Source organism: Pelophylax lessonae (assembly GCF_965119305.1).
Source record: "Pelophylax lessonae genome assembly, chromosome: 9".
NCBI lineage: Eukaryota > Metazoa > Chordata > Amphibia > Anura > Ranidae > Pelophylax > Pelophylax lessonae.
The window spans coordinates 99,296,536-99,440,714 of NC_138776.1; the positions used below are offsets into that span (position 1 = coordinate 99,296,536).

The following is a 144,179-nucleotide window of genomic DNA, read 5'->3' on the forward strand; positions in this document are numbered from 1 at the left end:
CTGGGGGGGACAGGGAGCACTTGAGGGCGGGCAGAGAAAATCAGGGGGGTGGAGAGCACTGGGGGGGGGGGACAGGGAGCACTTGGGGGGCGGGCAGGGAAAACCAGGGGGGTGGAGAGCACTGGGGGGGGACAGGGAGCACTAGGGGGGCGGGCAGGGAAAACCAGGGGGGAGCACTGGGGGGACAGGGAGCACTAGGGGGGCGGGCAGGGAAAACCAGGGGGGGAGCACTGGGGGGACAGGGAGCACTTGGGGGGCGGGCAAGGAAAACCAGGGGGTGGAGAGCACTGGGGGGGGGACAGGGAGCACTTGGGGGGCGGGCAGGGAAAACCAGGGGGGGTGGAGAGCACTGGGGGGGGGGGACAGGGAGCACTAGGGGGACAGGGAGCACTAGGGGGGCGGGCAGGGAAAACCAGGAGGGGAGCACTGGGGGGGGACAGGGAGCACTTGGGGGGCGGGCAAGGAAAACCAGGGGGTGGAGAGCACTGGGGGGGGGACAGGGAGCACTTGGGGGGCGGGCAGGGAAAACCAGGGGGTGGAGAGCACGGGGGGGGGGACAGGGAGCACTTGGGAGCGGGCAGGGAAAACCAGGGGGGTGGAGAGCACTGGGGGGGGGACAGGGAGCACTAGGGGGACAGGGAGCACTAGGGGGGCGGGCAGGGAAAACCAGGGGGAGCACTGGGGGGACAGGGAGCAGTTGGGGGGCGGGCAAGGAAAACCAGGGGGTGGAGAGCACTGGGAGGGGACAGGGAGCACTTGGGGGGCGGGCAGGGAAAACCAGGGGGTGGAGAGCACGGGGGGGGGGGGGGGACAGGGAGCACTTGGGAGCGGGCAGGGAAAACCAGGGGGGTGGAGAGCACTGGGGGGGGGACAGGGAGCACTAGGGGGACAGGGAGCACTAGGGGGGCGGGCAGGGAAAACCAGGAGGGGAGCACTGGGGGGGGGGACAGGGAGCACTTGGGGGGTGGGCAAGGAAAACCTGGGGGTGGAGAGCACTGGGGGGGGGACAGGGAGCACTTGGGGGGCGGGCAGGGAAAACCAGGGGGTGGAGAGCACGGGGGGGGGGGGACAGGGAGCACTTGGGAGCGGGCAGGGAAAACCAGGGGGGTGGAGAGCACTGGGGGGGGGACAGGGAGCACTAGGGGGACAGGGAGCACTAGGGGGGCGGGCAGGGAAAACCAGGGGGAGCACTGGGGGGACAGGGAGCACTTGGGGGGCAGGCAAGGAAAACCAGGGGGTGGAGAGCACTGGGGGGGGACAGGGAGCACTTGGGGGGGCGGGCAGGGAAAACCAGGGGGGTGGAGAGCACTGGGGGGGGACATGATACAGGAGATGGTCAGAGACTGCAGACATGATACAGGAGATGGTCAGAGACTGCGGACATGATACAGGAGATGGTCAGAGACTGAGGACATGATACAAGAGATGGTCAGAGACTGCAGACATAATACAGGAGATGGTCAGAGACTGAGGACATGATACAGTAGATGGTCAGAGACTACAGACATGATACAGGAGATGCTCAGAGACTGAGGACATGATAGAAGATAGAAGAGCACTAGGGGGGCCGGAGAGCACAGACGAAGCAGAGAGCACTGGAGGTGCTGAAGGGCACGTGGGGGGGGGGCTGGAGAGAATTAAGAGAGGGTTTGGAAAGCATTGTAGGGGGGTTGGAAGGTGCAGGGGGTGGATTGCACTGGGGGGGACAGGGAGCACTTGGGGGGCGAACAGGGAAAACCAGGGGGGTGGAGAGCAATGGGGGGGACAGGGAGCACTTGGGGGGCAGGCAGGGAAAACCAGGGGGGTGGAGAGCACTGGGGGGACAGGGAGCACTTGGGGGGTGGGCAGGGAGCACTTGGGGGGTGGGCAGGGAAAATCAGGGGGGTGGAGAGCACTGGGGGGGACAGGGAGCACTTGAGGGCGGGCAGAGAAAATCAGGGGGGTGGAGAGCACTGAGGGGGGGGACAGGGAGCACTTGGGGGGCGGGCAGGGAAAACCAGGGGGGTGGAGAGCACTGGGGGGGGGACAGGGAGCACTAGGGGGGCGGGCAGGGAAAACCAGGGGGGAGCACTGGGGGGACAGGGAGCACTAGGGGGGCGGGCAGGGAAAACCAGGGGGGGAGCACTGGGGGGACAGGGAGCACTTGGGGGACGGGCAAGGAAAACCAGAGGGTGGAGAGCACTGGGGGGGGGGGACAGGGAGCACTAGGGGGACAGGGAGCACTAGGGGGGCGGGCAGGGAAAACCAGGAGGGGAGCACTGGGGGGGGGGACAGGGAGCACTTGGGGGGCGGGCAAGGAAAACCAGGGGGTGGAGAGCACTGGGGGGGGATAGGGAGCACTTGGGGGGCGGGCAGGGAAAACCAGGGGGTGGAGAGCACGGGGGGGGGGGGACAGGGAGCACTTGGGAGCGGGCAGGGAAAACCAGGGGGGTGGAGAGCACTGGGGGGGGGACAGGGAGCACTAGGGGGGCGGGCAGGGAAAACCAGGGGGAGCACTGGGGGGACAGGGAGCACTTGGGGGGCGGGCAAGGAAAACCAGGGGGTGGAGAGCACTGGGGGGGGGGGACAGGGAGCACTTGGGAGCGGGCAGGGAAAACCAGGGGGGTGGAGAGCACTGGGGGGGGACAGGGAGCACTAGGGGGACAGGGAGCACTAGGGGGGCGGGCAGGGAAAACCAGGGGGGGAGCACTGGGGGGACAGGGAGCACTTGGGGGGCGGGCAAGGAAAACCAGGGGGTGGAGAGCACTGGGGGGGGACAGGGAGCACTTGGGGGGCGGGCAGGGAAAACCAGGGGGTGGAGAGCACGGGGGGGGACAGGGAGCACTTGGGAGCGGGCAGGGAAAACCAGGGGGGTGGAGAGCACTGGGGGGGGGGGCAGGGAGCACTTGGGGGGAGGGAGAAAGCACTGTGGGGAGTTGAAGAGCATGGGGGGGGCTAAAGAACAGGGGGGGGGGCTAGTGCACTGGGGGGGGCTAAAAGCACTGATGGGGGGATTAGGAGCACTGGAGGAGGTTAAGAACTTTGGGGGGCCAGCAAAAGAAGTTGTATAGGAGGGGGATGGGGCAGCTGCATATAGATGAATTGATCTTTCCCTATTCTTCCTGCAGGAGGGAGAGGAGGAGAATCAGTTATTCAGCAGGAAGCTGCAGGAAGAATAGAGAAAGATGAATTCCTCTATATGCAGCAGCCCCATCCCCCTCCTATCCAGCACACACTTTTGCAATGGGCACTCACCTTCTTCCCGCCGAGGCTCCGCCCCCTTCTTCCCACCGAGACTCCGCCCCCTTATTCCAGTGGCGGCTCCGCCCCCTTATTCCCGCCGTGGCTCCGCCCCCCACTAGCAGCACGGACTGAAGGAGCCTGCAGCTGCCTTCACACTGCAGGATCTGTGTGACTCTGAACACACCGGGCAGGACACCGGCTGACACCCCCCAGTGAGTGGCACCCCGGGCGGGCCGCACCCCCGCCCCCCCCATTGGTACGCCACTGGTGGGGTGGAGAGGGTGTTCATTCACTTTTTCAGTAACATAACATTCCCATAATGGAACCAATAACTTCCATGAAGATGCCTGAAGCTTGCTGATCTGGCAAAGAAAGTTTGCCATCTGGGAAGATTATTTGCACCAATGGGGAGTACTAATATCCCTTGTAATGAATAGAAAACAATAAGCCTAAAGGGGACTCAAAAAAAACCTCAAAATCCCATTTGGGCTTATTTTTTATGTAAAGCTTCATGTAAACTTGGCAAATATTTTGCAATAGTTTGATGTACACATTGAGGAGAATTTATCAAAACTGGAGCAGCCAGCATCAGGAGCCGCTGTGCATGGTGATCAATCAGCTTCTATCTTCAGCTTGTTCAGTTAAACATTGAAAATGAAAGATAGAAGCAGATTGGTTTCCATGCATAGCTGCTCCAGGCGCTGGTTATTCCAGTTATGATAAATTCCCTGAATTGTTTTTAAAGTGAAACTAAAATGTATCTGGCTACTGCAAACTGAAAACATTATTTAATTCATTATTATTATTCAAAGCAAACTCCCCCCATCCATCCATGCCTCCATGCTTTATTTTGTTGAGAAATCATATTGAAAAATATCCCCTAGCATTTCCAGCTTTACCCATTTTGAGTAAGGGAAGATGATTCATACTTTCTGGGATCCATCTGTCCTTAGCTCAAGTATGAAGGAAGGGTCCTCCCCTCCTGCAGATGAAAGAAAGAAAAATGCCCATGAAGACTTCTGGAATGTATGACATTTTAGCAGGGCCGGTTTTAGACAAAGTGTGGCCCTGGGCAAACCTAAAAGTGGGGCCCCAAATTTTTTTATATTCTTCCAAAAATATTGGCGCATTTAATCAATTTAGCCAAATAAAACATACAACTACATAAAAATATGCTTTAATTAAATAACATTAAATTAATTATAATCATAATCATTATAATCACATCAATTATAATATTCTATTATGTTTACTGCTCCTCACCGAGATCTATTATAAGTAGGCCTGGGTGAGGAGCAGCAGAGCCATATAAAGAACATACACAGCTCTGCACATAGCGCTATTCATTTACACTAAATAGAAAGCCCCAGGGCAACAAATATAGAATAAAAACTCTAATACTATCACCAATGACGGATTACACTGTAAAAAAATTGCGTGACTTAACAAACAATCATTAGGTTGGTTCAAAAAAGACCAGCGTGTCCCCATCAATGCACAGTGACCAGCATGTCCCCCATCAATGCACAGTGACCAGCATGTCCCCCATCAATGCACAGTGACCAGCATGTTCCCCATCAATGCACAGTGACCAGCATGTCCCCCATCAATGCACAGTGACCAACGTGCCCCCCCATCTATGCACAGTGACCAGCATGTCCCCCATCAATGCACAGTGACCAGCATGTCCCCCATCAATGCACAGTGACCAGCATGTTCCCCATCAATGCACAGTGACCAGCATGTCCCCCATCAATGCACAGTGACCAGCATGTCCCCCATCAATGCATAGTGACCAGCATGTCCCCCATCAATGCATAGTGACCAGCATGTCCCCCATCAATGCACAGTGACCAGCAAGTCCCCCATCAATGCACAGTGACCAGCATGTCCCCCATCAATGCACAGTGACCAGCATGTCCCCCATCAATGCACAGTGTCCAGAATTCCCCATTCAATGCACAGTGTCCAGCATGTCCCCCATCAATGCACAGTGACCAGCATGTCCCCCATCAATGCACAGTGTCCAGAATGCCCCCATTCAATGTACAGTGTCCAGAATTCCCCCATTCAATGCACAGTGTCCAGCATGTCCCCCATTAATGCACAGTGACCAGTATGTCCCCCATCAATGCACGGTGACCAGCATGTCCCCCACCAATGCACAGTGTCCAGAATGCCCCCATTCAATGCACAGTGTCCAGCATGTCCCCCATCAATGCACAGTGACCAGCATGTCCCCCACCAATGCACAGTGTCCAGAATGCCCCCATTCAATGCACAGTGACCAGCATGCCCCCCATCAATGCACAGTGACCAGCATGTCCCCCATCAATGCACAGTGTCCAGCATGTCCCCCACCAATGCACAGTGTCCAGAATGCCCCCATTCAATGCACAGTGACCAGCATGCCCCCCATCAATGCACAGTGACCAGCATGTCCCCCATCAATGCACAGTGTCCAGCATGTCCCCCATCAATGCACAGTGTCCAGCATGTCCCCCATCAATGCACAGTGACCTGACCAGCATGTCCCCATTCAATGCAAAGTGACCAGCACAGCATGTCCCCCATCAATGCACAGTGACCTGACCAGCATGTCCCGACTCCCTGGTGACCATGCTGCTCGGGAGTCGACTTCTTCCTCCTCCATGGTGTCGCGACTCGGTCGGACCGGTGTCCTCCGACCGGACACTGGACTATTCTTCCTCCATGCGCGCCGCCCACTGCCTCTTCTCTGATGGCGGGTGGGAAGGTGACGTCGGGACGGGGGGGAGGGGGGGGGATAGGTAGTAGTGAATGATCAGGTCTGAAGGGGATCGCATATTGGGATGGGGGGGATCACAGTGTTGTGTTGAATTTGGGGGGAGATCATATATTGGTGGGGGGGCAGTGCTGAATCGTCAGCCCCGAGTGTCAGTGGTGAATTGTGTGTTGGGGAATGAGAGCAGTATTGAATTTGGGGGAGATCACATTTTGTGGGGTGTAAGGGGGGGGGGTGACACAGCAGTGGTGAATTTGGTGGGGGATCACATATTAGGGTGGGGGGGGTGTCAGTGGTGAATTGTGTGGTTTTGGGGGGGCTACACCACCATTGTATCATACCCCCCCCCCGCACACAATTCACCGCTGATCTCCTCACCAAATTCACCACTGCTTTGTCATTCCCTCCGAATGACAAAGCAGTGGTGAATTTGGTGAGGAGATCAGCGGTGAATTGTGTGCGGGGGGGTTATGATACAATGGTGGTGATTGGTGAATTTGGTGGGGAGATCACATGTTGGGGTGGGGGGGGGTGTCAGTGGTGAAATGTGTGGGGTATGACACAGCAGTGGTGAATTTGGTGAGATCACATATTGGTGGGGGTGTCAGTGGTGGTAAGGGGGGGGGGGATGACACAGCAGTGGTGAATTTTGTGGGGAAATCACATATTGGTAGGGGGTCTGTGCCACAGACCCCCTACCAATATGTGATTTCACCACTGCTGTGTCATCCCCCCCCCCCCTTACCACCACTGACACCCCCCCCAATATGTGATCTCCCCACCAAAGTCAGCACTGCTGTGTCATACCCCCACCCCCGACACCACACAATTCACCACAGAGTCTAAAAAAAGTCACAGAGTCTAAAAAAAAAAGCAATTCCAGAGAGAGAGAGGTTGGAATTGCTTTGACAAAATTTGTTTCCCACCATATTAAGGGCTGCTTCCAAAGCCTATGTAGCACACTGACACCCCCCTCCCCCCTCCCCTTGCTACTGTGCTTCGGAATCGGAACTTACACAGATAAGCACAGTAGCAGAGCAGCAGACTCTTATCTCCATTCTCCTGCACGAACTTCACAGAAGCACAGTAGCAGCCAGCAGAGCAGACTAGAAATCTCCACGTACCTGTCACAACCTGTGGGTGGCTGCCGGCTGGGCTGGCTGAGAGATGTCTTCCGCTCTCTTCTCTCTCTGCACTCTGGCTGCCCCCCGCGGCGGGAACGTGTGGCCCCGCCCCTCAGCTGAGCAAGAGTGTGTAGGCACCTCCAGGGACAGACTGCTGTGGGGCCCCCCCCTCAACCACGGGGCCTCGGGCAGTGCCGCCCGACTGCCCGAATGATCAGTCTTCCCCTTGCCCGCCTGCATATAGTGTCACGCTGCCTCCGCTCCGCTGACAGGGGTCGGCTGGGGGCCCCTGGACACTCGGGGCCCTGGGCAGTTGCCCAGTTTGCCCCCCCCTAACGCCGGCCCTGCATTTTAGCTTAGGTTAGAAACCAGGAAGTAACTGAAGTGATGTTAGAATGGGGCAGTGAAACGTTTCGGAGCATGCTCTGAAGCTCTTTCTTCAAAACCTAAGCCCCCGAAGTAATGAGCCTGCTTATAAGGGGAAGGGCAGCAGAGAACAAGCAGTGGAATCAACCAATGAGCATGTAAGCAGGGGGGGCAGTAAAAAGTGCCGGTCAGGCCTTGGAAGGAGATTGGGGAAGCAGCGGATGGCACAGAGCATAGAAACATAGAATGTGTCGGCAGATAAGAACCATTTGGCCCATCTAGTCTGCCCAATATATCTGAATCCTATGAATAGTCCCTAGCCCTATCTTATATGAAGGATAGCCTTATGCCTATCCCATGCATGCTTAAACTCCTTCACTGTATTTGCAGCTACCACTTCTGCAGGAAGGTTATTCCATGCATCCACTACTCTCTCAGTAAAGTAATACTTCCTCATATTACTTTTAAACCTTTGCCCCTCTAATTTAAAACTGTGTCCTCTTGTGGTAGTTTTTCTTCTTTTAAATATGCTCTCCTCCTTTACCGAGTTGATTCCCTTTATGTATTTAAAAGTTTCTATCATATCCCCTCTGTTTCTTCTTTCTTCCAAGCTATACATGTTAAGGTCCTTTAACCTTTCCTGGTAAGTTTTTTCCTGCAATCCATGTACAGTAAACCCCCCTCCATTGCGGGGGTTACGTTCCGGACCCAGCCGCGAAAAGTGAAATTCCGCGAAATAGAAAAACCCTATTAAAATGCACTGTAGGCATGATTTTTTTTACTGTCACTGTACGTGTAGAAGCATTTTAAGGTCTTTAAACACACTTTTAAAACAATAGAAACTCATTTAAACACATAAAAGATACTTAGAGACAGAGCAAGAGCTATGAAAAACTCAAAAAATTTTCATTTTTAATGATTTATATAGTAAAATAACATTACAAAAAAAACCGCGAATTACCGGGACCGCAAAAACTGAACCGCGATGTAGCGGGGGATTACTGTACTAGTTTAGTAGCTCTTCTCTGAACTCTCTCTAGAGCAGTGTTTCTCAACTCCGGTCCTCAGGGCACACTAACAGGCCAGGTTTGCAAGAGAACTTGAATACATCACAGGTGATCTCATTTGCTGCTCAGTGATTGCAGTATTCTAGTCTGCATCTCCCCAAGGTAATACTTAAAATCTGGCCTGTTAGTGGGTCCTGAGGACCGGAGTTGAGAAACACTGCTCTAGAGTATCTATATCCTTCTGGAGATATGGCCATCTATGTCGACAGCAGCCACTAACATGGTTTTGTCCCATGCTCTGTGCCGTCCATAAGTATGTGTTTGTTCATCCAGAGCCTGCTATTCTCCCAAAAGTGCTGCTCGAGTGCCCTACCAGCTTTCACCTCAGATGATCCCAATAGATTGCAAGCGTCCTGAGGACCCTTCTAGCAGAAGCACTCCTATCCATTATACTTCTCCAAAGGACTGCAGATAATACTGGGGTGCCTTGTCGTGGCTTCTGCAGTTTACGCATGTATTTGCAAATACTGGTATGTGCAAACTAAACCCTGTTGGTAACATGAACTGTTAGACAGGACAATTCAGTTTGTTGCATGCTGACTGGTAAGGTAAGCTAGGATTTTTAAGTTGGCTTGGAAGAGCCAACTTACTGATATTGTATTTAAACTTATTATTATTCTTCTTCTTATTATTATTTTTCTGGCCGGTAAATTTTTGGACACTATCTCCTCCTAGACCGTTCAAGCTACATACTCCAAACTCGGCACAGACCTTCATACTGTTCTGACTTGGTGTGCTATATCTTTTCAGACTGGTTTGAGTTACGGTTTTCCTAAAAATTCAAATTAAAAACCCAAAAAATGCCCATAGACTTTCATTGACAGGATGTTCAGATGACCCAAGCTCCAAATCCCACTAGACTCAATCAACATGCTAGTAACTTTGATAATCATGCTTGTCTTTAAAAAAACAAAAACAAATCCCATGACTTCTATTGCTGTCGCAAGGCAGACAGACAGACAGACAGACAGACAGACTGACCGCGGGTGGGGGGCGGTAAAAATTTTTTTGTTTTTTTTGTTTTTTCTATTTAGCTTGTCTTTAAAAAAACAAAAACAAATTCAATGACTTCTATTGCTGTCACAAGGCAGCCAGACAGACAGACAGACAGACAGACAGACTGCGGGTGGGGGCGGTAAAAAATTTTTTGTTTTGATTTTTCTATTTAGCTTGTCTTTAAAAAAACAAAAACAAATCCGATGACTTCTATTGCTGTCGCAAGGCAGACAGACAGACAGACCGCGGGTGGGGGGGCGGTAAAAATTTTTTTATTTTGTTTTGTTTTTTCTATTTAGCTTGTATTTAAAAAAACAAAAACAAATCCGATGACTTATATTGCTGTCGCAAGGCAGACAGACAGACAGACAGACCGCGGGTGGGGGCGGTAAAATTTTTTTTTTTTTTCTATTTAGCTTGTCTTTAAAAAAACAAAAACAAATTCGATGACTTCTATTGCTGTCGCAAGGCAGACAGACAGGCAGACAGACAGACCCCGCGGGTGGGGGGCGGTAAAAATTTTTTTTTTTTTTTTTTTCTATTTAGCTTGTCTTTAAAAAAACAAAAACAAATTCGATGACTTATATTGCTGTCGCAAGGCAGCCAGACCGACAGACAGACAGACCGCGGGTGGGGGGGCGGTAAAATTTTTTTTTTTTTTTTTTTCTATTTAGCTTGTCTTTAAAAAAAGCAAAAACAAATCCGATGACTTATATTGCTGTCGCAAGGCAGACAGACAGACCCCGCGGGTGGGGGCGGTAAAATTTTTTTTTTTGTTTTTTCTATTTAGCTTGTATTTAAAAAAACAAAAACAAATTCGATGACTTATATTGCTGTCGAAAGGCAGCCAGACAGACAGACCGCGGGTGGGGGGGGCGGTAAAATTTTTTTTTTTTTTGTTTTGTTTTGTTTTGTTTTTTCTATTTAGCTTGTCTTTAAAAAAACAAAAACAAATTCGATGACTTATATTGCTGTCGCAAGGCAGACAGACAGGCAGACAGACAGACCCCGCGGGTGGGGGGCGGTAAAAAAAATTTCAAACCTTTTCTATCTATCTATCTATCTATCTATCTTCAAACCTTTTCTATCTATCGATCGATCGATCTAAACTTTTCAAACTTTCTGGTCAGGCTTTCTCAAGCCAACTTAAAGTTTGTCTCGACAAACTTTTTTTTCTAGTTTTTTTTGTTTTTGTTTGACATGTGTCACCCTTCCTGCACCCCAAACTCGCTCATCCATATCTTTATAGACCTTGCTTTGTGCACTGGTCCAAATCATTTGGTGGAGGGGGGATTATGGTGTGGAGTTGTTTTTCAGGGGTTGGGCTTGGCCCCTTAGTTCCAGTGAAGGGAACTCTTAAGGTGTCAGCATACCAAGACATTCAGGACAATTTCATGCTCCCAACTTTGTGGGAACAGTTTGGGGATGGCCCCTTCCTGTTCCAACATGACTGTGCACGAGGTCCAAAAAGTCATGGATCAGCGAGTTTGGGGTGGAGTAATTTGACTGGCCTGACCTTAACCCAATAGAACACCTTTGGGATGAATTAGAGTGGAGACTGTGAGCAAGGCCCTTCTCATCCAACATCAATGGCTGACCTCATAAATACCCCCCCTGGGAAGATTGGCCAAACATTCCCATAGACACACTCCTAAACCTCCTAAACCTTGTGGACAGCCTTCTCAGAAGAGTTGAAGCTGTTATACCTGCAGGGGGGGGGGGGGTCAAATCAATACTGAACCCTACGGACTGGGATGCCATTAAAGTTCATGTGCATGTAAAGGCCGGTGTCCCAATACTTTTCACAATATAGTGTATATGCAAGTGGTTTACTGGGATTATGGTTGAAGATTTCAGCCATAACCCCGGTATTGTTATTTTCAGCTGGTGGCTGGCTTGCTCTAAAAAAAGGAACAGTATAAAAATATAAAATAAAAAGTAAGATTGCCACTCATTTCTGGTTTGGGCTATGGGACAGGAAGTGACGTAAAATCTCCCCAATGAGACACAGATGACAAAAAAAAAAAAATCTAATCTCCCATGCTCTATCTAACGAAAAAAAAAAAAAAAGTTTTGCCCATAGTTCTACATTAATAAGCAATAGACACAGAAAAGCCACAACATTTACACCGTCTATAATACCACGCCTCGCCACATTAGATGGGCAGAGGTAAGTACACAGCTTTAACCAATTGAACTATCCCTCTGCTTTTCTGAAGGAACTTGAAAATTGTAGCTGGGCCCCCCTGGACATTTGGCTCCTGGTCAGAACCCCTGCTCTGCCTTCTGTTTTCAGGTGACTTAGAAGGTATTGAAGCCAGAGGATGAGCACAACAATCTGGTAGAATTTTCAGAAGAATGCCTGCAATGACTCTGGACATCTCTTGTTTCGGTTTCCTTTAAATAATAAATACACAAAATTACAGACTGTAAGTTCTCAAATATTTTTCTAGGTGACTATAACATTCACAATAGCTTTTCAATGTTATGCTTTACAGTGTTTTGTGACCTAGCAATGATTAACAAATACAAGAGCATTCAGACTCTCTGCTTTCCCTCTCATGGAATGAAGGACATGGTGCTAATATAAAGAGTTTATACCATGCAAAAAAAAAACACAAAACAAATAGAAAAAAAAAAAAGATTAAAGTATTTTTATTAATGACAAGATTTTTTTTGTTCATTTTGTACCCATACTAATATTTCCCCGTCGGTTGCAGACATATAAGCTTTTCTCCAGCTCAGCCAACTGCATTCTCTTCATTAATCCCATCAGTAAAATGTAATGGCAAAATAGAAAATTCTTCTAATCTGATTGAAGGTTTTCATAGAGGGGTTCTAGGAAGAGACCTATAACAGAAGGTCGTTCCTCCAGAACTGTGTCAGTTCTCTCAAAGCAACAAGCACCATTTAAATACTTCTCAACGGGATCAACAAGTGCTCCAGGAGTAAAAACTGACCCCACACGAGTACCCCATAGCATGCTGCTTGCTATAGGGCCCATATAATAGGGACACTTGGAGGAGAGGAGGAAGCAGGAGCGCTGGCAGAGGAGGATCCGGGCTGTTCTGTGCAAAATCATTGCACAGAGCAGGTAAGTATGACATTTTTTTTTTTTTTTTAATAATAAACAAGAATTACTGTTTGATATCACTTTAACCACTTGCCGACCAGTCACGTTGACTGTACTGCGGCAAAGTGGCTCGGTATCGTCTGGCAACGTAGACCTACGTCACCAGACATTCCCCTCTCTCGGCGGCGGTAAGCACCAGGCATACATTAACCCCTCCCGCTCCAATAAAAATTAACCCCTTCCCTGCCTGTGTCCTTTTTACAGTAACAATGCATATACAGTGGGTACGGAAAGTATTCAGACCCCCTTAAATTTTTCACTCTTTGTTATATTGCAGCCATTTGCTAAAATCATTTAGGTTCATTCTTCTTCCTCATGAATGTACACATAGCACCCCATACTGACAGAAAAACACAGAATTGTTGACATTGTTGCAGATTTATTAAAAAAGAAAAACTGAAATATCACATGGTCCTAAGTATTCAGACCCTTTGCTCAGTATTTAGTAGAAGCCCCCTTTTGATCTAATACAGCCAGGAGTCTTTTTGGGAAAGATGCAACAAGTCTTTCACACCTGGATTTGGGGATCCTCTGCCATTCCACCTTGCAGTTCCTCTCCAGTTCTGTCAGGTTGGATGGTAAACGTTGGTGGACAGCCATTTTTAGGTCTCTCCAGAGATGCTCAATTGGGTTTAAGTCAGGGCTCTGGCTGGGCCATTCAAGAACAGTCACAGAGTTGTTGTAAAGCCACTCCTTCGTTATTTTAGCTGTGTGCTTAGGGTCATTGTCTTGTTGGAAGGTAAACCTTCGGCCCAGTCTGAGGTCCAGAGCACTCTGGAGAAGGTTTTTGTCCAGGATATCCCTGTACTTGGCCGCATTCATCTTTCTCAATTGCAACCAGTCGTCCTATCCCTGCAGCTGAAAAACACCCCCACAGCATGATGCTGCCACCACCATGCTTCACTGTTGGGACTGTATTGGACAGGTGATGAGCAGTGCCTGGTTTTCTCCACACATACCGCTTAGAATTAAGGCCAAAAAGTTCTATTTTGGTCTCATCAGACCTTATTTCTAACAATCTTGGAGTCCTTCAGGTGTTTTTTAGCAAACTCCATGCTGGCTTTCATGTGTCTTACACTGAGGAGAGGCTTCCGTCAGGGCACTCTGCCATAAAGCCCCGACTGGTGGAGGGCTGCAGTGATGGTTGACTTTCTACAACTTTCTCCCATCTCCTGACTGCATCTCTGGAGCTCAGCCACAGTGATCTTTGGGTTCTTCTTTACCTCTCTCACCAAAGCTCTTCTCCCCCGATAGCTCAGTTTGGCTGGACGGCCAGCTCTAGGAAGGGTTCTGGTCATCCCAAACGTCTTCCATTTGAGGATTATGGAGGCCACTGTGCTCTTAGGAACCTTAAGTGCAGCATAAATCTTTTTGTAACCTTGGCCAGATCTGTGCCTTGCCACAATTCTATCTCTGAGCTCTTCAGGCAGTTCCTTTGACCTCATGATTCTCATTTGCTCTGACATGCATTGTGATCTAGAAGGTCTTATATAGACAGGTGTGTGGCTTTCCTAATCAAGTCCAATCAGTATAATCAAACACAGCTGGACTCAAATGAAGGTGTAGAACCATCTCAAGGATGATCAGAAGAAATGGAAAGCACCTAAATTAAATATATGAGTGTCACAGCAAAGGGTCTGAATACTTAGGACCATGTGATATTTCAGTTTTTCTTTTTTAATAAATCTGCAACAATGTCAACAATTCTGTGTTTTTCTGTCAGTATGGGGTGCTATGTGTACATTCATGAGGAAGAAGAATGAACTTAAATGATTTTAGCAAATGGCTGCAATATAACAAAGAGTGAAAAATTTAAGGGGGTCTGAATACTTTCCGTACCCACTGTATATAGCACTGATTACTGTAGTAATGTCACTGGTACCCCCAAAAGTGTCAAAAATGTCAGTCAAGGGTCCGATCTGTCCGCCGCAATGTCGCAGTCCCAAAAAAAAAAAAAAAAAATTGCAGATCGCCGCCATTACTCGTTAAAAAAAAAAAAAACACCAAAAATGACAGAAATCTTTCCCTTAGTTAGTAAACGCAATAACTTTTGCGCAAACCAATCAAAATACGCTTATTGCGATTTTTTTTTTTACCTAAAATATGTAGCAGAAAACAAATTGGCCTGAAATGATAAAAAATTTAAATTTTTAAATTTTTTTCGGGGGGAATTTCATATAAAAAAAATGTGAAAAATATTGTTGTTTTTTCAAAATTGTCGCTCTTTTTTTGTTTATAGCGCAAAAAGTAAAAATCGCACAGGTGATCAAATACCACCAAAAGAAAGCTCTATTTGTGGGGAAAAAAAGGACATACGTTAATTTGGGTACAGCATTGCACGACAGCGCAATTGTACGTTAAAGTAGCACAGTGGCGAATCGCAAAATATGGCCTGTCAGGAATGGGGTAAAACCTTATGGCCATAAAGCGGTTAAAAATACGCTCATTGAGAATTTTTTTGTCAAAGACATGTAGCTAAATACATTTTGGCCTAAATATATGACAAAAATTTAATATATTGGATATTTTTTAACTGTCAAAGTAGAAAAATATTGTTATTTTTTCATAATTGTCACATTTTTAATTAATATCGCAAAACATGAAAATTACACAGGTGATCAAATACCACCAAAAGAAAGCTCTATTTGTGGGGAAAAAAAGGACGTAAATTTTGTTTGGCTATGGCGTTGCATGACCGCGCAATTGTCAGTTAAAGTCGCACAGTGCCGAATCGCAAAAAGTGGCCTGGACGTAAGACAGCAAAATCCTCCGGTGGTAAAGTGGTTAATGGTGCCTCCTGTCAAACTCTGCAAGCAAAGTTGAATTTGCCACAGCATGTGTATAGCCCTGTCCCGATGCAATGATAGGAATTAGGGGGTGGGAAAACAACCCTGTTTTTACTGCCCTCTGGCCACCTAGGCTTTGTTTACACTAGCAGCCTGGGGGTGGTAAAACCATACATTTATATGTCCCCCCAACTGCATCTTCTGAGCAGTCTGAACCTAGCATATTATGTGAAACTTACCTGAAAACGAAGCATTCCAACGATGCAATGTCATCACTGGAGGCCGCTTCCATCCTCATCCATCTTCCTTCTGGGTTCGCAGACTCTGGCTGTGTTACTGGCCAGAGCTGCCATGAAGTTACTCCCTGGCATGCGCAGAGGAGCCGACACAGGATTCTGAAGGACCAGCTTGGGTGTCCGTTCCTTCAGAGCGCATGCGTCTATGAAGTCATCCGCTGCATATATAGTAAAAATCACCTAAACGGTGCACATTTAGGAGGTATTTAAAGTACCTATAGGTAAGCCTTATTATAAGCTTAACTATAGGTACCAGTAAAAGATATCAATTCACAACACCTTAAGGCTCCTTTCACACAGCAGTCCGTCAAACAGACTCCGCTTTTCTCAGCGGGGGATCGAGCCGCCGATCCCCGCCGAGCAGGAGGATGACAGCTGTGTCTCCGCACTATGTGCGGAGACACAGCTGACAGTTCCCCATGCATCTCTATGGGGGAAATCAGATGGGAACGGACCGTCAGTCCGTTGTCACCCGATCCCATCCGCTGGACGGATGGAAAATAGGGTTTCCATCCGTCCAGATTTGACGGATCGGATCGGGGGTCAGCGGACATGTCTCCGCTGACATCCGATCCCCCATAGAGATGCATGGGGGGACCGTTCAGATCCGCCAAAAAAACGGACAGGCGGATCTGAACGGTCCGCCTGTGTGAAAGGGGCCTAAGGCTTGGTTCACACCTGCAGGTGTGACCAAAAGTGGGAGCTGTTCCATGCATCATGTGTATGGCAGCCCAATTATTTCACGCACGAAAAACATGGAAAATAATTCTCTGAAATCTTTCCAAAAATGTGCAGCACCATGCAGTTTGGTGTGTGTGAAAATGTACATTTATTAACATTAAAGTGAATGTAAAGTCTCATTTTTTTTCTATAAAAACAAAAATGTTATACTTACCTGCTCTGTGTAATGGTTTTGCACAGAGCAGCCCGGATCCTCCTCTTCTTGGGTCCCTCTTCGCTACTCCTGGCCCCTCCCTCCTATCGAGTGCCCCCACAGCAAGCAGCTTGCTATAGGGGCACCAGAGCTAAGCTGCAGTTCTGTGTGTCCATTCAGACACAGAGCTCCTGTTCGGCCCCGCCCCTCTTTCTCCTGGTTGGCTTACTGACGTTGACAGCAGCGGGAGCCAATAACGCCTCTGCTGTGTCTCATTCTATCAAGAGAGAGAGTGCCAGGAGGCCGAGGGGCTCGTGGACATCACTGGATAGAGATAAGGCACAGGTATGTATTAGGGGGTGCTGGGGCGGCTGCTACACACGGAAGGCTTTTTATCCTAATGCACAGAATGCATTAAGATAAAAAAAAAACTTTTTGTCTTTAATAATTAATGGCACCATTTCACATCTGCTAAAGGGCAGCACATTTCTCTGCATGTTGGAAAAACATCCCAGGAAGACGTCATCTCTGACGAAATGAGTCTGGTCACGGCGTGCTAACGTCATCAACGTTTACCCAGAAGGAACGGGTGGAGCGCTAAGCCGACCGGCTTGCTGTTGTTATGCATTGAACAAGTTTAACATTGTAAGCGTTACTCTTTTATTCCATTAAATTTCCTCACTGTTTCACACTATGGAGCATTTGTTCCTTTTTATGGTCGTTTTCCGGAGCCATATGGATCTTTAGATATGTGAGAGGAATGCTGTTTCTGGGGTGATATCTGAGGCCGCATTTGGGTGTATGACCCTCCGATCAGTGCAGTTTGGATCTCTCCTTTTGGCGGTTATCCCGTGATTTCGTGGGACGCTAATCTCTAATACAGTGGCAATTTGGCTCTTAACCATTTGATATCTGGTAAGCAGATTTGCATGGTGTGGTGATAGTTGCACTGCGGTGGATAATACATCACTTGTTTACTCTCTTATTTATCACCTTTATTTGGACTATATGGACTTTTTTCACAAATTGGTTCTGAGATTGTGAACAATTTATTAATTTATAATTCACTATTGAGTTTTCACCATATAGATCATCACTAGAGGATTATATTGGTGCACATTCAATTATCATAATTGATGATTATGTTTTGATATTCATTATTTATTCACTATTATTATTGTGTTAGCGCGGCTTCTTTATCTGTATCTTTAGTTGTGTTATCTCACTATAAGCTGCAGCTTATTGTTTCAGAGTATTAACGCAGTTATATATTGCTGTATATGCAATTTTGCGTACATTCCCGACACATCAAAGATTTGAAGCTCTCCCTACAGCTGCACTTTACTGGAATGTGCGCAGACATGTGAAGTTCTGCGTGCATTCCCGGAATGCATGAAAAGCATGCGTTGTGCATGCAGTTCCAGTAATTAATGGCATCCTAAATGTGGCAAGCAAACATGCGTTTTGCTGCATACAAAATACAAACTGGAATGTGGCAAAAAGCTCCATAAGCTACTTTGCCGCGTTTGTCGTGCTTTCGGCAGCCCGGTGAGATCAATGGGCAGCTTTATGTGTGTTATGTGAAATACGCACATTTTAATTCGCTAGGTGTAAATTGAGTCTAAGACATTGAACACATTTTGTTCTGAAGCACCTGGAATGTAGCTTGGGCTTTAAATAACTGTCACAGATCCATTGTGTTTCCTGTAGCTCTGGATGTCCAGAGTCCTCAAAGCCTGCAGCAAGGAGCTACAAATGGTCTTTTATTTCTCTGACAACAGGATTCCTTTCACCGACAGGCGTGTACGCTTCTTTCACTTAAACTCATATCGTAGTCCCACAATAATCTGCATTGAAATAAGATATTCTGCATCTTTCACGTGATCTCTATGTGCCATCAGGCAGCAGCTGGTCCCAGCCAGCCTCCCCCCTCCCTTCCTTCCTCCCCTATATGAGTCAGTTATTCTTAGACAACCAACCCATGTGCTCTACTCCCCACTCCCACTGACTCCAGTGTGGTTTCCACTGACAGCAAACTGGTTCAGCCAGTCACAGGTAATCCTTCTGTTTATCTCTGCTTTATTACTAATGCATTGGCTGTCAGAAAGGCAGGGCTGCTTTTCAAGTTAGGTTGTCCTCCCCCCCCATGTACAGTACAAGTTGGTGATGTCATAGAGAGGTCACTGCTGTCACTGGATGCGGTGTAGCATTTGACTTCTGAGCAAGGACGTAGAGAAGCGTAAGTGTTTCCTCTAGAATTCTATACAATGTCTGGTTTGTGCTGGGCTCTATGCACAGCGTTCCAGTTTTTTTGCAGTTGTGTATATTAGACTTATCTGTTGTAATACATTCCTGCTTGAGTACAGCACCGATTGGGTTAATGCACAAGTAACGAAGGGAGGGGGGTGGTAATAATGGGTCTGTAATAATGTCTGAGGCTTTGAATTGTTCTATATTTGGAGGATCACCGTTATCCTTTGTTTCCTTCAAGCACTTTAATTCCTTGGGCTGGTCTTAGTAAAAGGGATTACACAGTGCTTAGTCGCCCAAGGCGTGAATATTCAGACAGTTGGGCATCAACTGGTGAGAGGACTGTCACAGACAACATTTTACTTTACATCAATCGTTTTGGTACCAAATGATAGGATATAGTTGTGTGAAGAGATCTGAAGATTGCAAGGGGAGTGTGTAATTTAAAGGCTAATTCATTTTGCAAAAAAATAATAAATGTGCCCATATTTGCCTGACAAACAAAAATGTGCATTTAGCATTGCAACCATGAACAGTGAATCAGTCGATTACAATGCACAGGCTTCTGCAGACGCTGATCCATAAACAGTAAGTCAGTCGATTACAATACACAGGCTCCTGCAGACGCTGATCAATACTGAGGTACAGAACTATGGTTACAGGGCTAGAGGAAATGTGTGCGATCACTGTACTGTTTTCAGTTGATAACTACAACCACCATGCTTAGTAATATAGGAGTGTAACATAGCATGGTAAGAAGGGTGGCATTAGCCTTTAAAGTGATAGGAAACCTTTATTTTTTAAATAAAAATAAAAAAAAGGTTTATACTTACCTTACCTGTTTATATTTACTCTACCTCTTCTAGATTCCCCCGCCAGAGCTCTCTGCTTCTCCACTCCCCTGGGTGCCCCCTTAGCAAACTGCATTGGAGGCACTCATGCAGGTGTGCTTCCGACCCTGGCTGTGTGCATCCATAGACACAAAGAGCTCAGTTTGGCCCCATCACCCGATCCATTTTCACAGGATTTGATTGACAGCAGCAGGAGCCAATGGCTCCCGCTACCCTCAGAGCCCCCTTGAGTACAGGATGAGGGGAGAAGTGCTATTGCAGAAAGGACAGTGCTGAATCGAGAGAAGACTCAGGTGAGTGTTTAAGGGGGGAGCTGCTATTGAAAAGTGTTTTACCCTAATGCAGAGAATGCATTAAATTGGTTCTAAATTCTAGAAATGTTTTACTTTAATGCATTCTCTGCATTTAGGTAAAAAATGCACCAGTAGTAGTTTTGCTCCCTCACCTCCCTTTATACTTACCTGAATCCTAGTCAGATCCAGCGCTGTGCCCGTCTGCAGTGGCACTGTTCTCTTTCTCTCTCCTCACAGGCTCAAAGAGGTCAGCAGGGGCTATCTGCTGTCAATCAAATCCTGTGAGGAGGGAGTGATGTTGGTGGGGCCAAGCCGTGCAGTGGCGCACACAGTCTGGCTGGGGAGCGAGTTTGCAGGTGTGTCCCCATAGCAAACGGCTTCCTATAGTGAAAAATGAAATATAAGAATTCACTGCATTCAAAGATAGTGTAAATTAATATAAACCCTCCTAATGCTGCTACTGCATAAACAAAAATATACTTAAAAAAGGTGAAATATCATCAGTGATGTTCCAATATTAATCCACAGTAGCGCAAATAATAAAACACAAAAAAACTAAATCAAAGCCAATTAACATAAGCCATTGCACAGAGCAGGTATGTATGACATATTTTTTATTTTAATAAGAAAAAAACCCTTACAACTACTTTAAGTTAAAAAAAAAAAAAAAAAAAAAGAAGGTTTGCCTTTAGAACCACATTAAGCACATAAAATTAGTCGAGCGGCACCTGTGCAGTAGGCTTATAAGGCTTTTGTGATAATCTAGCAAGCAGCACAATTTAGCATGTGACAAAATAACATATGTCTGAATGTGGATTTTGCTTCAGATGCAGCACACAATATTGTTACAGCATTTTGTGTAGTGTTGCAAGCCAGCTGAATATAACATTCATTACACGTCGCACTTATATAGCCTAGGTTCACACTGAATGCGGGTTTGGAATAGTGTGAGTTCAGCTGAATTAGCACAATTTCAAACTGGCATTTCAGTCCGACTTCGGGGGGGGGGGGTTTCAATTTGTGAGAGACATCTGTGCGAGTTAATGTACAGATGTCTATTAAAATCGCCCCCGAAGTTGCCAAAAATAGTGCAGGAACTACTTTCAGGAATCGGTGCGGCACCACAAAGTTCGATTCGGACTGTGTTGTCTGCAATAGTCTTCGATTTGGCATGCAAAATCGACATGTCAAATGTCATGTCATATCGGCCTGATGTGAACGGGATCGTGGGTTGATACCATTCAGGGTTTTTTTTTCAGCTTGAACTTGATGGAACTGAGTTCCACCAGCTTTGGTTTAGGCTCTCTGTTCCCTGCTCACCACTATTACTTGTAAACAGAGAAGTCTGGCTTCTGTGTTAACAAATGACAGCTTGTCTCCAAACATCTCCCACAGATCTGATCTCCTGAGCAGATCCCACTGAGTGCAGGGAAGGGACAAGGGAGATGCAGGTGCCTGGGGTGCAGTGTGGTCATGGGCAGGAGGGGGGCATTGTGTGGTAGGCTGATCCTCTGTGATTTCCATTTTTCCCTGCTGCTCATATGTCGATACCCCTGCTGGATGATCTCCCTGCAAGTGAGAAAGGCATAACTACCTACAGTTTGTGGGGAGGTTATAAAGCCAGCTGGGTGCTTCAGCTTGAAACGGCAACAAAAGTAAGACATGCGGAAGATGGCGGAGCTTTTAAGGGGTGAGGGAGAAGGTGGGGCAGTGGAGGGGTGGGGGGGGGGGGGGGGGTTGTGGGCAGAGGTTAGAGCTAAAGAGGGGTGAAAATGAGATGTGGATGAGGAATACAAAGGTAAGCGGCTGTGGAAGAGTGCCACCCCTGAACTCTGCACTCTGTGTGTAGCCCTCCAGAACTCTGCACTCTGTACATGATACACTCCAGATATTTATTGCCCCTTTATGACCCACTATTTGATGCTGTTTGGTGTGTGTGTTTGGGGGGTTGAGTTCCTGCACCTATTCTCTGAGAAAAAAAAAAACTGTGATACCATTAATTTACTAACTAAAAAGATGGTAGTACAATCAGACAGAATAGAGAAGAGGTCAATGTGACTTGAAGTTTACAGTGCAATCTTTTAAAGTTGAATTAAACTCGAACAACAAGGCTGACAGGTAGGGCTTTTAGGAAAAAACAGACCCTATTGGTCTCTTGTTTCATAAATGCTTCTCCCTGCCTGTCAGTGGCAATGTACACAGAGCTGAGCATGGGCAGCTTAGCATACATTTATGGCACCATTTTGCTATGTGATGATGTGACTCTTGTGACATCATTGCAGCCTGGCCATTCAAGCAGCAGAACAGACGGAACCTGGGAGGAAGATCAGGAGAAGATGGAATGGCCTATCATGTTTGAAGAGTAAGTCTGCCATAATGTGCTAATACCCGTTGCATACTAGCCCATTATGGCATAAAGCTCTGGAGGGCCCACTTATTAATAAAAAAAGCGATAGTAGATTACGTTCATTCAACCTGCAGGTTGAATGAAAATAATCCGATTTCCCTATCCACGCTTTACAGCTCAGATGGATGAACCTTCTGCTGCAGGTATTGTATGTTGACAGCGGGCCCCACTGGCTGTTAAGATAACTAGTCAGCGGCTGCAGCTGATTGAATGCAGTTGCTGTCCGGCCGACAATTTCTTTCCGGCTCCTCTGATCTCTCAATGGAAGGATATCGAGTTGGCAGACACATGACATTCATATAGCGTGAATTCAAATGTAATCCTAACTTCTGCTTTTGTTGATGGCTAACTCTGTGCAACTGCTAGATGGTTTATATAAATGCATTATTTCACATTTGAGTAGTATCAACCAAGATATTAAATAAGAAAAAAGGCACTGGCATCAATACCATTGATTGCATTACATTTTACCCTGCATATACATACAGGAACATAAACACAGCGATATTATTAAGATTGGTTCAACAACAGAGCAAAAGTCAGAGAGTTTGTGGTGCCATTTGCAAGCAGAAGGTTGTTTCCACATTCTAGTGTACTGACAGTTAGGGTGGGGTCTTGGCACGGGGAACTGAAATTCTCCAAATGAAAAAAAAAAAGACAAGTTATTCATACAAATTCTGCTCAACAGGATGTTAACGGCTCCATGCCCATCCACCGCTCACTGATCAATCTACAGAGATTTCATGTATGTTCTATGGCTGCTGTTATTATAAGCTTGTGTATTCTACAGGAAGCAATCTTATACTTTGTACTAAACATTCCCTTATCCATGACAGTGAAATTCTGGAGAGGATGAATGTTTTGCAACGTTCTTCATAAGATGGAACATGTAGAAACAAAGGAATTCTTTCTAATAGTAATCCCAACACCACCCTCCTTGGGAGAGCCGAGAAGCTCAGGCTCTATTTTTCAGTTGTCATGGAGACAGAACACGTATTGATCACAAGGCAGCATAATGGATTTGGTTGCAATTATATGACATGGATACTTACCAGCCTTTTTTGGTTGAGAATTTGGAGATCCTATGTTCTTTTAGATGCTAATCAATTTAAAGCTAAACTCCAGGAATTATTTGTATTGCATATTTACGGTGATCCAGCTTGGTACATATGCATTAATCATACCTGATGGGTTACTGGGAAAGCTGAAAATTGCTGTAAAAGTTGGCGCTACTACGGGGATAGCCACGATGTTTCGGGTCCTGCTCGGGTTCTATGTGAGCCACTGCCCCGTTGCACATTGACCACATGGGGTCGCTCTGCACTGATAAGTGGGCACGGCTCAAAGGCCCACGACATGGGATTGTGGCTGCCACAAGCTTTAGTTTAAAAAAATAAATACATTTTTTAGGTTAGTATAGCTTTAAATTTTAAGCTGCCTGTCATGGGTATTTGAAGCAGGAAACACGTTTCCTTCTGGAAAATTCCTGCACGTGTATCTGAGGGGCTATATAAGGACCCTCATGACTGAATCTCCCCACATTTGTTTTGGATCGGCTTGGCGAGCTCCCCTCCCACCCTACCGTGGCACCAGTGGCATAGCGTGGGTTGTCAGCACACGGGGCAAGGCAAGTAATTTGCGCCCCCTAACCCGTGGGATTTTAGCACTCGAGTCTCTTCCACTAGATTGGTTAAAGAAAACCTTACCCCCTAAGCACATGTATTGTTTGTTATGAAAATACTGATGCAATTCAATGCAGAGAGACTAGTGTGCCCCCTTTCAATGCAGAGAGACCAGTGTGCCCCCTTTCAATGCAGAATGACCAGCGTGCCCCCTTTCAATGCAGAATGACCAGCGTGCCCCCTCTCAATGCAGAGAGACCAGCATGCCCCCTTTTAATGCTGAATGACCAGCGTGCCCCCTTTCAATGCAGAATGACCAGCGTGCCCCCTTTCAATGCAGAGAGACCAGCATGCCCCCATTCAATTCAGAATGACCAGCGTGCCCCCTTTCAATGCAGAATGACCAGCGTGCCCCCTTTCAATGCAGAATGACCAGCGTTCCCATTTCAATGCAGAGAGACCAGCGTGCCCCCTTTCAATGCAGAGAGACCAGCGTGCCGCCTTTCAATGCAGAATGACCAGTGTGCCCCGTTTCAATGCAGAATGACCAGTGTTCCCCCTTTCAATGCAGAGAGACCAGCGTGCCCCCTTTCAATGCAGAGAGACCAGCTGGCCCCATTTCATTGCAGAATGACCAGCGTGAACCCTTACAATGCAGAATGACCAGCGTGCCCCCTTTCAATGCAGAATGACCAGCGTGCCCCCTTTCATTGCAGAATGACAAGCGTGCCCCTTTCAATGCAGAATGACCAGCGTTCCCCCTTTCAATGCAGAATGACCAGCGTGCCCCCTTCCAATGCAGAGAGACCAGCGTGCCCCTTTCAATGCAGAATGACCAGCGTGCCCCCTTTCAATGCAGAGAGACCAGCGTGCCCCCTTTCAATGCAGAGAGACCAGCGTGCCCCATTTCAATGCAGAATGACCAGCGTGAACCCTTAAGCCCCGTACACAAGTACCGATCGTCGGCATACAAACGTTCGTCTTTTCTCCCCGGGATGTCGGTGTCTGTTGAAAAGTGCAAAGACTGCCCAAGAATTTTGTCCGCCGACTACAGCCGACTGCAGAAGTGATGTCATGTAATGGTTAACTTTCCCTGTGTTTTTTCTTTTCTGAGCATGCCCAGTCTTGCAAATCTGCGGTCTGTCGGCAGAATTCTGTACTGACTGGCGAACAATCGTCCGTTCTGGTGTCGGCATACAAAAATTTTAATGTTTGCAAGAAAGACTCTTGTTCGCAGAATGTGCGCAGACAGCTGTCGGAGGCACCATACTAACAAGCGTACAATCGGCAGATCTTTCGTCCGCCGACGTTTGTATGCCGACGATCGGTACGTGTGTACGGGCCTTTACAATGCAGAATAACCAGCGCGCTCCCTTTCAATGCAGAATGACCAGCGTGCCCCCTTTCATTGCAGAATGACAAGCGTGCCCCTTTCAATGCAAAATGACCAGCGTTCCCCCTTTCAATGTAGAGAGACAAGCTTGCCCCCTTTCAATGCAGAATGACCAGCGTGCCCCCTTTCAATGCAGAATGACAAGCGTGCCCCTTTCAATGCAGAATGACCAGCGTGCCCCCTTTCAATGTAGAGAGACAAGCTTGCCCCCTTTCAATGCAGAATGACCAGCGTGCCCCCTTTCAATGCAGAATGACCAGCATTTCCTCTTTCAATGCAGAATGACCAGCGTACCCCCTTTCAATGCAGAGAGACCAGCGTGCCCCCTTTCAATGCAGAGAGACCAGCGTGCCCCCTTTCAGTGCAGAATGACCAGCGTGCCCCCTTTCAATGCAGAATGACCAGCGTGCCCCCTTTCAATGCAGAATGACCAGCGTGCCCCCTTTCAATGCAGAATGACCAGCGTGCCCCCTTTCAATGCAGAATGACCAGCGTTCCCCATTTCAATGCAGAATGACCAGCGTTCCCCATTTCAATGCAGAGAGACCAGCGTGCCCCCTTTCAATGCAGAGAGACCAGCGTGCCCCCTTTCAATGCAGAGAGACCAGCGTGCCGCCTTTCAATGCAGAATGACCAGTGTGCCCCGTTTCAATGCAGAATGACCAGTGTTCCCCCTTTCAATGCAGAATGACCAGTGTTCCCCCTTTCAATGCAGAGAGACCAGCGTGCCCCCTTTCAATGCAGAGAGACCAGCGTGCCCCATTTCAATGCAGAATGACCAGCGTGAACCCTTACAATGCAGAATGACCAGCGTGCCCCCTTTCATTGCAGAATGACAAGCGTGCCCCTTTCAATGCAGAATGACCAGCGTTCCCCCTTTCAATGCAGAATGACCAGCGTGCCCCCTTCCAATGCAGAGAGACCAGCGTGCCCCTTTCAATGCAGAATGACCAGCGTGCCCCCTTTCAATGCAGAGAGACCAGCGTGCCCCCTTTCAATGCAGAGAGACCAGCGTGCCCCCTTTCAATGCAGAGAGACCAGCGTGCCCCATTTCAATGCAGAATGACCAGCGTGAACCCTTACAATGCAGAATAACCAGCGTGCTCCCTTTCAATGCAGAATGACCAGCGTGCCCCCTTTCAATGCAGAATGACCAGCGTGCCCCCTTTCAATGCAGAATGACCAGCGTGCCCCCTTTCAATGCAGAATGACCAGCGTACCCCCTTCAATGCAGAGAGACCAGCGTGCCCCCTTTCAATGCAGAGAGACCAGCGTGCCCCCTTTCAGTGCAGAATGACCAGCGTGCCCCCTTTCAATGCAGAATGACCAGCGTGCCCCCTTTCAATGCAGAATGACCAGCGTGCCCCCTTTCAATGCAGAATGACCAGCGTGCCCCCTTTCAATGCAGAATGACCAGCGTTCCCCCTTTCAATGCAGAATGACCAGCGTTCCCCATTTCAATGCAGAGAGACCAGCGTGCCCCCTTTCAATGCAGAGAGACCAGCGTGCCCCCTTTCAATGCAGAGAGACCAGCGTGCCGCCTTTCAATGCAGAATGACCAGTGTGCCCCGTTTCAATGCAGAATGACCAGTGTTCCCCCTTTCAATGCAGAATGACCAGTGTTCCCCCTTTCAATGCAGAGAGACCAGCGTGCCCCCTTTCAATGCAGAGAGACCAGCGTGCCCCATTTCAATGCAGAATGACCAGCGTGAACCCTTACAATGCAGAATGACCAGCGTGCCCCCTTTCATTGCAGAATGACAAGCGTGCCCCTTTCAATGCAGAATGACCAGCGTTCCCCCTTTCAATGCAGAATGACCAGCGTGCCCCCTTCCAATGCAGAGAGACCAGCGTGCCCCTTTCAATGCAGAATGACCAGCGTGCCCCCTTTCAATGCAGAGAGACCAGCGTGCCCCCTTTCAATGCAGAGAGACCAGCGTGCCCCCTTTCAATGCAGAGAGACCAGCGTGCCCCATTTCAATGCAGAATGACCAGCGTGAACCCTTACAATGCAGAATAACCAGCGTGCTCCCTTTCAATGCAGAATGACCAGCGTGCCCCCTTTCATTGCAGAATGACAAGCGTGCCCCTTTCAATGCAGAATGACCAGCGTTCCCCCTTTCAATGCAGAATGACCAGCGTGCCCCCTTTCAATGCAGAGAGACCAGCGTGCCCCCTTTCAATGCAGAATGACCAGCGTGCCCCCTTTCAATGCAGAATGACCAGCATTTCCTCTTTCAATGCAGAATGACCAGCGTACCCCCTTTCAATGCAGAGAGACCAGCGTGCCCCTTTCAATGCAGAATGACCAGCGTGCCCCCTTTCAATGCAGAGAGACCAGCGTGCCCCCTTTCAGTGCAGAATGACCAGCGTGCCCCCTTTCAATGCAGAATGACCAGCGTGCCCCCTTTCAATGCAGAATGACCAGCGTGCCCCCTTTCAATGCAGAATGACCAGCGTGCCCCCTTCAATGCAGAGAGACCAGCGTGCCCCCTTCAATGCAGAGAGACCAGCGTACCCCCATTCAAAGCAGAGTAACCAGCGTGCCGTGCCCCCATTCAATGCAGAGTGACCAGCGTGCCCCCTTTCAATGCAGAGTGACCAGCGTGCCACCTTCAGTGCAGAGAGACTTACCTGCAGCGTCAGCTTCTCCTCAGTTCCCCGTGTCTCCTCGAGTCCTCCTACCTCCTCCTCGGCCAATGGCATGTGTTCGTCTTTCGGCCAATCAGGAAGCGGGTCTCGGACCCGCTTCCTGATTGGCCAGGAGGAGGATCCGTGTGACAATAGCGAATTTTTATTCGCTATTGTCACACAATGGGTGGGCTCAGGGCGCACTGCTCTTTTCTAAAGCCTATTAGAGCCTCTGGCTCTAATCAGGTGATTTAAAAAAGAAAAAAAAAACATTGACCTCCATGCGCCCTGCGCCCCGCATGTAGATTAGGGGACAGGACGCATGGATGGGGGGGCGGCGCCCCTGCGCCCCCAACGCACCAGCCGCCACTGCTGCTGACTCTGTGACAGCGCCAGGCTGCTGACTCACTCGCTGCTAAACTGACTGAGCTGTGAGGAGAGGCGGCATAGGCAGGGCTTGGCTTACAACGCCACCCCACCCTACACCAATGGACAGGTGAGGCACAGTCCAGATCCCCCCCCCGCCCCGCCATTTTCAGCCATAAGGCGGCCGCGCTGGACATCTCCCAGCCTAAAGATGGAGGCAGCCGCAGACAGTGTGTGAACTGTGTATGTCAGAGTCAGACAGAGTGACACTGCGGATGCGCCCCCCCAGATGTTGCGGCCGGCCCCCCCTGCACCCCCCACGCTATGCCACTGTGTGGCACTATTTATGTGGTTTTGTCACCCTTGAATCAAGGGGGGGGACTTTGCTTATGAATTTTTCATGTTTTATTGCTCGAGTTCTATGACTGAGTGATATTTCAAGTTTTAATATATTTATCTATTAATTTATTTATGTTTTTAAAAAAGTTGAATATATTTGATTTTAATACCAATAAAGGTGCAGCGGCAATTTAAATACAATTTTGCTGTATGTCTGTTTATTTATTTCGTATTTTAAGTATTAATAAATTGGTGGTGAATTTGCAACCTACAATCCCATGCATTCATAGTGCCAAGCAAGCGACCCGTGTGGTCAGTGTGTAGTGGGGCAGCGCTCTCATAGAACCTGAGCAGGAGCCAGGTGATCGTGGCTATCACTGAAGTAGCGCGGACAACAATGATTTCTAACTTTTCTAGCTGACCATTAGATATGAAATATGCATGCTTGCTTACATTGAGCCAAGCTAGACCAATACAGATCATACCTTTCATACCCAGTTTACTTTTCATAAAAAAATATTTTGTTCAGCTTTTATTATCTGTTTACATTTTTATTTATTATAGCAATAATAATAATAAAAAAAAAAAACTGACAGAGAATCTAACCCTTACCCCCTATAGAAAAATAAAAAATAAAAAATTGTGGCATTTTAAAGTGGAACTCCAAGAATTATATTTTTTGCATACTGACTTTGGGCCAGCTTGGCTTGATATACTTATCCACATCTGAAGGGCTGCTGGAGATGCTGTAAATTAATTAGTAGACAGCACTACATACAGTAATAACTGAAATTGGGGTTCTGTGCGAGCGGACTCCCCTCTGCACACTGACCATAGAGGGTTGGCTACTCAGCATTGCCACCATTCATAGAATGTTTTGTAATTTTTTCCAATAAAAAAAAGCTGTTTTCTGATTGGGTGAGGGTAGATCGTGACTTTACAGCTACTCCTCTTCACCTTGTCCAATCAGAGAACAGCTTGCAACATTTTATGAATGGCAGAAGCGCTGAGCGAACAACCCCTTCTGGTTGGTGTGCAGTGGGGAAGTGCAGTGGGGAAGCTACTTACACACTACTAGAGCAATTTACAGCACCCCCAGAAGCCATCCAAATATCAGATATTACAGCAAACCAAGCTGGCCTAAGGTAAGTATGCAAAACTATTATTCATGGAGATCAGGATAAAGTGACAGAATTACGTATTTTAGGATAAAATAATTGTAATGCAAAGATGGGGTTCTGTGTACTGTGGTCCTCAGGGACAATGCCATGAGTTACTAGTTTTAAATTAAACTTCTGAGCAGTAAGAGCACTTGTAAATACAATGCTGGTAAACCCTAGTGTATTGCTGCATTTTATTATCTCATGATCCTCAGTCAAGCATGTGAAGGTCTAAATCTGGCTATAGCTGGATAGAATTTCAGATAGTTCAGCAGGGACTGGCCGAGATTTGATCCATGTGTAGGCAAGCTTGTTGTACTGAAGTCGATCCATTGATCAACTTCAGTACAACCAGCATTTTTGGCATGCGATTACTGCCAGCAGCTATAGCCCCTAGCAGTAATCATTGTGTTCTCCTGACTGGGAAGGCTCCATGTGCCCCCCCACCGGCATAACATAATAGCGATTCAACACAGGAACGCTGAACTGCATTGCGTCTCTCCTGCTTTTTTGTAGTGTGTTATCTGGAAAGGTGACCAGGGTGGTGGTGGAAGGGAGGTGTACCAGAACCTTCTAGGTTCTATATTAAATGCATTATTCAGAAAAGCACTGTAATACACTAGCTACCCCATGTAGAGCCACTGATATGGAGGTATAGGCAGCCTTCCTGTATCGGTCCCAGGCCTCTTTGGGTTAGCAGGGAGTCTCACCCCCACCCTTCTGTGTTTGGCTGCGGTTCTCTGGGCTGGGATCTGGTTGCACCCATACGCTGCTCACTACCACCAAACACTGTTCACTGCCACCGAACGCTGTTTGCTACCCCCATACACTTTTTTTCACTCTCATACACAGATCATCACTCTTTGTAAACTGTTCACTGTACCCCACATATTTCTCACTGTCTTCTATACAGTACAATAATCATTATCCCCATACACTCCTCAGTACCCCTATACACTGCTGACTTCCACCCTGTACACTGCTCACTGTCCAAGTAGGTGGAGACCCTATCAGGAAGTTTGTATAAACCCTATGATTTCTAATGGAGGCCCTAGCCCCTTGAATGATATTACAAGCTTGTAGGACTGATGAATTGTACATGATTGGCCAGCAACATTTTTACACCTCATACACTGGTAATAGGTTGCACAGAATCATACCACATGTCTACTGATCATGTAACACGGCAGGCATTATATGCAATTAATTTTGTGCTGTTTATGTACAGTACTATGTTATCAATGGAGCAGCCTTAGGAATGTGGGTCCCTGCAGGTAAAGGGAAGCTTTCTTTGGCTGCTACCATGTGCAGGTTTCCCATGCCTTAATAAAATAACTTCCATGTATTGTAAGCTCTAACGAGCAGGGGCCTCTAGTTCCTCCTGTTTTGAATTGTATTGTAACTGTATTGTCTTCCCTCACATTGTAAAGCGCTGCGCAAACTGTTGGCGCTATATAAATCCTGTATAATAATAATAATGTATAAGAGGAGAACTTTTTCTTGCTAGTTGGCAAGGAGAAATGTGACCATGGAACGTGACCATGATCCTGAGAAAAGTGATCAACTGATATAATGGTTATAAACCATATTCATTTATGACTAATAGATATCTGAGGTTGCAATTGTGCTTTTACCTAGACTTCTCAGCAGCAAAAGAGTTACTGAGGCCACAATTCTGGGAAAACTGAAATTGATTTTATTTGCGGGATAAAAAGCTTGGAATGGAAAGTCTTTGTAAAATGATCTGGGCATGCTTTCAACAAACTTGTTTTGGCACACTGTAAAGGTCTGGAAAGAACGAGGAGCTTAGCTATGTGTGTAGGAGTATTAGATAGTTCTTTCTCTGTAGAAAAAAAGAAAAATGTGCAGTTCATACAATGCTTTGGGGAGTGTGGGGCTACTAGAGCCTTAATGGGGGCCAGGAGATTTTATAGTAGTGGGGAGTGCCCTTAGTGATTAAACTTATATACAGGCCAGTTTTTTTGGCTATGAAATGTCAATTATCTGTCTTTAAATGGGATGCCTCTAGCACTGAAGGCCAGCAGATCTTAAAAGGTCAGGATAGGAGGTTTGGTTCCATAGGGCACTAACGGCAAATGCACTTGAATACCATATGCCTATACCTATTCTATCCCTAAATATAGAGTTTGGTATTTAAATCTATGTATACCAATGTATGTATTGGCCAGATTTGGCCATTGCCATGGATAACCTTTACACAAATGAGAAAAAGAAGCATAATTTGGCTTGACCTGCTTAAAGTGAACCTCTCAGCAATTTTAGACCTTTAAAAGTAAAACTAATGCTAACAGCTAAAAACACCAGTTTTATGCATTTACTTTAATAGCCAGTAAATTGCTAATGTACGGTTGCACAAGCATTACCATGTGCGCAAACACCAACAGGCTAATTTAGTAAGCAAGTGCAAGGAGCAGTGATCTACTTTGTATATCAACCAGTCTCAATTAATTTCTGGAGTTAAAACAGTGAATGATAAACTTCTGAATTGCAGTGGAATAGGAAATGTACTTTCCTTACAAAATAAACTCAGATGTATTATTCGAGAAGTTAGCACAAACCGCAGTCTTGACCTCAGAGCTACCTGGTAATTACATTACCACAACCTAAGAATGAACTCACTTGACCTGTTTCTTATTAGTCTTTCTCTTTGTTTCAGACAATGCCTGAAGATCTTCCTTTCAATATCAACATTAAGGAACCACGATGGAACCAGAGCACTTTTGAAGGAAGAGCCCGGCATTTCTTCATGGTGACAGATCCACGCAATGTTCTACTTGGGCCAAAAGTGCTAGAGGAAGCAAGGAATATTGTAGAAAATTACAGGTTCATTTACTGTCTGCTAAAACTTTTTTAGAATTTGGCATATACTCTTTAAAAAGCAACACACATACAAGCAGTATGAAAAAAACATAATTTCAACCCAAAAATACATTTGAAATTTAAAACAGAATTTCTCACCCTTTTTTTGTTTCTCAACCTTTTTTTTCAATCATGGCATTAAAAGTATGCAAAATCTCAAGACACCCAACTTGAAAATGTAAAAAAAACTAAAATGTTACTTATCAATGGGAAACCTGAGCCTGGGATAATGCACACAACCACAGTCCCCTCTTCACATCAGAGCTCTACCTTTCGGTTCCAGCAGTGAGGTTGAGGGGGAAGCAGATTTCCTCTCTTCTTGAATGCTGGGGGTGGCTCTGCATGCGGTCTACCATGGATCAGAAAGTATTTTCAACATTCCCATCGCATGTTCCTGGAAATGGTCTCAACTGTAGCGGGTGCTCCTGCAACTACCAGCTGGACACTGAAATCATCACAGATCAATGCATCTATTCGCCAGTACACCAGATGTCGTCCAAAGCTTTTATTGCAGAAAGATCACATCTTAGAGGACCAAGTGCAATGTTTTTGGAGCCACACAGAACCCCTTCATTAGGCATGTGATGTGATCTTTCTGTAATGAAAGCTTCGGAAGATATTTGATGATCCATGGTCAGCTGGCGAATATGTCATTGCCCTGGATCAGAGTCATGCGTTAACATGGTGAGATGGCCGCCATCACCATAGCAATTGTTGACATTGTGCATCCTGGCTCTAGAGCTTATGTATCAAACACTAGGCCTAAGGGCTGAATCCGGCCCGCCAGGCCATTTCATGTTGCCCTCGTACCCATCCTGCAGCTGTGCCATCCTCTTGTCTCTACCTCCATCTTGTATCAGCGGAGAAGAGGACAGAACTCCCCCGCCAGACCCTGTGCTTTTCTGTGCAGCCATGAAGAGGCTAATTTCTACCCCCCATCTCAGCAGTGGGCACTGGGCAGTAGGGAGGCTCCTCCTATAGATCCTGCACCTCTCTGTGCAGCCACAGCACCCCCCTGAATCTTCGCATCCCCTGGTCTCAGTATTCAGCAGACTCTGGGCTGACTCCAGCCCTCCTCTGGTCCTCCTGCAGACCCTGCACCTTCTTCTTCCCAGAACCCCCCCCTCCCCAGCTTCTTCAGAAGCACAATATAGAGGGTGCACTGTGATGTAAGGGAGGGTGGGGGAAACACTTGACATCTGGTGTAAGAGGGGTGCCCTGGACATCTAGTTTTACAGATACGGCCCTTTGAGGGCACCCATAATGCTGATTCAGTCGGCAATGAAATTGAGTTTGACACCCCTGCTCCAGAGTGTCATTGGTTGCTATGGTGCTGGTGGCTGGTCCAACCACACTATGGCAACTCATAACACGTATCCAGGGCAAACTGGGTTTCATGCTCATGGTACCCTGGGGGAACTCAGACGGCACTCTGGTTGAGAAACACTGATCTAATCCAGTGGCTGCTGTTGCTCAAAATTTATTTTGGGGGGGGGGGGGGGGCCGCAAACAGAAAATGTAAAAGGCATTGCTTTGCGGCAAAAAACCCTGTAAAAACTGCATGACTTTGAGGTCGCAAAAGTTTGAAAGGAGCCTTCAATAATTAAGGTATAGTGTGCCCCCTTTCAATGCAGAGAGACCAGCGTGCCCCCTTTCAATGCACAGTGGCCAGCATGCCCCCTTTCAATGCACAGTGACCAGCGTGCCCCCTTTCAATGCACAGTGACCAGCGTGCCCTCTTTCAATGCACAGTGACCAGCGTGCCCCCTTTCAATGCAGTGTCCAGTGTACATGCCCCCTTCAATGCAGGGACCAGCGTACATGCCCCCTTCAATGCAGAGATCAGCTTACATGCCCCCAATGCAGAGACCAGCATACATGCCCCCTTCAATGCAGAGACCAGCATACATGCCCCCTTCAATGCAGTGACCAGCATACCATTCCCCCAATGCAGAGATCAGCGTACATGCTCCCAATGCAGTGACCAGCATACATGCCCCCAATGCAGAGTACATGCCCCCAATGCAGAGTAGATGCCCCCATGCAGAGTAGATGCCCCCAATGCAGAGTACATACCCCCAATGCAGAATACATGCCCCCAATGCAGAGATCAGCGAGTGTGCCCCCAATGTAGTGACCAGCATACATGCCCCCAATGCAGAGTACATGCCCCCAATGCAGAGTAGATGCACCCAATCTGACCCTTTCTCGAGTTAATGTTGAAATACCATTAGGTCAATGGCATCCAGACCAGCTGCATTATAATGTGCTCATGTGGATGAGGAATATGCTCTTAGCCATATTGCCTGAAATAAGAGAGGCCTAGCTGTCCATAATTTCTGAATATATGGTGAGCTTCAGTGACCCATAGTCATAAAGAGGAACACAGTCTATCTAAGCATGACATCAACAACAGTGACAACAGTGCGTCTCTTGGTATGCATTGTAATGGAGGACTGGGGACCAAGAACATGTAGTTACACCTGTAGTTTAAAATAGGCTATTGTTTTTTTGCTTTGCATCTTCATGGCTAATTTAAAAAAAAATCTTATAAATCTTTGATTTGCAGAAACCGAATACCAACACCTGGATTGACTGAAGACCAACTATGGAAAGCCAAATACATCTACGATTCTGCTTTCCATCCAGACACAGGCGAAAAGATGGTCTTGATAGGAAGGATGTCTGCACAGGTCCCAATGAACATGACTATAACTGGTTGCATGCTGACATTTTACAGGTATGTCCCCAGACATCCATGAAGCCAGGAAACCTTAAAAATGCAGTAGCCAAATGTTTTATTTGCAAAAACTAAAGGAAATGAACAATTGAGCTACTGCATTTATCTAATGTGGTGTATTGGGAAAAATGGCTATTTGTTCATTATATTTAGCGATTTCTCCATTAAACTCTTCTATTCTGTTCTCAGACAATTTTTCTACCTATTATGAACTTAATTGTGGCAAAAATTTGCTTTTAGAAAGAAAGAGACAGAGTGGTAGAGAGATCTCTTATAATCATTTGGTAAAATATTTTCTGTGGTATTTGATAGGTAGGTATACCTTTAAATACTAGGTGCTTTGAGATCCCTACATTCAAAACTAGTTTAATAATTTTAGATAGAATCCTGTTCTGAGATGGTATGGAAGCTTCTATTGTTGACCTCTCCCTCTGAAAATGCTAGTTGCTATACTTGTGTATTACATTTGTAGCACCCTCTAATGTGCTAGTGTTTACATACATTCAAATTTATTTGACTCATGATAAGTGTGAGTCTGGAATTTGGGTCAGAGTTTATTGCCTATCAGGCTTGATGACTCATACAGGCAGGTCTCTGGTACCTCCCCCTGATTCTGGAAATTTGTAGAAACTTCCAGAAGTTAGTGGGCAGAGGCCAGGAGGGTTGATCTGCATACTTAGGGGAACTTATTCCCAGGCAGTGGGCCTGGTGGGGTGGCTGAGCCAGCCCTAAATATGGATAAGTCATGCCAGCAGGGGAGTCTGGTAAAAGATGCAGTGCTGAGGAGGCTGTCAGTGGCCTAGGAGGGTCTCCTAGACCTAGGGGAGACCCCAGCTTCAGGCTGGGCTCGGGCTGGCTTAGGGTGATCATTTAGCAGAGTAGTTTGACATGGAATATTGCCTGAAAAGCAGTGGGAGCAAGGAGGACAGTGTGAGTGAATACATCCGCACACCCAGATACATTCACAAGTGTAGGAGACTGCCACATGTAGCAAGCTTTCTAAAAGGACAATGCTGGGTTTTGCCCTTTTATTTCCTTTGCCCTGGGCGATGTTCAGAGCAGCCAGGAGGTCGGGCAGAGTCTGCAAGCAGTGTAGCTGGGATCAGTTCTTCTCATGGAGAGGATACACTCCTGCATGCAGTTTGCCTCAAGTTCTGTGCTATTTCCAGAGTGGCTGAGAGCTCCTAGTCTGTAATGGGCTTTTGCTTCTAAATCCACTAAAGGATTGTGTAAGGAAAGGAGAGGAAGCAGTCTGGGATCTTTTTGTGTACAGAGGAAGGAAATTGTTCCATTGTTGTTCTTGATTTACAGTATCTCACAAAAGTGAGTACACCCCTCACGTTTTTGTAAATATTTTATATCTTTTCATGTGACAACACTGAAGAAATTACACTTTGCTACAATGTAAAGTAGTGAGTGTACAGCTTGTATAACAGTGTACATTTGCTGTCCCCTCAAAATAAATCAACACACAGCCATTAATGTATAAACTGCTGGCAACAAAAGTGAGTACACCCCTAAGTAAAAATGCCCAAATTGGACCAAATTAGCCATTTTCCCTCCCCAGTGTCATGTGACTCATTAGTGTTACAAGGTCTTAGATGTGAATGGGGAGCAGGTGTGTTAAATTTGGTGTTATCATTCTCACTCTCTCATACTGGTCACTGGAAGTTCAACATAGCACCTCATGGCAAAGAACTCTGAGGATCTGAAAAAAGGATTGTTTCTCTACATAAAGATGACCTAGGCTATAAGAAGATTGCCAAGACCCTGAAACTGAGCTGCAGCACAGTGGCTAAGACCATACTGCAGTTTAACAGGACAGGTTCCACTTAGAACAGGCCTCGCCATGGTCGACCAAAGAAGTTGAGTGCACGTGCTCAGGGTCATATCTAGAGGTTGTCTTTTGGAAATAGTTGTATGAGTGCTGCCAAAGACAAGTGTGTCTTGCCTACAGTCAAGCATGTTGGTGGGAGTGTCATAGTCTGGAGCGGCATGAGTGCTGCCTTCACTGGGGAGCTACAGTTCATTGAGGGACCATGAATGCCAACATGTTTTGTGACTTACTGAAGCAGAGCATGATCCCCTCCCTTCATAGACTGGGCCTCAGGGCAGTATTCCAACATGATAACGACCCCAAACACACCTCCAAGATGACCACTGCCTTGCTAAAGAAACTGAGGGTAAAGGTGATGGACTGGCAAAGCATGTCTCCAGACCTAAACCCTATTGAGCATCTGTGGGGCATCCACAAATGGAAGGTGAGTAGTGCAAGGTCTCTAACATCCCCAGCTCTGATATCGTCATGGAGGAGTGGAAGAGGACTCCAGTGGCAACCTGTGAAGCTCTGGTGAACTCCATGCCCAAGAGGGTTAAGGCAAAGCAGGAAAATAATGGTGGCCACACAAAATATTGACACTTTGGGCCCAATTTGGACATTTTAACTTAGGGGTATACTCACTTTTGTTGCCAGCTTCAGTGTTGTCACATGAAAATATATAATAAAATATTTACAAAAATGAGAGGGGTGTTCTCACTATTGTGAGATACTGTAAATTGGGCATCCCATAAAACCCTTCACCCATCCAAGTTGTTACCCCTAACAAAACATAAAAACAAAGCCAAGGGACTGACTTCTTGTGTCTGGATGCAAGTGGAGAATGCGTATTGCCTGGCTGTGCAGGAGTAGGAGAGCCAGTTACCACCAGCCCCTGGGGGGGGGGGGTAGTGCCACACGTAATATATATTCTGAGGGTTCATGCACACAGACTATTCGTACTTATTTTTGCCTAGAAAAAATCTCCTGCTGCTTTCCTGCACCTGGGGAGATGCACATGTTGTGTTCACTAGGAGAAAACACAAGCACCATCTAAGTGTAGCATTGTACTTTAATGAGGTTAAAATCCTATTCTGTGCATAGTATGTCTGCATGAACTCTGAGTAAAGCCCCGTACACACGTACCGATTGTCGGCCGTAAATATTCGGCCGACGACCGATCGGCCGATTGTAGGCTTGTTAGTATGATGCTTCCGACAGCCGACAGCGCATTTTCGGCCGAACAGAATCTGTTGTGCAGGCATTAAAATTTTTGTTGGCCAACACCAGAACGGCCGATTGTTCCTCAGTCAGTACAGAATTCGGCCGACAATCAGCAGATTTGTAAGACTGGGCATGCTCAGAGAAGAAAAAACACACGGAAAGTTAACCATCACATGACATAATTTCTGCAGTCGGCTGTTGTTGGCCGACAAAATTCGTGTGCAGTCTTTTGCACTTTTCAGCGGACAGGACATCCCTGGACAAAAGACGGCCGATCGGTCGGCCGACGATCGGTACGTGTGTACGAGGCATTACTTAGCACAACACGAGCATAGAGATAAGAAATTATGACTTTTCTCTGTATGTGGTTTGCTGTACGTCTGTTCCAGGTCTGTGATGTAGAAGCCTTGAATCCAACACACAGCTAGTCAACTAGCAATTTTAGGTGGCCAACAATGGCTCTCTTGACAGGTGTAGAAAAAAGGCTTAAGCAGAGTATACACTGATCAAAATTCGGCCAGGTTCAGCAGGAACCTACCGAATTTTAATGTATGTGATCCCCTCTCTATTCAACAGGAATCAGCTTCTGTTGAATGGTAACTTAACTGTGTATTCTGGCAGTAGGGAGTCCCCAATGTCAGAATACAATAGCACAGTGGAGGAATCCTAGCATGCACATTAATTGCATGGATGCAGGGATCTGGGAGATTTTTTTTTTTTGTTACGTTCAACCCACCGGTTGAACAAAACAAACTCTGTGTGTATAATCATATAAACAAGGAGGAGAGGTGCCTTCAAGTGTAGGATTAAAAACAGTTTTAATGAGAACCATACAGTTGGCAACTCATGTTTTTAATCCTACACTTAGAGGCGCCTTTCCTTTACTTGCAGCCTTGCTGGAATCTGGCTTCTATTCCAATGTTGGTGGCAGCCCTCAGTGAATGGACTTCCTAGTTTAAAATTGTATATTATATGGACTTTTTATGGATTTCATCTGTAGGTTTATGGGAGCTGTAGTGTTTGTGCCTTTTTTCTTGTGTGTGTATATCCAGCTTTACAAATGATATGGCAAATGTTATTCATTAAGATAGTAGTGTGAAGTAATACAAATCTTGTAATACTCTGCTAACATTTCTGGATAGTTCAAATAAACTATTGATATTTATTTTATCCGCAGAACAACCCCAGCAGTCATATTTTGGCAGTGGGTGAATCAGTCCTTTAATGCTATAGTGAACTACACCAACAGAAGTGGAGACGCACCAATTACAAACAGGTAAACTAATGTGCAAACTTCAGCCTTTTACTATATGGCTGCACCAAAATTAACTGTATTATTCCATTGCATAAATACACATATTACCAATACACAGACATAGCGATGGCTTAACATGGCTGCTGTATTGTAAAAATCTGAACTATGCAACCAAAATCCATTCCACCTAGACATAAAATAACCCTGAAACTCCTGATGTTTTTTTTTTTTTCGGTATCTTTTTCGTAGCGTTAGGCAGGTGCGTTTTCTTTCTGCTTAGACATTTGGAGTAGATAGAGATAACAATCACTGACCATACCCATTTTTAACACTTTAAAATGCATGTTACATGTATTTTGATGTATTGCTATTAGGGATAGACCGATTGTCGGCAAGGCCGATATGCACTTTCCTCAAAATATTGGTATCGGCCCCAGAACTGGCCGATATTGCCGATATTTTTGTGACGTCATTCTGCCTTCTTAAGCCGCCTCGCTTGCCTTGGACAGCCTCGTCTGGAGTTGGCCTAGTCTCGCGGGAGTGTATCACAGCCATACACCCACCCACAGCAGCCCAGTGCCAGCCAGCCACCCACATCTACAGGCCCTGTACCAGCCAGCCAGCCACAGGCACTGTACCAGCAAGCCAGCCAGCCACCCACAGGCCCTGTACCAGCCAACTAGCCACCCACAGTCCCTGTGCCAGCCAGCCAGCCACCCACCACAGGGTGCCAGCCAGCCACCCACCACAGGGTGCCAGACAGCCAGCCACCCACCACAGAGTACCAGACAGCCAGCCACCCATGGACAGGGTGCCAGACAGCCAGCCACCCACGGACACGGTGCCAGACAGCCAGCCACCCACAGGCCCTGTACCAACCAGCCACAGGCACTGTACCAGCCAGCCGCCCATAGGCCCTGTACCAGCCAGCCACCCACAGACCCTGTGCCAGACACCCACCTACCACAGGGTGCCAGCCAGCCACCCACCACAGGGTGCCAGCCAGCCAGCCACCCACCACAGGGTGCCAGAAAGCCAGCCATTAAGCATTAAACAAAAATGAACATGTTCAGTACCAGATTTGTGTCAAAAATTGTCTTTATTTTTCAAAGCTTTAAATGTACAAAATATTGGCCCATATCAGCCGATACCGATACGTTGTGACCAAAATATCGGTATCGGTATTGGCCCTGAAAAAAAACATATCGTCTACCCCTAAATGCTATTGACTTCTGAGGCTCCTAATGCACTTAAACAGAGAAAATAAAGCTGGACATATCGTATTTTTAGAAATGTGGTGCACTGTAGCGCTGAGATGGGAATAGACACTATTTTTATTATGGGGAATCATAAAACACGCATTTTAGCGCATTAGAAGGCATGTATTAAATGCAATAGTGTAAATTGGCTCCTAGGGTTAATAGAATAAATACTGTATATTGGGATGCAAATGTAAAGTGTGTACCTTATGGCTAAATGAGTTGAGATATTTCACAAAATGAATTGTGTTATTCAATCATGGGAAAAGCAAATTCCTGTTTAATTATTCCATCAGAACATGACTGGATAATGGAAGTGAATTTATGGTGTGAACATTCTCAACTCCTTTAGTAAATCAGCCTTTGTTTTTACAATGCATTTACCATGTCTTCACTTTGTTATATAAGGAGTAATAAGAGTAAGCCCTCATTTACACTAAATGTGCGTTTTAATTGTGCAAGTTCAGCTGAACTCGCATTATTTCAAACCTGCATTTCAGTGCGAGTTCAGCAGCGATTTGAAAGACATCTGTGCAGGTTCATGCACAGATGTCTATTGAAATTGCCCCCGAAATTGCCAAAAGTAGTGCAGGAACAACTTTTGAAAATCGGTGTGGCACTGCAAGGTCATCGTCACACCGATTGGGACAGTGCTGTTGCTGGTAATAGGCTGCGATTTGGCATGCTGTTTTGCATGTCAAATCGCGCCAATGTGAACTGGGGCTAGAGGACAAAGTGATCTTGGGAGCCTATGTACAGTAGCCCCTACCCTAAAGCTTTGCTGCTATTGACTGCAGTACTGCCCTTTAAATATATTGGAATAGGATATGCTTCTACCAGTAGTGCTGATAGAAATTAGATATGTCTAATAATCAGCCCAGGTTCACACTGAGGCCATTTTGAAATTGAGCATGTTCAAGCCGGCATTTCAGTACGACTTCGGGGGGTGATTTCACAGACCATCTGTGAGGGTTCCTGCACAGAAGTCTATGGAAATTGACCCCCCCCCCCTCAATCGGCAAAAGTAGTACAGAAACTACTTTTGGGAATCGGTGCGGCACCGCAAAGTCGGCATCGCACTGATTCAGACACTGCCATTGCCGGCAATTGGCTCAGATTTGACCTATCAGATCGCATGTCAAATTGAACCAATGTGAATGCGGGCTAAATCAGATTATATGCATGTATCATTCACTCAGCATACTGTACATACACCAGTATATTACATATAATAATTGTATTATTTTTCCTTGCAGCCAACTAGCCACAGCTTATGTGAGTGCTACTACAGGGGCTGTGGTGACAGCGCTAGGCCTGAAGTCACTAACCAAGGTAAACATGTTTTGCATAACACATATTACTGCTAATCCCACAGCTGACTTTTAGGCGGGGTTCACATATATGAGAATTGGATGAGTTTTTAACCGCATCAAATTCGCATAACATGCTAATGTGACAGGCTTTCAATGGAGCCGGTTCACACATGTGCAGTGTGGTTTTTAGGTCCAGTTCAGGTGCGAATTCCCGTAAAAATGTGCACCTGAATAGCACCTGAAACGGTTAACAGAAACGCACTGGACCCCAGACTGCAAACCACAGCTGCATATATGTGAACCCAGCCTTAGGGCTCATATACACAGCTGTATCTGGCTGTATAGTGTAAATTTCAGCATATGTCCCAACCAAGAAGCCCACAGGTGTTGTGTAAACCTCCCTATAGGGAGTCCATGGGTTTGATTGCCTAAAACCGGAGAGTACAAAATCTGGTGCAGCTCTGCAAAGAAACCAATCGATTTCCAGGTTTTTTTGTTAAAGCCTAATTGAACAAGCTGAAGTTGAAAGCTGATTGGCTACCATGCACAGTTACACCATATTTTCTCTTCTCCAGTTTTAGTAAATCAACCCCAATGGCTGTACGCAAATATATGCATTTATACGCATGTTCTTGCTTAAATACGTGTAGAACTCTAAATGCAGATCACGGTGTCTATAGTAGTACACCTGCATGTATATGGGTACTTGCATATATACGTAAATAGCCGCTTGCAGTCATTGACTTGTATATTGTGTACACAGCCACTGTGGGCTTCCTGACAAGGAAAACTGGAATTTACACTATACAGCCAGATTCCACTGGGACCTCATAGCCTCTTCTGCTGGTGGATCTTTTATTTCTCAGCCTTATATTGTTACATATCATCTACAGATTACCCTGAGGAAGTTGCAAATGAATTGGCTGCTATGGATAACTGTAATTTGCTACATTAAAAAAGGGAAATAGTGTTTTTTTAGGTTATTTTAATATTTATTTTGCAGTCCATTTTAAAACCTACCTTCAAACAACTTTTTAGTAACTGTTGGATAGAGTAGGGAAGAGATCAAAATGTTTTTCCGTTTTTTTGTCCTTTTTGTGTGCGGAATTTTTTCCTGTCCCTGTGGCTTCTTGTTCTTGTGACAGCCGTACAAGAAATGGGGGATAAGGTTGTCACCAGCATGGGAAGATAGAGACAATAATAAATATTGTCCATTCATTGGAAGTTCTAACCCTCCCCAAATAAAAATCTCCAGACTTGACTAACACTGAAATTGAGAATGGGAATTATAAAGAAGGGGTTGGCCATGTAGAACCAAATCCTGCCCCTGATCCAAGGGCCCAATGTTGTACTGAAGTTAGAGTTGGGCTTTTTAGGGTTAAATATGGTGAGAACTGAGTTCTTTTCACCATTAGACGCTTGTGTTTAGAGATTTTTCAGCTTCATGGGGAATCTCTTGCTAAAGCTGATCCTTTTCTTTCCTTTCTGAGCACCTCACCTTATACATACTGTTAGGTCTGTTCGGGTGACAAGCAAGATACACACTAGACCTGTTTTGTCTTTAAAGTGATAACTCATAAGCATCCACTCCTCTATGGCCAACCTAAGGCAAATCATTGTGTAGCACTAAAAAAGAAGGAAGCAGAGCCTGCATATGTAATTAACTTGGCTTCTCCCTTGTGCAGACATAATTACAAATAAGAAGCATTTTTCTTTCAAATGTTAGTGCAATTTAATACAATTTACAGCAAGCTAATTGTTTTCACTTTAACCTGGAATGTGCTTGTTTCAGGTAAATAACTAACCATTAAAGCAAGGGGTCAGCATGAAAGTCAGGGAACTAGGATTTTAATTGTGATAGACCAGCAATGGCAGCATGCACAGCCACAAGGACTTGGTTTTCACTACCTGTGCAGCATTCTCAGTACAGCAAGCCATGCCATGACAGTCGCTGTAAGCTTTGTGAGCTTCTTGATGTAACATGTGCTTAGGTAATATATTTTCAGCATATTAAAAATGTTTTTCTTTTGTTTATTGGCAGCATCTGCCATCCCTGGTTGGACGTTTTGTGCCATTCGCTGCTGTAGCAGCTGCCAACTGCATCAATATCCCCTTTATGAGACAACGGTAAGGTCATTTCCCTATATTGTATATATACGTAGGTGCTTACCACTGAAGAAAAAAAAAAGTGTCCATTGTACACACTAGAAGTCTCGTTAATAAAATGTAATGAGTTTGACTTTGTGGGATTATCACAAACCTGGTTTGACAGCTCACATGATTGGCTTTCAACTATCCAAGGGTTCACCCTGTATCAAGGGACAGGACAGGCAAAAGAGGAGGAAAGGTGTGCCTGTATGTCAAGAGTGATTTTATAGTTAATAGGAGGGGGGAAATTGGTAATGGGGCTAGTGAGGAGGTGGACTCTTTGTGGCTGGAGCTTCAAAGGTATGAAATAAATGTTAATTTTGGGTGTATGCTATAGGTCCCCTAACCTTAGGGAGAAAGAGGAGACCTATCTCCTTACACAGTTAGGCTAGGTTCACACTTGAGCAAGTGGTTGCAGTTGCAGGAATCTGCCAGTCATAGCCTGTGACTTAGAATAAGAGGGAGGTAAAGCCTCAATCAATCTACATGTAATAACCAGCCCCCATTGTGTTTATCTGGTTAGTGGGCATGGAGGAGGAGAGAGGAAGTGGGCTATCAGTTACCACTATGTATACGCCCACAAGTGTGACTCTATAGTCACATAAATGTGGCAAGAGGAAATGCTCAGCATGGAAACTCGCTGAAAACTGAGCATGTACAGAACTGCCTACACTGTTCTGCAAAATCCCTAGCTGAATTAGGGACCTTGACAGAAGGGAGAGATAGAAGACAACAGCATCAACCAGATTTGTTGCAGAATACAGAATACAGAAAATTAATCTCATAGTGATTGAGTATGAACAGCATGTAATACAGCATTTATTGATAGTTTTTTAAGATGTGGGTTTAGTGACACTTTAATTTACAAATAAAGATCTTTTGGCATTGGTGAAATCATATGTACCTCGATAAAAAAAATTGGTTGCAAGAGCATGTCCAGATGGTAGCGATTCATGGTGTATTATCTGATTGCTCAAGGGTTGTAAAGGGGTTCCCCCAAGGCTCTGTTCTGGGACCAGTTCTGTTCAACTTGTTAAAAAATGATATAGGAGGTTGGAAAAATAGTTCTCAGCATTTGCTGATGATACAAAGTAGGGATGGGCTTGGTGTTCGAGTCGACATAAAATATTGCAATGACCGCCATTTTATTCTCTAAGGTCTCTGCAAATATATATATATATATATATATATATATATATATATATATATATATATATATATAATTTGGGGGATTCTACGTAATTTTGTAGCAGAAAATACTGATTTTAACTTGTAAGTAACAAGTGTCAGAAAAAGGCTTAGTCTTTTAAAGAGGAAGTAAACCCCCCTCTGCAACTTGTACCTATAGGTAAGCCTATATTAAGGCTTACCTATAGGTACTGTAAATATCTCCTAAACATGTACCGTTTAGGAGATATTTACTTTGCATGCAGCCAGTGACATCACTTGCGCATGTGCTCTGAAGGAACGGCCGCTTGTGCCGTTCCTTTAGAGCCCCGTGCCGTGACCGTCAGCTCCAGTGCGCATGCGCGGGAGTGACGTCATTGTGGCTCCAGCCAATCAGATGGCCGGATGCAGCAAACCCGGAAGAAGGGCGACACAACATGTTACCCATGAGAGAGATGAGCGGTTGGCACTTCGGGGCTTCGTTCTAAGGTAAGTATTTCATAATGAGCTAGTATGCGATGCATACTAGCTCATTATGTGTTTCTCTTTCAGGTGTTCGTTTTTTTTTTTTTTTTAATTCTGAGGTTTACAACCTCTTTAAGTGGTTAAACTGACCTCATCACAGACCAAAATTAATCCATTTGATCTAAAAGAACCAAAGGATACAATGTTTATAGATATCTCTCAGCACTGAGCAATGTTGATAAACATTTGTGAAGGCTCTTTTTATTTTGGCAGCTGTGAGTGAGCAGAGAAGGGCTCTGCACTGTATGAATCTTTGAAATGCTAGATTAATGGAGTTGTAAAGTCAGAAGGTTTTTTATCTTAATGTATTCTATGCATTAAGATAAAAAAAAACCTTCTGTGTGTAGCAGCCCCCCCAGTACACCTAATACTTACCTGAGCCCCATCCCTGTGCAGCGATGTGCACAAGTCCCTCGGCCCTCCGGGACTCTCACTCCTGATTGGCTGACACACAGCCACGGTTTGGCTCATGCGGCTGTCAGTCAAATTTAGTTAGCCAATCAGGAGAGAGAGAGGGGCAGGGCCAAAACCACAGCTCTGTGTATGAATGGTCACAGAGCTGCAGCTCGGCTCGGGTGTCCCCATAGCAAGCTGCTTGCTCTGGGACACTCGACAGAAGAGAGGGGCTAGGAGCAGCAGAGAGAGACCAGAGAAAAGGAGGATCAGGGCTGCTCTGTGCAAACCAACTACACAGAGGAGGTGAGTATGACATGTTTGTTATTTTTATTGAAAAAAAAAACAAGACTTTACAATCACTTCAACTAAAAGTGTAGTTGGATGAGAAGTTGTACAATCTTAAACTGCATAAGGGGTTCTTTACTGTTAGAGTGATAAGGATGTGGAACTCCCTTCCACAGTAGACGGTGTCTCTTAGTTGTGTTCATTAGCAGACACTATGTACTGGGATATTGAAGATGGTAGTGACATAAACATACACACAGGTTGAACTGGATGGACTAGTGCATTTTTTTCAACCTTTATAAGGCTACATTCACACCTGAGCGTAGCTTTTTCGCGTTTTTTTACCGCGATTTTTACAGCGATTTTACCGCGATCTACAGGCGTTTTTACAGGCGTTTTTTGTGCAGGCGTTTTTAGATTGAATAGAGACCAATGGAAAACACCTGTAATCTGCCCAAAAAGAAGCTCATGTACTTTTTTGACCGTTGGGCGTTTTGCTCACAGCGTCAAAACGCTCAGATGTGAACAGGGGCCATTGAAATGAATAGGATTTGTGTTGTTGGGCGTTTTTGAGAGCTGATCCTAGAGCAGAAAAACTCCCCAAAAACACCTACATGTGAACGGAGCCTAACAACTATGTAACTATGTCCAACTTGTTTATGTTAGCTCTTGTAATATATAACAAACTTGTTCATCTTCATCCCATGAAACACTAAGGCTGCATTCACATGTCAGCGTATGGATCGCGGGCAGAATCGCCGCGATTCCGCCTGCGATCCGGAAATCATTGCAAATCGCGGGACGCTGAGCGATGTTGCCGCGATTTCCGCCTGCCGAATCGTGGTAACATCGCGCAAAAAAAATCGCGGGACGCATTACGCTCCAAAGAAGCTCTTGTACTTTTTTGGGCGTAATGCGTCCCACGATTTTTTTTTGCGCGATGTTACCGCGATTCGGCAGGCGCAAATCGCGGCAACATGCACAGCGTTTGGGATGCTATTGCAAATCACGGGCAAAGCACAGGCGTCCCGCGATTTGCAATGATTTCCGGATCGCGGGCAGAATCGCGGTGATTCTGCCCACAATCGCTACGCTGACATGTGAATGAAGCCTAAGGCTCCATTCACACCTGAGCGTATTGTTTTCAGGCGGTTTTGTTTGTGTTTTTCAGGCGCTTTTTTTGCAGATGTTTGGACCAAAAACATTTGTAATCTGCCAAAAAAGAAGCTCATGTACTTTTTTGAGCTTCAGGCGACAAAACGCTCATATGTGAACAGGGGCCCTTGAAATTAATGAGATTTTGCTTGTTGGGCGTTTTGAGACTTCACAGATGAACATTTTACGAGCTGAAAAACGCTCAGGTGTGAACAGGGCCTAACCCAGTGATGGCGAACCTTGGCACCCCAGATGTTTTGGAACTACATTTCCCATGATGCTCAACTACAAAATGAAGGCCTCATGCACACTGGAAGTTATAATAAGGCCAGTAGCGTTAGATGTAGAAGCTGTAGCTGTAGAATGAGTTTTGCAGCGTTTTTGCAGTAGCATTTTTCAGCAAACTATACTACACAAAAGCTTACGGCTCAAAAACTCTCATAAACACAGAATAGCCATGTTTTTCAGAGTTAGAGCGTTTCTAGTACTGTGTTTTTTTTCCAGCCAGAAACACTCCTGCCAAAAAAACGCTGATAACAGCCTATGTGTGCATGGACACATAGGATAACATGCTGGGAAGTTTACTGGTTGCAGAAAAAAATGCCTGAAACCAAAAACCGCACCTGTAAAAAAGGTCCAGTATGCATGAGGCCTTAACTTCACCTAGGTGGATGTAGCATGGAATCTGTCTCCTGCTGCCTTTGCACTGAGAACCGAGCGATCAAACAACACCGATCGCTCAGTTCTCCCCTGTGACTGTCAGTCTCCGGCTCTCTGCTCTGGTGAGCGCTGGGCTATAGAGGGGACATGAGGGGCTGGCTCAGCCTCTCAGCAAATCCCAGAGAGGCTGAGCCAGGTGCTAATTAAGGTTTCTAAGTGGATCCCTACCATTTTCAGAGCATGGACTGGCTCTGTGACGTTAGCAGACAGTTGACTTTAGCCCACTGTCGGCTGAAAACGGGTAACAGGTGTGCAGAATGAACTGCTGTGACCTACAGGAAAACTGTAGCCAAAATAGCTTTGGCTATACTTTTCCTTTAACCACTTAAGCCCCGGAGGATTTGGCTGCTAAACGACCAGGGGGTATTTTGCGATTCGGCACTGCGTGACTTTAACGGACAATTGCGCGGTCGTGCGACGCTGTACCTAAACGAATTTGACGTCCTTTTTTCCCACAAACAGAGCTTTCTTTTGGTGGTATTTGATCACCTGTGCGCTTTTTACTTTTTGCGCTATAAACAAAAAAAGAGCGTAAATTTTGCAAAAATAACAATATTTTTCACATTTTTTTATATGAAATTCCCCAAAAAAAAAAAATGTAAAAATCAAAATTTTTTAACATTTTCGGCCAATTTGTTTTATGCTACATATGTTTGGTAAAAAAAAAAAAAAAATCGCAAAAAGCGTATTTTTATTGGTTTGCGCAAAAGTTATCGCGTTTACTAACAAAGGGAAAGATTTTTGTCATTTTTGTTGTTTTTTTTTTAACGCGTAATGGCGGCGATCTGCGATTTTTTTTGCGGTACTGCGACATTGTGGCGGACAGATCGGACCCTTGACTGACATTTTTGACACTTTTGGGGTTACCAGTGACATTTCTACAGTAATCAGTGCTATACATATGCACGGTTACTGTAAAAATACACTGGTAGTGAAGGGGTTAACTTTATTTGAGAGGGAGGGGCGGTGTGTGTCCCTAGGGGCGTGATTCTTACTGTGATTGGCTGTGGCTTGAGGCGTAAGGACACTGATCAACGGTTCTACATAGTAGAACCGTATGATTAGTGTTTTTACACCGAGGAGAATGACAGGCAGCTTGTTTACACAAGCCGCCTGACTTTCTCCCTCTCCCCCGATGATCGCCGAGTGACATCGGGTCCGCCGGTCACACGCGCGGGGGGATCCGTGACCGTGGGGGAGCGGGAGCGCGCCTGCTCTCTCCTCAGACCCTCCCAGGCTAGTGACGTTAATTAACGTCACTCTGCCTGGCCGGGGCTGACCGCCGCAGTAAATTTACTTGTGGCGGTCGGCAAGCGGTTAAAGTGCGTACTGCTAGGGCAGCTTATTCCTTCGGAACTACAGCTCAGCCAAAATCGGACACTAATTTTTTTTTACAGTGCTGTGCATCGCAATGCACAGGTTGTGTGTTGCCATTCGCTTCACTGTGGGTGCATTGCCTGCTACTGAATTAGGCTAGGTTCACACTTTGGGTTTTTTTTTATGCATTCCCATTAAAATCTATGGTTCCATTTTTTACTTTCTGCTATAAAACATATCCATTAAAAAAAAAATTGAGGTCAATATGCATTCTGCTACATGTTTTTGGTAAAAAAAAAAATCCCACCTGCCTGATCCTGCCAGGAATCCGACACTGCTAATCACAGGCATTGAGACAAATGTCTCAATGCCTTTGATTAGCTGTGTGCAGTAATGGCTTCCTGGTGGTATCCTGAACACACCTGAACCCATTCCTGGTTAAGAGGAATCCCATCATTGTTTATAAGGCCTGTTCAATCCTACGCAATGTGCTTATGCTTGCCTTGGAAAAAGGTGCAGGCACTTCTTCTGGTGTGTTGTTAGCCCCATAAACTTCAATGGGGGCGCATAAAAAATGCATGAAATTCACATCAAAATGTGGAAGCACAAAAGTTGCACTACTTTGCATTTTACCTTACGTTACTGCGACACATAAGTGTGAATGGTTTCCAGTAGTTGTCAACTCAATAGTGCGAGTGAGCTGCTAAAAAGTAGCCAGTGTGATTCTGTGCTTAGTGAGCATCAAGCTGTGACAACACATATACCTGTGAATGAGCTCCCACCATCTTATCCTCAGTATACACAAGTTATTTTGGAAATGTTTTGCCGATGACCCATCTTTTCTTGTGGGTATAGGTTCATCATTTAATCACAGTAAGTAAGGTGATGGTCACACTATGTGCTAACATGCCACTACCATTTGCGGTTTGTGATTAGCTTAGTACTGTGTGAATTTCAGGAGAAAACAGAGGACAGGTTTTATTTTGCATTTTTCTACATGAAGTCTACAGTGTGTTTTTCTTACACTGGGAATGTCCTAAGGTTTTCAAGGCATGATGGAACTACAGGTCTCAGCATGACCTGCAGGACATGGTGGGGTATAGTTCCACTATAACTGAGGAGCCTAGACCACTGGCTTGTTACTTTGCAATCAGCGTTTTTGATACTGCAATCCTCCATATGAGCATGTTCAGAGATTACACAACAGGGAAACCACCCCACTGTACAGGGACTGATACCAGACATATACAAGTACTTACATTGGTTGCTCTGTAATGAGTTCTGTGTTGCATTTGTTGTAGGTTTGCCTGAGATTTATCTTTAAATGAAAACTGTCATACATGACACATGGAGGCGGCCATTGCTGAGCTATCCTTCTGTAAATGTTAGTTACTTGGCTGTCTGGCAGTAGCTCAGTGGCTTAAAAGTGTTCAATCACTGCCCTGAACAGACATGCAGATGAAGACTTCTACTGATAGGCATGCCTATAGTTACTCAGAAACCACTGGAGGGGGGAGGATAACATCCAGGAAATTAGCATTTTCAGACAGCCAGAAACATTGGCAGCCTCTGTACTATATTCATGATAGGATACTTTGAACAAATATTGTTTTTAGTAATCACAAAGCCTGACCCCAGCCTCATGCAGTCACGAAGCATGCTGAGCTGGGAGCACCTGACAATCATTAATTAAAGCTGCACTTTAGTATAGAGATCTAGTGAAGGAAAGCGGGCATTATCCAAGCTGTAGGCTTTTCATTCCTGGAATGTGTGCACAGGTACTATATTGTGAGGTCATTACCAAGCAGAACTCCATTTTTATGGGGAGTGCACAGGCTGCTTGGTTTAATACCCCAGTGTATTATTTTTTAAACTTTGATCCCAGCTTTCCTAGCAAGGTAAATCTTTGATGAATTGAGTTTGCTATGTATTGCTACCACCCTGCTGCTGTATAATCTATATGTCCTCCGCTATCTGTAACTGGCACTCTTAAGTATATGATCATACAATGCAGTTATCAGAGCTCCTTTGGTATATAATCATACATAACGGTTACCAGAGAACCTTTGGTAGATAACCTGCATCAGTTACAAGAGTACCATTGGTATATGACTATACAGCACAGTTCCCAGAGTACCATCGGTATATGACTATACAGCACAGTTCCCAGAGTACCATCGGTATATGACTATACAGCACAGTTCCCAGAGTACCATCGGTATATGACTATACAGCACAGTTCCCAGAGTACCATCGGTATATGACTATACAGCACAGTTCCCAGAGTACCATCGGTATATGACTATACAGCACAGTTCCCAGAGTACCATCGGTATATGACTATACAGCACAGTTCCCAGAGTACCATTGGTATATGACTATACAGCACAGTTCCCAGAGTACCATTGGTATATGACTATACAGCACAGTTCCCAGAGTACCACCGGTATATGACTATACAGCACAGTGACCAGAGTACCATCGGTATATGACTATACAGCACAGTGACCAGAGTACCATCGGTATATGACTATACAGCACAGTTCCCAGAGTACCATCGGTATATGACTATACAGCACAGTTCCCAGAGTACTATCGGTATATGACTATACATCACAGTTCCCAGAGTACCATCGGTATATGACTATACATCACAGTTCCCAGAGTACCATCGGTATATGACTATACATCACAGTTCCCAGAGTACCATCGGTATATGACTATACATCACAGTTCCCAGAGTACCATCGGTATATGACTATACATCACAGTTCCCAGAGTACCATCGGTATATGACTATACATCACAGTTAACAGAGTACCATCAGTATATGACTATACATCACAGTTCCCGGAGTACCATCGTTTATATATGACTATACAGCACAGTTAACAGAGTACCATCAGTATATGACTATACATCACAGTTCCCGGAGTACCATCGTTTATATATGACTATACAGCACAGTTAACAGAGTACTATCGGTATATGACTACACAGCACAGTTAACAGAGTACTATCGGTATATGACTATACAGCACAGTTAACAGAGTACTATCGGTATATGACTATACAGCACAGTTAACAGAGTACTATCGGTATATGACTATACATCACAGTTAACAGAGTACCATCAGTATATGACTATACATCACAGTTCCCGGAGTACCATCGTTTATATATGACTATACAGCACAGTTAACAGAGTACCATCAGTATATGACTATACATCACAGTTCCCGGAGTACCATCGTTTATATATGACTATACAGCACAGTTAACAGAGTACTATCGGTATATGACTACACAGCACAGTTAACAGAGTACTATCGGTATATGACTATACAGCACAGTTAACAGAGTACTATCGGTATATGACTATACATCACAGTTAACAGAGTACCTTCAATATACGATCGTACAGCCCATTTATCACAATACCTTTAGTATATGATTGTACAGCACAGGTACTTACAGTAACTTTGACATTAGACTGTACAGCACAGCTTCCAGAGTACCTTCTCAGGTCCCTTTACCTGTATAATTGTAATGCACCTTTTTTGTGTTGTTCTATGGACAGGAAGCCAGCTGTGCATTAGAAAACATCTTCCCCCCTCTACAACAGTATAGATGCTGGGATTCATAAAGGACACTTGCTACAGTTTTGTCTCAGCGGCTGTACAAACTTCTAGCATTCTTAGCCAGTTCTGGACAGGAAGGATTTGCCCCTTAATGACCAGGCCATTTTTTGCAATTCGGCACTGTGCTACTTTAACAGAAAATTGCACAGTCGTGCACCATTATACCCAAATAAAATGTATGTCCTCCCCCCCCCCCCCCGACAAATAGAGCTTTCTTTTGGTGGTATTTGATCACCTGTGTGATTTTTATTTTTTGTGTTATAAACAAAAAAAGAGCGACAATTCTGAAAAAAAAAAATATATATATTTTTCCCTTTCTGAAGGAAAAACATTTATAAATCAAAATTTTTCATCCTTTCAGGCCAATGTGTATTCTGCTACATATTTTTGGTAATAAAATAGCAACAAGCATATTTTGCTTTGCGCAAAAGTTAGCGCATCTACAATCAAGGGGAACGATTTGTCATTGTTATTTATTTTATGTTTTTTACTGGTAATGGTTGTGATCTGCGAATTTTAGCGGGGACTGCGACATTGCGGAGGACAAATCAGACCCTAACTGACATTTTTGACACTTTTTTTTTGGGGGGGGGGGGGGACCAGTGACATTACTACAGTAATCAGTGCTAAAAATATGCACTGTTACTGTAATAATGACATTGGCAGGGTGGGGGGTTAACCTAAGGGTGATCAAAGGGCTAAGTGTGAGCCTATGGGAGTGTTTACTAACTGTGGGGGGAGGGGATTGTGAAATGATTACAGAGACCTGTGATCCTATATAGAAGGATCACAGGTGCTCTGTGATCATTTCAGAGAGAAGAATGGTCAGCTGTGATTACATCTCTCAGCGCATGCCCATCGGCAAACGCGGCCACCCACCCTGTGGATCGGCATCCCCGCTGCTTAGTGGGGGCGGCGTGCGCCCGCCCCCCAGCAACGCGCGCACGACCGATGTAGGGCTAGCCAGTAAACCTGCGGCGGGCAGTCGGAAAGGTGTTAATAAAGTAAACCTGTACAAAGTAGGTATGCAAGCCTCTATTGCTGACATTCTCTTTCAAAAATTTGAGTTGCCTGACCATCATGTTGATCCCAACACTAGAAGTCACTGACTAAACAAATCTCCAGATTAGGTGTTCTGACTTCACCCTGACTCCTCTGATCTGCATATCTTGACTCAGAGGGTAGTAAAGCCATTGTATCAGCATGACAGCCAGGAAACTAGCATTCTTAAAAGTAGGTCAGCTTTTCAGCCTCCATATTTATTTCAGCACAGGTTTCCTCTAATTTGCAATACATATATATTTTATGTTGGACACCGGTAACTATTTTCTTAAAATTCCTGATAAACTATTTGTTACAGGTACTTATATAGCATTGTCAATTTTCACAGCCCTTTACATATTTATTGTACATGCACATTAGTCATTGTCCTTTAACCACTTGCCGACCGCCGTAAATACTAAATAAAGACTATTTACGGCGGCAGTCAGCCCCGAACAGGCAAAGTGACGTATTACTACATCGCTTGCCTACAAGCCTCTAGGGGGCGAGCGCGCGCTCCCGCCCCCCGCTCGTTCCCTGACATGTCCGCGCGAGTGACCGGCGGTTCCGATGTCTGCCGGTCACCCGCAATCTCCCGGTGCAGAGAGAGAAAGGCAGGCGGCTAATGTAAACAAAGCCGCCTGTCATTCTCCCTGATCTAACTGCAGAGATCATACGATCCTGCTATGTAGGATCGTATGTCTCTGTGGTTACATCACTAGCCACACCCCTTTACAGTTAGAAGCACGCCCCTAGGGACACACTTAACCCCTTGATCACCAATAAAGTTAACCCCTTCCCTGCCAGTGCCATTTTTACAGTAACAGTGCATATGTATAGCACTGATTACTGTAGTAATGTCACTGGTACCCCCAAAAGTGTCAAAAATTTCAGTCAAGGGTCCGATCCGTCCGCCGCAATGTCGCAGTCCCGCAAAAAAAAAAAAAACGCAGATCACCGCCATTACTCGTTAAAAAAAAAACAATAAAAATGACAAAAATATTTCCCGTAGTTAGTAAACCCAATAACTTTTGCGCAAACCAATTATTGCGATTTTTTTTTTTTTTTTTACCAAACATATGTAGCAGAAAACAAATTGGCCTAAAATGTTAAAAAGTTTGATTTTTACATTATTTTTTTTTGGGAATTTCATATAAAAAAATGTGAAAAATATTTTTATTTTTTAAAAATTGTCGCTCTTTTTTTGTTTATAGCGCAAAAAGTAAAAATCACACAGGTGATCAAATACCACCAAAAGAAAGCTCTGTTTGTGGGAAAAAAAGGACATCAATTTAATTTGGGTACAGCTTCGCACGACCGCGCAATTGTCCGTTAAAGTCACGCAGTGCCGAATCGCAAAATAGGGCCTGGTCAGGAAGGGGGTAAAATCTTCCGGGGCTGAAGTGGTTAAGGAGCTTACAGTCTAGATCCCTAACTTAAATTTATATATACACATACTAGGGCCAATTACCTAGCAGCATGTCTTTGAATTGTGGGAGGAAACCCACACAGGCACAGGGAGATCATTCAAACTCCAAATAGGTAGTGCCGTACTTGGGATTCAAACCGACGACCCTAATGCTGCAAGGCAGCAGTGCTAACCACTTAGCCACTATACAGTTTATCTTAAATCTGCTGGACGATTTCAGTTGCCCAAAAATTGAAATACCAATTCTTCCAAATCTGAGACTGTCTTTGGAATTCAGAGACAATTGGCAGCTATTTAGGTTATTTATTTAAGTTCCCATAGGCACTTATGACAGTCTGTGAAAAAGGCAGCATTGCTATGAGCATGGGGTGCCCACAATAGCCTGAAGGATGTTTTTTTCTGATGTGTGGGTTATCCCATATCTCTGCCTTTTTTATCTAAAGAGGAGTGCTTATCTTACAAGAACACATTGTTTTAGGGCAGGGATCTTCAAACTATGGCCCTCCAGTTGTTGCGGAACTACACATACCATGAGGCATTGTAAAACTCCGACATTCACAGACATGACCAGGCATGAGGGGAATTGTAGTTCCTGAACAGCTGGAGGGCCGTAGTTTGAAGACCCTTGTTTTAGGGGATAAACTGAGCAGGTGGTTATACACATTACAATCTCTTGTCCGTGCTTGTCCGATCTAATAATATCTGATTCTGATAAACTGTTGTGATCAGCTCTCGCAAGCTCTGTACTAACGATCTGATAATACGATTGATTAGAAAGCGGTATATTTCGTCCCATTTTAGGATCGTGTGTACAGGCCAGGTTAGGCTAGGTTCACACTAGCCCGTACTGTGTGTTCCATACAATTCCTGCATCGCACTACTCTTGCGAGATGCGCCATTAACTCTGATCTGAGCCTGCAGTGCGATCCTGCGGTTTCTTTACGGCTGTGTTCTTAAAAAGGTGCATGCATTTTTTTTGTGCAGTTCACGTGGCACAGCAGCCCATTCAAATGATTGGGTTCCATCGCCAAGCAAACGTGGGTCGCACTAGTGTGAGCCTAGCCTTATGCAATAATCATACGGGGTGTTGTTGCCACTCTGCAGACAAGAATGAATAGCTGCAGCTGCCACTCCTTGCAGTTTATGGGCTCGGCAGCCACTGTGATGTACATGTAGATTCTTGCAGCACAGCAAAGTGGCCAGGTTAATGGTGCCTAAGCAATCCATTAAGTTTGCATACAATCAGACAGGCTCTGGAACTGCAGAGTTGTTTGTCGATGTAAGTCCCCATTTGTTTATTTACTACAGATACTTGTATAGCACTGTCAATCTATGCAGTGCTTTACAAATACTGTACATGCACAGCAGTCCCTGCCTTCAAAGAGCTTACAATCCAAGGTCCCTAACTCACATTCATACATACACATACAAGAGCCAGTTTAGACAAGAACTAATGCCTCGTACACACGCAACGATTGTTGGCCGACCGATTGGCCATCTTTTGTCCAGGGTTGTTGTGTTGGTTGAAATGTGCTCTAGAGACTGCACACGATTTTTGTCTGCTGAAATCTGTACTGACTGAAGAACAATCGGCCGTTCTGGTGACGGCCAACAAAAATTTTATAGCATGCACACCAGATTTTTTTTGGCCGAAAAGTCGCAGTCGGTTGTCGGAAGCATCATACTAACAAGCCGACAATCGGCCGATCGGACGTTGGCCAAAAATTCACGGCCAACAATCGGTGCGTGTGTACGAGGCTTAACAAACCTACCAGCCATGGGCATCCGCAAGGAGGGGGGGGGCTAGTGCCCACCCCTGGAAATTTCCTGGCCTGCTTTAAGGGGGCAATCTATGGGGACCCTGGTCTAAAGGGGGATCTATGGGGGAGCCTGACCTCCTCTAAAGGGGATCCTGGCCTGGCCTGCTCTAAAGGGGGATCTATGGGGATCCTGGCCTGCCCTAAAGGGGATCTATGGGGATCCTGGCCTGGCCTGCTCTAAAGGGGGATCTATGGGGGTTAAAAGGGGCGGAGCATTGGTGACTTTAAAATTATGCCCCCCCCCCCTAAAAAAGTTCTGCTGACGCCCATGCTACCAGCACATTCAATGGAGTGTGAGAGGAAACCTACACAAGCACATGCAAACTTCATGGAGGTAGTGCTGTGGATGGTATTCAAACTGACAACCCTAATGCTGCTAGGTCGAAGTGCTAACCACTTAGCCACTGTGCTGCCCCTGTCCACACTTGAGCATTTCTAATATGTCCTTGTTCACACTTCAGTCACCTTACCCTCTACGCCCTATGCTCAAAAAAGCCCTATTCCCAAAAGGGGATATTCTGCTCTTCTTCCTCCTCCTGCCCCCTCTACCATGTTTGATTTTTTTTTTTTTTTTTTCTTTAGGGAACGGGTACCTATTTTTGTCAGGTTCCTACTTCTGCCCAGATTATCTAGAACAGTGATGGCGAACCTTAGCACCCCAGATGTTTTGGAACTATATTTCCCATGATGCTCAACTACACTGCAGAGTGCATGAGCATCATGGGAAATGTAGTTCCAAAACATCTGGGGTGCCAAGGTTCACCATCACTGATCTAGAAGATACTAGCAGAAGTTTGGCCCCCCTCCCGTCCCAAACCTGCTGCTGGACCATTCACTGGGTGCATCAGCTACAGTTTTTGGAACTGCTGGCTTTTCATTTTTTTGGAACCTTTCTAAAGTATCTCTTTAAGTTCTGCTCAGGTGTAAATGCAGGGGGAAGAAAGTTGTATAATCTGCTTAAGATGTTTGATCATACATGCAAATTCCACCTTTCTATGATGTCTACAGTCAGCTTGCTATTTTAAATGATTATATTGTAAAGGAGGAAACCTTAGAAGACTATTACTGTGCTGAATTCCTTATACTAGTGATAAGTAAAGACAGATAAATCTGGGGCTTTTTATTCAGCACACCGAGAAAAATAATAAAAATGTGCTGCTTTGTTTTTAATTAGAGAACTGAAAAGTGGGATCCCAATTACAGATGAAAATGGAAACAGACTTGGAGAGTCTACAAAAGCCGCCCAGCAAGCCATTGCCCAAGTGGTTGTATCACGAATTGGTATGGCGGCACCTGCCATGGGTAAGTGAAATTCCTCTTCTGTTCCTCTGCTTGTTACCATTTATACATTGGGTAAGGTTAACTTAGTCTTAACAAATGTTGAAATGCTAACCTGCATTCCAGCTTGTATTGACTTATTTGACATTTCACAGACTAAATTGAAATTTTACACACTGTACATGTCTGTTAATGGTATTTTTCATTAATAAAGACTAGTAAATTGCTTTAAAGGTCAAGAAATACCAGCACTGATTTCATGCTAAGATGACTTCAATGTATTTTTTTGAAACCTAACTGGATTTTATTTTTCTGTAAAGAACCATTTTAAAGGAATTTTCCGCTTTTATAAAAATAGAGGACCCCTGCTTCTTATCCGTGCTTAGAGCAACACAAATCATACTGCACGCTAAACTATCTAATTTTTTTTATTATCTGAATGTAATGTTAGATGTTTGCTATATTCATGGCTTATCCATAGGTGGATACCTCTACAAGGGTTAGTGATGCCCTCTGACCCTGTTTTTGTAGGCACTGGCCCACATTATATATAGCTTTGAAGAGAAACCCAGCACCCCAGCTCTTTTTTCTAGTATATTAGTGCTATTTTATTCAACCAATTTATGCCTTGGTATAGGGCACTTTTTTTAATTGTATTTTCGTGCCTGGGAATTGCAGCTAGGCTGCTGTCACACACGCTTTCTGATCAGGTCCGTCTGTTTTTAGGTGGTCCTGATCAGAAGCTCAATGAAAGTTTATTGGAGGGTGGATGTAAACGGATGGGCTTTTGTTTTACATCTGCCTACCTCTAAGTCTGGCCAGGTCCAGAAAAAGAAAATTACTTTTCTGTTTTTCTGGACCTAAACCTAAAAGATTGGAAGTAGCCGGATGTAAACAGACACAAGTTTGTTTTCATCTGGTCGCCCAAGGAGTCTTCATGGGTCCACTAACATCGGATATCAAAATGTGGGCAGAAAAATGAATGGGCATGGATGTCACTTTTGCCTTGTTAAGCTCTGATTTAGCTGGGGATCTGTTCATGGATCATCAGTTCCATCAAGAACAGTGATTAAATATGAAAAAAAAAAGAAAAGTGATTAAGCATGAGATTGTAATCCTTTTACATCTGTTTACACATCCATCTTCAGTTTTGATCTGTTAAAATACATCAATTTTTTACATGTCCAGGTTTTTTTAAGCTGTTTAAGAATAGTCATAGGTGGACAAAAATAAAAAGCAAAAATATGTTTCTTGCCTAAAAACAGATGTGAACAGAATAGATGTAAACAGGCAACATTCATTTACATCTGTTTATGTCTGCAAAAATGGAAAAAGATGCAGCCTTTTTCTGTTTTTTTTATTTTATTTTATTTTTTTTCTGCAGACATAAATAGACTAGATGTAGACTTACATTGTGGTTCAGTCTGGATCTGTAAAAAAAAACAAAAAACAAAAAAAAACTTACAGACCGATTTAAGCTGGCTACACATACATTTATTTTGTTCAACCTTCTTTAGATTTACTATGTAGTGCAAGGACCTGCCTGATTACATAGAATTTGAAAGTGTTTAGGTTTGACCTCCTATTATATGGTTTTGATAATTCTAAAGGAAAATTGTACAAGAAAATTGTATAATGTGTAGACAGCTTTAGCCTGAATGCCCTTGTGAAATGGCCCTAACTCTGAAGAGACTCATAGTGGGCTTTGATAGTATGAGTGACATGTCTGTTTTGTTAGATAGCCACCTGAATCCATAATGGGAGGCACTGATTGTCAAAGATCTTTGAGCAACTAAACAGTTTGAAATCATCATTGATGCTTCATGTATGTGTTTTCTTCCCAAGCATCACCAAGCTATAGTATGTCTTTATATCTTATTGGAATTCATAGAATCAAAACCTTACTCTGTTGAACAACCTTTTTAGGTGTGGTGACACTAGGAGTTAAGGTGTCCAGCAGTGCAAGAGAGGAGCTTTCTCACTCTTGAAAAACTGGCAACATATCTGGATTCCCTAATACCCTATGGGCCTCTGGTTAGCACTTAGTAATCATTTTGCAATTCTGGTAGAACAAGAAGATAATTTTCTCTTTTTTCCAAAGAATGTGATCATTCAAGGTGAATCATTTTGCAATCCTGGTAGAACAAGAAGATCAATTCTTCTTTTTTCCAAAGAATGTGGTCATTCAAGGTCAATCCTATGCCATTTTAAATGGGCTTTGAATGCACCTCAGCACAAGAATAATCATACCTGCCCTATTTTGGTAAAGCTGGCCACCACAACGCACATGCCTTTTCACTTGAGCTTTTCCTTACTGTATATGTGCATTGAGATGCCAGCACCATACCAGATACCACAATGCACATATACCATTGTGTAAATATGATACTGTAATACATACATTACACTATAGAGTGAATGGGACCTAAGAGTTCATTTTGTGTGTTTGCGTGTTGTTCAGGAAGGCGTAGCTTTAAGGTCTTTTTTTTTCTGATTTTCAAAGTTTATTAATTTTCACTTAAAGTACGGTCTGTAACATTTGAGGGTAAATATAATTACATAAAAAAAAAAAAAAAAGTCCTTATGCAACACTAAATATAATTACATTACTGAATCATAAAAACATACAAAACAGTTTTCTACTGTCTTGTCATGTTTTTAATAAATCAACATACATACAATTAAGCTGAAAGAGTAATTGTTGCTAAAATGTTGTGCAAAGGTAACCAACCTAAAGTGCAATTCCAGGCTCCAACTAAGCCCAAAATGCTCCTCACCCCCTTCTTACTATCTTGTAGAAGGAAAATTTTTATAATTAGCTATTCTCAGGGTGCTCAAGTCTGGTCATGTGATAGCCCCAGCAGTTGGGTTCAGGGGGAGGAGAGAATGCTGACAATGGATGGAATGCCTGGTGGTGACGTCAACCATAGGCTTACTATAGGACATCTGTTGCTGCCATTGTTTCCTCTCCCCTGAAGCCGTCGCTGGGAGCCAATCACATGATCAGACCAGAGCGCCCTGAGAATAGGTAAGTATAAGCATTTTCCTTCTACAGGGTAGTTAGTATAGGTGTTAGAAGGGGGTGGTAGCTGTTCTAAGCTTGGTTAAATCAATCCTGGAATTCCACTCTAAGTCTAAGTTGATGTATTTTGAGGAGCCAGCAGCCTCGATAGAACTTTTTGATCTGAGAAAAGAAAGAACATCATTGTCTTATTTAATGTGAACTTGCATTAGGGTCTGAATAGTAATGAAATGGTAAGGGCTAAGGACATCTAGGACCTTTTTTAGATTGTAATAAACAATTGAATAACTATGAAATACATGTGCTGCTCATGATGTTTTTTTTTTTTTATATATTTTGATTATTACTAGGTGTGTTCTACAGAGTATAATGTACAGCAAGAATAATATTGACTATAATGTTCCAAAATGGTGACCTTGCTTTTCATGCCTAATTCATGTCACTTTGTCTTTCTTAGCCATCCCACCTGTAATTATGAACTTTCTGGAAAAGAAGGCATTCCTTAAAGTAAGATTCAACACAAAGTTCTGAATGATTATTTGTTCCATAACATGATGTATTTGTATTTTTATGTATATTATTGCACTTAAGGTTCTATTTATAAAACATTAATTGGACAAACATCACATTTGTGCATACTGCATGAATTTTCTGTGTATTTTCTGTAAAAGATTAATTCCTATGATTTTCAGCTCCATCTTGTCGTGAAAATGTGGTGTGTTTTTTCTATTTTTATTTTATTTCTTTTTTACTTCATTGAGGTAGTTTAGAAAACGATACCACATTTTGGTCACTAGATGGAGCCGACAATCATAGGAAATAATCTATTAAAGAAAATAGGGGGAAAATCTCTCTGGCCTGCATGAATGTGTATGTCATTTGTCCAGCAAATGTTTGATAAATAGACTCCTTAGCTATAAATGTCTCAGATACATACGGTAATGACTACACAACTTATTGATATTAAGGCCTCTTGCACACAGCTTAGAAAAGCTCAGAACAGCTTTTTTTTTTTTTCTGAGCTAAAATATAGTCCAGTTATTGCAATGAGCCTATGCACACAGACGTGTAAATGAGCGCCACGTATTCTTCAGTAAGAACAAAATAGAAAAATCTGAATTTTTGAACAGTAATTTACGCCTAATGCGCGCAAATGAACGCACACGAAGATACTGTTGATCTGAAAAATGCTAATTTGCATTTTTTACAAAAACGCGAGAATACATTTGCGAGAAAAGACGCAAATTTACGTGAACGCATATGCGTGGAAATGCAAGAAAATGCAGGCATTTCAATAAGACAAATTTATGGCTGAAAAATGAGTTGTTCAAACAGGAGTATCGTGTGTAAGAGGCCTAAAAATGAACCTTCCAATTTCAGCCTGCAGCAGATATAATTTTTTTGTACCTAAACTTATACCTCTGTTTATGTTTATTTTTCCAATCCTTTACCAGAAGCATTGCATAGAATCTGCGATTAAGTCGTAGGCAGCCTATTACATGGTATACAGTCCTCTTTCCCATTATCCTCCTTTGAAAAACTTCAAAAAAGACTTTACAGTAGATTATCACAAAGATCAGTCTTCTCGACTCAACCTGTTTCTTCTTTAGTTATGAGCATTACCCTTCTTGTTAAAGGAACTGGATAGGAACACAGTCAAGGGAATGTAACAGTTAAAAGTTTATTAAAGTTACCAGATAAAAATGAACCAACAACCGGTCATCGAGTCCTGGGTGTCACATGAAGGCGCTGTAGGAGTCCCACTCGGTAAGATGAAAATTGGAAGACCACTTTGCCAAATCCTATTGGGGACAAGGAGTGGATCCTGATGGGAAGCAAAAGCGGGGATGAAAAGCAGCCCGGCGTGTTTGTCGGCCGTAACACACAACCGCCCTGACAAAGCGCATGCGCGTGAAACATGTAGTCACAGCAACGAGAAGCTTGCGTTCCACGCAGTCCGTGCTTGGCTCTGGGCGTGGCTTATTGACGTTGATGTGACGCGGTCCCCGCAAGTGACGCGAGGTCCGGCGGTTTTGTGTTATGGCCGACACACACGCCGGGCTGCTTTCCATCCCCGCTTTTCCTTCCCATCAGGATCCACTCCTTGTCCCCAATAGGATTTGGCCAAGTGGTCTTCCAATTTCCATTTTACCGAGTGGGACCCCTACAGCGCCACCCAGGACTCGATGACCGGTTGTTGGTTCATTTTTATCTGGTAACTTTAATAAACTTTTAACTGTTACATTCTATTGACTGTGTTCCTATCCAGTGGAGTCCCGCTTTATACACCACCTCTATGCGCCATCCCTCCTTTTAGTCTTTTTACTGTAAGCATCTTCATCCTGTGCTAGGGATTGGCTGCACTGGGTGTGGTATCAATCACAAGATTTATTTCTCATCATTGCCACCATCACCATACGAGTGTGGTTTATGGTTTCAGTACCCCTAGAGGTGGTTGTCTGGAGGTCCAGCACCAGGACTATTTTGTTTTTTTACCCCTCTTGTTAGAATGCTTTTGACCTTGAATTTTTCCAGTGGTTTTCTGGCTGCCTGGTCTAATGATGTCACAGGTCCTCTCTTCTCCATTGGTGGCGGTAGTGCAATGAATGGCGCTCATGAGTGACATGTAAATATTGCTCAGTACAGTAATTATCTGAACCCAGCTGTATGACCAGAAAGCAGGTCTATGGCAGTATTGCCTCAGAGCACATGGGTTAAATGCTTGCAGTCAATTAACCTAGAAGGCTGGGGACACCTAGTGGCAAAAAAATACTGTGGGCTTGAAGGTAAGTATTTCAGCAAAAGTTTTATTATTTTATATTTGATAGGCTATTCATTTTATTTATTTATGGTTTTTGCTGGAATTCAGATTTAAACCAAAAATAAACTTATAAAGTCTTATTTATAGAAATGCCAGGGATGCAATGTTTCTTATCACAACAGTGGGGTTTCTCTTGTGATATTATTGAAAGAAACTCCCACTAGGAACTAATTTTTAGTGACTCTTCTCAATATCTCCCAGAAAGACGCAGGTAAAAAAAAAAAAAAATAAAATAATCTGCAACAGTTTACTAAATCCTTATGTTCATAGTTAACCTGGTGGGATTTTGTCTCCAAAAAGGGGTTTTTGTTTTTCCCTTTGGAAGGTCTTCTTTGTCTATGTATATAGAAAAGTGTTTTATTTTAATCATAAAGATATACGTTTACCTATTATTTTGTCTTTTTCCTTTTCCCAGCGTTATACATGGATGAATGCACCCTTACAAGTTGGGCTAGTTGGCTTTTGGTAAGCATTGGTACTGTTTTAAAATGGTTCCTATATATAAATGGGACAAAAATATGTACAATAGCTAGCTCAGCTGCCCATTCCCATAGGATTTTGCACTGTAGTATCAGGGATGATTTTTTAAAGTGGTTGTAAAACCTTACATACTGTATACCTAGTGGAGTAATTAGCCTCAGGTGATACACAGAGATGGAACAAATCCTCCTACATAAATTGAACCTGTTTATCTGCAGCTCTCTCTACTTTACAGCTGTTCAAATGCAGAATTTTTACAGCTTGCTGAGCTTCCTGAAAGTAGGGGACGAGGAGCTGATGTTACACTCTGCAGAGCTGATTGGAGTGAAGGGAAACCACACACAGGAACAGAGCTGAGGCTGTCAATTACAGGCTGTATACTGGAGTACCCTCCCCATCACCTTTTTTTCCTTGGTGTCAGGAAAACTTGTCAGAAGTAACTCATGCACATAGCAGAGGAACTAGGCAATAGACATAAATGACACTTAGTGCTCCTAATTGAGACAAGTACACACTATAGAGGGATAGGTTTTGTTCATAATTGAGACAAGTACACACTATAGAGGCATATGCTTTGTTAATAATTGAGACAAGTACACACTATAGAGGGATATGCTTTGTTCATAATTGAGACAAGTACACACTATAGAGGGATATGCTTTGTTCATATTTGAGACAAGTACACACTATAGAGGGATATGCTTTGTTCATATTTGAGACAAGTACACACTATAGAGGGATATGCTTTGTTCATATTTGAGACAAGTACACACTATAGAGGGATATGCTTTGTTCATATTTCATGTCAGAGGTTTACAACCACTTTAAGGTCAGCGATTTTAGTTCCTGTTTTCTGTCCCTCAAATCTTTGTAGTCTTTTGTAGAAACACATCTTTATTAGTGACTAGTGTTGAGCGAACACGGACTGTATTATTCGTGTTCGTACCGAATAATTGGATTTTTTGTACCCGAACACGGACACGGACACTTTACTGTATGTTCGGGTAAAAATCCGTGTTCGGTCGTTTTATTTCCGGGTTTTGCATGCTTTGGCGCTCTTTTCATGGCGGGCTTTCAACAGCCAATCAACAATCGTTTAACTGGTGTGCCTTAAGCCATCCCAGCCATGCCTGCAAATGTCTCAGTAGCTGTGATTGGCCGTCTGAAGCATGTGACCAAGTCTTTATAAGTTCGAGGCAGCCGCAGCGGCGTCATTATGCTGCTTAGATTCAGGGACAGAGCACACATCAACGTGCTGGCTGCTGATTAGGGAAAGATAGGCAGGAAAAAACCATTTGTGTCCGGATAGAATTGAGGGACAGGTCGGAGTGTTTAGGCAGGGCGAGTTGTAGGCATTTTAGGGATAGAGTCTGCTGAATTATATAGGGTCAGTGTCTTCTACAAACTACAATCGATATTGCTGTGTGGGGGGTGGGGTCTGCACTCAATCCTGATCTACGATCTCTTCTCAATCCTGTTAGGGACAGAGTCTGCTGAATTTTAGGGAAACTGTGTTCTACAAACTACAATCGATATTGCTGTGTGGTGTGGGATTGGAGATAGGCAGGTGTCAGTGATCCACATCCATTTTTCTGTGTGTGAGCTGCAGTGAACACAATCTTTTTGGGCTGCAGTGAACACAATCTTTTTGGGCTGCAGTGAACACAATCTTTTTGGGCTGCAGTGAACACAATCTTTTTGGGCTGCAGTGAACACAATCTTTTTGGGGTGCAGTGAACAAAATCTTTTTGGGGTGCAGTGAACACAATCCTTTTTGGTGTGCAGTGAACACAATCTTTGTGGGGTGCAGTGAACAAAATCCTTTGTGGGGTGCAGTGAACACAATCTTTTTGGGGTGCAGTGAACAAAATCCTTTTTGGGGTGCAGTGAACAACATCCTTTTTGGGGTGCAGTGAACACAATCTTTTTGGGGTGCAGTGAACAAAATCCTTTGTGGGGTGCAGTGAACACAATCTTTTTGGGGTGCAGTGAACACAATCTTTTTGGGGTGGAGTGAACAACATCCTTTTTGGGGTGCAGTGAACAAAATCCTTTTTGGGGTGCAGTGAACAAAATCATTTTTGGGGTGCAGTGAACACAATCTTTTTGGGGTGCAGTGAACACAATCTTTGTGGGGTGCAGTGAACACAATCTTTTTGGGGTGGAGTGAACAACATCCTTTTTGGGGTGCAGTGAACAACATCCTTTTTGGGGTGCAGTGAACACAATCTTTTTGGGGTGCAGTGAACACAATCTTTGTGGGATACAGTGAACAGAATCTTTGTGGGGTGCAGTGAACACAATCTTTGGGGGGTACAGTGAACACAATCTTTGTGAGGTGCAGTGAACACAATCTTTGTGGGGTGCAGTGAACACAATCATTGTGGGGTGCAGTGAACTCAATCTTTGTGGGGTACAGTGAACACAATCTCATACTGAAGGTTTGAGGGTGCTGCCTGTTCCATACTCCCCCTACTCCTCATCTAGCCTTTTAGGGGTACAAACAATAGTAATTGGGGCCTAGTGTGGTTGTGTACGTGTGATATACATACACTTTTTTGGGATCATATTTTCTATTCCGCTATTTAATCAAAAACCTTTGGGGATCAGTTAAATTGGGGGATAGTCTGTGTTGGTACGTGTGAGAGAGATCCACCTTTCCAAGTTGTTGGGGTTCATCTCATACTTCTGAAGGTTTGAGGGTGCTGCCTGTTCCATACTCCCCCTACTCCTAGCCTTTTAGGGGTACAAACAATAGTAATTGGGGCCTAGTGTGGTTGTGTACGTGTGATATACATACACTTTTTTGGGATCATATTTTCTATTCCGCTATTTAATCAAAAACCTCTGGGGATCAGTTAAATTGGGGGATAGTCTGTGTTGGTACGTGTGAGAGAGATCCACCTTTCCAAGTTGTTGGGGTTCATCTCATACTTCTGAAGGTTTGAGGGTGCTGCCTGTTCCATACTCCCCCTACTCCTAGCCTTTTAGGGGTACAAACAATAGTAATTGGGGCCTAGTGTGGTTGTGTACGTGTGATATACATACACTTTTTTGGGATCATATTTTCTATTCCGCTATTTAATCAAAAACCTCTGGGGATCAGTTAAATTGGGGGATAGTCTGTGTTGGTACGTGTGAGAGAGATCCACCTTTCCAAGTTGTTGGGGTTCATCTCATACTTCTGAAGGTTTGAGGGTGCTGCCTGTTCCATACTCCCCCTACTCCTAGCCTTTTAGGGGTACAAACAATAGTAATTGGGGCCTAGTGTGGTTGTGTACGTGTGATATACATACACTTTTTTGGGATCATATTTTCTATTCCGCTATTTAATCAAAAACCTTTGGGGATCAGTTAAATTGGGGGATAGTCTGTGTTGGTACGTGTGAGAGAGATCCACCTTTCCAAGTTGTTGGGGTTCATCTCATACTTCTGAAGGTTTGAGGGTGCTGCCTGTTCCATACTCCCCCTACTCCTAGCCTTTTAGGGGTACAAACAATAGTAATTGGGGCCTAGTGTGGTTGTGTACGTGTGATATACATACACTTTTTTGGGATCATATTTTCTATTCCGCTATTTAATCAAAAACCTCTGGGGATCAGTTAAATTGGGGGATAGTCTGTGTTGGTACGTGTGAGAGAGATCCACCTTTCCAAGTTGTTGGGGTTCATCTCATACTTCTGAAGGTTTGAGGGTGCTGCCTGTTCCATACTCCCCCTACTCCTAGCCTTTTAGGGGTACAAACAATAGTAATTGGGGCCTAGTGTGGTTGTGTACGTGTGATATACATACACTTTTTTGGGATCATATTTTCTATTCCGCTATTTAATCAAAAACCTTTGGGGATCAGTTAAATTGGGGGATAGTCTGTGTTGGTACGTGTGAGAGAGATCCACCTTTCCAAGTTGTTGGGGTTCATCTCATACTTCTGAAGGTTTGAGGGTGCTGCCTGTTCCATACTCCCCCTACTCCTAGCCTTTTAGGGGTACAAACAATAGTAATTGGGGCCTAGTGTGGTTGTGTACGTGTGATATACATACACTTTTTTGGGATCATATTTTCTATTCCGCTATTTAATCAAAAACCTCTGGGGATCAGTTAAATTGGGGGATAGTCTGTGTTGGTACGTGTGAGAGAGATCCACCTTTCCAAGTTGTTGGGGTTCATCTCATACTTCTGAAGGTTTGAGGGTGCTGCCTGTTCCATACCCCCCCTACTCCTCATCTAGCCTTTTAGGGGTACAAACAATAGTAATTGGGGCCTAGTGTGGTTGTGTACGTGCGAGATACATACACTTTTTTTGATCATATTTCCTATTCCGCTATTCAATAAAAACCTTTGAGGATCAATTGAATTGCGGGATAGTCTGTGTCGGTACGTGTGAGAGAGATCCACCTTTCCAAGTTGTTGGGGTTCATCTCATACTTCTGAAGGTTTGAGGGTGCTGCCTGTTCCATACCCCCCCTACTCCTCATCTAGCCTTTTAGGGGTACAAACAATAGTAATTGGGGCCTAGTGTGGTTGTGTACGTGCGAGATACATACACTTTTTTTGATCATATTTCCTATTCCGCTATTCAATAAAAACCTTTGAGGATCAATTGAATTGCGGGATAGTCTGTGTCGGTACGTGTGAGAGAGATCCACCTTTCCAAGTTGTTGGGGTTCATCTCATACTTCTGAAGGTTTGAGGGTGCTGCCTGTTCCATACCCCCCCTACTCCTCATCTAGCCTTTTAGGGGTACAAACAATAGTAATTGGGGCCTAGTGTGGTTGTGTACGTGCGAGATACATACACTTTTTTTGATCATATTTCCTATTCCGCTATTCAATAAAAACCTTTGAGGATCAATTGAATTGCGGGATAGTCTGTGTCGGTACGTGTGAGAGAGATCCACCTTTCCAAGTTGTTGGGGTTCATCTCATACTTCTGAAGGTTTGAGGGTGCTGCCTGTTCCATACCCCCCCTACTCCTCATCTAGCCTTTTAGGGGTACAAACAATAGTAATTGGGGCCTAGTGTGGTTGTGTACGTGCGAGATACATACACTTTTTTTGATCATATTTCCTATTCCGCTATTCAATAAAAACCTTTGAGGATCAATTGAATTGCGGGATAGTCTGTGTCGGTACGTGTGAGAGAGATCCACCTTTCCAAGTTGTTGGGGTTCATCTCATACTTCTGAAGGTTTGAGGGTGCTGCCTGTTCCATACTCCCCCTACTCCTCATCTAGCCTTTTAGGGGTACAAACAATAGTAATTGGGGCCTAGTGTGGTTGTGTACGTGTGATATACATACACTTTTTTTGGATCATATTTTCTATTCCGCTATTTAATTTAACTGGGCCTCCATGCGAGACCTGTGTGCCTTGTTGCGCTGTTTTGAGTACTCCACCAACATGGCCAGTGGCAATGACGCCGTTCTCAGCTTAACTATCCCACTTCTATGCCTCCTTGAAAAAACAATTCGGGCGATGATGGAAGAGGATGTGGCACAGGATGAGGAGGAGGAGGAGGATGAAGAGGTAACATTTCCAAGGCTTTCAGGGCAGTCATTCGCAAGGGGCTCCGAGGGTGGGTTCCTGCACACGCAAACGCCAGGGACGCAATTGTCCAGCAGGGGCACAGTTCTGGAGGATGAGGAGGATGAGGAGGAGGAGGAGCTGGAGGAGGAGATGGAACCATGTTCACAGCAGGGTGGCACCCAGGCCAGCTCATGGCCATCACTGGTGCGTGGCTGGGGGGATACAGAGGACACGGACCATACACCTCCCACAGAGGACAGCCTTTCGTTGCCTCTGGGCAGCCTGGCACACATGAGCGATTACATGCTGCAGTGTCTCCACAACGACCGCCGAGTTGCCCACATTCTAACTTGTGCTGATTACTGGGTGGCCACGCTGCTGGATCCCCGTTACAAGGACAACGTACCGTCCTTAATTCACTCACTGGAGCGCGATCGCAAGATGCGCGAGTACAAGCGCACGCTGGTAGACGCCATGCTGCTGGCATTCCCATCTGACAGCGGGGCCACAGTGGAAGCACAAGGCAGAGGAGGAGGAGGAGGAGGTCGCCAACGCAACCAGGGCACCGCCAGCACCTCAGAAGGCAGGGTTAGCATGGCCGAAATGTGGAAAAGCTTTGTCAGCACGCCACAACAAACAGCAGCACCAGCAGCTCAGATGGAACGTCTTAGCAGGAGGCAGCATTTTACCAACATGGTGGAGCAGTATGTGTGCACACGCCTACATGTAGTGAATGACGGGTCTGCCCCCTTCAACTTCTGGGTCTCCAAATTGGGCACATGGCCTGAGCTTGCCCTTTACGCCTTGGAGGTGCTGGCGTGCCCTGCAGCCAGTGTATTATCTGAACGGGTATTTAGCACGGCTGGGGGCGTTATAACAGACAAGCGCAGCCGCCTGTCCAGAGACAATGTGGACAAGCTCACGTTCATTAAAATGAACCAGGCATGGATCCCACGGGACTTTTCCGTACCTTATGCAGAATAGCAATGGATACCGACCTTACCCACCCATTGTTCCATTTTTGCTCTTTCTCACTCTTTTGGGGTGTACCCTCATTTAAAATTTGTGAAAAGAAGCAGTGTTGGCTACCTCGTCCTCCTCCTCAGGGCCAGATTAATGTAGGGGCTATTGGAGCTGCAGCTCCAGGCCCCTACCTTTTATATAGGCCCCGGGTTGGCCATATTCACTGTTACCGCTCTTCTGTCACTTGTAAACACAGAAGTCTGGCTTCTATGCTCGCTTCCCCAGGCAGCACCCTCAGAACCTCCCCACACAGCGTGAAGGCCGGACAAGGAGGGACAGTTGGCGATGCATGTATGTGTTTATGGGCTTCAGAGACAGCATCCCATGTTGAATTAGGCATGCATGGCTGCACCCTTCCTCCTCTGGGTGCATGGCAAGGCACGGCCCTAAGGCCCTTCAAAATCCTCAGCACCAAGCCCATGATGCTGTTAATCCGGCCCTGGTCCTCCTCCACCGCCGCTTCCACCTACACCGCCCATAGGTGTGCGCAGCCTATTGCATTAAGGTGTGCACCCCAAAGTTGAAATACACATGCATGTGTTTGCCAGCAGGGAGAGTAATGTATCGGGGCCATGTACCTGTAGGCAAGGAGAAATAGAGCAGAGCAGGTCCCAGGGAGATCTTTCCCATCTCCTCACTGGCAATGCTATGTGCCCTAGGTGATTAGGGTGTGCCCAGGCACACCCAGCACACCCTGTGCGCACGCCTATGTCACCGCCACATCCACCACCACCTTAACCTCCCTCCTACTCCATATGGGCCTCGTCCTTCAGAGATGAAGAAGAACATTGTTTTATTTTTCTGTTTTTTTTTGTTGTTTTAAGTTATTTCCCTATCCACATTTGTTTGCAGAGCACTTGCCATGCTCTTAATTACGTTTTGCTGCCATTTGCAGCACTCTAGCCCTTTCCTTTGGTGTTTTAGAGCCATTTTAGTGCCTTAAAGTTCGGGTCCCCATTGACTTCAATGGGGTTCGGTGTCCGGGAAAAGTTCGGTAAAAGTCCGGGACACGGACCCGGACTTTTTTTTAAAGTTCGGCCGAACCCGTCGAACACGGACATCTAGGTGTTCGCTCAACCCTATTAGTGACAGATTTAGAGAAGCACAGTAATCATTCAAATTAACTGTTGATGGCTACCACCACAAAAAATGTTTTCCAATAGGCTACAGAAGCTCCATTGGTGAACATAATTGCTTCCAATATAACTGCTCACTTAAGCCTGATCCTTGATTAAATTTCAAATAGGGGGGCAATATTGGGGCAGAATTGGATTATTTATGGCCATCTTTACTTCTGTAGACATCACGTACTGGCCTGTACAACCACTGTAGTACCATGTCTGTATAATTCAGTAGCTGTAAACGCACATTTTAAGCTGTCACCACTGTTAGAACTGTTAAGCTCATGATCTTTAGTAGATCAGGTATATGTTTGCTGTTGTAAATATAGAAAAAAAAACAGCTACTGGCACTGCAATACAACAATAAAACATAAACAGTGCCACGCTACAGACATGGAAACTAGTCAGATTGATCTAACATGTATTGTACCACATAATTGCATTTCAATCATAGAGTGTGATAATAGAAAACCAACTAAGGTGCATTTTGCGAAGCTGTGCAATATAACAAAGTATAATGTATATTTCAATATAACTCAAAATTTAAATAGAATATATAACAGTGCAATAGTCCACAAAATTGTGAATATATAATGTCCATCAAAAGTGAAATCCGTGTTTGAAAGGAAAGTTATTCTGTGTTCCAAAATGAAAAAAGGATCACCGCCAGTGCATCAATCACCAAAAGGAAAAAACCGGGAGCGCTTACCAGAGATAGAGGACTCTAATGTCAATGGCAAAGAGTCGTATGAGCAGTAGGTTTTTAAGCTTTGTTAATACGACCCTTGATTATCTGTCTCATGTCCAATCTCTCAGGTGCTCCGAAAAACAAAAAAGCTCCACATAGTGTAATACCATCAAAAATTATTATAACTTTACTAAAAAAGTAGAGAACTTACATTTTTCATATAAAATAACAGGCATTCAGATTGTGATCACAAACAGTCTCAAATAGATGCAATATTTTATCATAGGCTCAAAGTTGGATTGAGCCTATTTTAAAATATTGCGCCCATTTGAGACTGTTTGTGATCACAATCTGAATGCCTGTTATTTACATGGAAAATGTAAGTTCTCTACTTTTTTTAATAAAGTTATAATTTTTGACGGTGCTACATTTTGTGGAGCTTTTTTGTTTTTTGCAGAGATCTCTGGTAAGCGCTCCCGGTTTTTCCTTTCGGTGATTGATGCACTGGTGGTGATCCTTTTTTCATTTTAGAACACAGAATATTTTCCTTTCAAACACGGATTTCACTTTTGATTTGGACTTTATATGTTTGCTGTTCCCTGATATTGTCTGATAGAGTTTCTAATCTCAGAATGCTTGATGAGAACATCCTAAGACTACTGTATGTCTGTTTTTATTCGTGGACCATGTTATTTTTATTTGTTCATGCTGTATGTATTCATGTTTTTGACATGATGAAAATCTGAGAATTGACTTTTGTTTAACCACTTGCCACGTATATATACTGGGGGGCGGTGGCTCTCTTGCATTAAATCACATATGTGATTTTGCTCTTCTGGGTCTGCAGCGCGCACTCCCGCCAATGGCAATCAGTTGTTTCAGCAGACCCTATATAAACAAGGCAGATCACCGTTCTGTGACATGGGTAATCAGCGATCCTGTGTTTCTGCTAAGCAGAAACATGAATCTCTGTCTTCTCACAGCCAAAGCACCCCCCCCCCCCACACACACAGTTATAAAACACTCCCTAGGAGCACATTTAACTCTTTGATAGCCCCTGATGTTTACCCCTTTCCCTGTCAGTGTCATTAATACAGGGACAGTGAATTTTTTTTTTTAGCACTGATCACTGTATTGATGTCACTGGTCCCCAAAAAGTGTCACTTAGTGTCAGATTTGTCCACCGCAATGTTGCAGTCCTGCTAAAAATCGCTGATTGCTGTTATTATTAATAAAAATAAATAAAAGTTCCATAAATCTATCCCATAGTTTGTAGACGCTATAACTTTTGCGCAAACCAATTAGTATACGCTTATTGGAATTTTTTTTGCCAAAACCATGTAGCAGAATACATATTGTCCTAAACTGATGGAGACATTTGATTTTTTACATTTTTTTATTGAGTGTAATTTATAGCAAAAAATAAAAACCGCAGTGGTGATTAAATACCAGCAAAAGAAAGCTCTATTTGTGGAAAAAAGAATACATCAATTTTATTTGGGTACAGTGTCGCACGACCATGCAATTGTCAGTTAAAGTAACGCAATGCCGTATCGCAAAGAATGGCCTGGCCATGAAGGGGAGGTTACCCTTCCGGAGCTGAAGTGGTTAAATGATATTTCTGTCATTACCAGATTTTTTCAATAAAAAAAATTGAAATATAAGCTTGAGGAATCCTTGACATAGAGAAGTTTGTTCTGTGACCTCCCGTGAGGAAAATAATTGAGTAAAGTAACATGCTTGATTATCTGCCTAATTAATTCCTTGCCCGATTATCTTTTTGATGGTGTAAAGACCATGGTCTCTCACATGACTTGCATTTCCATCTCTGTATTGTAATTAGTAAAGTAATTTATATCAGTTAATTTTGTCATCTTCTCAGAATATAAACTTTTTTTCTTATTCTGCTAATAATCACACAATGTAGTGAAGAGCAACACTTTCATGTGAAAGACTAACATAAAGACCACGCATAAACTGGAATTAAATCAATGTATTAAACAGTCCAGAAACCAGTGCTCTGTGCATCCAAAGATAAACTATCCAAATCTTATTGTGAGAGGTGCTCATCCACCACTGGAAGAAATGCCTGCGCACCTCCTACAGAATATTCAAATGCTCATTACTGCTATCCGACTGGTATCCATCTCTTCAGGAAGAGACCTCCTCACTCCATTCTTACGCTCTGGGAATCGGGTCCGTCTCCTTTTGCAAATTCCACCATATTTTACAAGGAAAAAAAGGCAACACCATAGTGCTCTCCATTTAAAACAGGTTTATTATTCCCCACAATTAGGCATATTGATCTAGAGATCCCTGTGTTTTTAATTGCGGGCGGGGGGGGGGGGGATAAACGTTTTAAATGGAGAGCACTATGGTGTTGCCCTTTTGTTCCTTGTAAAATATGTTGGATTTTGCAAGAGGAGACGGACCCGATTCCCAGAGCGTAAGAATGGAGTGAGAAGGTCTCTTCCTGGAGAGACTGATAACAGTTGAATAGCAGTGAGGAGCTTTTGACTATTCTGTGGGAGGTGAGCAGGCATTTTATCTGGTGGTGGATGAGCACTTGCCACAAGAAGACTTGGATAGTTTATCTTTGGATGCACAGAGCACTGGGCGCTGGACTGTTTATTACATTGATTTGATTCCAATTTATGCATGGACTTTATGTTCGTTTTTCACATGAAAAGTGTTGCGCTTCACTACATTATATGATTGATAATGTTAGAAGGTGAGGTGAAAGCACCTAAAGGTGTTATAGCTGGCAACACAGGAGAGAATTCAACAAATATTTATAATGATCTATTTTCACATTTTTTCGTTATTTAATTATTTTTTTTTCACTATATTTATTTATTTATTTTTTTTTTACAATTTAGGTGTTCTAGAATTGGGTAACATATATTTTTGGCAGCTCGGATTGACTAAATACACTTTTCTTTTCTTCTTCTGTTTCAGCTTGGTCTTTGCAACGCCGCTATGCTGTGCTCTGTTTCCTCAGAAAAGGTATGTAAAACTTTTCTTAATAAAACAGGGTATCTCCTTTCAAAAAGAGCATTTCACTATGAAAGCAGCCTTGATTGTCCTACCTGCCTGGTTGAGTATTTATCATGGTGGTCACTTGTTGAACAGTTGCACTGGAATCATTAGTAGCATCAATATTGTAGGTTTAATGCCTAATCATTGATCAGTACCAGTGTTGGATAAGATGGAAACAGAACTCCTCATCTTTGGAAGCATCTTCTAAATTGTGGCCTGTGGCAGAAGCCTGCCCTTGACACCACTTTGTTTTATGTATTTTGGTCCCAAATTACATGCCCCAACCACAGGCCAAAGGCTGATAAATTGTCAGTTTTCATTCAGCTGATAATTTATAAATGTACCTCTAAAAATGTATATAAATACAACAATCTGATTTTGAGACATTTCAAATATTTTTATTACTTTAAACATACCCCTACTCCATGCCGTTATTAAAATGCAAACAACAATAATGTCATAACCGGATCATTAATTCCGCAGCTTCAGTATAAACCCCCAAAATAATATTCACAAAATCAATGAAAATTAGGATGCCAATCTCCACTGGGCGGTGCTCTGTACTAATATAAATTGCAATAGCAATTGAAAAATTTAAATGTTCATATCATATATCAATGTGCATAAAAAAATCAGTTCCTTGCATATAAAGCAATAAACATGATGTGTTCCAAAGTGCTCAAATTAATTAAATAAATCATTCAAAAAAAGTAAATTCTCAAAAAGTTCATTTAACAAATATCAATCTTTAAACAAAGATCAATCTTTAAACAAGTGCGGTGTCTTCATTGCATGACATTGAATCAGTTACCACTCTGTGCTCTGTGACCCACTCCCAACAGAAAACGATTTGCCTTCCTAAAATTAGATCGGCAACAAAAGTTTATATGATCCTTCAGGTGGTCATCTGCCAGACTGCCACTACCAGTCGAATTTCAGCCCCCTTTGATGTACCAGAACTCTCTTCAAAGAAAAAGACCAGCCATATAGTGTAATTCCATATGAAATTCAGTTCCAAAAATGGTCACAAAATTGATGGTGTGAGGACACATATCATTAAACCGTCGAATCTCCGCTGTTCCCAACGCAGACATATGCCGGCTGAGCCGCAACTCTGTTTAACTGTCCATCCGGATCTCCCCTCAGTCTCTTTGACAGCTTGCTCATGCCCACCTTTAGGCCATGTCCCTAAGACACAGCACACTTGCTTGAAGATTGATTTTTATTAAATTAACTTTTTGAGGATTTACTTTTTTTTAATGATCTATTTATTTAACTCATTTGTTTACTTTGGGACACAAATCACGTTTTTTGTTTATATATGCATGGAATTGATTAAAAATTTTATGGAACTGATTTTTTTATGCGATTGATTTATGATATATAGATTTCAGTTTTTTAATAGCTATCACACTTTATATTAGTACTCAGCGCTGCACGGTGGAGATTGGTATCCTAATTTGTATTGATTTTCTGAACATTGTTTTTATTAATTGATTGCTTTTACCTTGTCTTGAACCAGTCTTAGGCTCATTTTATTGCATGTTGACCCAACCATATCTGTAGATGCTGTGAATGCCAAGCTGCGCACAATTCACTATTATATAAGTGAACTGGCAATATTATCCTAGGTGGTGTTACCCATTAACCTATCTGTCATTTTGTTTATTAGCTCCATGAAAGTCTCCAGTCTAGAACCAGAGGTCCGTGACCGTATCCTGGAGAAGAACCCGAACACTCAGATTGTATACTTTAATAAAGGACTCTAGATGAGGACAATCCAATAAACCATTTTCAGTCAGTCAATACATGAACAAGACATCTATACCATTCACTTTACAAGCTGCTAACACAATTGTATTGTACTACATGGGCATACACCCCAGTTATCTCAGGTATAATCAGACATGGTGTATGGATTTATGACTTTTAGTTATTGTTTGGTGTTTTCCTGGGGAGTTTAATACATTCCAGTTTATAGTGGCTTCTTCCAAGGCATTTTCAGCCTTAGAAGTTGAGAATTAAAAGCAGATGGTACAGATTTCTATATAGGACAAAACATCTCTGCTGCACAGCTATTTTTCTTTTATTTTGTCTTTCTCTGGAAGGAAATCATATAACCAAAATGCAAATTTGAAGATCTGCAGGGGAAAAGCAAAATCCAAATTGTTTTTAAACTGACACTAAATATGCTTCAGCGCAAAAATGCAATATTATCTTTATATTGTGGCTATATAAAGTGATGGTTATGTGGGTTAAAAGGTATTACAGGGTCATGTTATACAGTTAACTTGTTCAGGAATTACCTAGAAGATTCATTTATAAAACATTAACAGACACACTTCAGTCCAAGACATGTTTTCTACAAACCTGAAAGTGCGTATGTGAAAATGCAGGGCAGTGTGTTCCCTGGATCCAGCAAGCTAGACATGCGAAAAGTGCAGCATCAGCGGAGGGTTGTACAGTACAAAACTAATAAACAGAAGGCTGTATTCCTGCACAGAAGTACGGTGGAAAGTCTGATGGCTGCAATTGTTTGTCTAAAATTCAGAAGAAAAATGGTTTTAGTGTCTTTTTGACATTTAGTGGATGATATACCAAAACTGGAGAGTGCAAAATCGGGTGCAGCTGTGCATGGTAGCCAATTAGCTTCTGACTTCAGCTTGTTCAGTTAAAGTGGATGTAAACCCTCACATATACCCAGTGAAGTGAACAGCCTCAGATGATACACAGAGATGAAACAAATCTCCCTACATAAGTTTTATTTGTATATCTGCTGTCTTCCGCTTTCTACACTGTTTAGAAAGTGAACATCGTGCTAGATTTTTTTCTTTCTTTTCCAGCATTGGGTGTGGAGTCTTTGCATACACTGTGTGAGCTAATTGGAGGAAAGGCACACCCCCTCCACATAGCCAGAGGAAGGAAGAAACATGCAGAGATGTGCTGTGAATAGACCAGCTCTCTGCTAATCTATCTCTATGCACCCACCCCGACACAAATTTCCAGCTGCTTTTATCTCCTTTGTCAGGGAACTTGTCAGAAGTTATCATGCTGATAACAGAATAACAGAGCAGCAGAAAGACGCAGGACTTAGGGCTTTGGAGAGAGATAAGTAAACACCACAGATATATATGCCCTGGTCAATTTTCATGAAGGGGGTTTACATCCACTTTAAGCATTGTCAAAAAAAACCTGGAAGCTGATTGGCTACTATGCCGAGTTGCACCAGATTGTGCACTCTCCTGTTTTAGTAAAGCAAACGCATAGAGTGTTTCCTGGAAAGTGCTAGCCATTAAGTGACTACGTTTAGTTGTTGCCTTGAGCATTGCTCCCAATATTCTGAGATAAGAAAGAGGGACACCTTAGCACAAGGTATGCAGACAGGCATACACCCCTGCAGTGCACCAAGTTCGGTGGACCATGAAGAAATAATACACAAAAATGACTGGTTAAACCCACAAGTGACTTCTTTTTTTACCAGCCCTTTTTCTTTATATTGGCATGTCAAACAAATTCAACAATCTAGTGGTTAAATGTACAGTTTACTGCCATATAACACTACTAATAATTAAATAGTACATTTCTTTATAGAGGCCTATGCATAAGACCAAAATTAAGGACAAATGAGGGGTACTGAGGGATTTGATTCCAAAAAAGGGACAGTCCTTCCAAATCGGGTACAATTGGGAGCTATGCCTTGTGGTACCTTTTTTGTTACAATTACTTATATGTTCTGAAGTTGAAGAAGAAACAGATAGGTACAGAGTACAAAAAATGCTATCACATTTATACATGACCACTGTTTTGGCAGAAAATGTAGGCACTTTTGTAAAAGTCAACTTGAATGTAATGAACAAAGGTAGACATTCTTCAGCTTTTGTTTAAAATGTGTATTAAGGTCAGTCTCACACAGACTTTACCTTGTATAAGAGCAGTGTGAACAGTAAGCTTTGAGAAAGCATTTGCAGAGCTTTCAGCAAGCTTTGTTGATGCTTTTAAGTACTATTCAGCGTCAGTTTGTAAATGCTAAACACAGATCCTAATAGGAGTGCTGATTGCCACTTTAAGAAAGCTGCTAGCAGGCTTTCAACAAGAAGTAAAAAGGCAGCAAAAACACAAGAACATTTAATTCATTTTAAGCAATATGATATGAATTTTACATTCAGTAAAGGCAAGTGTGCCTAAATCTCTTTTGACGTCAAACATCTGTATTCTCCTGGACACACTAGGAGAGGGAAGGGAGCACTGCAAGCCAATCAGGTATCTATGACATTGCACAGACTTGCACTGTATCACTAGAAGGTTCCGGAAGAGGTGAGATGATCCCATCAGTGTACTGCTTCTCCTTCATTATCCAATCAGAGAATGGGACTGACCCGGGTCCAGGCTGCCTTACTTAACTACAGTGTAGTTTTCTGAGTGGACTGGGGTAGTTTGAGAACTGTCCAAGCTGTCTGGACTACTTACCTAGTTGAGTAGAATTACAAGCCCTTGGCAGGTAAAACAGTTTATAAATATGTAGTTCAAATGTGTGCTAGCTGTTTGGCAGTTACTGTATTTTAGTCTTTGTCAGATACCATTGCATTAAAGCTGAAGTTTAGTTAGAAATAATTTTTCTCCTATTGCTGCAATCATATCACTTACCTATAATGAAGTATGTCCCATATTGCTCAGGCAGCTGCTTGGTGTAGAAATCTTCTCTGCATTTTGTCTGGTCCTCTTCCTGGTGTTGAACTTCCAGCACAGTGTGAGTTATTAGTGTCGGGTCATCAAACTGAACTGCATTCAAGATGATCTAACAGGAACCCACCCCTTCGCTGGTATTATCCATTGATAAAGGCCTGTGCATTGTTTACAATAAAAGCAACATGATCTATTGGAGAGAATCCTATCATTCATCCAACTCTAGCCCATTTAGAGACCATGCTAAGGGAAATCAGAAGTGATAGTGAGATCCCTAGCTGCAAGCCGTTATTTTGATTGTGACAATGCAGGTTAACCACTCCATAGCAGCCTGCCTCAGCCCATGTAACTACTGACATTCAAGCCCTTTTGGTCAATATATAAGTTGACAGATTAACATTTACGGCCCAGTTCAGGCTGAGACTGGCAAAGACATTATTGAATATACTGTATGACTGTTTATTAAAACATCATTTTGGGGCTGCACTGTTATACCCTGAAGCTGCAGTTTAAAGACTCTATAGAGATTTGCTTGAACTGCCATTTCAGGTGAGGAAAAAGAGAATTTCTTATTTATAAACATTTTGGGAGTTATGCTTAGTAAAAATCATCATTCAGTGTGAGATTAAGCCAGCTGTGATTAATAATAATATACCAATTCACTAGAAAAATCCTCACTTTCATATTGCCTTGCAGGAGACTGTACCATTATTCTTTCTATTTGCAAATTCAAAATAGTCACAGACTTCAGATGATTGATTGCCATGTGTGCACGATCCCAGCACTAAATCACCTGCCACACATAGGATGGTTCTTCAAACATGCACTGGTGTAGTGGAGAGAGGGCGAAATCGGCCATCCAGACTGTATAGGCCTAAAGGCCCGTACACACTTGACGGAAATCGGACAAAATATCCTCCGATTTTTCTCTCTCTTGCTCAGCGTTCATTACCGTTTTTAGTTGACAGTGCATCAATGTTCACAAAATTTCTCATCCGATTTTTTTTTTTTTTTGGGACATTTGTTTCTAGACTTGCGGGTCGTCAGCAACTTCAGATCATGCGTGGTCTTTCGTATTCAATTTTTCACAGACGTACTGCATACACATTAAACGAAAATTGGTCATCTGGGGACGGACGATAAAAATTTTGGTGTTTGTCCATTTTTTTTCGTTGAAAATGTCGGCATCGGCTCTGAAAGTTGTGTACACACTAGCTGAAAATCGTACGATTTTACCTTGGACGGGAATTTTCGGCAGATTTTCTACTAGTGTGTACCCCACTTTAGACTGTAATTGGCCAAATGGAGCAAACATCCTCTTCTGTCTGCAGGCACCCAAGCTCCAGGTGTTCGAAAAGTATCTTTGGTGATCCCTATGCAGTCTGGAAGTCTGACATTTCTTCCACTTCCTGATCAATATGTGTTTGTGACTGTGAAGAAATCTGTTGTCGGATAAAATAATAGAATACCGTAGGTAGTGTTATCTACATCCTTCGTATTCTACCTCCTTTGCTCTCCATGTTTTAGGTGGGTAGCAATTTTAAATACAAGTTTGTGTTTTTGCTAAAATCCTTCCAGCCCCCTAAACATACTAAGCCGGGTCCCCACTCTTATTTTATTTTATTTTTTGGGAATTTATCCTTTAGGGTGTTTGCATATTGTACAAATAGACTGATAGCAGTAAGTCCATTTTAGCAATGCATACGTTGCACTTGGTTTTGTCTTAAACTCTACATTTCCTGACATGGTCTCTGTATGAACAATAATAGCCATTTATTATACTTTTTTTGTATTACACTATAAAATTTAAGCTTGCTTTTACTGTTTGAATATACTAAAGCTTGCTCATAGTTAAATCTACAGCAGACTATGCAACTACTATAGGGCCCCTATCCAGGCAGCAACAGAATTTAGCAAATGAACAATAAAGTTTTTTTTTTTTTTTTTTTTTTTTTTTAGTTCTAGCACCAATGTTAGATTGCTTTGAAAATGCATAGTATACATTAGTGTTATTGACTCTTTTAATAAGGCATATGTCTTAGAAGTATGATTGCCTTTAGACTGGGAATAGGAAAACCAAGAGGCCCAAGAATGGTCTTCCCATAGGAACTCCATTCTAAATAGTTATTTCTTAAGCGCAGCAGTTAAGCAAGGATATCTCAGTTTTTTTTTTACAACATATTTAAGGAGGAAAGCCCAAAACTCATAATAATGATGTAGCGGTGATTACTTTGTGTGTGAAAGTAAGATGTCTTTCTTGCCGTTCTGATATGTTACCAATAAATGAATCTCTTAAAACAAGAAGTTCTCCTTTTTTATTTGTCTAGAATCTTCCTAGGGGAGCCAAGGCCATATGGGGTTCAGGGATTAATTAATAAGATTTTGTCAGTTTGCCCACTTAGGCCCACCCCAACCCATTTATGCTAATCTTTACTTCTCTCCTTGATCCATCATTGCTCCCTTATGAGCCTTCAAAAAATATCTAGCACTTTAGGGTGTAGAGTAGAATGTGACCTCCTCCCATTTCGTGGTGTCTGGGCCTGTGCAGTCAGTCACCAGTCCTGAACACTTTTATGAAAGGGAAGGGGTGACAGCATCAACCCTGTGTGAGCTCTAATATCAAGATAGCAACAAACATGGTGCTTACATGGGGTTTGATTACCGGCTTTGATGAAGTAACAAAGTAACAGTGGGGAAAATTTAATGTAGCACTGCCCTCTTGAGGGTTGCTGTTTAATGGGTGTTCTTCAGTACTGCCATGACCCTGTTAACCGTCCAGCCCTCCTGACACTCCAGGCCCAGACAAAGTGCATACACCGCCAAGTAACACACCGACACAGTATAAATGAGTTTTAGCTTTTACTCAATGAATGAGTGTGTAAAATTATGTCAGTCAGCTATACCCTGCATAAACTATCAGAGTTCAGCAAGACTGACATCAAAGACAACAGTTAAACAGAATGTTATAATATCAAGGAACAGTATAAAACACAATCTTCTATATTCTGAAAATATATAGATATTTTCTTCTATAGTAAAGCAGTACTCATGGAATAGATTAGCTTAGAGTCTCTCTTTAACTTAAGTATCCTATTTAAAGATATAGCAATAGAAACTAGAACATGTCCCCTTTAAGAGCAACTGTGCAACAATGTCCCACCCCTTAGCAAGGCCTTGCTATATTCTTCACCGGTAGTTGGAGCTCATATAAGACAATTTCCACAGTGGCTTATTATAAAAAAAGAGGTCAAGATGATAATTTGTAATCCTAAAGGATCTGCTTCAGTGTTTGTGTTCAGTGTAAGGATTAAGTGTATACTTGCAGTCTGGACCAAGAACAGGCACCCTCTCGCCAACTTCTAAAGTCCATCTGTGAGGGCCCTATGGAACAGACGATGTGGTCTTCCATGCTCCGGAGTCTGGAAACTTGCTGCTCTCTGCGGCTGCCGACCTCCACTTTCTCTCTCAGCGATACTGCAAAGACATCCGCAGCGCAGCAGCAGACATCTGCTCCACTGAGGCTGAGCTCTGTAGGTGGGTCAGGCCTTGTGCAGCAGGCCACGATCTGCTGTCTCACACACTACTCAGCAGGCTGATATGCATGCAATGGAGCAAGAGAGTTCCAGTCTGCCAAACACATAGTTTTATAGCTCCCCCAAAGATGCTTCACTCCCCCCTATGCTTTCTGGGACGGTAGTTTCTTAAGTAAACCAGGCACATGATCGGCACCCTGCAAAAGACTACAGTTCCCACAATGCCTTTCTTCCAGTATTAGCAGTATGATGCATGAAACCCGAGATCAACACTAGGGTAGTACAGAGACAGTCTGAGAGAACAGAAAGTAAGTCTGCAGTGTCAGATAATGGTGATCTGCTTCGGGCTACATCAATCTGAGAGGGTCAGAAGTAGCCCAGCAAGAGACACTATCGCTTTAACCTGAGTGTCCTTAAAACTTAATTCGGTCATCTCAAAAAATAATGCCATCAGTGTGCCCCGCTTTCCCTCATATATTTATGAGTTAATACTCATTAGGGGGCTGTAATGCAGAGAAATACCGTACCTACATTATTCTTCAGTCTCATGGCAGCCAGTGATTTCCCTAAATCCTGCTCCAGCCCTGGAATGCGGGCAGGGCCTCAATGTCATCACATGCAGCACCAACAGTGGCGGGATTACATGACTGTACATAATGATGTCAGTTAAGGCCTGGGAATGGCTGTCTATAAGGGATCCGGAGGGGGGAATATACAAGGGGGACACCCTAATGGCATTTTTTACAGCCGTCTGGAGTTCAGCTTTAAAAGAAGACTTAGAACTAAATGCAACATCAGTTATAAACATGGAACCGTATTATTCATCTAATGCTGTTTTGAAGAAAAGATAATGCTCTCCAAACTTTCTTAAAAAAGCCAGTCTCATACAACATCTTGCTCCTGTGTGCTTTAGTCTGGGTGCACATAGGCAATTTTTACTAGTGTGATTTCCATTTGTTTAATAGCTAGTGATTGCTAGACATGCTGTTGCTTGAAATAGCAATCAACTACACAAATTGGAGCACTGTGATATCATCAGCGAATAATCACTAGTTGTATATGTGGAGCAGCTACAGGAGCTGCCTTTCTTACTGACTGAAGGTTGGAATTGCAGTTAGAGCAACCCCAAAGAAAGAGTGATGCAGTGAAGATCTAAGTTACCACTGCACGAGATTTACTAAAACTGGAGCACTCAGAATCTGGTGCAGTTCTGCATGGTAGCCAATCCGCTTCTAACATCAGCTTGTTCAAATAAACGTTTACAATAAAACCCGGAAGCTGATTGGTTTCTATGCAGAACTGCACCAGATTTTGCATGCTCCAATTTTACACTTTAAAAGACAATATATTGTTCACTTCTGTCCCATCTGAATGAATGTATTATTGAAACCTAATTAGAAGATTAACACTTAAGAAAAGGATATCAAGTCATCTCTTTTATTTACATCTGACAGTTTTTTGGAGCTGCCAGATTACTACACTTTGGGGCATCGACAACGGAGATGCTGTGCTTGCACACACAGCTGCTGTGGTAATCCCTCCCTTCTGCTGCCCATTCACAGAAGCCTTTGATTTATATGATCCCATTCACAAAATACAAAGTTCTATGTGATTAGACAGGAGGAGGGGAGGGGAGGGCACAGCAGCTGCATGCGACTGCAGCTGAAGTAGCTGAAACCAGAAGGTCCAGCTTAGGAGTGAATGCTGTGCTCCCTGAGCTCCGTAAAACTGTCAGATGTAAATAAAAAGATAACTCCAGGAGGTGGCATACACATTGGACTTTACCCATACTTTGTCTTCTAATTTAAAAAGTAAAGCTGAACTCCAGGAATTCAGCTAAAGGATGATCTTCACCCCCCCCCCCAGCAAAACAATTGCAATCATATGTAGAACATTATACATAAACAAGTACACTTACCTATGTCCACGCTGTCTTTCTTTCTTGTGGTTCCCTTTCCAGAAAGCCAGTGTTCCCTACTCCCATGCTAACATTTTAGGTGTATATCCTCCTGCACATGCAGGAGATGGAGCACATGGTGTCATGTACCTCCACCTTGTGCATGCACTGTATAACATTACACTAATTTGTTTAAAAGAAAAATGTCTTAAACATATTCACTATAAAAAAAAAGCACCTTTCTCCATGTGGGGGATGATGCAGCTTAGGTAAATAAACTCCCTAAAGGTACTAGTGCCGTTCCTACCCAGCAGGCATCTGTCTGGCTGGGGCTATGTCACTAGTGCCTTCAGGAGAAAACAGTAAGTGGACTGAAAAAAACGAAAAGTACAGTCTTTTCTTTTTTTTAAATCAGTGTTAGATTATTTCACAAATATTTAAAATGTTTTAAATAAAGTAGGATTAACCAGTTGCCGACCGCCGCACGACTATATACTGCGGCGGTCAGTCCCGGCCAGGCAGAGTGACGTATCGGTACGTCACTTGCCTGTCACTTCCTTGTGAGCCAATAGCGGGCGGGTGTGCGCCCGGGGAGGTGCGCGCCCACCGCGGCTCGTTCACAGGGAAGTTAGTGCGTGTGACCGGCGGACCCGATGTCCGCCGGTCACTCGCCGATCGTCGGTACAGAGGGAGAAAGTCAGGCGGCTGATGTAAACAAGCCGCCTGTCATTCTCCCCTGTGTAGAAACAGTGTTCAGACGGTTCCACTATGTAGGACCGTTGATCACTATTCCAACACTAGTAGCCACAGCCAATCACAGAAGAAAGCACGCCCCTAGGGACACTCTTAACCCCTCCCTCCCCAATAAAGTTAACCCCTTCCCTGCCAGTGTAATTTTGCAGTAACAGTGCATATGTATAGCACTGATTACTGCAGTAATGTCACTGGTAGCCCCAAAAGTGTCAAAAATGTCAGTCAAGGGTCCGATCTGTCCGCCGCAATGTCGCAGTCCCGCAAAAAAAAATCGCAGATCGCCGCCATTACGCGTTAAAAAAAACCCACCAAAAATGACAGAAATCTTTCCATTAGTTAGTAAACGCAATAACTTTTGCGCAAACCAATCAAAATACGCTTTTTGCGATTTTTTTTCTCCAAATATAGGTAGCAGAAAACAAATTGGCCAAAAATGTTAAAAAATTTTGATTTTTACATTTTTTTGGGGGGGGGGGGGGGAATTTCATATAATGTGAAAAATATTGTTATTTTTGCTAAATTTACATTCTTTTTTTGTTTATAGCGCAAAAAGTAAAAATCGCACAGGTGATCAAATACCAACAAAAGAAAGCTCTGTTTGTGGGGAAAAAAGGACGTCAAATTTGTTTAGGTACAGCGTCGCACGACCGCGCAATTGTCCGTTAAAGTCACGCAGTAAAAAATCGCAAAAAAACCCCTGGTCTTTAAGCAGCCAAATCCTCCGGGGCTTAAGTGGTTAAATAAGTCAAAACAGAATTCACTCACAGTTGCCCGTTGTCCTGACCCAATGTGTGGCAGTGTGCAGATGGTAATAAAAGCAGTTCCTGTATCACAGGTGTAATAAAATCTGCTTGATCTTCTATCACAAGTAATATTATACAGTATGATGTTGGGGGGCTTTGAAGTGCGCTAGGGGTTCTAGATGTAGCTGGGAAGCTGGAATGCTCTGGTTAGGCCCCCACCAATTTTTTTTTTAAATAAACAGTGAAGTTGCTAAAAACCCCTCAAAGTGTAGATACATTCACAAAAAAGGGTGGATATGAGCACAGAGGTGTCACGAAGCAAGCGTCATAATGTAGGCCTTATAATTACATGAGAGAACCGCATGTTTCAGGTTGTAAGAAAGAAATTAATATAATAAGATGATCCAGTGGCTGGCCAGTGCTTTCCCCCTTCTCATCTTCTCCCCTGGCTCTGTTTTTTCTTTAGACAGAATTGTGTTTTCTTTTACAAGCTATTGTGTGCCATTCCCATGTAGGGCAATTCCACCCTGCAGATGTTCATCCTCTACTGAGCCACATGGAATGGTCAAATATTACACCAAGCAGCAAATCAGGATGCAAGTACTTCTCTGAGCCCAGCTTTAAAAAGATTTTTTGCTATGATGCTAACTGTGGCCACAAGAGGGCGATATGATTCAAAGGGAAAAACCTGGGTTAATACATACTGTAGATATAATTATTATTACTACTACTACAGCAAATAGTAATGATTATTATTACTACTACTACAGCAAATAGCAAAAAAAAAAAAAAAAAAACAGCAATTCTGACCTGCAGCCCTTGTTGTACACAGCTTTACAAACTAAAGTGAAAACGCTGCCCATAGCAACCAATCATAATAATAAAAAAAATGATATATATATATATATATATATATATATATATATATATACACACACACACAGTTTAATATAAAACGATAAAACCTGATTTGTTAACTTTTGCTAACATTTTCTTTTCTCCGGTTTTAATGTTTATGAGCACTGGCCATTGAATAAATAAATACAAGTAATATAGTCAATAAGGCCCCATGTACACCAACCGTTTAGGCCTGGTGCATGATGCTCCGTTGTGTGGGTACAGGTGGAAAAGGCAGGTTGAGAGGCTGACAGTTGCTGTGGCTGGACGGTGAACCTTGCAGTATGTTTTGGGCAGTGTGTGGTCAGGGATCAATGCTCAGAACACAGACGTCTTGCTTTCTAGGCATAAGAAAACAAGAAAAGGGCACACCAACCTAGTGCAATACTATTAAAACATTTATTGAAGGATATAAAGAGAGTATCATGCATCATACTCACAAATGCATGTAGAAAATACACATATCAACTCATAACACAGACAGCACTGGAAGAATCCATGGACCTACAAGACATGGATTCTTCCAGTGCTGCAGGAGGGCTGGATGACGCCCGTATTGGTGAGGCTGACGCGCTTCAAGACAGAACCCTCTTCCTCAGAGCAAAAGATACAAATGACCCACTACACATATATAGCAGCAGACAGGACCTCCCTCACTGGTCAGTCCCGCCCCTCAGACATCATTAACCAGTTATGACCACCTGCAGCAGATTTGCTGCAGGAAGGTGGCTCAGCTGTGTGAACCGACGTAACTGTACGTTGGTCACGGGTGGGGCTAGGGGCGCACTCGCTGTCCCAGCGATGTGCTAATTCGGCTCAGAACCGATCAGTCATCAGGTCCAGGACAATGATTTTTGGCCTAGACCTGGTGATCGGTTCTGACCAAATGCAGAACGTCCTGTACCTGTGTAATGTAAACACAAGCACAGGAAATGATGCAATCTTCTCTCCTGGAGCCCTTTTCGGTTCCAGTTTGAGAGAAGAGAGCATCAGACCAATCATATATTCTGTCTTATCAACCAATAGACTGTCTTTAATAACATGTAATTAAATCTTTTTTTTTTTTTTTTATACCAACTGTCATGCTACGTCCCCACAAATGAATGACAGGTACATTTTATGACCTTTCCTTCATCTTTTTGGTGCCGTAAGCAGAACTCTTTCAATAAGGAATGAATAATTAAAATAACCCATACATTAGCTTTAAATATATAAAAGTATGACACTACAAACTTGCATTGGTACAAACGGCCACGGCCTTTATTAAATATTTTTAAAATACCATGTGGGATTTAAACAAAGGTATAGCTTGGCCCTAAAGCCCAAACTAACCACCACTGAAATGTAAACAAATAATACATATATATACTGTAGGCTAGCCAAAAAGCACAGCCTATACCACAAAATAAAATTAAACATCCCACACGCCAAGCCCATTAAGGGGATGGCACCACCACAAGGCCTAAGGCCAACTCAATGCAATATTGTAGGCCTACATTAAAAATATCATTCGCCACATCTGAAAAATGAACCAAATCACTTCTATAAAAACCACCTAATACCCCCTAAAGGTCAGAGTGTCTATAAGACAGTCCGCCTACAGAGGGCATAAATTTAGCCACGGATCGATTTACACGTTTGCGATTTTTCTCCAAAAACAATTTACCCTCAGAGAACCAAAGCAAACACGAAACCATCTCCGAAAACACCAACCTACAGGAAGGAAAAATAGAATTAAAATACACGAAATCAGACCTGACTTGCAAAATAATATCAATATTCTTGCGATTCCCTAAATCATTACCACCTGCATGTAGAATTATAATATCAGGAATGGGCCACTTCATGCAAAGAGCAGAAAACATAGAACGCATATCAGTCCATAGAAGACCACGAGCACCACACCAATATATTTTCACTGATGTAGAAGGAAATCCTAGATTACTGCCATAAGTCCTTAAAGCAGCTCTTCTGTGGACCCAAAAAATATAGGAATGCCCGACAATCCATACAATTTTAGCACTACCTGCAATTTCAAAATGAAAGGTTAGGTCTAACATAAGATCTGAAAGCATTTGATCTCCACCTGCCAATATTTTGAATAGAGCCACTGGAAAAACCTGCAACAGAAGCAGAAGTGGCAGCCCCAATTCTAAACGAATAAGACGTGATTGGCAAATGGTCCAAATGCAAGTTGGCCAAACATTTTTTAAGAATAGCACTAAATTGAAAGACAGTAACAGGAAGACCATTTTGGTGAATGAAAAATTGACCAAAAAACAGAGGCCTAACTTTCAAATACTTTTCCACCAGCAACACAACACAAATGGTAGTATCAACCTGTTTATTCAAGGAAATCAAAAAACCTTGTCCAGATTGGTCAGTTTTACATTGCCTCAAGCAAATCCTCAAGGACCCGTCAACCAAAGATACATCTTGAAACAGCAAACCATTACTTGCTGTAGAAGATGAAGCAAATAACTCGGATACTCTAAAGGCTCCAAAATAACAGACACAAAAAGCAGTCTGAAACAATAAAGATTCAAAATTTGAAAATCAAACTGAAGAGGTAGCACCACAAAGACTTTTTAAAATGGACAATGATATGGCAAACCTCTTATCAGAAACAACATGAGCCTTACGATAACCACGCAAAACAACTTTCACAGAAAAATAACTAGCACATGATGGATAACCACTCAAACGTGCAAAAAATGAAATGCCAGCCAAAGTTTTATTTACATAAGCAAAAGAAAAATTTTTACTACATAAGTCATTCAAAAACAACATAACAGACCCCTCATCCACAGGAAGTACAGCCCTCCCTCTCGATAACCAGAAAGAGGACCATAACCCCCACGAGGACAGATAAGACGACCAAGTAGAAGGAGCCAATGAATTCCGAATAGCCGATGCAACGTCAGTCAAACAAGGGTCCACAAGTGGCTGGGGCAAGACAGGCCAATTGGAGCAGCCTGGGGCGCCAACATCCGAAACCTGTGGAACTGCAGGCGGGATAAAGAATCAGCTATATCATTCGAAAAACCTGGGATATACTTCGCTTTTAACCAAACATTCAATCGAAGACACTGCAAAACTAAGAAACGTAATAGAGAAATGACAGGTAAGGAACGAGAGGACAAACAGTTGACAGCAAATACAACTCCTTGGTTGTCAGAATGTAAAATAATCCTCTTATTCCTAAATTGCTGTCCCCACAATTCCAATGCAACAAGCACAGGAAACAACTCCAAAAGCACTATACTAGAAGTCAAACCCCTACTAATCCAATCAGGATGCCAAGAAGCAGCAGACCAATTGCCATCCCAATAAGCCCCAAAACCGTGGGCGGCAGATGCATCTGTGAATAAATTAAGAGCAGAAGCAGAACAAAAATCATCCTGCCAAACTGAAGATCCATTAAAGTCATCCAAAAACCTTAACCACATCCGCAAATCCTCAGATATAGCAGAAGAAATTCTCACAAAATGAAAAGGGGATGAAAAACCAGAAATGGCTCTATACAAACGTTTACAAAAAACCCTGCCCATAGGCAGCACTCGACAGGCAAAATTCAAAAGTCCCAGAAGAGACTGAATAGTCCTCAACTGGACTTTTTTCCTACACAAAATGAATTGCAACAAAAATTTTATCTTTGAGATCTTGGCAGCTGGGAGGCGAAATTCCATCAATACAGTGTCTATTTCAATACCCAAAAATTCAAGCCTGGTGGTAGGGAATACAGTCTTCTCAGTAGCCAAGGGGATCCCAAACTCATAACAAATAATTTTGAATTCAGTAAAGATTCTCAGACAATCCAGAGAATCAGCACCCCCAATGAACAAGAAATCATCAAGGTAATGTAAAACATTACCTGAAGACGCCCTACTGGATACTACCCATTCAATAAAACAAGAAAAGAGCTCAAAATAAGAGCAGGACAGCGAACACCCCATAGGCAAACATTTGTCGTAGAAAAACTGATCACAAAAAAAAATTCCTAAGGAGTTGAACGCAGAAGGGTTTATAGGCAAGAGTCTAAACGCAGACTTCACATCAGACTTGGCTAACAAAGCAGAGGCCCCAACACCCCTAATCTTCTTCAATGCATCTTCAAATGTGGAATAGGATACAGAACAAAGAGAAGGGTCAATGTCATCATTAAGAGACAGCCCGTCAGGGTAGGACAAGTGATGGATAAGGCGAAACTCGCCGACCTCCTTCTTTGGGATAAGCCCCAATGGGGAAATGCGGAAATCTGGAAAAGGGGGAGAAGAAAAAGGGCCAGCCATCCTACCAGCATCAATTTCTTTAAAAAGTTTTTCACAAACCAACTCTGGGAATTCACGTACAGAAGGTAAATTTTCAACGACAAAACATCCAGAACCAGAATATGGGGGCAAATAAAAACCAAATCTAAAACCCTCATACAAAATAAAAGCTTTGTTACTGTCTGGGTACTCCATGAGCCAGGGAAGCATTTTTTCCCAGCTCACCGGAGTTGCTGCTCTTTTGAAAGAGCTGATCCTTAGCTGAAGGGACAGAAGGCGGATTATTCTTTTTAAAACAACGAGAAATAGGGTGATTATTTGCACAATGTGAACACTTGTGTCTAAATCTGCAATTAGAACGGGGACACATGCCTTCATTAAAAGCAAAGCACACTCCCTTTCTTAATTGCCCAAAGTTGGAAGAAAGGGCAGATGATCTTGAAGGGGCAGATGATCTTTGTGGCAATAACAAATTAATCCACAACCCCACATCCTTTACTCCCCACTTTAAGGAATGATGAATAGAAAGCTTCTGTCTAAAAGATTTATCATAACTGTACCAACCAAATCCTTGAAAATGTTTGTAAGCCTCCAGGACAATGTCGAGATGTTGAAAAAGTCCTGAACATAATTCAGGACGCCTTTCACCTAAAACACTCGCAAAAATACAATAGCCCTGCAGCCAATTATTAAAAGACTTTGGAATATTCCTAAGTCTATCCTCAGACTGCTTCTCACCATCCTTACCTGCAGCTCTGTAATGAGGTAATAAAGTCAAAAGATCAACAAATTCCCCCCTCCAAATCCGTTCTTTAACAGAAGAAGGTAAATTAAATCCTAAAGGTGAAATTTCGCATGGTATACTCTCCTTCATGCAAACAGTAGGTACCAAAGGTGAAGAAACAGGAACAGAGGGGGTAGATACATCATGCAAAGCAGGGCGATCTGTAGGAAGCAACGCCTCAGACCAAACTTCGGTCAGAGGGTCCGCAACAGATGGCCCCTGGACAGGCACATTAGAAACAATAACCTTGTCAACAGGCATATTAGAACCCACAGTAACAGGAGAAGACATTTGAGAACAAAAATCAGTCAACATAGCAAAGAAATTCCTGAGCATATGAGACTGACCTTCAGGTACTGCATCATTAACGACCACAGTACCAGTAGAACACCCAGGCAGGATCCCTGAAGCAGAGCAGTCAGACGAGGAAACTGGAACGACAGGAACCGGGATGGTAGGCCGAGCCGCTGACACTTCCGGACCGACAACCTGGAAAGAAGGAGTGATATTAGCAAAGGGGGCCGACTGTGAATTGGTACTACATGTACCTCGAACGGGCCTTCCCTTTTTTCCGGAATTCCTGCAGGAAGCGGCGACATCATCTCCAAAACGACCCGGTCGCTTCACCGAGCGGAGCGGGCGTTCATCTTGCCTCCTTGCGACCGTCGCCCGGAAATGACGATCCGGAACTGCGTCATCGGGGTCAAAGACCTGACGATCCGGAAATGCGTCACTGGGGTCACGGTCCCGACAGGCAGGAATTGCATCACCGGGGTCACGGGCAGCCATTCTGACTGGACAACCTCGGCCAACATGACCCGCGTCAGCAGGGAGCGCCACAGACACAGGAGAAACGTCATCAGTAACAGTCGAAGAAGATCGGCAAGGCTCCACCGGCTCCGGGATCGAAGAAAAGGACAGGCAACGCCGCATCCATTCGACACCATCGGCTTCCCCGGCCCGGTTCAAGATCTGCTGGAGAAGGGATTCCATAGCAGGTCAGTAACAACAAAAAGTCCTGAAGCTATTGTCTGTTGCTCCCGCTGCTGAATGAATTTTAACCGTTAGATTTCCTCTTTATATAGGTAAGTCCAAACGGCTCAAGGTGAAAATTCTGTCACTTTTGGACCAACCAACAACAGGTAATAAAAAAGTAACCAGTAATATTACATTGTCATTGTCCAATCAATAATAGAGTTAAATGACCAATCATATATTCTGTCTTATCAACCAATAGACTGTCTTTAATAACATGTAATTAAATCTTTTTTTTTTTTTTATACCAACTGTCATGCTACGTCCCCACAAATGAATGACAGGTACATTTTATGACCTGTCCTTCATCTTTTATCTCTGACGCAGCATTAGTAGAGTCAGGCCTGATCTCTGCAAACACTAGAAGTTACATTTTTTGGTAGTGGTTCAAACAGTCCTTGACAGCCAGGTGCTTTCTTACCTGTGAGTCACACTAGGTACCTATAAATTGATTGGCCAAAATGTCCAAACAGAGGTACACTATTCAAGAGGCCTACACAATGCTGAGCATGACAGATGAGAGTGATGGGGAAGCCTCACTGTCAGAATCAGGCTCAGTATTCAAACCTGTAGAGAGCAGCGGCACCCTGACAGATAGCTCTGATGACAGAGTAGTGGTCCCTGCTAAGGTTAGGCATACCCGACCCGTTCTTCTGTTGCTGAGGTGCAACAATCGCAGGGTTCTCGTATACAGCAGAGTGTCGGTACTAGTGTCGCTCAACCTTCTAGTGAACTGGCAAGCACCAGCGGCCTAGTACATCCTGGTCATATTCAAACCAGCACTGCAGTAACACTTGGTGACGTGGTGAGTCCCATAAGTGTAGTTCAAGCTGGTGCAGTGGCTAGCACAAGAAGTGTCCCGCAGCCACCAATAATTCGAAGACAGGCCCGTACAGCCCATAGAGACCATAGAGCCCATAGTGCCCTTCCTGATGTGCTTGCAAATCCTGATTAGGAGCCCATCACTTCTGCAGCACCTGTACTTTCCCCATTCACTGGTCAACCCGGAATTCAGGTGGAAAAATCTGATTTTACTCCCCTTGGTTATTATGAGCTGTTTCTCATCGAAGATCTGTACAGATCTTTTGTGGACTAAATCAATTTATATGCCGATCAATTAATCGCCGCAAATCCAAATGTGACCCTTGCCAGAAAATTTGCATGGAAACGTATCACTGTTCTTGAATTTAAAATCTTTCTGGGCCTACCCCTTCGGCATTACTAAAAAGTAAGTTTCGGTCATATTGGTCCACTGACTCAATTAATCATATGCCCCTGTTCTCTGCTGCCATGGCCAGGACTAGATACAAGCAAATCTTGCAGTTCATGCACCTCAGTAACAATGAACTCTGTCATCCTCAGGGTGACCCTGGATATGACAGGCTCCACAAAATTCGGGCCCCTCGTAAATCACTTCAACTAAAAATTTGCAGCCTTGTATATGCCCCAACAAGCTGTCTCAAAGAAAGGCGGCCATAAAATGTAATCATTTAATCAGGAACTCATCAATGCAAACAGTTTCTCCCCAGCAAGCGTGCCAGATATGGGGTCAAGATGTATAAGCTCTGTGACAGGGAAACAGGCTATACATGTAGTTTCCAGGGTTACGAGGAAAAAGATAGCAATGTGGAGCCTGCCAACTGCTCAGACTACCTTTTTTATTCTGGAATTGGCGCATGTGGCACTGTGCAACCTAATTGCCGGGGCTTCCTCCAACGGCTTGTAGATTCCTGACTTAGACGGAAGGAGAGAGCCTGCTTGAAGTGTAATAAATTGCTTGCAGTGAAGTGAAGGGACTAACGGAATGTTTTTGTTCTGTCCTCCATTCACGCAGATACGACAGTCCAAATTGGAACGGCGACTGGTGTTGTTGAGAAGCCCCTCTGTGAGGGGTGGACTTCAACGACCAGATGATGGTGCCGTACTTAACCACTTCCCGCCCGCCCTATAGGGAAATGATGGCGGGAATGTGGTTGCATTATCCTGACTGGACGTCATATGACGGCGGCATGTGCTGCACTACCCGCGAGAAACACAGAAAGAACACCTTTACTCATTTTTAAAAAAATGCGCCGCACCAAGCCGCATGGTGCTGCAGCAACATGTCTTTTGGCACACGTGAAAATGCGCAACGCTACCGACATGATATTCGGACCTCTGCTAGTCTGAAAATTTTACTGTCCAGACCTCAGTGAATTGTAATTCAATACCCCTGATCTGAAGGGATGCAGACATTGTGACAAGGGATGCAGACATTGCGACTTTTCTCATTAGAACACTGCAATTACATCAGCTGATTAATAATGAATCAGTCACTCCCATTCAGAATCACTGTGCACAATGGCATAATCAAACAGCTTTTTCTTCAGGGGAAGAAACATGTAGCACCCCCTGACACCTGGAAGCATGGTGGTAAGCCTCAGAAACAGGATCAGCTGACATTTCACCGCAGGGTGTAGATTACTTAGGCCAGCCTTTTTCAACCAGGGTGCCCAGGCGCCCTGGGGTGCCTTGGCAAAATTGCCAAACAATGTATCAAGGATTGTATACAAGCTAGAAGGTGGTCCTGCCTTTTAGTTACACAAAGCCACGGATTCTCATTATGCACCATTGCGACATTCTAGACACTGGCAACCCCAACAACCAAAGACATCATCAGTTAAAAAGAAGGATGTTTGTTGCCTCCACAGCATCTTTTTTTGACCCTCTTGTGCCCCTCTCCCTCAGCACTGAGGTCACATTAGCTGATTGATGGAGAGAATTTGAGGGAAAAGAGAAACATTGGAATGCTAGTCAGTACCAGTGTGCAAAAGTGTATTTGCTTTGGAAGAATAAATCACCTCTAACATTGGGTTTCCTATGTGTAGATGTTTCTGCATTATGTAAAACTTTTCAAATAGTTTTTACATTCTAAATGGGGTGCCTCGAGACTGTCCATCATTTTAACAGGTGCCTTGAGATTGTCTATAATTATAAAGGGTGCCTCGACTGAAAAAAGGTTGGGAAATACTGACTTAGGCAACACTGGGATGTGAAAGGATGGGCGCTAGTTACTTTAAGTTACAAACAAAAGGGAGTTTATTGACTCTCACTCAAAACTCAAGGGAGAGAGTAGTAGGTTGTACAGAAAACTGGTTACTGGCCTACTGACTCAATAGCACAAAAAGAAGAGCCTTTATGCTAATTTTAGCAGTCTGTAGCTTCTTAACTACTTTACAATTGCCCATAGCAGATTTATACCTGATTCTGCAGTTCTAGGTTTTGGGCGTGTGCGCACTTTGCTAGCGGCTCGCTCCGACTGTGAACGGGACCTGCCAATCATTCGTTACTCTGACAGAATGACAGTCTGTAGACCAGGGTCTTCAAACTATGGCCCTCCAGTTGTTCGGGAACTACAATTCCCATCATGCCTAGTCATGTCTGGGCATGTCAGAGTTTTACAATGCCTCATGGGATGTGTAGTTCCGCAACAGCTGGAGGGCCGTAGTTTGAGGATCCCTGCTGTAGACAATGCAGACTGTCATTCTGTCAGTACAGAAGACATGGATCCTGTCTTCCTGTGAAGCAGGAACACCGATCCACGTCTTTAAGTAGCAAAAGCACCTCCGCCACAGTAAGTAAGCAAGCACTCCCTAGGTACATATTTAACCCTAGATCGCCCCTGATGAAGGTGTTTATTGAAGGTTTTGGAGCTTAGGTGTGAATGGGGCTTAACATCCAGTGCTTCCATTTTATTTACTGCAAGGTTTTTATTACTATCAATGTGGTCTTTGGGCAGATCTCTCCTCATTTCCTGTCCAATGGTTTTAGATTGGGAAGAACATTTGTAGGGTTATAAAGAAGCAGCACATAGAGTTAATCCAAGCCAACTATGTGGTACACAATTTTCTGACGTGTCAGATCCCCTGCAGGGATGGTAATGCTGGTTCCGTGATCCTGCCCTGATTGTTTATTACTATTAACAGTAATGGTGGCCACATACAATTCGATTTCATTATCTGATCGATGTGTGGTTCAATCTAAACAATAAAATCTGCAAACCAATAGTCATAACTTCCTTTCCAATTTATGGCGGCCACATGAACTTCTATTTTTTATTTTTTTCCAATTGATGGGCGATTCAATCAAAACAAATATATCTGTAAACAATTGAATTTGCATAACTTTACTTCTATAGCTGATCGGCTATGATAGAATATTATTTATTGTTTTACATTGATCAGCTGCACTGACACTTTGTTCATGAATACGAATGTATCTGGAGTGATTGGATTATGAAGCTGCAAAGGGAGATGCGATCAGTAACTTATGATCATAATTTAGGATCGTATCTTACATATTGTTTGAAAACCATTTCCTCATGTGTGACATATTGATTGAATAGATTGTTTACTTTAGATTGATTCCTTATTTTGGAGAGATTAATTGAAAAATAAAACAATCATTTATTGAAGTGTTTATGGACACTGTTAGAGAACCGCACAATTCTACCATAAACATCTGTAATGTATGGCAGTCCCTTTCAGTTTAGGTAAAGCGCAGCGTTCATCCAGCAGACTGGATGTTTGGGTTGCTAAACTTCCTACTGATGAGTGTGATTGTGACTGGCAGTTTGTGAGAACATGCACAACGTATGAAAGAACAAAAGCACACTCTCCACCAGATGGCACATTTCCAAGGCACTTGAGCTCTGTCACAATGAACTCTGAAGATGAAACCGCCGTCAGCTTCTTTCCAGCTTACCCTGACGTGACTCCGGCAATAATCACTCCTATTTATTTCTCTATTGAACTCTTGAAGAAAACACCAACGTAGCCTTTTGTACGGTTATTACTCTGGGGAGGCCTGATCAGACTGTCACGGAACTACACAATCATCTCGTTATTTTAAGAGAAAAGACCTACGATTCTAATACATTAGGCCGCGCATGTGGCTATCGAGTGACCTTGCTGTGCAACAGTCAATTATTGTGCGCGTCAGTGTCACCTCCTGTGATGGGCGTGAGATGAAATGTCACCCGAGTGTCGTGCATTTATTTAAATGCCACGAGGGCTGCATCTGGAGAAAATGAAATTACACATTAAAGGTCACGAGAAATAATAATTCCTTGGGGTTGTGTAGATTATCACTTAACTCCTTATTTGCCCTAAAGGGTGGCTGTCTTTCATGATATCTTCAGATGTTAATATTGGCCATCTCAAAATGACTGTGGCAGCTTTTATTAAAAATGTCTTGAGCCTGGAGTGTATGCAATAGAATAAGACAAGTCTCACTCTCTCATAGGCTTTCTATTCTTATTGTATCACTGTTGTGCAAGAAAATGTTCTGAAATATGGCTGAGGGATTTGTTATGAACGTGTTGGTTGTCAAGGCAGTTGGGGTAGACAGCACCCGTAAGCATGTCCTTTGTTATTGATCCAGTCATGTTTAAAAATGACTGTGACTATGACTCTTTGTCATAGGGGTGTCCAACCTGCGGCCCACGGACTGCATGTGGCCCACGACGGCTACTAATGCGGCCCAACACAAAATCATAAACTTAAAAAAAATGTTAATTGTTTTGGGATTTGTTTTTTTTTGAAAAATGCATTTACACTTAGCGAACACATGCTGCCAAAGAAAAATTTTAAAGTGTCTCTTTTATGGTCTTTTATAAGTTTTATCTTCACCCCCAAAAATATCCCACTCTTCACAATCACTCCTTATTCATGTCATCAGTTTTCGTCAGTACCTATTTGTGAGCAACTATTTTAGATGAAGCATATGAGGATGAAGCACACAAAGGGCAAAATAAGAACCAAAACATCTGATGAGCACATTAGGAAAATATTGAGAATTGCTACTACATCCATCAAACCAAATATTGATGCATTCGTTTATCAAAAAAGTGTCAAATATCTCTTTTACTTTCTTATTACTCATATATCAGTGATCATTAAATTGTGATCTACCTGACTTTTTCTGCTCATCAGCTATCCTTATTGTTAGTTTATTTTATATATGGCCCAAACAATTCCTCTTCTTTCAATGTGGCCCAGGAAGTTTAAAAGGTTGGACACCCCTGCTGTAGATGGTGAGGTCAAGATCCATTGTGATTTCTACAAATTTCTTTGTAGTCTACACATTTCCAGTCCTTTGCAGTCTACACATTCTTATTTCTTTGCATTCTACAGTTTAATAATTTTTTGTTACACCTAGTGAGTACATGACCAAATCAAATATGACCTTGATTTTCATTGCCACCTGTAAGAAATATAGCTTTGTTTTCGCTTATTCTCAGTAATTTGACATCTTGGTGCTTGATCCCTGATGATGAGGAAAAAGGTAGGATGGTTCTTTGGATGCTGACCTTATCATGCTGTACTGCATGCAGAGTTGTATAAAGTACTCGAAACCCATACTTGAGTAAAAGTACAAGTGCTCGATCAAAAAGTGACTTGAGTAGAAGTGGAAGTGCTCAATCAAAAAGTGACTTGAGTAGAAGTACTAAAGTATTCAACATTTTTTGTACTTAAGTATTGCAAGTAGTTTTTTTTTTAAATTTTGCTACTCAAGTACTGAAAGTAAAAGTACCAGTAGTTTTGAAAAAAAAATTTGCTACTCAAGTACTGAAAGTAAAAGTACAAGTACTGTGTTATGTAGTTATTAAAGAAAGAAGTCAAAAGTTTGAACATCATATTGTTTTTTATTATTTCAAATGTAGCTTTTATTTATACATACAGTAGCATTTATTTTCGTATGCGCTGATAATACATGTTTTGAGCTTCATGAAACCTGCCATCTACTGTTCTGGCAGTGGTAATTTTTATATAATAGTAACGAGTAACTACGCAGCACAAAAAAAAAATATCGGAGTAGAAGTATTAAAGTCATCGAAAAAATGTAGTGAAGTAAAAGTGGAAGTAGGAGAAAAAAATTCTACTCTAGGAAAGTACAGATACCGCCTTTCGGTACTTAAGTACAGTAGTGAAGTAGTTCTACTTAGTTACTATACATCTCTGACTGCATGAGATGTGTTGGCTTTAGACTTTGTACATTTTAGAGTTTCTTTAGATGATATTTTTTCGTTTCTTTAGATTATATTTTTAAAACAAATCTCTTGGATTGCCTAAACCATTTGGGGTTTCTTTTATTATGCATGCAGGAGGAGATAAAATGTCAGGGATTACTGTGATTGGGGAAGTGGCTTGTATCCTCAACCAGTATGGGGATTTATCAATACACAAATTCAATTAGAGTTTTTAAATTCTGGGGTCCTCCTATCTGGTAAGCATTGTGGTGGTGATGGTGACGGTGGTGGAGAGTGAACCACGGAGGAGATGCACAGGGGTGTCACTTCTTTTGTTGATGCATGACACCATGTCAGAGTTTAAATTCATTATATTGTATTGGGACATTTACTTACACTATGTGGTGATAGCTTGATAATTGGAGATTACACCAACATGGGGTGGTGCCATGGGTGCAGAAATAGATGGTATTTAGTGTCGCATCCTATTAACTAGACTATATAGATGCAAAAAAACATGGACTTTTTAGGTACACATATATAAAATAAAAAAATTAATTAAAAAAACCAGACAACATACATATAATATAAAAACACATAAAATCAACCTAGTATGATTGAATATCTGACCAGACCACAAACTAGCACTTGCTGGGATTAGCTGGCAACCAAAAGCCCAGTAGTGGTTGCCAATACAGTTGGAAACAGTCAGCATCAATATCAGAAGCTCAACATGTTTCGCAATATTTTGCTTCTTCAGGAGCTGTTTTAGTATTCTAAATAGATAGAAAAAAGAACCATAAGTACATTTTATAACAGATTTAACAATTTTTGCTAATAGGTAAATTCGCACTGTGGGATGTTATTCACTGTAGGATGGTATTGCCAGTAGTCTCCTTGCGATAGAGGCTGGTGGCCATGCAATTCTCTGGGTCCTTGAAGATTTGGAGATCCAAGAAGGTAATAGTGTCTGGATGGCCATTGAGGGTAAATTTCAAATTGAAACGGTTGTTGTTCAATCGATCAATAAATGCTGTAAGCTGTTGGTCAGCGCCTGTCCAGACAATAAAAATATCATCGATATACCAGCCATGCATCCGTATGGCAGCGTTATATGTCCCAATAGGGATGGGCTTGATGTTCGAGTCGAACGTAAGTTCGACTCGAACATCAGCTGTTTGTATGCTTGCTGAACACACAAACAAATGGGGCGCTCGGTGGGAAGTTCTCCCTCCGATGAGCGCCCTATAATGCACTGTGCTAGTGCAGTGAATAAATTACTAATGATTGGCCAAAGCATGCACATGGCCTGTATGCTTTGGCCAATCACATTACCTGTATGCTTTGGCCAACAGTGTCCTGTCAGAGCCATGATTGGCCAAAGGCCAATCATTGTCCCACACTATATATGGCTGCTGCTTGCTGCAGGTAGTTAGTGGACAGTGAGTTGAGTTAGTTTAGTGCAGACAGTGTAGTGAACAGGCATACCCCAGCGGGCGATATGATTAACAATGGATTTAGATCTGGGTACACTATTTTTTTTATTTTTTAATAAAGAACTTGTCAAAAACTGGCTTTTGTGTTTATTTTTTTCGTACACTTTTTTGGTGAATGGGTAGGGGTACGATGTACCCGATATCCATTAAAATGGGGGGCCAGAATCTGGGGGCCCCCTTGTTAAAGGAGGCTTCCAGATTCCAATAAGCCCCCCACCCGCAGACCCCCACAACCACAGCCCAGGGTTGTCGGGAATAGGCTCTTGTCCTCATCAACATGGGGACCAGGTGCTTTGGGGGGGTACCCCAAAGCACTCTTCCCATGTTTAGGGCAAGCGGCCTGGTATGGTTCAGGAAGGGGCGAGCTCACCCGCCCCCCCCCCCCCCATCCTGGCCAGCCAGGCTGCTTTCTCAGATAAGGGTCTAGTATGGATCTTGGGGGGGACCCCTTGCCGTTTTTTTTTTTCCAATTTTGGCGTTTTTTCATTTTTTTTTTATCTGTATTGCCGGGAGCTGACAATATTTTACAGCCACGACCAAGTTTAAATTACATTTTGTCAAATGTCAGTAGTGCTGCAGCAGGCTACATACATCGTACAAATGTGCCACTTTACAGGCACATTAAGGGGACCCCCCAGGCAGGATATTTAAAGGAATGTTTCATTTTTATTGTTTCACTTTAAGCATTATTAAAATCACTGCTCCTGTAAAATTTTTTTGCATTGATACATGTCCCCCAGGGCAGTACCTGGGTCCCCATACACCTTTTATGGCAATAACTTGCATATGAGCCTTTAAAATGAGGACTTTTGATTTTTCATGCTTGTGTCCCATAGACTTTAATAAAGTTCGCATGTTAGCTAGAACTTTTTCCCTTTTCAAAATGTTCTGGTGCGAACCGAACAGGGAGGTGTTTGGCCTATCACTAGTCCACAATGTGTCATCTGAGAACAACTCATGCTCCCCCCCCCCCCCAAGTACAGGTTGTTGTAGGCCGGTGCACAGCAAGTGCCCATGGCCAAGCCCTGTACCTGGAGATAGTGGGAGCCCTTAAACACAAAATAGTTGTGTGTAAGGATAAATGTGAGGAGTCTCAGAATAAATTTATTAAAGGGCCAGAAGGTGTGGTCCTGTTCCATAGGGAAGGTGTGTACCATTCCAACGCCCTGCTCATGGGGGATATGCGAATAAAGAGCCTCGACATCCAAGGTCACAAGCAAGGTGTTGGGAGGGACCACCATTCCTTCAATGCGTTTGAGTAAGTCAAGCCTGTCTTTCACATAGGAGGGTAACCGGACAACATGGGGCATAAGAAAAAAATCTATGAACCTGCTAGCATTCTCTGTAAGGGACCCAATGCCAGACACAATGGGTCTGCCAGGGAGTGAGATAAGGCTTTTATGTGTCTTAGGCAATGTATAAATTGTTTCCTCCCGAGGGAAACGGTTGTTCAAATAATGGTATGTGTCCTGATCAATAAGTCCATCCTGGTATGCTTCCCCTATAAGGGATTTATATTCCGCTTGGAAAACTGTGTTGCACGCCACCGATATGCCGTTACGGTGTTGGTACCGTGTACGTCCCCACATTTGTCCTTGGCTTCCCTGCATGCTGGTTTCCACCCTTGGACCTCGAGCACAGTTTATCTATTTATTTCTGTTTTGGTTTACCTATTAGCAAAAATTGTTAAATCTGTTATAAAATGTACTTATGGTTGTTTTTTCTATCCATTTAAAATACTAAATGAGCTCCAGAAGAAGCAAAATATTGCAAAACATGTTGAGCTTCTGATATTGATGCTGACCATTTCCAACTGTTCTGCCTACACTACTGGGTTTCAGGTTGCCAGCTACTCCCAGCTAGTGCTAGCTTGTGTTCTGGTCAGATATTCAATCACATTAGGTTGAGTTTATGTGTTTTTATATGATATTTATTTTGTCTTGTTTTTTTTAATTTCAATAAATTTTTATTGGATTTTTAAAATAAGCGAAGGTAACATATACACATCAAAAGGACATCAATAACAAGATGTACATAACAGGTAAGAACAAACGTTTGTTGTGGAGAATGCAATAAACAAGTAGTCTATAAACATCCAGATATAAGAAAACTTGTCCCTGAGACCTTTAATGTCTGTAGGCAGGAAAAGGTTCACGGCACCAGTATCGTATATATATGAGGGAGGGTGTCCCCTCTTGCTGCCTTTACCCCTGCTGGTAAGGGGAGGGGCAGTCCCCAGGCGTCCCAACGGGAACACACTACACCTAAGGCATATGAGGTCACCCTAGTGATTCAGATTCCATGTACATTGAGAGACGTCCCAGAGGGCAAGTAGAAATAAAGAAGAGGGGTAAACAAAAGGATAAAAGAGGGGAAATGGGCTGAGGTGGTAACGTATGAATCATATAGAGGAGGGGGGAGTGCATCCTGCGGTGCAACATAACCCAAAGGTCAGTGCCTTAGATAATGTGCAAAATCAGGGGTGTTCGTATTCTTGTACCATTGTGTTGACTTTTTTAATAAATTTTTTTGATTTTATATATGTGTGCCTAAAAAGTCTATGTTTTTTTTTGTATCTATACATGTGGTGATAGGTATTTCACAGAAGTTCTGCATTTTATATTTTAATATATTGGTTCCCCAAGGTGACTGATCCACGAATGAGCAAATACAAATGTGATTTAGTACAGTCCCTGAAATCTGTCTCTAATGGATTGCCATGACAATATAATTGTCAGTTACTGTATCTGATCAGAAAGTATTACAATATCTCTTAAAGATCAAACACTAACCAAGCTCTGGAATTGAGTCTCATCTTCCTGCCCCTATGAGGGTGTAACTGCAAACACGCAGGCACCAGTAGGAAGAGGGTGGGTTGGCAACATGTAGGCATTGTGGGAGAATGTTAAGGGACTAGATTCAAGAACTTGGTAAGTATGCGGCTGAGAATGGGGAGGGTGGGTTAAATCTACCCAAAGGGAATAGGTGGCGGTGGACAAACTTCTAAAATCGACAGCTAAAATTTTATGTATATGTCCATTCAAGACTAACCCGTCCACAGTGTTATAACGCTGCTGTTTGATTTCTGCATAATTAACAGAATTGTGCAGGATCAGCAAAAAATAGAATTATTAAAAAGGGACTAAAAAAACCAAAAAATCGCTGTGTAAGTGCTAGTAACAAACTTAATCATGTATGCCATTTTTATTTTACCCATAGTTCCACTTAACAGTAACCATAGACATGAGATGACATAGCTAGATCACAGACAGTTTGCTGTCCATGGAATACCCCCAATCTTGGCAGCCGTTTTTTTTCTGCTTGAATAGCTGGCAAAAGAGATGTTTGCAGAGACTCCCTTAGACTTTTTTCTGCTTGAATAGCTGGCAAAAGAGATGTTTTCAGAGACTCCCTTAGACTTATACACAAACTTTCAAAGTACATAAATGCATACAGAAAATACAGTCAGATTGGTACCATCTGAAGGGGCTAAGAGTAGTACAAATATTCAGAAAACATCTTGTGTGAGATCTTTGTTTTCAACATATGATTGCTATACCCATATAATGGGAGCTGTATGAAACATTATAACCCTCGGTACTCTTCCCTTTGTTTTCACAAGGGGCATCAGAGAACCAAGTATCACATAACTTCAGGGCACTGCCATCATATTGTAAGAGCTTTTAGATAAGAATTGTCATATCAGTTTGGTAACACAAGTGTAGCACCACCCCAGAAGGCGCCACTGTAATTTAACTGGTTCTTTCCCAACATAGTGCAGTTAATTTATTCCAGCTCAATAAAGTCTAGGGGATTTAATTTTTAGATTTATTGCTTGCAGAACTTTAACAGGATAAGGTCTGGGGTGGTATGGGATACTCCAGGAACACTGGGGTTTATTCACTAAAACTGGAGATTGCACAATTTGGTGCAGCTCTGCATAGAAACCAATCAGCTTCCATTTTTTTTGTCAAAGCGTAACTGAACAAGCTGAAGGTAGAAGCTGATTGCCTATGATGCACAGCTGCACCAGATTTTGCACTCTTAAGTTTTAGTAAATCAACCCCACTGAATAGAACAGGAGGACACATCTCACTAGCTTAGACTTCTTTGAACAGTCCCTATGCCAGGAGCAAAGGAGAGGACTAGAACTGAGGCCCTGTAAGAGCCGTCTCAGTTAGAGCTACCACTGGCACATTCACCCCAAAGAAAACAGCATACAGTTACTAGGATTTTGGAGCTCAGGTCCGTACTCACAATGTCAAAGAATAGCTGAAAACGTCCCAGCTGAACACGTCCCAGTATCCACTGGACACTCTTCAACGAGGGAGAGGTTAATGCTCACAATGCCACATGACAGCTTTGCACAATTCAGCTTCCACCAGGCACTCTTCAGTGAGTCCTGCAGACCAGGTCCATAACCACAGCAGGATTAAGAAACAGGCCCCCCAGCTATGCCAGAGCTGGGACTGACTTTGAGGAACATCAGCCTGAATTAGTAGAACTGCTGCTTTGGGAAAAGGGGAGGGAAGGCAGGTGGAATCCCTCCAATTAACTACTTATAAAGTGTTAGCTGGAGTTTGGCCTTTAGATTGTTTAGTGTATCTAAATCTGCTAGTACATTTAACACTCCCATCCCCTCAGACCGAAAATGCTGCTGCCCAAAGGTGTCTATGTTGCTCCTTCATCCAGGGTGTAGGCACCCTAATACAAGAAGTGTGTTACTTGCGGGATCACAGATGAAAATAGAAGAAAGTAAGCCTAAAAAAGAAAATAAATGCAGCCAGCTCATCTAAGGCTTGGTAAGCTGCAATATGTTACATTTTTGGTTTTGAGTTTAATACCAGTTTAGGGCCTTTTTTTAAGTTTAATAAAGCACAGTCTGTAACATTAGGAGGTAATTCAAACAAATTCTCTCAATACTAAGTATATATATATATAGTGTGTTTTTAACAATCATGTCCTATGTTGTACCCACAGTGCATCCTAATTATTATTATTAATGCAAAACATATCTGTTTCTATGAAAAAGGAAAGTACTCCCATTCAGAAAACAAATGCATTGGGCAGGGCTATACCGTGATGTAATTTTCGCTGGTTGGAGCACACGGCCATCTTGGAAGGGGCTGGAAGCTCTAACTGTGTTACAAAGCAAAATGTTGTGTTACCATCTAATGTGCGCATTTTGACTGTTGTTGTTATAACTACGTTGAAAGCAATATTACACCATGTATGGATCTTTCCAATATTTTTCCTATGGGGGCATGGAGATTGTTGGAGGCTGGTACTAAGCAGCAATACCAGAGGAGAACGTGGGAGAGGAAAGTGCCCTGTGGAGTTGGATCAAACATTTAAAAAGTGTATTAAGACCTATTTCTTTATTTAGGGGTGATACAGCCTGGTGAGTGCATTGTCACACTAGGAAGTGTAGAGTGGCACTCAGAATTCACAAGACCTCGAGTTTGTTTATGGCACATTGAATACTGATTAACTACTACCAGACACTTTCACCCCCTTCCTGCCCAGGCCATTTTTTTTAATTTCTCACACTTTTAATAACTTTACTCAGTCATGCAACACTATACCCAAATTAAATCTTTATTATTTTATTAAGACAGATAGACCTTTATTATGGTGGTATTTATTCACCACTGAGTTTTGCTATATAAGCTAAAAATACCAAACAGTTTGAAACTAAAGAACATTTTTCTTAGGTTTTTATTTTAAAATGTTGCAAATAAATAATCTTTCTTCAAACCTTAAGGCCAAAATGTAATCTGCTATGTTTCTTTGTTAAAAATAAACCCAAATCAGTGTATATTATTTAGTCTGCATGAAAGTTATTGAGTCCTGATGTACTGATTTCCACTCTTATTTGTTGCCAGGAAAATAGAAATACCCACCAAATGACCCCTTTTTGAAAAGTAGACAGTCCATGGTATTTAGTAAGAGGCATTGTGAATTTTTTGGAGTTGTAATGTTGTTGTCACAATTTTTGGGAAAATGAAGAAATTGAATAAAATAATTTTTTCCAAACAAAGTTGTCATTTAAACAATATATTACTAACACATGGCATAGGCATAAATATAATTACACCCCAAAACATATTCTGCTATACTCCTGAGTATAAGGATACCACGTGTATGAGAGTTTTTCACAGCATAGATGCATAGAGGGCCCCCAAAATCCAAAGAGTACCTTTGGGCTTTCAAGGAGCATAAATTACGCATCTAATTTCCAGATAACCTATCACATTTTTGGAGGCCCTGGAGTACCAGTACAGTAGAAAAACCTACAAAATGACCCCATTTTGGAAAGCAAACACTCCAAGGTATTTTCTGAAAGGCATAGTGAGTCTTTTGAAAACTTAATTTTTCGCCACAAGTTTTGGAAAAATGCAGGAAAGAAAATTAAAATATATTTTTTGTTTAAACAAAGTTATCAATGAATAAGATATTTCTAACACACATTATAGGCATACTTGGAATTACACCCCAAAACACATTCTGCTACTATTTCTTAGTATGGCAATACCACATGTGTGAGACGTTTTCACTTTTTGGACTGATTATATACCAGCCATTGTATCTTGTGTATCACACAAATCAACCAATTGTATCAAAACCAATGTACTGTAATGGTCACATCTATATGGGTGGTCAGGGAATATAGCTTAGTGCAGTGTCACCTATAGCAGTCCCCATTCCCATAAGCCAAGCAAGCCTAGCCTACTGGTGCATGGCTGACCCCCAGGGCTGCCATATTTACTGGCCAGGAAGTACAGGAGGTTGAAGAAAGAGAGTTCCTGTGGTTCCAGAACTGCAGCTGTCTGCAGGGGATGGCCAGGACTGGTGTTTTGCAGGAACATAGTCAGTCGGGCATGCAGATAAGTCAGTTCAGGTCACAAACAGAGACATGGTCAGAAAAAAGGGAAATAATTAATCTAGGCAGCAGGCAGAAATGTGATCAATAAACAGGCCAAGGTCAGTAGAGGTAGCAGGCAGAGGCAACACTGCAGAGTTGTGGTGGTGATCAGAAACATTGTTGCTGACGGCACCAGTCTGGTGAGACTGGGGACTAGTGTTGCGACAATCATTAACTTTGCTTCTGACCTACACTGGCCTGGGGACACTGGGACTGGTTTAGCAACAATCACGGACTTCAATGCTGGCTTACACTGGTATGGTGATACTGCCACTGATGTGGTGGTGATCAGGGACACTGTAACTGGTGTGGTGGTGAATAGGGACACTACCTGATGTGGCAGAGATCAGTGACGACATGACTGGTGTGGCAGTGATTAGGGACACTGTGACTGGTATGGCAGTGATTAGGGCCAATATGACTGGTATGACGGTGATCAGGGACACTGCACCACTCTAGTGATGATTGCTTATACAGCCTATATGACTACATAGGTAATCATTTCTGACAGTTCTCAGCTGCATTCATGCAGCCAATGAGAACTACTATGACTGTGTGTCCCCCCCTGGCCGTATATGTATATAATTTGCACAGAAGAGTGTGAAATTTGCATATAAACTGAACTGGATTAAGGATATGTTTAATAATATTAATTAGGATGCATTGTGGGCACAACATTTGGCATGATTGGTTAAACACACTAGATACGTCTAGCATTTGGGATTGAGAGGAATTGTTCTAATTTATTTCACTTTGTAGTGGTACACCTTTTGTCTTTTTAAAGTTTTGTTACTATTATCCATATGCAGATTACAGTTTGGTGTTTAGCAGTTGGGCTGGTAATTACAAAAACTCCTTGACCATAAGTAGGGAGAACCTATTAAACATTTTACATATGATTACATAGCTGAATCATAAAGACACATAAAACAGACTTGTCTTGTCTGTAATGTGTTTTAGAAATCATCACAGTACATACAATGGGCCGATTAAGTAATTGTTGCCAAAAATGTTGTCAGAGGTGAGCAACTTAAGAAGATGAACTTTGGGGAGTCTGCGTCCTCTAAAGAACCTTTGAACTGAGAAAAGAAAGTACGGTACATCATTGTTCGATGTCATATGGAGTACAGTGCGGAGGGGTGAACTTGTGTTAAGGTCTTTTTTTAACAGTAATGAATAGGTAAGGACTAGGGACATTTTTATACTGCACACATTAATTGAATAACTATGAAATACTTTTTTACTGTAGCCCTTGTTTATGCTTAAAACATTAAGTAAAAAAAAACAAAAAACAAAACTTTATACCGAAAGAAAAAGAAAACTGTTTCTATAACATGCTTTATTATTATTATTATTATTATTATTATTATTAGTAATATTATTATTATCATTATTATTATTCCATTTCATTCATATTAAATATTGAATATAAATCACTGAAACAGAAAAAATAAATATCGAATGATATTGATTTAATAGAGCGAAATTGTTCTATGTTTTTTTAAATGTTATCAGTGAAAAAAAAAAAAAGAAGTGTGTAGCATTATTTAAAAAAAAAAAATAAAGTTGCAATTGATTTAAATACCAATAGTGGTGTATGTGGCTAGCATTACTGGAAGTAATAAAGCAAAGATATTCAGATCTAAAAAAAGGTTGTGCTGCACTTTTAATGTATATGACAAGCAGTTAATGTATTTTGTTCTATATGGATAATCAATGTTTAATCTGAAATCTTGCTAATGCGCTATTATTGCTTCGAGGCTAATTATCAATATTCATTCAATGCATAAATGTCAGTGAACCCCACCTGACAAAAAACTGGACTACAGATCCCCTCCCCTCAATAAATCACAATATTTTTAATCACATGCTAAACATGGACAGCCCAACAAATCATTTATCAAGTCACTGACAGTCTCATCAGATCTGCTGCTCAAGCAGCCAATAAGTTATTACATTAGTGTGCGATGATAGAGTGCATCAATTTAAGCAAACTTCACACAGGGATGACATTGGTTTATGACACATCCTTCAGCCAACAGATTATGAGATGATCAAAAATGCATTTGTTATGACTTTAAAATTAAATTAGTTTTTTTTTTCCTAAGAAAATTGTTACATGATAAAAAGACATAGTTGATCACTTGCTCAAAGCAACACTTTAATTATACTTGTATATTTATTTTACTTTTCTGAATGTGAAAAAATTAGCATTAACTTTTCACATGCTGGAGCCCTCATGCTAAAAAAGGAATTGTCCTGAAATATGAAGCAATGTAGAGCTTCTTAGGTTAGTTCCACTGACTTTAATAAATTACCTCCAACTAGTGATTAGATCAATATTGTATGTCACCACAGAGTGGTACTGTGGACATACTAGGTAAGACAGTGCCTCGTCCTGAATTGCATAATATATATAGAAAATTAGAAAAAAATGCTTTTCTTGGCACAACAACATTTAAAATATTTTTCAAATTGTGTGAGTACTTTATTGAATTTTTCAATCTAAAAATCCTTTATCACAGTTTACTCAACATATGACAATCTCTTGATTTCTACACTACCACCAGCTCTGTCTCTAATTTACCACTAAAATGAAATACTTTATATACTCGAGTATAAGCCGACCCGAATATAAGCCGAGGCACCTAATATTACCTCAAAAAACTGGGAAAATGTATTGACTTGAGTATAAGCCTAGGGTGGGAAATGCAGCAGCTACTGGACCCAACTGGACCACCACAAGACCCAAAACAGGGGCTGCGGGCATGGTGCAGGGGCTGCGGACATAGTACAGGAGATGCAGGGCTGTGGGCAGGGTACAGGAGATGGTTCAGGCATGGCACAGGAGATGGTTCAGGCATGGCACAGGAGATGGTACAGGCATGACACAGGAGATGGTACAGGCATGGCACAGGAGATGGTATACAGGCATGGCACAGGAGACGGTACACAGGCATGGCAAAGATGGTACACAGGCATGGCACAGGAGATGGTACACAGGCATGGCGCAGGAGATGGTACACAGGCATGGCACAGGAGATGCAGTGCTGTGGGCATGGTACAGGAGAATCTCCTGCACCATGCCCGCAGCACTGCATCCCCTGAAGAGATGCAGGGGCTGCAGAGGAGTCTCACTTACCTTTCCGCCTTACATTTAAAAATGACACCGCCCGGCGCCAACACGTAACGCATGCACCGTCTGCCTGGGAATAGCTGAACATGTACGGCTTTCCAAACGGCGGCGGCGCATGTGCACTGACCGGGGAAAAGGTAAGTGAGACTGTGACTCGAGTATAAGCCGAGGGGGGCTTTTTCAGCATAAAAAAACATGCTGAAAAAGTCGGCTTGTACTCGAGTATATACGGTAAGTCGAATTTACCAGTGGTGAATGTCATTTCAGTGATTTCATGTTCACATTAAATACATTTGAGGACAGGAAATTACTATTGATCCTCGCTTTTGTCCCTAGGTGCGCCCCCAGCTCCACCTAATTGGGGACCTCTTGGTGCTTCTTCTGCCTGGTCGCCCTCCCTCCATTTACCCTATTTATCTGTTGTAAAACATTTTGTAAGTATAGCCAGGTTTTCTGGCATAAGTTGTATAATGAATATAATCCATCTAGATACAGTAGTAGTTGCGATGATTTGTATGGTTTTGCTTATGCATATCATAGTTGCAAAATTGTGTTCAGGCATTTACATTTGTTTTACAATCAGTCACTAAGGGGTCAACTGAATTTTTTTTTACCTCTGCGGGAAGGGAATTAAGGAGGCATATGAATACCTAGTGCATATATATAACTGGTCCATAAATACATTTTTGGAAAAAGTTAACTTTAGGGTCATCATGCAAGAAAAAGCACCACTCTTTTTGGCCACAGGAAAGAGGTTTAACTTCCACATGTGACCTCCACCACATTAAAGTGGTTGTTAACCCACTGTGACATCTTTATATAATCCTCTATGTCTCATTATGCTATATGCTCCTGTCTCTGTGTTTTATAAAAAAATGCTGTCTATACCTGATTTCAGAGCGCCGCTCGGTGCTCACGTGACTGTCCGTTTCTCTCCCCCTCTCCCCAATCTGACAGCTAGAGCGGGAGGGGCCGTGATTCCCCCGCTGATGTCAGTCGGGACGAGAGGAGGAAACAGGCGGGCTGGTCACATGAGCAGCGAGCGGCGCTGTGAAATCAAGTATAGACAGCATTTTTTTTATAAAACATAGAGACAGGAACACATAGCAGAATGAGACACAGAGGACTATATGAAACAATAAATGTAATTTGAGCAGCAGGAGGGGAGGGGGGCGGGCACTGACACAGAGCAAACATGCAGGGAGGGGGGGAGAGGAGGACAGAGGAGAGACAAAAGAGCTGCGCATGACGAAGTCACACAAACTGTCCACAGTGTCAAGGCTCAGCAGTCATGATAAACCGTGGTCAGTTTACAGGGGGGAGGGCAGAGCCAGGCAGGATCAGCCAGGTATTTCAGGTGATAGAAGGGGCCAAATTACACAGAACAAGCATTGTGCTGTATAACACGTTTTAAAGGAACAGGATCCATTTTTTTTTTTTTAGGGTAAAAAACGCTTTAAGTGTTCTAAAAATGTAATATATACTTCCACCAAAGCTGGTTAAAAATTGCTTCAAAAACAACTGGATTTGTTTCTAAATGCACAATATACAACAGAGTATTATTATTTATAAGTAACATGCAGGAAATATCCGATTGCCATTGAGAATCGATATGGAATTTTCCCTGATGGAGCAAATTGGACCATATTTTATTAATTTATTTATTTTTTACCTTGCTCTGGGTCCGCAGCAGGTTTAGGGTTCTAGGGATGAAAGATTGATTAAAAGGCTTTTTTTCTATTAGTTTATTTTTGTCTTTTGGTTGAACTTGAAAATTTTCACTTTTTGCAACCAGACTAACTATGTTACTATTTTTTTTAAATATGTCTTGAAAAATTTCCCCACTGAGATGATATATTTTTCCCCTAAAAGTTTTTCATTAGGTAACCGCACCTTCACCTAATTTTTCCTTCCCTAATATTAAAGGGCATGTCTCTTAACTGTACTGGGCTTGAAAGCATTCTCACAGGATTTTGAACTCACAGCCTTCCAGGGAGTCGTCACTGCTTTGCAAAATGCAATCTGGTCATTATGCTTACATCTCAATAACAGAGTTAGTTTTTAAAGGTAGATGGTGCTGTAAAAAATGTGTTAATATAATATTGGTTGACAGTAGATTCTGTTAAGTCTAACAAAATACCTCTTCTATTTATCCTCTTTGTATGTATAACTTTTTTTGTAATGATACTAAGAGAGACTGGAACCAAACAAGGAATTTCTATAGTTATTCCTACATACAAGTCATACTTGAGATAAAATATAACAAGTAAATGTGCTATTTGTCAATGTGATGGCTATACAGCATATAAACATTTTGTTTTTACAAATCCTTACTACATTAAGAATAGGTCTTTATCACCATGATGAGTATTTAATGCGCAGTAATATCTCAGTCATTTAGTAGAAGACGAAGACAAGTTGAAACTAAAGCCAAGTTATTGTCCTTGTGAGAGTGCAGCATACTTATCACACAAATGGGAGCCCTCGGGTTATGGGCTTGGCAACTAATGGACCGATTTAAGGGATTATAAAGTAGTGGGCAGGTCTGTCTCGGGACTCCAAAAGAAAAACTGACACTTTCTAAAAGGATCTAGTACGTATCTTCTACACTTCTATGACACAGGGATTGTTCACATAATGCAAGCCTTGGTTACATTGCAGTAACGCCAAAAATCAACCAAATAAAAACATTACGATGTGGAACATGGACGGCTCTGCTGTACAAATACAAGTATTATTTATTTCAAGTCAAAATTCTACATTGATTAATGGAAAATGTGGTCTTATAATATCAACTGATAGTGCATAAAAGTTTTTAGAGTCAGCAGATCTGAAGTTTACTGAGATAAAGCTTTGGCTGTGGAAAGAAAGATTTTCCTACACGTCGCTGACTCCTTGTACAATAATTGCTTTAGCATAAAATGGCTGAGAACATTAGACATCAGGCTGAACTTTTCCTTTCAGGAAAAGTAAATACAATGTTAAATATATCAGGTTCCGAAAAGAGATCTGTGTCACACAGGAGATATTCCAAAAAGATTTCTATATACATGCCTGTAACTTTCTTTATAACTTGTATTAGTAGTGCTTTACTAACCCCACTCAGTAAAACTAATGCTAATAATGAATGAGTGTATTTATACAGATGAACTAAATTAAAATACCATACATTTTCATAAAGATATATTCTCATTCTATTTTCAAAGTACGGTTTCCTAAAAAAAATAAAAAAAAACCTGCATCCAGGGGTCCCAATACTGCCTATATAATTATTAATACTATTAATAACACTAAAAGTAACAGCAACAAAATTAATAACAATATAATGGTATAATAAAACTAATAATAGTAATAATAATAATTAATTTGAACCCAATAAAATAATAGACATTTATCTTCCATATTTTTTTTTTCCATCTCCATGTTTCGCTTCTGGCATTGAAGCAAATTTTTTTCTTTTTTAATTTTAAGAGTAGTGGTTGCTGAAAAATAGGGCTTGGCACTAATAAATAATTTGTGGTTGGAAGGATATATATAAAAATGTTAAACACATGTAGAGAGAAAATAAAGATAAATTCTATAAATTGTTAAAATGGTAGTGTCTTTTATAACAGAAATTCAGTCTCCCCGCTAGAAGCAACCCACTGATTGCTACGAAGAACACCTTCATAGTATCTTTCTGTTTTTTTTTTGTTTACTACTACTACGGGAATTTTTTTTTCTTCAAAATCAGCCCTATGTTTTATGAGTCATTCTAGTGTTTTTTTTTTTTTTTTTTTACAATCACACACTCATACTGCAGATCATTTATGACTATTGTTGATGATTGAGTCATGTGCTAAGAAATGTGGGAATAAACAGTATTTATGTTGACCATAGCAACTAGATTCTCAGGGGGTGATTTACTAAACTTCCCTGAAGACCAATTTATGACATGCATTCAGTCATGTTTAGTAGCAACTCTTGTGAAGTTAATTAGACTTCTGACACAAATGTCCCTCTGCTTGATGTCACTTCAGTTAAAGTGTGTAATTTTTTTTTTTTCATTTTTGATAAAGCACAGTTAGCACCCCTTTTAGGTTTTTATTGCTAAAACAAGTGTTTATGGGCATTGGATTAAACTTATCAGTGGGTCAATCAGATTCAAACAGGGCACAGTGGCTCCAGTGAGTCTACTCTCAACAAAAACAGGGTATCTAATAAAAAGGTTGAAGATTCACTTATATAACGTCTAATGAGAGAAATGAACCACAGATCTAGGAGTTCTAAATCTTTTAATATTGGTATTGGTTAATAACAAAATACATTAAACAGCCAATGCATTTTGGGGTCTCAGAAATCTCCTCCATCTTCCGGACTATAAAATAATTACAGAAATAGTTACAAACAGATACATTTCCACAATAGTTCATATAGGATATGAATTGAACAAAAGTAGGAATTCACATATTTATACCCTTTTCTGTAAAGAAAACACACAGAAGGGCGCAAACGCCTAGTGCCTTACCAGAGATTTAACGTATAAAATTTTCGAAGATAACAAACTGGGTAATTACAAAAGTAAAAAAGTACAAAAGCATTAAAACCATGAGAACACGTGCATTGCAGGAATGGCATAGCCCAATGAATGACTCTGCTAGGCTGGGAGGTGATGCGTTTCAGGGGTATACCAACTTCTTCAAACAGGTCAGCTTGCCAGCCTAGCGAAGCCATTTGTTGGGCTATGTGAATGAATCACATTAAATTGCTGGTAATGCACTAGGCGTTTGCTTCCTCCTGTGTGTTTTCTTTTCAGTTGTATACTGGATTCCCTTGGTCTGAGGGGGGCTGTATGGGCTGAGCATTCCTGATAGTCCATACAAGGCACCAATAGGGTATATTATATATTCTGACTGTGTGTTTTGTGCTTATACTCTTTTTTGTACTTGTTTTTAGCCCTGAAAACAGGGGAGATCTTTGAGCTTCTGAAAAGTGTGGGCAAATTTATGTTATTTTTGTGTTATGAACTGGTACCAATATTAAAATATTTTTGACTCCAGGCCATTGGTTTTTTGATCTTGTATACGTTTTTTTTTTCCTACGTTTCCTATATTTTCGACACATGGAAAAGGGAGAATCTCTGTTAAATGAAAACAAGATGAAGAAAATTCATAGGTGTTTCAACCCTTCCCAATTCTAGCCAAAAGAAAAAAAAATATAGCTTTAGGTATATTTTAAATTACCCCAGATGTGTCTTTTTTCCCAGATAAGTTTAGAAATTTGATTGATTACTATAGTCCAGTGATGGCGAATCTTGGCACCCCAGATGTTTTGGAACCACATTTGAAGTATAGTTGAGCACCATGGGAAATGTAGTTCCAAAACATCTGGGATGCCACGGTTCGCCATCACTGCTATAGTCCATCAAAAGAATTGTTCTTTTTTTAGTCCCCAGTATTGGTAATTGTAAGATGTAAACAACAGCTATCATCTGGAATTTCATCCACTGCAATCTGTTATGTGTGCAAACATTTTTAATTTAGGATATTGTTTTGAATTGAATATAATTAAAGTAGACCATTAATTAATTTCCAATAGAGGATATAAACCTTCTTCTCCCATAACCAAAGTGAGAGAAAAACACAATGCACTTTCTATATAGTCTGCTGTTTCCATCAAGGAATCCCTTGGTGTTCTATTAAAAGGTATAACCTGCAATAATTCTACATTTCTAAATCAATACAAGCACTTGAACTTTGCCCTGCAATGTTCATAAATCAGGCATTTAGTCATAAGTGGCCTGTATTAATGGAGCATCCGCAGAAGACGCTGACTGACTTCATGACCGGCATTTAAAGGAAGAGACATTGGAAATTCAGCTCTTTCCTCTGCCTGTGCACATTGGGATCAATTTGGAATTGTTTGTGTAAAAGAGCTGTGCCTTTCCGGAAGTTAAAGGACAACTCATCTCTTTTTCCATAATTACTAGAATGATCTAATGTCCTTTTTCAACAGTCCCCCCTACTTTTTCCCCAAAATGTACACCCCAGGTCATGTTCTCTCTGACTTGCTATAAATGTTCAGAGCTGTCATTAACGTGACACTTTCAATTTTATGTGGAACCTAATCTAAGAGTATATGTTTGCAGTATTTCCTGTTTATATATCTCTATTTTTTTAGATTAGTTTATGTAAAATTCAACTTTATCTGGACAAAATTGTGATGTGCTTGATCATTGCTCTGATCTCTGTCCATTGTTATTATGTGATCCCTTTCCAGCTCCTGTTAGCAAGTAGCTGTAAAAGGGAGGATACTACAGCTTGGAACCTACCTCTTTATCCTCCTGGCCTGGGTAATATGACAGTGCCAAAAATTGAGTAAAGAGGGAAAGGTCATACTACAGGGAGATTTTGTAATCTTACTCGGGGCACTGGAGGTTTTCTATTATGCATCTGTAGCTTCAACTTGCAAAGAATAAAAATGGCAAGGATCTATTTTAATTTCATAATTAATTGTAATAACAATTTTTTATTAGCACTTTAACAGTCATGTTTAACCTCCCTGGCGGTATGATTCTTTCGGATTTTAGGTGCTGAAAGCGGTACCATTATTTTGCATGTATTTCTTAAGAATGAGCAACCCAAACCAACTATTTACATATGATTTTTTTTTACTGTGCGTTCTTCTTTATAACATCTCGGATATGATAGAGTTTGAAACACAAAATCATATAAAAAAAAACTATAAATAAGTTAAAGTATGTATGTATGTATGTATGTATACATATATATAAATATATATATATATATACAGTATATCTATATATATATATATATATATGTATATACGTATATATATCTATGTGTATATATATATATATATATATATATATATATATATAGTGCCTTGCGAAAGTATTCGGCCCCCTTGAACTTTGCGACCTTTTGCCACATTTCAGGCTTCAAACATAAAGATATAAAACTGTAATTTTTTGTGAAGAATCAACAAGTGGGACACAATCATGAAGTGGAACAAAATTTATTGGATATTTCAAACTTTGTTAACAAATAAAAAACTGAAAAATTGGGCGTGCAAAATTATTCAGCTTCTTTACTTTCAGTGCAGCAAACTCTCTCCAAAAGTTCAGTGAGGATCGCTGAATGATCCAATGTTGACCTAAATGACTAATGATGATAAATAGAATCCACCTGTGTGTAATCAAGTCTCCGTATAAATGCACCTGCACTGTGATAGTCTCAGAGGTCCTTTTAAAGCGCAGAGAGCATCATGAAGAACAAGGAACACACCAGGCTGGTCCGAGATACTGTTGTGGAGAAGTTTAAAGCCGGATTTGGATACAAAAAGATTTCCCAAGCTTTAAACATCCCAAGGAGCACTGTGCAAGCGATAATATTGAAATGGAAGGAGTATCAGACCACTGCAAATCTGCGAAGACCTGGCCGTCCCTCTGAACTTTCAGCTCATACAAGGAGAAGACTGATCAGAGATGCAGCCAAGAGGCCCATGATCACTCTGGATGAACTGCAGAGATCTACAGCTGAGATGGGAGACTCTGTCCATAGGACAACAATCAGTCGTATACTGCACAAACCTGGCCTTTATGGAAGAGTGGCAAGAAGAAAGCCATTTCTTAAAGATATCCATAAAAAGTGTCGTTTAAAGTTTGCCACAAGCCACCTGGGAGACAAACCAAACATGTGGAAGAAGGTGCTCTGGTCAGATGAAACCAAAATCTAACTTTTTGGCAACAATGCAAAACGTTATGTTTGGCGTAAAAGCAACACAGCTCATCACCCTGAACACACCATCCCCACTGTCAAACATGGTGGTGGCAGCATCATGGTTTCGGCCTGCTTTTCTTCAGCAGGGAAAGGGAAGATGGTTAAAATTGATGGAAAGATGGATGGAGCCAAATACAGGATCATTCTGGAAGAAAACCTGATGGAGTATGCAAAAGACCTGAGACTGGGACAGAGATTTGTCTTCCAACAAGACAATGATCCAAAACATAAAGCAAAAACTACAATGGAATGGTTCACAAATAAACATATCCAGGTGTTAGAATGGCCAAGTCAAAGTCCAGACCTGAATCCAATCGAGAATCTGTGGAAAGAACTGAAAACTGCTGTTCTCAAACGCTCTCCATCCAACCTCACTGAGCTCGAGCTGTTTTGCAAGGAGGAATGGGCAAAAATTTCAGTCTCTCGATGTGCAAAATTGATAGAGACATACCCCAAGCGACTTACAGCTGTAATGGTAGCAAAAGGTGGCGCTACAAAGTATTAACTTAAGGGGGCTGAATAATTTTGCACGCCCAATTTTTCAGTTTTTTATTTGTTAAAAAGTTGGAAATATCCAATAAATTTCGTTCCATTTCATGATTGTGTCCCACTTGTTGTTGATTCTTCACAAAAAAATTACAGTTTTATATCTTTATGTTTGAAGCTTGAAATGTGGCAAAAGGTCACAAAGTTCAAGGGGGCCGAATACTTTTGCAAGGCACTGTGTATATATATATATATATATATACATAAAAAGTACAGTAAACCTGCAGGAAAGGGCACTGGGGGGCAAACTAATGTGGATTTATTTTATTTTGCATTGTATCAGTGTGTTTGGTGGGTTTTACATTTGAATTTGCCGCCGGTTCTTCCCCCCCCCCCCCGCGAACGTCACTTCGCAGGAGACGGAAGCCGGGGCACATAGAGGATCCGGAGAAAGATCCGCCGCCACACACCGCCGGGATACATCGCTGGATCCCGGTGAGAAGGTAAGTGACCCCTCTACCAGGATCCAGCGATCTTCCTAGCGGTACCCCGAGTGTGGCTCGGGGTTACCGTTTTTGGCACTGAAATTTAACCCCGAGCCACACTCGGGAATATCGCTAGGAAGGTTAAGCATACTTAGAAATCACTTATGCACCAACAGAAAAGAGAAAGAAGTGTGATTTATTAAAGAAGTTAACGAGAGTTATTTTTTTCAGACAGAAGAAGGCAGAGTAAGGAAATGGTCACAAAAGGTAAAAAAAAAAAATATATATATATATATATATATATATATATATATAGCCAATGAGTTTTTCTTCTGTTTATACTTCATTTAGTTCCAAAAAAAGTAATTCATAATGTATTACACATTACATCTTAAAATAAATTATTTTCTGAACAATGACAGTGGAAATATGCAGTGTTGAGTGATTTAAAAACGAATTTTGCTTGGTTTAAACCCAGAAGTAGAGATCTGTTATGCTACCAAAATGTGTGTCCACATACAAAAGGCATATCCAAAGAAAAATGGCCTTTCTCTTTTATTATTTGGCATACACAAGAAAAACAGCCTCTCTCTTTTATGATTTTTATTTATTTGTATGCAGTGCCTAGAGCTCTACTTTAACATATACCACACAACATATAGAGGACTTTTATAGTTGGCTGAGTTAGCAAAGCACTCTTTCATTTTTATTGTCAAAAGTTGGAAAGATGGGGTGCTGGCAATCCCCTGTTACTGAATGTCACTCAGTCACAAGAACTGCCAACTCCAAAATGAGCACTACATGGATTAAACCTGATCCAGAAGGCGCCAGTGCTACTGTTCTTATGCCACGTAGCTTCAGTAAATTTAAAGGGAAAGACATGTGGCGGATTAGAACCTCAAGCCTAAAGGGGTTGTAAAATCTTTCTTCTAGCTTGTACTGTTTTACAGTGTTTTCAATTGCAGGCCATAGCTCAGAAGCAGAGGAAGTATCTCCAGCAATGCTAATTATTAACTCAAAAATGTCACCTTATGAGTTATCCTGTATTTTTATTAGCTACGTCAAGAAATAGATATTACTGAAAAAGTTACAAGCATTTAACATCATTTTGTTTATCTTCTGTTTTAAAAGTAAATATACTGTATCTGCAAGTGAAAGCCAACACCTTGTTTTTTTCTTTTTAAAATAGCGTGGTGAGGTTTTAGAACCCCTGTCAGGTTTTCTTTGATGTCTGTGTCCCTGTTAAGGAGATGCACCCTTTCGGTATCCCACTAAGGCAGAAAGCGATGGGAAATCTATTATTTTACAGTTGTCACCTGAATGGGAAGTGACAGAAAGCCTAAAAACAGGGGTACTGGTGACAACTATCAAAGAGGGGATGTCCCTTTACTTTAAAGAGATTTCCTCTTAGTATGTGTTTCTGAAAACTTTTCCAAATGGGACAAAGCATACAAAAACATTCAAAGCATAAAAATACATTTGAATATTCTTTAAACTGCAAGCATAAAGAAAATCTCCTTTGTCTAAGGGGCACAAGTATCAATAGGTGACAATTTCTATTTTGATTGCTTTATGCAATTTTTAGTGGTATTTAAAAAAGTAACTTCAAAATCTCTGATGCATATTTTGCCAAGCTTTGAATCAAGGTGTTTCTTACCTCACTGTCAAAAACCAACAAACACAAATTCCCAGCTCACTTACCAGCCAGCCTGCAACAAACTGAAATTACCCTGTCTAAACAGTTCACAGTAAGACCCCGTTCCCACTGGGGCGACCTGTCAGGCGACCTAGAGAAGCTGTGGACCCGTTCTAATAGGAGCGACACAAGTCGCTCCGACTTAGAAAAAGGGTCCGGAGCTTCTTTGGGGCGACCTGGAGCGACCTGCATTGACTTCAATGATATGAAGTCCGTGCCGGCCGCTCCGAGGTCGTGGTGCGAGCTGCGCACCGCGACCTATGAGGTCGCCCCAGCAAGTAGCGTCACCCCAGTGTGAACGGGGTCTAAAACTAAGGGGTTTAGTTTGCACATATTTGAAAATACATGCATAAGCTCCAGTGGCCACATCACGGCACCCCAGTGTACTGCAGTCCTAACTCTATAATTTTGAGAGTCTCCTGAATTGGAGCAGATATATAATATTTATCACTTCACTGCCTATTGTAAAAGATGGGTGATCAGCCACTCAAAACACAAATTATTTTGCTGAAAAATGTCAGTAACAATTTAGGTTTACCACAATTTATTTCTTTGCGTTTTTAATTGAAATTGATTCCCCACTAAATTAAACATTTAAGAATACATACATCAATCATATTTCTGCAAAAGGCAGCCAACATTTCAAGCATTTATAAGCATCAGACTTTTGAAATGTGTGTGTCTCTATATTTTATGTCCGCTGTTTGTATTTTGAGAATGGAGCTTGGTGGGCCCACCCCGCGTCACTCATTGTCAGATTAATAAATAATTAAAAATATTTTAACTGCAATATTTCCTGCAATTATGTGATGGTGAATGAGGGGGTGGAAACTCCCCCAGCAGTGCTCCATTCATAAAAACATAAGCTTGCCAGATTTTGTCAAAATCTAATGAAGTCATTGATATGATTTAAAAAAATTAATTTTGCTGGCTTAGATTGCACTCTCATTATGTCTCATTATTTATTTCTAAAATCAAATTGTAGTGCTATTGGGCAAAGTCCAGCACAGGGATTTTTTTTTTAACTTAAGCTTGATAAATATGCTCCAGTGTCTAAAATAAAAACTATTGATACTGAACTGAAGCAATCTTTCAGATTTTTTAGTCCATATTTAGCTGTCATTTCCCAACTAAAAACGAACTGCCTTCTATAAGGGAATACAAGTAGTTCATGCACTACAATAAATTGTATCCTTTACTATCTTTGTTCCTTGCCTTGGTCAAAATTATAAATAAAAATATATATATAACTGTAGGCATCTTCTACAATAAGGAAAATATTAACATGAAAAATTCAAAAGCGAGTACAGTGCACGCAAACTGGAACATAAAGTTACATAATAAAGACTTTTTTGAGATGCATTTACTTCTTTGCTTTACATAATTTTGTTTTAAAGTTTTTTTTATTAATCTTACTTTAAAAATACACAAAATTACATATCATTCAGAATCACATATAAAACAAGATCACATATAGACTTAGTATTCCAAGATTATACATAGTGTAAAACATTTAGATACTCCTTGGTAAACATATAATCCCATAAATCTCTTAGTCTCCCCAGGAGGAAAAAAAAAACCCCACCCCACTACCTAAAAAAAAAAAAAAAAGTTAATTATTTATTTAGTATAAATTAATGAATATACCCTGGGTCCACCCTAATTATCGTATTACATTTTTTAAATATTCACCACTGTTGCTCTTAACTTATATAGGGGGGAAAGCTTGGGGGGGCCCACCATTGGAAGTCCCCCAGGTTCTACCCATCAAAAATCAAAAGTGCCAATTCCCTTTACCCTAGATCTCAAACCAGTGAAATGGGGGGGGGGGGTTAGGAGCGAGCAGAGGCTGGAGACAGAATCAAACAGGCCTTAGTCGCATGGTCTCATACAACTTATACCCAACTAAAAAATTTTCCTCTGGCACCCCCCCCATCTCACTATTCTCCTTACCCATATAACTCAGGTAAATTGGAGTTGGAGTTTAAACAGTCCTCGATTTCTCCAAATTCTATAGAATCTTGAACCAGCATCATTTTGCAAATGTATTAGTTCTTCCATTATTCTAGTTCTGTCCACTTCCCAGAACCAGTCATTCATTGTTGGGATTTTTTTTAATTTCCAAAATTTTGGGATTAGTGATTACGCTGCATTTAGCAAAAATGGGGTAATAGCTTCTCTATTTTTTCCTTGATTCACCTACTGTATAACATGGAACAAACATTGCCAGGGATCTTGCCTAATTTCAACATTACTGATCCTTAAACTCCCTACTTCTTTCCAATATGGTTGAATCAAAGGACAACTCCACCATATATGGGCATGTGTTCCTTTACCCCCACACTCTCTCCAGCACAAAGGTGACATATTTGAGTTGATCTTATGTAATTTTAATTGAACATAGTACCACATTGTTAACAATTTATAATTCCTATCTTTTATCCTGGTATCTATTTAAATTAATTATACATAATCTATAACTTTATGTTTTAAAACATCTGATAAGATTTGATTTAATTTGTGTTCCCAGCTCTCCAAAAGACCTGATGCCCCGATACCAGGTGAAGAGATCAACAGCCTGTATATACTAGATATCCCATGCTTGCTGACTCGCCCCTGGTCCACAAGTTTTTCCCATGGGCTGAGCTCACGGACAGAACAAAGGGGTTCTGGGAGAGTGTCCACAAAATGTTGAAGTTGTCTATATCTCCAGACATCCCATGGCAAAGAGCCGTACCTATTTGGTAAATCTGGTAAAGAACAAAGAGCGTCCAAATTTAGGATGTCCTTCAATCTTAAACAATCTAAGAGGGTCCATTTTAAGTACATCTTATTATTTTATGCTTTACATTTTTTAACATAATTACTATTTAAATTATTTTTAATATCTAATACAGTTTATTACTACTACTAAATCTTTCTGAATATGTATCTACTGATTGCTGCCTTGTTTCAGTTTTCTCTAAAATATTTTGATCTGGCATCACATACAAAAGAATTACTTTAAATTGGACATGTATTCACAATACCCCAAATAACTACAGACTAACAGCAAGGAGGTACTTCTAGGCACACTCTTTAGCAAAGAACAAAAAATAAATAAAAAAATTAAAGATGAGAAATCGCAAATGCTATAAACAAATAACTCACAGGTCATCTTTCATGCATACAGAGCTTTTTCAATAGGATTAGGTAAACAGTGCTAAATCAAGTTTATTGGCAGGGTACATGACTATAGCGTTACTCAGCTAAATAAACATCAAGAATATGTGCAGTGGAAAAAATAATAAGGAATACATAATACAAAAAAAAAAAAATAATGAATCGAAAGTGTACAGGACCACCTCCAGACTGTTCTGTCATTTTCTCTTTTACTTTCCTATACTCTTTATCCCCCATTTGGTTGCTAAAGCACACTTTAAGACACTTTGTGGGATTTTTCATTGGAGGGCTCTGATAATACAGATTACAAGTTTTGGCTTCTGTGGCTCTAGATTATTATTATTATTGTATTGAATATTAATCTTGTATCCTTGATTAGTATTGTGTGTTTAGCCATGAATGTTTATAAGCCCCTGAATAACAATTTTTTGAAACAGAAAGTGTAGGGGACAAATGAAAATCGGCTGACCTGCTACTGGGTCAGTACTTGTGTGACCATGTGTTTTACAGGGGGCAATGTTGTATTAAGAAAATGCTGACTTTATATCCTGAGAATGAGGTTTGGCCTGCCCTTTCCTGCTTCCAATGCCTCACCGGTGGTTCATAACTTCAATGGGCAGCCTTAAAGCGGAGTTCCGGGCACAAAAACGATATTTTTTTTTTGTGCCCCTCCGCTAGGTATGCCTCACCTGAAAAGGAATTGGATAGTTATTTTTTTTTTTTTTTGTTTACTTACCTTGCAATTGAAGATCGAAGATACTCACCTCAGAGTACTTCCTCCCTCGGAGCCGCGGCTCACCCCGTCACTTCCTGCCTCGCTATGATTCCTGGGAGCTGAACGTCACAGCTCCCAGGAATCAATGCGACGGCACCGGCCCCGCTCGTCATTTCCGGGCGACGCCGCATTCCCCTGCTAAACAGCTTCTGGGCATGCCCAGAAGCTGTTTAGGAATGCGGCGCCGCGCCGGAAGTGACGAGAGGGGCCGGTGCGGCGCATTCTGGGACAAGAAGACGCGGAAGAAGACACAGAAGAGGACCGCGCCGGCTTCAGCTGCCCACAAGAGAGATGGAAACGCTGTGGAAGAAATTTTATAAGTAAGTATTTCTTCTAAAAGGTAAGTGCGAACCGGGACAGATCAGAGGCTAGCCATTGTGGAATGTGCTAGCCCTGACTGTCCCGGGGGTATGTTTATTAAAAAATGACTTCTGTGCCCGGAACTCTGCTTTAATGACCAGCAGCAAGGTGCGTTATGGTGAGGGGAGGCTGAACTTTGTGAGATTTGTATATCAATGCTGAGTTCCATATCTCACATGACACTCTTAAAGGTGTCTTAAAGTACTAGTATAGCCTAAATTAGACACGGATCTTACTTTAAACACTCCGCAACACCCCCATTTCACACACCTGCAAACCCCTATCTATTTTAAGGCAGATTTGTGAATATATTGTATTCTTAACTAATCTTGTTCAATTCTGACATAATGAAACACATAATAAAAACATAATTCATTTTTTATTGCCTTCCTGCTCCAAACATCCAGATTTGCTATTAAAAATTCGTCTTCATTTTTCTGGCACGCAGCCCTGTGCTATTTCATATTTAATTTATGGAAGCAGAACGCCAACTGACAAATCGTCTCGTATGTTTCCTACATTATTTATCTGACGCCGATTGATGGCTCCTTATTGATTTTTCAATATACTTAAATGCAGGAGGTGGGGCTGAAAAGCGGCATTATTCAAAATCATCTTTAATTGTTTTAAATCACACATCTTGATTGCAGTCGCAGTTAGTTTTATTGCTCCTAAACTGCCAGTAATGTGGAGTAAAGCTTCTGATGTTAGATTTAAAAATACCTCTCTCTTCTATAATGCAAGGCTGTGGGTTGCAGATGTCTGAGGGCCCCTCAACTGTAATATTATCAGCTAATATATCTGTGCAAATGTAACCGCTAATGGTAATCGGTTCACATAATAATAAAAGCCTATTTAGAGCGACAAATTCATATACAATGCAAAGAGCACTTAAAAATGTGTCAACACAAAAAAAGGAAAAATGGCAGAAGGAGATACACAATTTAAATGGATTAAGCTTACAGACACTAGTTAAATATCCTACTTGTCCTAAAGAGCGCTATGCTCTAAAAATACACGACCATGATATGAGAACTTCATTTTGACAGGAAGCTATAATGGTATGCTAAGCTTGGCTTGCTGAAGAAAAAAAAATAGCCTTTTAAATGTGATTTTTTTTAAATGGCTGAGCTGTATACCTTCAGAGAGCCTGTAGAGTCCTTTAGCTGCAGGCACCCTATTTACACATGTCTCTCATGCAAGATTACTTATGAAGCAATGTCTTGCCACTCCTGTTTCTCATATTCAGAGCTAGACAGTAAATACAGACATTATTATACTCACATGAGGTTAGGGAATGTAAAGATTTGTCTCTTATGGGTAATATATAAAAACTGGAGGAAAAGAAACGTGTTGCTTACTCACAAGGCTAAATAAAGAGTTCTCTTTCTTTTGTTGGTTTTACCAGAAAAATGACAGCTGGAATTTTTTTCTTATTTTTTTTAGTAGTAAACATAGTTAGACTGGATGTTTTTTTTGCAAGCAATATTGTGGTGGATACTGCTGTTAGTAAATGGAGTCTAGTTTAAAACAAAATACATTTTTTTTATTTGAAATGCATTTTATTTATTTGGGTCCATTCACACATAGTGTGGTGGGACTGTATTAGGTGTCTGTTCCAGGGCAATCCCACCGCACCCCTACCACAAGACAAGGCAAAATGCCTTGTCTCCAGTGTGGCTGGTTCACACCACTGTGTTGCGATGTTGTGCAGTTTTTGTGCACTGAAAGACAGTGCTACATGCAGTACTTTTTCAAGCGCAGCATGTGTCAATGCACGCCAGCCAATAGAACTCTATGAAATGCCATTGCATTGTGACATTTCAGTAAGGTTCAGTAAAAAGAATAAAGTGAACAGTGCAATGCTCTGGTATCGGCACTTTTACATTGTGCTGATTTGGCCAAACCGCACCGCACTCCAGCCTTGGCATGGCAATGCAGCAGCTGTTGTGAATGAGTTATGTCTCTAGCATTTGCATATACATATTATTCACTCTTTATTAGAGCCATAAGGTGGAGCTTTATGCTCCTTTTTTCCTTCTCAAAGCAAACCTGCTGCCTCTATTCAAAAAAATCTGATGTATACAGAAATCAATAGCTTAAGCAGAAATTTAGACCTACAAGTGTATGGCTCTTTTTAGTGGTTTATTTCTTAGATGATGGCTCAGTCTGAAGTTTTAAATCAGAGAAACTACATTTTACAGCAGGAAAAGTTTGCTCTGATGTCTCTTTAGATAACCCACGGCACTCTGGGAATCCTTAAGGCTCGGTTCACACTGGGGCAACTTTTCAGGCGACTTAGCCACCTGACAAGTCGCGCTCCATTCAGTGCAATAGAACCGTTGTGTGCAGAGCAACTCAAGTCGCTCCGACTTAGAAAAAGGTTCCTGCACTACTTTGGGGGCAACTTGCCTTGGCTTCTATTAGAGAGTCGCTCTTCATGGGGCAGCTTCAGAGTCGGGCAACTTTGAAGCCGCCCCATTGTGAACCAAGCCTTATCATGGACTAAATGTTTATTTCCAAAACAAACATTATTTATGTTTATTAAAAACCAGACAGCTTAATAACTTAAAAAAGCTCATTTAAAATAAATGACCCAAAACTTTGACAGTGTCCCAGAACAATTGTACAAGTTTGCAGACGTGTTTTTCAGTACATCTTAAAAAAACAAGTTAATGTAGATATCTAGATTACAAAATAAATACTTTTCTTGCAAATGACAAATGGCTAATATGTAAATTAGCATTTTGACAGTACCCAAAGTCTTCACAATTATAAGGAGAACTCATAAGAAGTTCCTACAACACGCTGTAGGGTTCCATGACAAATGTCAGTGCGGACAGCAGATTTATGTACATGTTGGAAAAAGGTATATTAATGTTGGGCAAGCATCATGTGTGGAGGAGCATTGGGGCATCCTTGGTGCAGCTTATCTCTTTCCACACCATTGCAGTTGTCACGCAGAAAGCGTAGTGGCTGAGAAGTTTTGTAGCTGGGTGGGTGGAGCCTGATGAGGATTCAGAGACACTAGTACTCCATCACTTAAGCTCCCCTTGCAATTGACAGCAAGCAGTGGGTTGATCTATAGCCAATTGAGAGAAGCTATTGGCTGTAGAATCTGCCTACTGTTTTCAGAAAGCGGACCTGATTGGGGAACTAATCCCTCCGCTTTTCCATCAGGTTTTGCCTACTATCAGCATCACTGGTTGCTAGGAGCTTGTTGGCTGTCAAGTGAACAAAATCTTTGGCGCCCAGTGACAGGTGCAATGCGGAGGGGTTAGTGGCAGCAAACATGCTTCTCTGCTACACAGTATACAGAGACAGGCAGACTGTCTCTGTACGCCACATTAGAACTGGACTTAAAGTGTTTGTAACCCCTACTCATTTAAAAAACGTTTTACAATAGGAAAATGTACACTTTTAATCATTACAAAATTATTATTATATTAAAAAAACAAAACAAAACAAGTCATTTCACCACTTTTCCCGGGCTCAGTAGAGCAGGTCACGTGATTGCTGTAGGTTCTACAGCGATGCATGGATCTGCTGGTGGGCATGTGCAGTGCTGGGGGCATTAAATCATAAAATAAAGTGACATTTCCGCCGAGTTTCTGGGTTTCCATAGTATTGGAACACCATCCAGCCCTTGGGCAAATCGTCACTTCCCTCTTCACAGCTGAGTTCAGTGGCTAGGGGGGGGGGGGGTGTGGCTTGTGTACTGACTACAGAAGTTACAGGCACGCTGCACTGTAGCACATTACGCCAGTATCTTTAGCGGAATGACACAGGACAAAAAAAGACCATGCTAGCATGGACCGGCAGCTATGCTTACCGTTGCCAGTTTATTTGTAGGAGGAGCGGCACTGGCAGGATCAACCAGGTAAAATGAGACAATGGCAGGGAGACACTGAATACTAAAATGACAAACCATATTTAAACAAATTAAAGCGCCAATACAATTTTTTTTTTCTACATTTACAAACACTCTATTTACCTTGCCTTTTTTTTCTTTTTGTTGCAATTATACGCCCACTTTTACACTACCTGAACTATCTGAATCTGCTTCACGTATCAGTAAAGCAACCCAAACTGGCAGTTTTTAAAGGGTCATACCGTCAGAAAAGTGTTTTAAGTACTTATTGCATTCTGTATGTTCAGCACTTTCATTATATCATGCTGCATAAAAGCATGGCTTGCTCAGGAGCAGAAAAAGAAACACAATCATTGTATGAGTGCAACCTATACTTTTTGTGAGGGGGGGGGGGGGGTTTCTTGCACAATCAATAGTTATATTTTTGCACAAATCGAACAGCTACAATAAAACATTTTGAACTGTATATTTAACAGACCTAGAACGAACAAATAGGGGAAGTCTGTGGTTAGGGTTTACATACACTTGGTGCTGACCTCTGTGAATTTGCAGAGATTTGAGATATGTGTATTATCACACCTCCCGATCATCAAGGTGCTGGACTTCTATGCCAAAAGGAGTTCCAGGAAACCATGACATCTCCTTGACATTAAAAGCATCTGTAAATCAAATATGTCCCACAATATAACAATCCTGAGATCTTGAAAGCTTCTTCTAATTTATAAACTGTGACGCTGTTTCCTTGCGTGTACAAATCAGGGAGAACTTGGTCTTTAGACACCATGGGCCATGTAATCTTTACCTCTGTTACTCTTTTTTGTTATGTTACTGTTGTATTCAAAGCTCATGCAGGGTGAGGGCAATCATGTAAACACACAGAGTGGGAAAAATGTGCCTACACCCATTAAAAGGGTATTTGTACAATGGACACATTAATGCTCTGCAAGTTTACTGTACCAATATGATTTTTTTACATTGTGGATAATTGCAGACAGCCTTCATCGGGGATTTAGATAAAGCCCAGAGCCAGGAGGATTAGAGGAAAGGTATTCAATGGTTACGAAGTTTTAACATGTCCAAGATACAACACACCTGCTCACCTAGATTCACATTCTGCTCTGCATTTATTATACTGTATGCTATGTTATCAGTATTTAGTGTGTTACATCTGAGTAAAAAAGAATTCCCATTCAAGAGAAAGTTGATCACCAGAATCTGGTTAAGAGGAGATGAAGCTTTCCTCCCATAGCTCTATTTTATGTCTTCTAGCCAGCCTCTCCAAGATCCACCAGTACAGCACATACTGCCGTAAACATTTGCACCACTCGTGTGGTTTTACAGGCTGCCGGCGGTGGGAATGGAGGATGCACCTGTGCTTCCACCTGCACCTAAACGCCGGAGTCTCATGTACTGGGTTTAAACGTCCAGTGTGCATAACACCTAAAGGCCTGTTTTAGTCCTGTATGCCTTCATATCGTTCAGCTATAACCTTGACAAAAACGACAAGGGTCTGTTGTAGAAAAAAATTAGCTGCGGCCATTCTGCATATCTGCTGTAAAATCATAGCCTAACCGGTTTCTGGTCAACAAATTTAAAGAATGCATTACTTTACAATACAGAAATTACGTTTGGATAATTCATACGGAGAGGGAATATTCAGCACTTCTGACAGTACCCTTCCTAAAATACACTAAAAGGAAAAACCAAGTATGTGCCTGCCTTTACTTCCTCCATACATTACAATGTGTCATTTTCTCCACGATGACAGGTACTCTTTAAAAAACTGTACTTCTCATTTCCTGTCGACTTTCACTTCCACGTCCTTTCCTTCCAGCTGTCTACATATACTTCATGTCTTACTGTATGTAATAACTGAATGAAACCTTGAACCATTGCCCTGAATGAATCATCCATCTGTTATGCAGTTAGATTAAACACGTACAATTCCACAATCTGTACAATACCCCGCGGTCATATCAATTCAAGGTTTCTGATAACGGATAACAATGAGACGTCTTCTGAGATGAGGAAGAATTCCTTCTGCACAAAACCTGAATATTAATCGTTCCCTCTCCATATGTTTCTGCATGTGTTACGAGGAGTTCAACTGGTAGATATCTGTTCGTTTCTGTCTGTCTGCGAGATGGGTCATTATTACAAGACACCCACCAATGTCGGTGACAAGATGTATCACTCTGATCCAGTTCATTATCTTCTCCTGAGCACTTGCATTATCTTTGCAGCATGGAATGAGCAGGGAGAGAAAAGCCTCAATGAGATCTAATCAGGAATAAACCAAATTGGTAAATTTACAAACTGCTTAATTTGATTCCTTCGTCCTTAGATTAGTGTCCTTATTAGCTATTCATCATTTTAATTAATCTGAAGTGTTAATATTCTTTTTTTTCTTTGCTCATCAGTGTTGAAGCAGATGAAAAAGCACCCCGTTCCTTATTAGAGATTAATGAAATGTTAAATCAAGATAATTCCCAGTGTATAAGCACTTCATAAAAAGCAAGCTTCATCTTTGCCTAACATTGTAATAAAAGATACAGATGAATTTATAGGTTCACGGTCGCTCATTATTTCACTCATTTGTTAGCGTAATTGTTACTTGTCCCATCTCCCATCTGTAATGTGCAAACTCTGAGATCATAACTTTACTATTTTCTCCCCAGGTTGAAACATGAATACTTTAAAAACAGTTTATCAAACGTGATCAGAGTAAGCACGAAAACCTATGGAAGCTGTTTGACATTAAAATAAAACATAATGTAAGTAACAGTTAAACGTGCACTCTTGTCAAGGAGAAATTACTTCTTGTGGACAAAGGATCATCTGCTATAACCTCCCTGGCGGTATGATTCTTTTGGATTTTAGGTGCTGAAAGCGGTACCATTATTTTGCATGCAATTCTTGTGAATGAGCAGCCCAAACCAACTGTAAACATTTATTATATATATATATATATATGTATACATATATTATATATATATATATATATATATATATATATACATACATACATACACGTGTGTGTGTGTGTATATATATATATACATAAAAAGTACAGTAAAACTGCAGGAAAGGGCACTGGGGGGCAAACTAATGTGATTTTTTTTTATTTTGAACTGTATCAGTGTGTTTGGTGTGTTTTACATTTGAATTTGCCGCCGGTTCCACCCCCCTGTGAACGTCACGTTGCAGGAGACGGAAGCTGAGGCACGGAGAGGATCGGGAGGAAGAATCACCGCTAGACACCGCCGGGATACATCACTGGATCCCGGTGACAAGGTAAGCAACCCTGCGTACAGGATCCAGCAATGCTTCTGGCGGTTCCCCCGAGTGTGGCTCGAGGTTACCGCTTTTGGCCCACAGGGAACACACAGTGATTACTGCTAAAGGCTATAATAGTGGCTAGAAATAATCACACGTAAAATCCGGAAGGCTGGTTGTACCTGAGTTGATCAATCGATCAACTTATGTACATTCAGCCTGCACATACATGGTTCGAATCTCGGACGGTTTTTGATTTGTTTCCTAAAGTAGTTGTAAAGGCAGACATTTTCTATCCTAATGCATTCTATGCAATAAGATAAAAACCCTATTGTGGGCATCCGCCCCCTTATACTTACCTGAGCCCACCTCTATCCAGCGATGTTGCAGGAGAGACTTGGCTGCCCGAGACTTTACCTCCTTATTGGCTAAGATAGCAGTGCAGCGCCACTGGCTCCCGCTGCTGTCATAGTCAGTGAGCCAATAAGGAGAGAGTGCGGGCGGAGTCCTGAGCTACTAGTCCTGAGCTACTAGCCAGGCTTAAAAGGGATTGTAAAGTCTCGTGTTTTTTTTCTATAATAATAACAAACATGTTATACTTACCTCCTCTGTGCAGTTGGTTTTGCACAGGGAAGCCCGGATCCTCCTCTTCTCGGGTCCCTCTTTGTTGGTCCTGGCCACTTCCTCCTGTTGAGTGCCACCACAGCGAGCAGCTTGCTATAGGGGCACCTGAGCCAAGCTGCAGCTCTGTGTGTCCATTCAGACACAGAGCTACTGTTCAGCACCGCCCCCTCTCTCTCCTGTTTGGTTAACTGACTTTGATTGACAGCAGCTGGAGCCAATGGCCACTGCTATGTCTCAGCCAATCAGTAGAGAGAGGCGCGGACAGCCGAGAAACTCATGGACATTGCTGGAAAGAGATGGGTCTTAGGTAAGTATTAGGGGGAGCTGGGATGGCTGCTACACACAGAAGGCTTTTTATCTTAATGCATCGAATGCATTAAGATAAAGAAACCAGCCTTTATGACTCCTTTAGGAGTTACTTGCCACTAGTTTCCCCACCCAACCCCCACTCTGCCCCGGCTCTAATTCTGTCCCGAAACATGACCTCATACATTTCTTTTTTTTAATTTACCGCCTGTACACCCTGTTCCACCCTATATATACTGACCCTCTTTTTCCCCAGTACACACTGCTCTCACTCTTTCCCGCTCCCTGCCAGTGCACACTGGCCCTCTGTCATAAATGCCTCTCCCAGCCAGTGGCTTGTATATATATATATGTATGTCTGTACACAGTACAGGGTGGGCAGGAGGGAACAGTATGAGGAGCAGGAGGGCACAGTATGGTGTCAAGGAGGGCACAGTATAGTGTCAAGGAGGGCACAGTACAGGGTGGGCAGGAAAGCACAGTACAGGGTGTGTAGGAGGGCACAGTATAGGGTGGGTAGGAGGGCACAGAACAGGATGGGCAAAGGGTTACAGTGTAGGCAGAAGGGCACAATATGGTAGGCAGGAGTGCACAGTACAGGGTGGGTAGGAGGGCACAGTATGGTAGGCAGAAGTGCATAGTACAGGGAGAGCACAGTATGGTAGGCAGGAAGGCATACAGGGTGGGTAGGAGTGCCCGGTACAGGGTGGACAGAAGAGTATAGGGTAGGCAGGAGGGAACAGTATAGGGGGCAGGAGGGAACAATACAGGGTGGCCAGGAGGGCACAGTACAGGGTGGGCAGAAGTGCACAGTACAGGGTAGGTAAGAGGGCACATTACAGGGTAGGTAGGAGGGCACAGTACAGGGGTCACTGGGCAGAGCTCTGTCCCCCATCCATGCACTGTGCACAGCCTGAACACAGTCACTAACATCTCCTTCTCCCCACACAGCACACTGAAATCGGAACTGAATTCCAATTTCCTTACTTACAGTAGCCAGGATGTGCACAGTGTACAGCTGGCTACTGTGTTTAGTTCTCCCATGTGGAAATCCTTGGTCAATCCTTGGTCAGAATGGCAACTCAGTTGCAGCAGCCAGCTCTACACTGTGCACATGATAGCTATGTGTAATGTCAGATGGGTAGAAGGAGCTCTCAATGCTGTGCTCAGGCTGTGTGCCGTGCAGGGATGGGAGACTGTCAGCACAGCAATAGGAGTGATGGAGGGCTTTTGGGAAATGCAGCTAAACTCTGTGGGGGGGGGGGCAGCCCCCAGATCTGGCTACAATCTTACCACTGCTGCGGTTTGTGTGGATGGGATGTATACAGCTTTGATCCCCCCTGTCCTTCTCTCCTGTTCATCCCAAGTAATCGGAGCAGGACACACCCCACCCACACAAGCTGCAATTGCTCCACCTTTGAGTTTTTTTCCTTTTACCCCTACAAAAGTGCTAGAGGAGTGCCAGAAAGTGCAGGGGGAGGACTTAACTGCAGGGGCCACCCATGCATTTGTGCATTTGGAAGGCCTTGGCGCCCCCCACTGTGATGCAGCTCCACACTCACCCTCAGCTTATTTCCATTCGCCTAATGCCAGAAGGTGCGTGGAATTTGTGAGGGCTGTCTTAAGTCATTAAATTATTTCAGCCCAGAATATAACTCAACATTATTTTCCTGGCACTGAAGACATTGAGGTTGTTTAACTAAAGGAGTAGGGGTTGTTCACTTAGCAAAGTGACCTGTTTTCTTGCTTTTTTCACAACCATGCAAAAATCTAGCTTTACATTTTCCTCACACATGATTGGCCATTGAAAGAAAACCCAGGTTCACCTGAATAATATTCACTTTGCAAATCTGTTCTTTTAATGAATCACTCCCTATGGATCAAACAGTTATGTGGATCAGATGCCTTCCTTGTGGTTGTCAGTCCTAGTATGCTCTTTGCCCTTGACATGCAATGGCAGCTTTTATAACACAGTGAAAGAAGAGACAGATGTGTTCAAATTTGTAAAATTGCTTGGTTTTCTTAACCATATTAAAATAGCTAGTTTTTTTTTTTAAATAAAAGTTACCTGGTATATGTAAAACCTCACCTTGTAAAACAACCCATTCAGTTTAAAATAGGAAAATAGTAGGGATGGGCTGTGTGTTCGAGTCAAACGTAAGATCACTGAACACGCGAACAAATGGGGCGCTTGGCAGGAAGTTTGCCTGCCGATGAACGCCCCCATAATGCGCTCTTGCAGTGCATTGATTGCTGATGATTGGCCAAAGCATGCACCTAACCTGTATGCTTTGGCCAATCACAGCACAATGTACTGTCAGAGCCATGACTGGCCAAAGGCAGAGTGCCTTTGGCCAATCATGCTCAGGGGCTAAGTCCACGCCCCACACTAAATAAAGATGCTGCTTACACGGCAGCCGTGTATAGTGTGTGACAATAGAAATTAGGCAGGTAGTTAGTGAATATAGTGTTCAGTCAGTTTAGTGCAGTCAGTGTAGTGTACAGGCATACCCCACTTTTAAAATATATGGATATATTGTAGCCCTGGGTCCCCTCTCAGTGCTCCCCAAGTTTGGAGTCCCTGTCACTTATGGTTCAGGAGCAGTGCCGTATAAAGCTGACCAAGATTTCCCATAGATGCCAATGTTAAAGATGGGGAGCAGTGCCATGTCAAGCTGACCAAGATTGCCTATAGATGCCAATGAGCACTGAAAGCTGAAAATTGGTCTGGGCAGGAAGGGGGTGAACGTGCCTTGTATTTAAGTGGTTAAGGGAAACCCTATGACAGAATTAAAAAAAAAAAAACAGCTTGGGGTCCTCCCCAAAACCCATACCAAACCCTTTGGGTCTGGTATAGATTTTAAGGTGAACTCCAAGCCAAAATGCAAAAAATAAAAAATGGCGTGGGGTCCTCCCCCCGAATCCATACCAGACCCTTATCCTAGCATGCAGCCTGGCAGGCCAGGGAAGGGGGGTGAGCGAGTGCCCCCCTCCTAAACCATAAAAATAAAAATGGTCCAACACTGCCATTGGGTACACCTCCATCCCTATCTGAATACAGAAATAAAAAGCAATTGCCCTAGTGGGACTTTAATTGAGGTGGACACAATAGTCACTTGTAATCAACATAATAACTTTTTTATTGAGTAAAAACCACATACAAATGGTATAATGCAAGAGCCAATAACCAATACAGGCATCAATGCAATACATGATAGCCATGATGACAGGATTACAATATCAGTGTTTCATAGGAATAGAGACATCCTAATATTTTGAACTCGACACGTTTTGTGAGTAATATTTGCCCACTCATCAGGAGTAGATGCGTATGAGCCTGTCTAAAAAATACATAAATATGCATAGTATCAATATCTAGTGTACATTAAGCTAGCCAATAAGTATGGAAACTCAAAAAAGAAACCCCTGTGGGGAGAACCACACTTACATGTCGGCTAAGCCGGGCTGGCAAGTTCAACGCTACCACATGGTGGAAGCACCAAAATCTGATCCGGGAGCTGAAGGGAAAAGTGTGATATGAAGTGTATGATCTTGCTTAGTTTCCATGACCCTGACTGAAAGTACATGAGTGTATGTATCAGAGTAATCAGAGTATATATACGCTGTGTCATTAATTGTGATGACAGAAAAACAGAGGTATCAATATAAATTGAGTATATTTCAGCAAAAACAACCAAAGAAAAAAGGAGAGGGACAATTCCACAGAGTAAAACATAGCTGTGTGTTGCCCCCTTTTACCCAAGAGACAGATCATTTTTTTAGTAAATACTAGACCACATCATAAATAACTGCACCTTTCAGAATCTGCCTTCCATTTATGGAATCACGCTCAGAGATATTAGAAAGGACCTTTATATGAATGGAGCTGGGTAAAGAGTAAAATGCAGAGAACAGGCACCAGAAAAATACATAAGAGGGACCACAAACCAACAGGTAATAATAGTGTTTGTGTTAGCCTCATCCTCTATCCATTTGGAAGCTCCAGCTTCCAGCAGCTTAACCTCCCTGGCGGTATGATTCTTTCGGATTTTAGGTGCTGAAAGCGGTACTATTATTTTGCATGTAATTCTTGAGAATGAGCAGCCCAAACCAACTATTTACATATGATTTCTTTTTACTGTGTGTTCTTCTTTATAACATCCCGGGTATGATAAAGTTTGAAACACAAAATCCTAAATTATAATATAATAAATAACTATAAAATAATAATATAATAATAACACTTTTTTTTCCAAAAAATAACACTTTTTATTCAATAAATTATAGTAAATAACAATCAAAAACACTGACAAGGATGCAATATATATTTTTTTTTCCCTAAAAGGATGCAATATTACTGGTCATACTGCTTCAATAAACGTCCCGGGTGTGGAAAATTTTGAAACAGGGTACAGCGCAAAGTCCAACATCACAGTCTGGACAGTAGTACCGCATTTCCTTTCTGATTTTCCGTCCGGTGTTGTCGCGCTTGGAACAGCAAACCACACACATTCTTGTGGGTGCAGTCTTCTTCTCCGTCGGGGGAATGTGGTCCATAAAATGACGACCGGTCAGTCGTTCAGGGTTCACAACACCAGCAGCACGGCGTCCGGATCTACTTACTGTTGGTGTCTGGTGCCTGAGAAATATGAGCTCAGCAATTTTCCACACAAAGTCAGCATGGATCACAGGCTTGTCACTTTTCTTTTTTAGGAGAATGAAGGCATTCCACAAACACTGCTCCAGGAGGTGCCTGAATATTTTTTTATAAAATTTTTTCTTCTGTTTCCGCATTGCCGGATAGAATGTCATGGCCTGGTCAGCTCTGACCACACCTCCCATGGTGTTGTTATAATCCAGGACCAGTTGCGGTTTCAGAACATCTTTTCCCCTTTTGTATGTACCATGACAGTGGCGGTGTTATGGATGGTACTCATCAGGCAGACATCTTTTTTGTCATGCCATTTCAGTGCCAAAATTTTTCCTTTCTGCCAGGCAACTAATTCTCTGGGCTTCAGCTTTTTGTTGGAAAAGCTGGGGGGCATGTCACGCCGGTTTGCTCTGACGGTCCCATACGCATCTGTCTTATGTTGTAGGAGGAACTCAAACAGTTCTGGGGATGTATAGAAATTGTCTGTGGTGACACAGTACCCCTGATTCAGCAGAGGCTCAATCAGCGTCAGAACAGAAGCAGTTGCCATCCCATAGCTGCTAAACCTTTTGTTGAACTTGGTTCCTCTCCCGGTATATAGGACCGAGTTCCAAATATATCCAGAGCTGGATTCACACAGCATAAATGATTTTATTCCAAAGCGTGCTCGCTTGGACGCAATATATTGTATCCAGCTGAGTCTCCCTTTATATGCCATTAGACTTTCGTCTATGCAAATGTCTCTTTCTGGGACATAGGACTCCTGGAAATTTTTCAAAATTAGTTGGTAAATGTCCCAGATCTTTTTGAGCTTCGGAGCTGGATGAGAAGTCTCATCAAAATCGTCATTATTGGTAAAGTGTAAATACCTCATAATTAGGGAAAATTTGTACTCCGACATAACGGTGCCAAAAAAAGGAGTGGCCTATAATTTGTTTGTGGTCCAATACCACTTCTGCAGGGGTTTCCCCACCACTCCCTGCAGAATAATTAGGCCCAGGAATTTCCAGATATCCGCACTGGTCACAGGTTTCCACATCCTGCTCTTTGAAAACCGCCGATGCGCTGCGGCTTGTTGCTCCTGGTACCGATTGGTCTCCACAACAATTTTTTCGATAACCTCATCGGTCAAAAAAAGTTGCAGATACGCCAAGGGGTTGTCCTCCTCAACATCGACTTTGAGACCAAGTGCTCCGGTAAATGGGAACCTTGGGGGCGCTACGTGCTCCGTACCGCAGTCGATCACGCACCAAGTATGCACATCGCTCGGCACAGTCACAGCATCATCACTGAAGTCACTTTCTGCGTCGGATGAGGAAGTTCCCCATGAATCGCTGTCACTCCACTCTGCAAGCGATTCAGGATCTCTGTCGCTCTTGCCCAGCAGGTCATATACCGCTTTTGAGGTTGCGGCGCGCTTGTTTGAGGCCATGGTCGCTCTGCAATGTCCAGATACAATGTATAAGAAAAATGCAGGAAGTGCAATGGAGAAAGCACTGGGGGGCAATCAAAGGTCAATTTATTTTATTTAGGGAATGTAATCCAATAGGATTACAGTGTATCAGTGTGTTTGTGCATATACTTTTTTGAATTTGCCGCTGGTTCCACCCCCCTGCGGACGTCACATCGCAGGAGACGGAAGCCGGGGCTCACAGACGATCGCGAGGAAGCTCCGCCGCCGCATACCGCCCGCATACATTGCTAGATCCCGGAGAAAAGGTAAGTAAAACCTCTACCAGGATCCAGCGATCTTCCTAGCGGTACCCTGAGTGTGGCTCGGGGTTACCGCTTTTGGCTCTAAAATGTAACCCCGAGTCACGCTCGGGAATACCGCTAGGAAGGTTAATGATGTATACAATGAAAAATATGTTCAGAGAAACTGTGCCATGACGGCGATGAAGAAAACACCTTAACATACAGTGAAAGTTTTTTATGAAGAAACCAAATTATTATTACTTATTGTATGGAAAATGTACACAGGGAGCCTGTATGAGCTGTGACATAGCTGAGGCAAATGTACTCAGTATGAAGTTTCTTTTGTGAATTTCTCCCCCATGGCACCATATTGGTAGGCATGAAGAAAGATTAAAATGGCTGGATAATAAAGTATAAACCACTATTAGAGGCCAAATATTGCATTTACATATAGAAATATATTATATACATACAGTATCTCACAAAAGTGAGTACACACCTTACATTTTTGTAAATATTTTATTATATCTTTTAATGTGACAACACTGAAGAAATAACATTTTGCTACAATGTAAAGTAGTGAGTGTACAGCTTGTGTAAATTTTTTGTCCCCTAAAAAAAACTCAACACACAGCCATTAATGTCTAAACTGATGGCAAAAAAGTGAGTACACCCCTAAGTGACTATGTCCAAATTGGGCCCAAAGTGTCAATATTTTGTGTGGCGACCAGTATTTTCCAGCACTGCCTTAACCCTCTTGGGCATGGAGTTCACCAGAGCTTC

The 144,179-nt window shown here is 42.5% G+C and overlaps 1 protein-coding gene across 3 annotated transcripts; it reads left to right on the forward strand.

Annotated features, from left to right (window-relative positions):
- Positions 1-18,647: 18,647 nt before the first annotated feature.
- SFXN3 (sideroflexin 3) lies at positions 18,648-79,059 on the forward strand. 3 transcript variants are annotated; one of them, XM_082269304.1, is made up of 12 exons: positions 18,653-18,683; positions 23,118-23,150; positions 32,615-32,784; positions 35,390-35,560; positions 39,778-39,876; positions 42,371-42,446; positions 44,469-44,554; positions 59,246-59,373; positions 62,829-62,878; positions 65,608-65,657; positions 76,986-77,033; positions 78,739-79,059. In XM_082269304.1, the coding sequence occupies exons 2-12, from the start codon at positions 23,133-23,135 to the stop codon at positions 78,833-78,835; spliced, it is 993 nt and encodes a 330-aa protein (XP_082125430.1). In that variant the 5' UTR covers positions 18,653-18,683; positions 23,118-23,132; the 3' UTR covers positions 78,836-79,059. The 3 variants fall into 3 exon arrangements, with proteins under 3 accessions (XP_082125432.1, XP_082125430.1, XP_082125431.1); XM_082269306.1 differs by lacking the exon at positions 23,118-23,150 and having other exon boundaries at positions 18,648-18,683; positions 32,618-32,784; XM_082269305.1 differs by lacking the exons at positions 18,653-18,683; positions 23,118-23,150 and adding an exon at positions 18,705-18,867 and having other exon boundaries at positions 32,618-32,784.
- Positions 79,060-144,179: the final 65,120 nt, after the last annotated feature.

Bases quoted from the DNA above. Each gene is read 5' to 3' on its own strand.
- SFXN3 (XM_082269304.1), top strand. The intron at 35,561-39,777 runs GTATGTCCCCAG...TTTTATCCGCAG, and splicing joins TGCATGCTGACATTTTACAG to AACAACCCCAGCAGTCATAT. The intron at 65,658-76,985 runs GTAAGCATTGGT...CTTCTGTTTCAG, and splicing joins GTTGGGCTAGTTGGCTTTTG to CTTGGTCTTTGCAACGCCGC.